This window comes from Littorina saxatilis, linkage group LG17 (genome assembly GCF_037325665.1).
Source record: "Littorina saxatilis isolate snail1 linkage group LG17, US_GU_Lsax_2.0, whole genome shotgun sequence".
Taxonomy (NCBI): Eukaryota; Metazoa; Mollusca; class Gastropoda; order Littorinimorpha; family Littorinidae; genus Littorina; species Littorina saxatilis.
The window spans coordinates 23,925,228-24,069,406 of record NC_090261.1 but is presented as its reverse complement, the minus strand read 5'-3'; the positions used below and the strand labels follow the sequence as shown (position 1 = coordinate 24,069,406).

Here is a 144,179-nt window from a genome sequence, read left to right as displayed (position 1 = left end):
AATTTGACCCCACTTTCAGTTGAAGTCCAGCGCAGAATGGTGTGCTTGTGACGTGTTTTCAGTACTCATGTACCAGAATAGCTTGGCTGCTGACTCGACGAGCATCGGTTTGGCTGTGCGCAAATAATGTCCCGCACCTATGTGTGTGTGTGTGTGTAGGGGGGGTGTGTGTGTGTAGGGGGGGGGGGTGTACGTGTGTGTGTTTGTGCGTGAATGTGTACGTGTCAGTGCGTACGTGCATTTGTGTTTTTTTAAGTGTGAAGTCTGGACCCAGAATATGTTGAGTTTTTTGTTTTGTTGATCTTTTTTGGGTTTTTTAACAGAAAATTGAGGATTACGTTCCCTGATACGTAGTGCTGATCAAGTCATCGTGTCACATTAGTTTCCATTCAGTCCTACCAGTGTAAAGGTAGCAGCAACAGAGTCGCGCCACCCCAGGCCTGTTCGTGTTTACGGGTGGGTGTAATCCGCAGCTTGCACTTCTGGAAGAATGACCAAGGTCTTTTTCGTGCCACAGCGGTGGCATAATAGTGGGACACAGATACTGTCTCTGAGTCTGCACATACAGTTAACCCGTGTCCGTCCCAATCCGAATTCGAACCCGTGACACACGGATCCTGCACATCTTCAAGTTGATTCCAGTGCTCTACCTGCTTATGCCGGGCACATCCTGATAAAAAAATATTATGGTGTCTAACTGAGTAACTCATTCAGTCACTTTACAGCAAGGTCAACTCAGGTCAGCCGAAATATTCTAATGACGTAATGCTGCCAGTTTAGTGAACTTGAACTGAAGGAATGACGTCATTGTCTATTTCCTGCTGTTTGTTTACACTTGAATCTGTGGTGCAGATAATGATGGTGATGAATTTACCAGACGGGAAAAAGGCTTTCATTGTGTTGCTAAACCGGCGCGCACACACACGCACACACGGCACGCGGCACGCACGCATCATGAACGCACGCACGCACGCGCGCACACACACACACACACACACAAATGCACGCACCGGCTCTTTCTCTCTCTCCATCTCTCTCTCTCTCTCTCTCTCTCTCTCTCTCTCTCTCTCTCTCTCTCCATCCACCCACCCTCCATATATCTCCTTCTGCCAGTGCTAGTGTGAGCCGGGGTACACATGCACTGACTGATGTATGATGCACAGTGCCACCTGCATCATTGACACGTGTATGGAAGTGACAGAGTGTGTAGACAGCGTGTATTTTCAGAGTCACGTGCCTAAGGGAGGGAGTAGGGGCTGGGGGGGGGGGGGGGGGGGCATCCCTGAAATACACACTGACCGTAATGATGAGGTAAGATGATGTTTAACACAGACACACATCTTGACACAACGGGAAAATTAAAAAATCCAAACTGATTTGTCTTCGATCATGATGATGATGATGGTCATGATGATGATGATGATGATAAGGGAACTGTCACAAGGATAGAGGTTAAAGGCTACGCCTTTTCTTACAACCTGAAACCTATCCTTACATCTAACCTGAACTGACACAATACTAATATAGGTCTATGTAAATAATAAACACTGAGAAAAGCGATAACTTGATAACCCCCGTAATACACATCCGCCCCCTTCCCTCGCGACCCCCCCCCCCACCCCCACTCCTCCACGTGACCACCACCACCCCTCGCCCCTGACGTCTCCCTCCCCTCAATCAAACCTAGCTAGTCTCTCGAGTCATCACAAATATAAAAGAGAACGAAATTAAATGCGGACAAGAATCATGAATTGAGATAAATACTTAGAGATATCGCCGGTGTAACACGAAATTCAAGTGTACTCCACGAAAAATTGACTCCGGAGCCAGTGACTGCTGTTTTATACAACACGTGTCAGTATTGCGGTTTCAAGTCCTCCCACTAGGACCCTAGCTGGCACACGATCAAAACATGAACGGAGATAGCAACCAAAACACTGCGCCTTTGCCAAAACTCTCGCACCATCACCTCTCTCTTACACTGATGCAATCTTACGTAACCCCGGGCCAAAGCGTCAGATGACGTGTGGCTGAGGATTTCCGCAAGAACGTCCGTCCCGTAAACAAAGCCAAAAAGCACAACACGATTGCACGTGATGCTGGTAAAGCTAAAGCAACATGTTGGCTGGAAACACTGACAGGGAAGATTCCAAGGTTGGTTAATGTTGACGACTTCTGCTCTGGTGCCTATCCGTTCGTGCGTATAAATTATGACATCAGTACTGAGCTCGAAGTTGACTTCGCGGCAAAGACTTTTCCTTGTCTTTTTTCAAGTACCGAAAATTCAGCGTCAAAGCTTCTTGCAGGGAGCTTCGTGAAGTAGGCTTTGCGAAGTCGACTTAACCCAATTACAATCGGGCTCAACTTGATTAGGCAAAAAAAAAAAAAAGGTCTGTTTACGGTAACATAGGCAAAAAAAATAGGGTCGGTAGGTCGGGAATTTTTATTTTTTTTTCTCCAAAAAACCATATTTTTACGTTATTTTGCAAACCCAAAAGATTTTTTTTTTTTTTCCCCAAATGCCAAAACAAAGGCTAGGGTCGCGCGAAAAAAATAGGGTCGGTCGGGTTACCGTAAACAGACCTATTTTTTTTTTCCTTAACAGTATTATTCAATCTTTACATTCCCTCTCGTGCAAGCTATCACTGGTGCGCACTACCACCATCCTGAACCTCAGTTCAACTTAGACTAATAAAAAAAACTCGGCAACAGCGTGCAGAATTCTTCGTATGCCGAATGGGATATTTTGCCGAAGTTAATTCAGACTGAAGAATAATTGACATGGGTATCAGGTACGAAATTAATCCAGCGAAACAATCCTAGAAAGTAACGAGACCAGAGTCCAAGGGGAAGCTAGGATGCTTGCATCCCATGGAAAAGTCTTGACATGTCTTTTATACATGTAACAGTTTTTCATAATCTATTACTGATGAAGTCGGATTTGTCAACGCGTCTGTTAGGATTCAGTTGTATTAAAAACAGCTAATTGATACTGCCCATTATTAGGAACGTCTGCATATCAAGTTGTCAACAATGAATTATCCTGGCCCCCATAATGAAAACGATACATTGTATTCGTACCTGCAATGACTGAAAAGGTACCCTTGGTACCAGCTAAAAGTGTCCCTACATATTGCAGGTGGTATTTCGCGACAGGTGTATTTAGGTCTACATCATGGGAAAAGGGTCCCTGAAGGTGTTTACATCTGTTTTCGTTGTTGTTTTCTTTGTAAGTGTTTTTGTTGTTGCTGTTGTTGTGTTGTGTTGTGTTTTTGTTTCGTTTCGTTTTTCCTGCCTTTTTTTTTGCCAGGCCAGCCTACTATATCGATTTTAACACCAGAACATCCTTCACTCAACAAACCATGCTTAGGCGGCACGTGCTATATGCTCGTTTCACTGAGTCACTGGAACTTGGTCGCTGCAGTCAAGCAAGGACAGCCTTTACACGTAATTATACTGCTTATGACATGATCAAAGTCGGTGAAGGTCATATATCTATGAGTTGCGTAGGTTCAGTAGCGATCGGGCGATCACATGTGATTTTCTGTTTTCTGCCGCACGCACGAACAGGCTCAGTGAACGTGCACCCGAGTGGCCGGTACAATGAATAGCAACCCAGAATAAAAACATGTCGCAGTATTTGAAATGAAGCAGTAATTGAGTAGTTGAGTATCAGCAAAAATGACCATAAACGAAATGATTGGGCGGCGAGTGTAAACTACGAGTTCAACGCAGTTCGCAATAACAGAGACATAATGTATGTATGTCTCTGGCAATAACCAATAACACCTGCTTCGCTTATAATGCAGTAGCCTCCCTTGCTTGATCTTCCAGCGACGAGAAGGATGTAAAGCTACAGTAGTAAACTTCCTGTCAGGCATGAAAGACTGGGAAAATGCGTTTTATGAAAATGTTCTGTCGATTTTGTGGTTTTATTAGTTTTGAACTTGCACTTGAGAAAGAACCACGCCATTGTTGATGTCAATTCTACGATTTTTACTGGACAGTGACTGTTAGACAATATAGATGCCAGTTACTAAGGACATCCTGCTTCATCGCTGAGATGCCTCTCGAGAAAATCATTTTTCAGGGCCAAGACGCCCAAATCATGACGTTGAGCAAAAATATTCTGCGGGTCTGTCAGTGAAAGCAAAAGTACGCAGCCCCCGCATTAAATATACAACAGTTATTGTAGAATATTATTTTCGAATGCAAACATGTGAAGCAGGAGGTACGTGTCACACATTTTGTGAGACCCGGTAACTCGTGCACTGAGACTGGCGAATGTTGTAGTTTGAGGAGAGTGAGAAGTCCTCTTTGAAGATTTGTCATAAGTTGCATTCAGCAAAAATGGTGCGTGTAGCAGTTATAGGAGCTGGTACCATGGGAGTGCGGATAGCAGGTGAGTGTGGAATCTGAGCGCATGCCGTGTATAAATAAGCGATCAGAATTTGTGTCATAAAACATTGTCCACACTGAAAAGTGGCACTGCACAGACACTTTCTATTTGCCATTAAGATTCTTTTTTCCAAATTAACTTTTTAAACTATCTATATTCTTGCGCGAAGTAGCCTAAGTGTGCGAATACATTTTTGACAGTGCTACACCAAAACACAATTTGCTGAGCTTACATTTAAAAAGAAAAGTAAATTGCTACACTTGAGGTTTCACAAGGGTTGGCAGGTCTGAAAAGTACAACAACAAATTTATTAAATGCATATTATCATGTATATTGTGTGTATTTCAGGAGAGCTTGCCTACCATGGACACAGGGTGAAGGTGTTTGACAGCAGCAAGGACAACCTGGACAAGGTGTTCTCACGTCTCCAGGAGGACCGGCGCATGCTGCACAAAGATGGACTCCTTGCACAGGATAACTTCTTGGTATAAAAAAACAACACCTTCTAGTTCTACTCTACATAGAAACCTCTGGTTTTAAAATGTCAAATTCAGAAAAAAATTCTAGAAAACATAATGTGAAGTGTTTTGACCTAATTCAAAATACTGTCTACTTCTGTTCATACTCATAGCGTCAGTTAACATAAATTTCTTAATGAACTGCAAAGTAAATCAAATGTTCTAGTCAGACTTTTCAAATCTTTTGACAGACTTCTTGTTCTCGGGATCATAATGGAAGGTGCAATTATCTGTCTTATAGTTATATTGTTACTATGCTCTGATTTTAGTTAACAAGTGTTTACCGGCACATGAGGTTGTGCATTTTGTGAGGATGAAACCAACAAACTGTGTTCAACTTAAAAAAATACAGAAATTTGTGTTTGAACTGATTTATAAGGATAAATCTGCTTGTGGATTTCATAACAGCATACTTATTTGCATGTGAAAACATCACAGGTCAATTTGAGAATTTTTGTTATTTTTTAATTTTTTATTAATTTGTTTTTGACAGGGTCAGGTGCTGTGTATGAGTCTGCTGGAGGAAGCGGTGAATGATGCACAATTTGTCTTTGAGGCTGTCGTTGAAGACATGGAGGTTAAGCAAGACCTCTTTGAAAGTGAGAAACCATGGCCCCAGGATCGGAGAGAAAGAGAGAGTTTGTGTGTCCATCAATAATGAACATGATACAGTGGAACTACCCTTTTAAGACCTTGAAAAATCTGAGAAAATCAGGTCTTAAAAAAGAGGGAGTCTTAAAATGGGGGTAATGTTTACAGAGGTTATGAACAGGAAGTCGGAGAAAACAAGGTGTTAAAAAGGAGGGAGTCTTAAATGGGGGGGGGGGGGGGGGGGGGGGGGTGGGTTCCACTGTCTAAATGTGTATCACTGATCACATGACTGTTTTCAATATGACTGTTACTGTTAGAATGTACTCTGTGATTCTAAAAATTAAATGCACCTTTTGTGAATTTACAATTTATAATCAGTTTACAGTAGTTTGAGGTGAGGTATTTGCACAATTATAAAGTGCATCTTTTGTAAACTGTTTAAAATGCAGAGAATTGTAAACATATATTTTCGGGGTTTGGGATAGCTTCTGCATGGTCTCGGAGTGTGTTGTAATCCTTGTGACATAATGGTACCAATAACTGAATAAGAAATGTTTTACAGCTTTTTACACTCTGCTATTAATGCTATTTTATTGTTCAGGAATATCCCACCTGTGTAAAGAGGATGCTATCCTTGCAACGAACTCTCTGTACCTGGACATCACAAAAGTCATGGACAGAGCACACTTACCTGAGGTATATAAATGGCTTTATGTGCCTTTGCATCCCTTCAACCCTCTTCTGCTTGTGAAGATGAAAGACAGGAGGGTAGAGCACATCATGTCATTGGCCAGTGGGGAAAGAGAGAGATAGAGGGTGATGCTTTTGTGGGATTTATTTTGTTAACACTTTCTACCCCACCTATGTTGACTAAGTTTTTTTTAGCCGAGACCAGCTGTGCTGCAGCAGGTCACTCAGAATTGTAGTAACTGTGTATCAACACGCTGGAATGCAGGCGTTAGATGGACGTTACAGGAAGCGACTGAAGCTAACAGTCCGAGCGGATATATCCGTACCTGGTCAGAGAGAGCCATATGAGTGGGTACGGATATATCCGTACCTGGGAGACAATGAGTTAATGTACATGTTTTTGTAAATGCTGACACCAGAAAATACACACATTTCATATTCACTCGCAGAAGGCCACTAAATGTTCAGAATGTGTTGCAGTAGTACCATTGTCTTCCAGATTTATTTTCCATGTCTAGTTTTTATTCGAGAAATGACTCTTGGGGCTTCTTTCTGTCCTTACAATTTTGTGCTATATTTTCATCACATCATCTGTTTTAACTTTAAGTGATGAAAATATTTGTGTCCACAGCGTTGCCTAGGTTTGCGGTTTCTGTTCCCTGTGTACTACATCCCAGAGGTTGAGATGACGGCGGGCAAGTTCACCACGACCACTACAATAGAGACAGGTTTGTTTGTTTGTTTGCTTAACGCCCAGTCCACCACGAAGGGTGATATCAGGGCGGTGCTGCTTTGACATTTAACGTGCGCCACACACAAGACAGAAGTCGCAGCACAGGCTTCATGTCTCCAGTCACATTATTCTGAGACTGGACCAACCAGTCCTAGCACTAACCCCATAATGCCAGACACCAGGCGGAGCAGCCACTAGATTGCCAATTTTAAAGTCTTAGGTATGACCCGGCCGGGGTTCGAACCCACGACCTCCCGCTCACTGGGCGGACGCCTTACCACTAGGCCACCGTGTTGCGGTATAGAGACAGGTGAGGCTCACACTAGGACTGGGTGGCCGAGTGGTAACGCACTTGCGCTCGGAAGCGAGAGGTTGCGAGTTCGACCCTGGGTCAGGGCGTTAGCAATTTTCTCCCCCCTTTCCTAACCTAGGTGGTGGGTTCAAGTGCTAGTCTTTCGGATGAGACGAAAAACCGAGGTCCCTTCGTGTACACTACATTGGGGTGTGCACGTTAAAGATCCCACGATTGACAAAAGGGTCTTTCCTGGCAAAATTGTATAGGCATAGATAAAAATGTCCACCAAAATACCCGTGTGACTTGGAATAATAGGCCGTGAAAAGTAGGATATGCGCCAAAATGGCTGCGATCTGCTGGCCGATGTGAATGCGTGATGTATTGTGTAAAAAAATTCCATCTCACACGGCATAAATAAATCCCTGCGCCTTGAATATGTGCGCGATATAAATTGCATAAAATTAAAATAAAAAATAAAATATAAAAATAAATCCCTGCGCTTAGAACTGTACCCACGGAATACGCGCGATATAAGCCTCATATTGATTGATTGCTACAGTGGAACCATATTAAGACCTCCCAACATCTGAGAAAATAGTATCAAACAGGAGGGAGTCTTAGATTGGAGGTTATTTTACAGTGGCTATGAACAGAAAATCTATCTCTAGATACAGCTCTGCCTATGAAGCAGAAACATGTAGCCAAGATAACACAGCAACATGCAAGCATGCTGCCCTGTTTAGCTAGTGTTCGGCTATTTGGAAGTTCATCTTTAGTTTTTTTGTTATCATTTCTTATGGCCTTCCTTAGTTGAGCCGCAAGTTGACTTCGGGAAGACTTTGCAAAGTCTTATTTTTTTACGAAAATTCAGTGCCAAAGCTTTGTGCAGCGAGCCTCGAGAAGTAGACTTCCCGATGTAGACCCCGCCCAATTGATTTAAGGCTTTATCTGCTCCCTTAAAACCATCTTTCATGATATAATGATACAGCTTTGTGATCCTAGGGTCACGGGTTCCAATCCAGGTCGAGACGTACACGGGTCAACTTTATGTGCAGACTCCGAGACGGTATCCATAACCCAGCCCGTGTTAAACAGTGGCACGTAAGGCCAAAAATAAAAATAGGTCTGTTTACGGTAACATAGGCCAAAAAAATAGGGTCGGTAGGTCGGGATTTTTTATTTATTTTTTTTTTTTTCTCCAAAAAACCATATTTTTACGTTATTTTGCACAAAAAAACAAGAATTTTTTTTTTTTTTTTTTTTTTTTCCCCAAATGCCAAAAAAAAAAAGTGTAGGGTCGCGCGAAAAAAATAGGGTCGGTCGGGTTACCGTAAACAGCCTTTTTTTTGTTGTTGGCCTAAAAGACTTGGTCATTGTGCCAGAAGTGCATGTGGCTGATTACACCTAAACACAAACACTTCTGGGTAGTGCCACTCTTGTAACGAACTGCCAGTTTACCACTGGGATAAAGCATCCCCAATTTCCAAGCAATGGAGTAATAAAGTACATGAAATGACCTGCATCATATGACTATTCAAGAAATAGCATTCGACTTTATACTATTTGCAGCTTTTCATTTTTGTTTGGCCCCAAACCCCTTTGCGTCCAAGCTGTAACTGTATTTCAAAACTCCACAGCAAGTGATTAGGCCAACAAAAAACAAAAAATAGGTGTGGTTAAGGTAACATAGCCAAAAAAAATAGGGTAGGAAGGTAGGCAATCACTTTTTTTTTGTTTTACTTTTTTTTTCTAATGTGTACAAATTAAACCTACTTGACAGGGAAATAAGTGTGCGACTCGATCACTGTCGCTTTCATTGCGTTTTCTGCACTCGGTTTGTTTTGGGGTTTTTTTTTTTACAAATGTAATAAAAAGTTATAGGGTCGGCCCCTAAAAATAGGGTAGGTCGTGTTACCGTAACCACACCTAATTTTTTTTAGGCCTTAAGGTGTTGTGTCAGGGGAGACAAGCTACTCACTTGTGAGATTTGCCAGTTGGCAATTATTTGGTTCTTATTTATCATAAAGAAAGGTAAACCGTCTTGTCAGGAAAATGTTCTCAGGATGCATACAAAAAGGATGAGCTTTTCTTAAGGATGTTTCTTTGCTTGTTTAATAATTTTTCTTTCTGCTTACACTAGCAGATCTTCTCCTGATTGTGATTTGATCTGCGATGCATTTTTGGGTTTCAGTGAGATCCATGCTTGAGAGAATGGGAAAGACCATGTTCTTCAGATCAGGAGATCATCCTCTGATTCTGTCAGAAGAACAGCGAGAAGAAAGAAAACGAAGTATGGACCTGTTATTGAAAATAATGCTTGATTAAATTCTCTGTTTGCTTACTTTATTTAAGCTGATGTAATAGACAAAAAAGATAATGGCCAATGCGGTTAATAAGTACTATGTGACAACATGATGTAGAGTCAAGCAGAAACAAGGTTATGAAGTAAAGAGATACAGCAAGAGAGAGAGAGAGAGTGTGTGTGTGGGTAGATTTGTTTGGGCATGCATGCTTTTACTGTTCAGGTATGAAAAAAGGTAAGTGAAGAGTAGTCCAAGACTGAACCTAACTTGTCATCTGTTCTTCTCTCTGACAGCTCGCCTCGAGCAGTTGAAGAATTGTTCAGGCGGCGGACTGTACACAGACAAGAACATACCTCCACTTTTCCACAAAGGAAATCGCCAACCTAATAGAGATGACGAGGACTGTAAGTTTGTGCATAAATGTGTTCCCCTAGGACAAGATTGTGAGGACAGTTTATATCTGGCCAATGCATGTCTGAAAGCCAAAGCTAATTGAAATTTAATATTGGTACAGGTAAACCAGCTTAAAATGGTTTCCCTCTGTCTTACCTATGTCTCTGAGAGGATGCTTTTTTTTAATTGAAATTGTAGATTTGAAATATCTGCATAGTGAAACGATGTCAACTAGCTGTTAAGGAGATTGTGAGCTGCTGTAATGCTGACACGAGAAAGGATAGCATTTTTGTTGTTTTTGTATTAATAAGATAATAAGAATTGTGATGCAGATAATTAAAGCTGCTTCTCTTTTTTCTTCTTTTTTTCCAGCGATTTTGCCAGCAGACATGGAGCGAGACTGCGCCATTTGCATGGCTCGGGTGCGAGACTGTCTCCTCAACCCTTGTCATCACATGGTGACCTGCTTCGAGTGTGGCAAGATGCTTCAGGAACGTCATGACAGTTGTCCAATTTGCCGCACAGACATCGGCGAAACTGTGCGCGTCTATCACTCCTGATGGCGTGACCCTTGCGGATTTGTTTCTCTCAGCTGTCTATACTCATGCATCAGAAGTCAAATTAAAATTGGATCATATTAGAATAGATACATACATGTACGTAAAAGATTTAGGATAACATAGAACCAGTACAGGCTTCAACACAAATTATAAAGCTTGAAGCAAATCTATTCAAAATTAGAATTGGTTTAGTCATGTCAACCGTGTGTTACTCCTGTGTCTTCGTTTTTCTCGGCTGTCCAAAGTGATCCCTCACAAGTCAAATCAAAACTAGATCAAAACATTTAAAGTACGGATTTAGGGTAAAGCAGAAACAGTATATACAGGCTTCAATGAAAGCTTTTAAGCTTGAAGGAAATCTGTTTGAAATTGAAAAGGAGTTGGTACAATGACAGAATATTGGAACAGTGGTACATTATATCAACAGTGTGTGAAAGGATGCCTCCTAATGCAGTGCATTTGCTATGTATCATTAGATTATCGGTAGCTTCACATCTGTCATGAAGGGACACCTGCATTGTGGGGACACTTTTTTTGTTGGTTCCAAGGGTGTCCTGTCATCAAAGGTACCGAAGTATTGGTTTGCTCAAATTGTATACAGATACACAGAAAAAATCGTTGAAGGGCATTATCTTGCCTGTTTGTTATCTTCCCTCTTTTGACCACTTCAGTATATAAGAGGTGCATGAAAACAAGATTTTGAATGCTAATTGTTCTGTGGATGCTTTTTCTGATTAGTGAATGTTTGAAGTAATTCTTTGGTGTTACAATTGCCACTGGGCTTGTGTGACTGAAAATGACATCCAATCATGTATTACATGCGAGTTTCTGCCGGAACTTGTTACAATAACCGCTGATTGTGTACAGATGAAACTGAAGTAGAATTGGTCAGTATTTAACACTTTCTACCCCACCTATGTTGACCAAGTTTTTTTGTAGCCGAGACCAGCTGTGTAACTGTGTAGTAACTGTTTTTCAACACGCTGGAATGCAGGCGTTAGATGGACTTTACAGGAAGCGACTGAAGCTAACAGTCTGAGCGGATATATCCGTACCTGGTCAGATAGAGCCATATGAGTGGGTATGGATATATTCATACTTGGGAGACAATGAGTTTAGTAAAAAAGGTGAATTGTAAAGTTCTGAGAAATTGGATTCTACTTTTTGACAATTATGAAGGCTTTCATAGCTAGAGTACAAGTTCTAGCTGCTTTACTAACATTCCGATTTAGATTGCACAAGTATTTAAATTTTGTTGTATTTATGTTGTTTTTGTTTAATTTGTTCTATTGTTTAATCGGGTATGTGTGTATATATAGTGTGTATAGCATATATGAATATTGTGTGAACAGTACATGTGGTGATTTTTGTCCGTATGGTTAATTGTTTTATGTAGGTTGTTCTATTCTGTATATGTTCTTTTGTAAAGGGCCTAGAGCCATAGGTTAGGCACTGAAAAATGTCCAGTTAGTATTATTTAAGTTATTGAGACATCCCAGTGCACTAAGGGATTTATAGAGCAAATCGAGAAAATTCATTATTGAACGAAGCGCATAGCGCTGAGTTCAATAATTATTTTCGAGATTTGCTCTATAAATCCCTTAGTGCACTGGGATTGTTTCAATAACGATATTGTCAGTACCGCCATAGAAAAAAGAAGATTCCAAACGCACATTTTGCAATGCGCATTTGAATAGGCATAACTGTGTGGTCAGGTCGTGTACAGTAAAGATCTACTTTTGTGTGGGGTGTCTCAAGTGTGTCGTGCTTTCGTCACACGCATTTTAATTTCTGTTGGTAAATTCCAGTGTAGCGTTAATCTGAACAGTGATGATCTTTCAGAGAGACCTCATTTGAACTCGGAGAAAGGGCTGTGCTGTTCATTATTTGCGATTCGAAACCTCCAGTCGAGCTTCGACGGATTGACTGTGCGGAGTGACTCCCCTTGAACTGATTGACTCGAAGCCGCGGGACTCGACGGTTCGCACATTTTCAAAACAAATGTGGCATGATTTCTCGTGTTGTATCTTCACTCATCGGGGAGTCTGATACTAAATATGAACGGTAAGAATGCTCTGAACCCTACACGTATTATATCCCCATCGTTTTTTCGTTCACATTTGCCCAACATGTTAATTTGCTGAGCGGGGTTTATGTCGTCTGCTAGGGCATCAAACCACTGCATGCAGTCTGCACTGACTGAGTCTGCACGCACGAGGCACGCTGGTAATAAGTCTTATAATGGTAAGAACTTTCTGAACCCTACACGTTTTCGATTACGATTGTTCTTGCCTTGAAATAATAATTCGGAAACCATTCATTTACTGAACTGATGCAGTCGTATTTCAGTGTAGTCAGTGCGGCTACGTATGACAGACTCACAGAGTCGATCGAGTCAGTCTTCCAAACTGGTCTAGCTGGTACGTTATCGGAATAACACTTGTGTTTTCTGCTAGCGGGTGGGAATTTTATATTAACTCATCATTTGGTAATGTGGATGATAAGCTACATGCCACTAACACGATGAGAAGAATCTATGCAAGTCGGCGAGAATTAGATTAAACACAGCGGCTTCTATTTTAGATCAGTGGCAGCCGCACTGTGGCACAGGCACATGCAATCTGTCAGAAAAAAACCACTTCTGCTTTAATTGAGAAGCAGGGAATTTATGGTCATTTGGTATTGTGGAGAATATAAGCTACATGTCAGTAATTAATTCTGAGGATGAGAGCACAGTCTTGCTTAGGTAAAGCGGGGCGTAAGAATACGCTCTGCGGAAAAGTTAGCGCACTCCAAGAGTGCGCTAACAGTTTTAGCGCATCGCCATTAGCCAATCAACTGGTTCACATCAGTCATGTGACACCAGTACTTACTGACAATTATTATTATTATTATTATTATTATTATTATTATTATTATTATTATTATTATTGTATTTGTTAACATTTTAGTTTTTACACATTTTCTTTGGAAAATACATTTAGAAAAGCATGTTTTTCAGCATGTGATCTTTCTGGTTAACAGTATTATTATTTCTGGATCTTGAGCATTATTAGTATGATGGAGCATGTATGCCAGAATGTATCCTGTAATAGATGTCACATTGGTTTATAATCCATTTTACTTGTTCAAGTAGTTTTAAGTCTAAAGATCTTGATCGCATAAGATTGTGTGTGTGTGTATGTGTGTGTGTGTGGGTGTGTGTGTGTATGTGTGTGTGTGTGTGTGTGTGACAGAATGTTCTGATTTGCAGGTGTACATGTATCTGACTGTCTAGGAAGGAAGGTGCATGTGTATAATGACAGGGACCTGTTTAACTTAATAGAAATAATTTGGGGGTTGACAAATGATAGGTGCATAATATAGCCCAAAGCATGTAATGCTACTTTTAATTGTCTGACAGCAGGCTTTGTTGAACATGTAGAATGTTCAGGCCGGGGAATGATACACCTTTCGTCGTAAATACGGCGAAGTCCTTTTCTAATTGTGTAAGAAAAGAGCCTCCGTGTGCCCTTAAAAATGCTTAAAACGCAAACAGTTTCCGTCAGTACGCCCAAACCACTTTTACTCATTCCCAGGCCTGAATGTTCTGTCTTTAAAAGATAGAAGACAGGTGGCTTTTCCTTGTGTTGTGCACAGTTTTAAAATCACTGACCAATTTATGCCGCCCCCCGCGGGTTCGGGGGAAGAATTTACCCGATGCTCCCCAGCATGTCGTAAGAGGCGACTAACGGATTCTGTTTCTCCTTTTACCCTTGTTAAGTGTTTCTTGTATAGAATATAGTCAATGTTTGTAAAGATTTTAGTCAAGCAGTATGTAAGAAATGTTAAGTCCTTTGTACTGGAAACTTGCATTCTCCCAGTAAGGTCATATATTGTACTACGTTGCAAGCCCCTGGAGCAATTTTTTGATTAGTGCTTTTGTGAACAAGAAACAATTAACAAGTGGCTCTATCCCATCCCCCCCTCTTTCCCTGTCGCGATATAACCTTGAACGGTTGAAAACGACGTTAAACACCAAATAAAGAAAGAAAGAATAATTTATGCCCAATTAAAACGAACTCATTTTTAGACACAATTGTCTCCTGTTTTGGATGTCTTAAAAGGTAGTTAGAATTGTATTCCGTGTTCCACACTGCATAATATCGGACATGTAGTATCTGAAGGCATTGTAACAATTCTGTGAATTGTGATTGCTTTTCTTGCCAAGAGGCATGATATGTTAAAATATTCTGAAGATGTGGAATGCTGGTAGTATTCACATACATATTGTAATATTTGTCATACCTCTAAAAGTTACAGTCTTTTAAAAGTGGTTGTGACATAGTACAACCCTGGGCGTGATTGTAAACTAATGTTGTTCTGTGATAAGCATTATTTGTTTACACATCAGTGACTTGGCCATATCTGACAACTCTGAATGCAGATGTCAGTATATTAATCAGTGTTTGCAATGAACTCATTTTTGGCACAGTGCTTAATTGTCACTGTTGGTAGTTATGTACATCAGTGCTGAAGTTATTTTCACTGGATATTTTTTGTGTGAAACAGTTAAAATTGTCCTTCCTTTCCTTTGCATTCCCACAGTCATTTGTTGTGATGCTGGTAATTTGTTGCTTACACATAGACAAGAATGTTTTTAGAATCTCATTGTTACCTCTTCTGTAAAAGCTGTGATATTTGTGCTTCTCAAATCACTGGAGTTAAATATACCCTTAATTTTACATATCATTTCACTATATCATTCCATTCACATTAGTGTTGCAGATGTGTTTCAGACAGTATTCTTTAAATGTTACATGTGATAAAAATGAAGCTTAAGTTTTCTGTGATATTTTGTGTTAATTTGTTTTCGGGTATTAAGTCTAAAAAAGAAGAAAATCTTCATCATGTAAGATGTGTTCATAACTTCAGACCCTGAACTGACTGAATGGAAGTATGTTCTGAAAGTGTGTGGGAAAGAGCATAATAAAGGGACACAAGCAAGCAAGCTCCTCTATTCCAGTCGACACGTAATGGCTTAAAGTTGCAGCCCTTTGCATGTTGATCAAGCGAGAATTGTTGTCTTCAAGAGAGCTGAGATCCGCTCCGTGTTTTCGGGAAGGGAATCATGAGTCATTACATCACACAGTCGCTTGAAAATTCAGTTGTCTCCGCGATTAACCCTGTCATGTTGTCTGTTAGATATCATAATAGGCTGAGATTCGCTCTTGAAACAGACACAGGTAACCCCTCCAGGGAGCAACCTCAAAACCTAGACAGCAAAGGGAAGTAAGTGCTCTAAATGCATACAATGTGTAATAGAGTTAGTGAGAGTTATTTGGAACCAGTCTCCTGGCACCTGAGAGAATAACAAGTATTGAAATGAACAAGCAACAATGCTAAGAGATTGGTTCTGAATAACTCTCACTTGCTCTATTACACGTTGTATGCATTTTAGAGCACTAACTTCCCTTTGTTTATCAGATCTCTAAACAGCGCTCTGGCTCCTTTGTTTAAGATTCTCAAAACCTAGACAACAAGCCTTGATAGCTGTAATGGCCCATTCATACTTGTATGTTTCAAAATCTGTTTATGGTGTGAGATATTGAAGGTCTGAGATTCCAGTGATGGCTCACATAGAGGAGTTAATGGATTTTGTTTCTGTGATTGTTCATGGACTTGCATGTCTTGGGGTTATAAAAGACGGACTTTTCAAGTACACTCTTCAAAAAAAGTTAAGGATCGGTTGAAAAAACGGATCTAATTATAAAAAATTGCCAAAAAATTAAACATCGACATAATAATTAAAAGATTAATGTGTTTGAATTAACAAATGAACAATGAGTCTTGACCTAGAATTTTGTTTGGCAGGCAGAGTTATTTCCCTTTGTGGGACTTCTCAAAAGCTTCTGCATTTTGGAAGAAAAGGGTGTTTTTTATAGCCCCATGAAATTTGCGGAATGCATGCCAGGGCGAAAGGTTGTGATGCACGTGCCACAACAGGGTCCTGGCTATGAACATCGCTCACCAGCTTGTGTTTAAAGGTTGACATGCTGACACAATTATGCACAGTAGCAACATGCCCCCACGAAGAAAACTGAGTGATTTGGATAGAGGAAAGGCAATAGGATGGCTACAAGACGGTGTTGCTGCCAGGCAAGTGGCCCAGAGGCTTGCAGTGGCTCCCTCTGTCATCATCAGACTAAAACAGAGATTCCACGCAACTGGAAGAGTGCAGGAGTGACTGTAATGTTTGATGGTGTGTGTATTATGAAGGATTCGCTCGGATTGTGGACTCAGGAGACAGAGGTAAAATACATGTGTGTTTATTCAGCCATCTTAGTTAGGGAAGAGGGGGAACCACTCTTCTGGTTATAGTACATGTAAAGTAGGTGGTTATCTCCCATGTACAGATATTTGGTATTGGACATAAAACATAGATTATGTTTTAGCAGAATGTTACATCTCCCTTTCTTTCAAATGAAAGTTATAATATGTAAATAAGGAATTGACTAGATTTTTTTTTTCACATAGAGTTAGCATTAATACTGTCTGGTATTAGAATGGCAATTATAATTGTTTGCAATAATACTGTAGGTAATGAGACATTGATTACACTTATTATTGTCTTAGCACACAGTCACAGAAATATTGATGCGTGCTTGCAGTTTAACACAGTGTCTTTCAGCAGTGTCTTTACACAAAGGAAATTTGATGCGGGTCGGTATTAGTCAATAGCATCCTTCAACAGTGTCTTTAAAAAAACAAACATAGCACAGTCCTAGTGTAAGGTGTTTGCATGTTTGTACATATGTGTTTGTTGTCTAACATTCAATCATTTCAAGAAATGATGGTGCACCGCAGTAAACTGGTGAGAACTACATGTCCATTTTGGCTGGTGCTTTGACACGACGGCCTGACTTGGTGGTGTAGGCACTGGGCGCTGGCGGGGCTGGTGGCACATCGGACTGGACATCAGCTGGTACAGGCTTGGAGACTGCTGGGGCTGCTGTTGGGCTGACCGGCTCTGGTGTTGGTGGCGGTGAAGGCAGTCTGGACTTCTTCAGGAACCGGCGGTTGCGGCGGTAGGTGCTGCCGTTGCTGGTTTGCACCACGAAGGATCGTGGCTGGCTGCTGCAGGCGGTGACGGTGGCTGGCTGCCAGTCGTTTCCCTTCTTCAGCTGGACGTGTACAGCGTCGCCGGGCTTCACTGGTGGTAGGGGTCTGGAACTGCGGTCGTAGTACTGCTTCATCTTGGTCTGCTTCTCGTTACGTCTGGCGCTGACATCTGCAGGTCTGATGGTTTTGGGTTGCAGGTGCTGCTTGGTGGTGGGCAGGATAGAGCGCAGTTGTCTACCCATCAGGAGTTGGGCTGGGGAAGCCAGGTTGTCGACTGGAGTGTTGCGATATTCCAGGATCGCTTGTAGAGCGCTGGTGCCACTGGCCTTGGCGTTGGTCATGATGTCCTTGACAGTATGGACTGTCTTTTCTGCTAGGCCGTTGGACTGTGGGTAACCAGGACTGGATGTTGTGTGCTGGAAATCCCAGCTGACTGCAAATTGCTGGAACTCTTCTGAGCCAAACTGGGGTCCGTTGTCGCTCATAAGCGTCTCGGGAATGCCATGTCTTGCGAAGTGTGAGGACAGCTTCCGGATGATGGTGGCAGATGTGGTCGTGGTCAGCTCGTCGACTTCAAAATATCGGCTGTAGTAATCAACTGTCACCATGAAGTCTTTCTTCTCCCAGGTGAAGAGATCAGTGCCGATCTTCTGCCAGGGACGGGTTGGGACAGTGTGGGGTAGGAGAGGTTCTTTGGGATTGGAGTTCTGTTTCTGGATGCAAATAGGACAGGAGGCGACAGTTTTGTGGATTTCTGTAGACATTCCTGGCCAAAACAGAATTTCTCGGGCCCTCTGCTTGGTCTTTTCAATGCCGAGATGACTGGAGTGGATTTTGGCCAGCATTTCGGGACGAAGAGCGAGTGGGACGAGGATTTTCTCTCCTTTGAAGATGATGCCATCGATGATGGATAGTTCGTCTCGGTGATTGTAGAACTCTTGTATCTTGGGTGGACATTCTTGCCGTTCATCAGGCCAGCCATTTTGTATGGCTGCCTTCAGCTGATGGAGTTCTTGGTCGTCTCGCGTTGCGATACGCAGCTCTTCCATCTTTTTGTCGCTGACTGGCAGGTTATTGATGACACTGTGTACCTGGATGTTGAGGTCAGCTTCAGTGTCATCCCCAGGCTCGGCAGGAATGAACTTCCGGGAAAGAGTGTCGGCGACAGGGATACTCTTTCCGGGGACGTGTACGATCTTCAGGCTGTACTTCTGGAGCTGTAGAAGCATGCGCTGAAGTCTGGGTGGTGCGGCTGCCAGGGGCTTTTTTGTGATGCTCTCCAGTGGCTTGTGGTCAGAGTGGACAAGCACTTCACGGCCGTAGAGGTACTGGTGGAATCGGCGGCAGCCAAAAAGTATCGCGTACAGTTCTTTCTCTATTTGGGCGTAGTTTTCTTCCGCCGAGGTTAAGGATTTCGAGGCGAAGGCCACAGGGTTGCCGTCTTGGAAGATTGCAGCTCCAAGTCCAGATGGCGTCGATGGCATCGACCTCGAGTCTGACTTCCTTCTTCGGGTCGAAAAAGGATAGGATCGGTTTGCTTGTGATTGCGTTCTTGACCTTCTGCAGGGCAGCTTGTTGCTGTTCATCCCAGATGAACTTGACGTCTTCTTTGAGCAGATCTCTCATCGGCTTGGTTGTCTCTGACAGCTGTGGGGCAAACTTTGCTAGGTATGTGATCATCCCCAGCATAGTGTGAAGCTCTTTCTTGTCGTTGGGTGGGGGCATGTCTTGGATTGCCTTTACTTTGGCGGGATCAGGTTTCAGACCCTCAGCGGTGATGAGGTGGCCAAAGTATTCAACTTCTTGGGCTCCGACTGTCAGCTTTTCTGGGTTCAGTTTCAGGTTCTTGGAGGCTGCTCTGTTGAGTGCGTCTCGGAGATTGGCGTCGTGTTCTTCTCGTGTCTTGCCGGAGACGATGACGTCGTCAACTAAGGGTGTGACTCCAGGTATTCCTTCGAAGATCTCGTCCATCTTCCTCTGGAAATCGTCTTGAGCGCTGATGACTCCGAATGGAAGCCTGTTGAATCTGTAGCGACCAAAGGGAGTGTTGAATGTGGTGAGGTATGATGATTCCTCGGTGAGCTTCATCTGCCAGTATCCACATTTCGCGTCTAGCTTTGAGAAATATTTGGCGCCTGTCATCTTCGAGAGTGCGTCTTCCAAAGTCGGCATGGGGTAGTGTGGTCGCTTAATGGCGGCGTTGAGGTCCCTTGGGTCTAAGCAGATCCTCAGCTTTCCATTTGGTTTCTCGACGACGACCAGCGAGTTTACCCAGTCTGTTGGGGTGGTGACTTTGGAAATGATGCCTTGTTGTTCCATGCTATGGAGTTCTTCTTTCAGCCTGTCTTTCACTGCGTGTGGGACTCGGCGTGGTGGATGTACGACGGGCGTTGCTTCCTCCTTCAGGTGTATGGTCACCTCTCCTTCCAGTTCTCCTAATCCTTTGAAGAGTTGGCCGTGCTGGCCAATGACGCTGGCTTTTGTCATGGGAGGAGTGGTGCCGATGGCTAGGATCATCTTGATGACGCCTAGTTGTATGCAGGCTTGCAGTCCCAGGATTGGTTGGGAGCTGGCGGGGGTGTCTACAATGTGGAAAGTGCCCTTGTATGTATTTCTTTTGTAGGTGCACTCCATTGTGATCTTGCCCTTGACTTGCAGCTGTTGTCCTGTGTAGCCGTAGAGTTTGTTGTCATTTGGCTGGAGCGCAGGCTTCTCGGTGAGTTTTTCGTACACCGTTGATGGGAGTACATTCACCTGGGCTCCTGTGTCGAGCTTGAACCGGACGGTGTCCCCTGTGTTTGTGTCGACATTTGTGTATGCTGCATTTGGCTGATCTTTGCCACTGGTAATGGCGTCAATGTAGACTGATTCTTCGTCGTCTTCTTCATTGATGCTGTGTATTTTCTTCTCTCCTCTCTTCTTTGCAAGGCAGACTTTTGCGAAATGGTTCGTTTTCTTGCAGAACAGGCATTGTTTGCCGAAAGCTGGACATTCCTTTCGTCCGTGCTTCCCTCCGCAGTTTCTGCACTTGAAAGTGTCATTCTGGCCGCTCTGCCGGTGGCTGTTTTGAGGGCTGTGTCTCTTCCTCCTGATGGCGTCGATGGTTTCACCGCTTGCTGCCATGGAGGCAAGATGCTGTTTTGTCACTTCGTGGGTCGTCGCGATGCAGATGGCGTTATCCATCGTGAGGGCGTCACCCTCTGTCAGCAGTTTCTCTCTGACTTCTTGCGACTGGATACCACAGACGATTCTGTCTCTGACCATTTCTTCGGGTTTATCGTACCCGCAGTCTTTGACTAGGTTTCGTAGGTCAGTTATATATGACTCTAGAGGTTCTCCTTGCTGCTGCTTCCTCTCTTGGAACATGTATCTGGTGAACAGATTGTTTTTCTTTGGGGCAGTGTACTTTTCGAACTGAGCACACAGGTGTGTCATGCTCTGGCTGTGCTCCTCTGACATTCCCCATGAGTTAAAGATGTCTCTGCCCTTTTCTCCTGCCCAGATGAGGAGGTAGGCACACTTCTCAGAGTCAGTTGCCTTTTTTAGGGGGCCAGCAAACATCAGGTCCGCATGCTGCCTGAATTTCTTCCATTCAGCATGCAGGTCTTTCTTTGACCAGTCAATCTGAGGATGGTTCTGCGTTGCAGACATTGTTTTATACACAAATATGGGTCGATTGGGTAAGAAAAGTCTCTGTACTTAGCTCTGACACCATGTAATGTTTGATGGTGTGTGTGTTATGAAGGATTCGCTCGGATTGTGGACTCAGGAGACAGAGGTAAAATACATGTGTGTTTATTCAGCCATCTTAGTTAGGGAAGAGGGGGAACCACTCTTCTGGTTATAGTACATGTAAAGTAGGTGGTTATCTCCCATGTACAGATATTTGGTATTGGACATAAAACATAGATTATGTTTTAGCAGAATGTTACAGTGACAACGTTCTGGTCGGCCAAGAGTCGCCACACAAAGAGAGGATCGCACGTACCGCTAGAGAACGCTCTGCAGCTTTGGTCCAGGGGAGCAAACTGTAGTTTACCCGATCTGAGTGTTCTATGCCCAAGTTGTTTCCCTTTGCACAGAATCAGAATCAGAATTTATTGTCATTAAAGCACAGAGCCTATTGACACATACAAGATACATAAGTACAGGAAAAAACAGCAATACAACATAACATACATGAAATACAAAACCAAGTGGAACAGGGTGAACAAAGAGGACCTGAGGATGAGCATAAGTTATTGAGGACAGTTGGAAGACGCACTGATTGCATCTGCGTAGTTGAAAACAATCGTACACATATTTTGCCAATTGCCTTTGGATGTCGCTGTCAGTAAACAGTGTCGCCTTTTCACCTGTATTGCAGAGCGTTGGTTGGTGGCTGTCGCAAAGTAAACGTGTTCCTTGACTTTCCGCGGGCAGGATACTTACGAGACAGACAAATACACGTATACTCAGTTTTTCCTTCTCTATGTGCAGAGCCGGATTAGGTAGTACTAGGAGGGGGGGGGGGGGGGGTTACAGATTGGGGTCCAGCCGGGGCGAAGCCCCTTGGCCGGTCCAAAGGGGCCGGCTTGAACCTGAACGTTTTTTGATGTTTCTGGAGGGAATGGAAGCCTCTCCATGAACGAAAAAGGTAAATTCGACAGCAGATTTGCCTGAACAAAAAAATGCGTTTGGGAGGTACATGCTTAAGCCAGGGGGGGGGTTGCGCAACCCCTGTACCCCCCCCCCCCCTAGTCCGGCCCTGATGTGTGTACTGACATGCACCGGTTTAGACGTGTGTGTTTTAGAGTTCCGGAGCTCTCGACATCATGTGTTTGTGTGTGTGTGTTTTGAGTCCTGGAGCTCTCGACATCACCTCAGTTTGTGTGATATGTGCCCAGAGCTCATTAAAGAGCCGGTGCCCAAAGCTCTGTGTGTGCGAGCTTGTGTGTGCAATTAATGCGTTAATTTACGTACACTCATGCTTCTACATACATGTGCATTACATGCTGAGCACTTACACCCATACTTGTATTCATACATGTGTGTGTGTGTCAGACAGAGAGAAGGCACACACACGTACCAAAACGTCACGCACTTGGGTATACAGGAGTATGTTTATTGCTTTTAGACATTGTTTTCGACATACAAGACATTATTATAATTGCAACGAACAGGTTATACTTACAAAAATAGTTCCGACGTAAAAATGTACTGGTCAGCATGTACAGCAAACATAAATAGTTAACTATGATGTTCACGCAGCCATTCGAGTCGAAATGCAACAGATGAGTATGGGAAAGAGAGAGAGAGAGAGAGAGAGAGAGAGAGAGAGAGAGAGAGAGAGAGAGAGAGAGAGAGAGAGAGAGAGAGCGAGAGAGAGAGAGAGAGAGAGAGAGAGAGAGAGAGAGAGAGAGAGAGAGAGAGAGAGAGAGAGAGAGAGAGAGAGAGAGAGAGATGATTAAATTGAGTTCTTCGTTGTGTTTAATCCAACAGAACATGCTTTTACTCCCTATCCCGACCCGAAACACACCTCTGCCCTTTCCACCACCCACCCCATTCAGTCTTCTTTTTATTAACATCGCTTGCAACAATAACAAATCAAGATCAGTACAACGTGTATAAAGGGAAGAGCCACATGAACCAATAGTTATCCCACGTCCTGTCAGACTCAAGACAACAAGTATTTATTCCGTTCTTTCTCAAGTTTCTCTTCTACGGTCTGAAGAGAACAATGACACTCAAATAATTAGTTGAGAGTAGGGGAGGGGTTGGGGGTAGGGAGGGGGGGTATTGGCCGAGGGAGTATATACTGCCTCCCCGGACTACTCAAATAAAGAACATACCAGCAGACTACCATGCAAAGAAAAAGAGGGGGGGGGGGGGGGACTACTGGGGAAAAATCGACACTTTCTCGCCTCCTAAATAAAGTAAGAAGGAGTGGGGGAGGGGGGGGGGGGCTTCATCGTTTAATATGCGTAGATTTAGATCAACTATGTTACTACGATACCAACGTAACTATAAAGACTTCACGCTGAACAAAGAGCCTCTTGAATCTAGTGGCCATCATATTATCAATAACACACCCTTTACGACAAACACACACACACACACACACACACACACACACACACACACACACACACCGGCACACACACACACACAAAACTACACACACGTACCCACACACACACACAATGTTATGAATTAAGAATTTTGATTTGCAGTCGATCACACAGCCATGCTGTAGTTAGCATTATACGCCACCCTTCAAGAACTGGGTAGCCTACATAGTACTTTTTGTAATCTCAGTCACATATCTGTGGGTACACTACTCTTGAGTCTTGTCGGCTCTTTTACCACATGCCTTCAATGGCGTTGCCGGGGTGGGGTGGGGTGGGGGAGGCGGGGGGGGGGGGGGGGTACAATTTATTTCGTCTCTTTACCAAGCAGCGCATCCCATGACACTGAATATATGAATACTTGGACACGTTTTATTTTAATTACTGACGGGAAATGTAAGACTCCCGAAAAGAGCGTGTATATTTGCATATATACTCGCACCTTTGACTGTCAGAAAGTAGATCAAAGTAAGACACAGTTGACTGTAAAGTGGCCCACTTTGAACCAACTGTCATATCTTCTTCTTTTCAAGATTGGCCGAACACCAATCTCACGCATTCCGACATGGGTGAAGAGCAGACAACTCACATCACCAAATTCCTTGGCCAGAGAAGAACGCCAGAGAGCAGTATGCACATTCATTATGCTCAAAGAAAAGGCGAGAACAGGAGTCAGCAGTCAAAATCATATTTTGGTCTCTCAGTTCTGAAGAAACAATATTGGAACAGCGTGTCGTCTCCCATTTTTCAGATGTTTGAGTGCATAGACCCAAAAAGCAAAGAACTAAAAAACAAGTCGCGTAAGGCGAAATAACAACATTTAGTCAAGCTGTCGAACTCACAGAATGAAACTGAACGCACTGCTTTTTTCACCAAGACCACATACTCGTAGTTTCGTCAGTCCACCGCTCGTGGCAAAGGCAGTGAAATCGACAAGCCATGCAGTAGTGCGGTAGTGGTCGCGCTGAGCAGGATAACACGCTTTTCTGTATGTCTATTCTGTTTAGCTTACTGAGTTTGTTTTTAATCCAAACATATCATATCTATATGTTTTTTGAATCAGGGACCGACAAGGAATAAGATGAAATTGTTTTTAAATCGATTTCGGAAAATTAATTTTAATCATAATTTTAATATTTTTAATTTTCAGAGCTTGTTTGTAATCCAAATATAACATATGTATATGTTTTTGGAATCAGAAAATGACGAAGAATAAGATGAAATTGTTTTTGGATCGTTTAATAAAAATATAATTTTAATTACAAGTTTCCGATTTTTAATGACCAAACTCATTCATTAGTTTTTAAGCCGCCAAGCTGAAATGCAATACCAAAGTCCGGCCTTTGTCGAAGATTGCTTTGCCAAAAATTCAATCAAATTGATTGAAAAATGAGGGTGTGACAGTGCCGCCTCAACTTTTATCAAAGGTATTTATTGAAAAAATGAAAAAAACGTCCGGGGATATCATTCCCAGGAACTCTCATGTCAAATTTCATAAAGATCGGTCCAGTAGTTCAGTCTGAATCATTCTACACACACACACGCACAGACACACACACACACACACACACACACACACACACACACACACCACGACCCTCGTTTCGATTCCCCCTCTATGTTAAAACATTTAGTCAAAACTTGACTAAATGTAAAAAGTACGCTTGTACTTGCGATGTGAGGCCCCTCTACAGAATGAGAGGATACTTATCAATAGAGGACACCTTTTGTTGTCCTTTTTTCAATCATCTTGAGGAAATATACCTGCCACGAAAGGCCACCTGCAATGTAGGGGCACTTCTGGCTGCCCCAAGACTTTCCCTTCGTCGCAAGGGGGTAGGCTTACCATGCGTTGGACCACAAAGGGGCGCGTTGCTATAGTTTTTCCATTTCTGGACTCAGACTGAGTTTAAATAAATATTCAATGAGGGGGGAAAAGTCGAACAATTCTGAAAACATCATCAAGAGTATCAGAGCAAGAAAGATAGAGATGAAAATGCAGACCAAGGACAAACGGCATGTCCAAGGACTGTACATCAGTAACAATATCAACGATACAAAGCAAATCATTCAGTCGTCATGACATACGCGTGATCTTTGTCGAAACAAAACAAAATCCAATACAAGTATTTCGTCCTCGCCTTCTACAAACTGACATTATTTAGGTATCATGCGGACCACGTAACGACATTTCCACTTTACATTTGGCTGCACGGTAACCAAGCTATACATACCATTTGCCTGCAGAAGTGTTATACAGTGTTCAATTTGAATAGTTCATTATTCCAGTTTGAAAGGCTTGTTGCAAGCCCGTCCCTATCACCCCTGTCTGGAGAACAGCTTTTATGTCCCCAGGTGAAGCTGCTTGCTATCATGATAGTTTCAGTGTTAGGATGTTGTGGGATGGCAGTTTAACTTGAAGATGAAGTGTATTTATGACTACCGAGGGGTAGGTGTTAAAAAAAGATGGCACAATGGGGGAGGGGGTATCCAACACTGCACAGAATTCTCAGGCTGTTGTACCGAAGGCAGCCGCGCGGTGTCGGTGGGTTTTCAGGCTGCCTTGACTGTGCATAATTCGGTACAGGATTCTCAGCCCGATCTTTTCATAAAGTCACCCCATGGTAGTCATAAATAGGCTTCATCCTTAAAGACACATTCTTTATTGTGTAAGCAATCAAGTGCAAGTGCACCACCTCACATCTGCCGAGGATTTTGCATAAGTCAAAGTGTCCACCAACTTGAACACATAACAACAACCAACTGCTTGGTGTACAAGGTAGGATTAGTTTTTTTCATTTTGGTGCTGATATAATTTTGCAGATTGACATAAGTACTGTTTACAAAATCAATTCAGCCAAAACAAAAATCCCCATGTGTGAAGAGGGCAGTTAGGCCGTTGATTTGTGGTATGTGACCAAGTGGAGGGATGGTCTTATCCCGTGTTAAAGCATGGACAGATCTCAGATAGGACGCGCCGAATCGTTTACATGGGAAGCGTTGTGTCTTTAAGCCAAGTATCTGAGTCAACTTGTTGCTGACACTCTGCAGACAGTATTGCTTAAAGCATGAGTATGACAGAAAAGTACAGCATGCCTCGAACACGGAAAAACTGCAACAAATACATACAAAAACAGTCTACCAGTTCTGGGTTTCAACTCAATAAACACGGCAAGTATTGTATTTTTCAGATATTCTGCGAACATGATCACGCTAAAAAGATCTGTTATATTACTTATATCTAATGATAACAAGAAAATAGACTAAGTATTTACATAAGGAATTTGGTATAAACATTTCGATACCCTGAGACGCCAATATTCAAGTGTTAACGGAATACCAAAGGAAACGTTCATGAACATGTATGAAAGATGAACAGTAACAGATTTGCTCTTCAAGATTAAACAACATTTTGCAGAGGGTCACCATGGGGGGGGGGGGGGGGGGGGGGGGGGTCTGTGCACGTGCACGTCGAGGCCAAAAGTGCCATGCACGGTGATCCACGATGCACGTTACAAAAAAGCTCCATGCACGGTGCACGCCGGACCTCTGTGCACGGTGCACGCTACGAGAATTTCCCCATTCCCATGCACGTTACGTCCAAAAAGCCCATTCCCGGTGCACGTGGTAAAGCATTGCCCCCCTCTTTGCATAAGATCTTTTTCAAACGTCAAATGGAATGTTGACGAATCAATATACTGAGGCAAGCAATTAACACATTTTTCAGTCGCAGTTTAACATAAATATTTAGTAAACCTTTGATCAAGAGGAATGTTTCATGAATCAGCATTAACTTGAAATTCAAATAATCTGGGATTTTTTGTTTAATCTCAAGAAACAACCACAGAAATCTTGCATTATTCTTAACAATGTCAACAAAAATGCCACAAGTTTTTGTATATATGCAGACAGCCACATGATTTGACATCCAAAACTATTCAATTATTACAAACAATTACAATTATTACAATAATCCAAGAGGGACTGTACGGGAAATTAGTATTTATTTTGAAATCGAAAAAAAGAGAATATTCAAGATTTTTAATATAGAAAATTTCTCCAAAGGACAATATGTAGCATTTGCCGGAAGGGCAATTTCTGAGGAAATTCATAAGGTTTGCAGCCAACAGCCTAGTTATTATGTATATTTGACAATACATGATACGGAGATTCTATAATAGTTCAAGCAGATCGTCTGCGTTTTTCAACTACAAGCAAAAACATTGTACAGGAACTTTTCCACTGATTTATAAAGAAGAAAGTTTCACTGAACTACAAGCGAGCAATCCGCCAGCGAAAGATAAAATCTTGCGTATCATCACGGCAACAGCTGTCCATTTCATCATTGAACTGCACATGCACACCTTCTCTTCAAAATATTGTCGCGCGAGACTAACGATACAAACAGAAGCATTTAACAATCGCCTTCACGTCAACACATGTTAATAACGGTCGCTTCTTTTGAGGTATTCGCGATAGCACGAGGGAAACAATAGCATATAAGAACACAAAACAAGACATGTTTAACAAGAAGTTAACTCCGTGGAGTAATTAATTATCTTATTGTTTTGGTAGTAGCCAAGCCTCTGCCATTCCCTTTTTCAGTAAAAATTGATGTTCTTGCCTACCGATTAAGCTGTTATCTTATATGTAATCTCTGTAATCTAAAAATCTGTGCTGAACAGTTTTAGTTTAACCATAACCAGCATATTGTGCAAGGTATTCTACTATCAACAGCAATTTTTTTAAACACCCATGGACATCGTGATCTTTTGATTGAAGAAGCATCGCCATCAGACGATTCATTGTCATTTGTTCGTTGATGTAATGGGGAATGTTGCGTTTGGTCTGTGATTGCATGAACGTTCTAGAAACTAAACGGTAACCTTTCTTGAGAATTTTATCTTACGAATGAGGCAGAGCGCCATTTTAAGATCTGAGAAACAAAGGGACGTAAGCGCTCTAAATGCATACAACAGGTGCAACAAGAGTTAGAGTTATGCACTTAACTCTTGTTACAAATATCGTATTCTGTTAGAGCGCTTACGTCCCTTTGTTTCTCAGATCTTGAACCTTTTTGTTGTTAATCTTTGGACATCACGCAGTTTTCTTTCGCTAAACAGCAGGCAGAAAGAAGAATACGCTGTGTGATTGTGTACAAAACAAACTCCGGTAAGGATCTTTTTCATTGTTCGCTCATTGAAGTGAAGATTGCAGTTGAGATTCTGAAGTCCTCTGCAACCTCATCTTTTCTCAAAGTCAATGAGGTATTGGAGAGGTACCGAAGAGTATCAAAGAGAGTTCACAGAGGTATGCATATCATCTACACCATTGCGTAATCAGTTACATGTCATATCATACACATAAAAAAAACCACACACGTCCTTCTGCTATTACATCCTAAGCAAACACCACTGGTCGTTGATCAGCAAATTAAAAGCAGTGCAGTCAAGTTTGCGTCGGTCTGCACAACTTGTGACGCAACCCTCACATGACAACAACATTCTGAACTGAGTAGTCGGCGAATAAAAAGACACAACCTTACAAACATCAGTTATTAGAAGTCGATGACAATTCTTGTCGAATAATTGAAACGTTCCCGGTGTTAGATGTATATGTTACAACAGTCCCGATGTAACACTGTTGCATGCGGTTGATTTTGATACGCATTCAGACCTTAAATCACAACAATGAAACAATGTAGCATCCGATCGCTGGGACTCTCCTGTAAACGCATACCTGCTTTTCCCGTTTCCGACATTTCATGCATAATCACCGATTAGTTTTGTGCATAATTAGCCTACTTATCCATGTCCGTTAACAGATCCCGTTGCGCCAACCGTTTGTGTTTCCATCTCATTAAACCCGTTTCATCTAATCACCCTTTTAACACAACTTCGATCACAACGATAGGCTACAACAGCTCTTTGATCACAACAATACAACAGCTCTTTGATCACAACAGAAACTAACGTGTCATTTGATCACAACAGAAACTAACGTGTCATTTGATCACAACAGAAACTAACGTGTCATTTGATCACATCTACACAGTCATTTGATCACATCTACACAACAGCGTTGACGTCCTAGTAGAGTCTAGCAACATCCAACCCCTACTGTTGTCGCGGAGTGGACAGTGTCTGCAGAAAAAAGGAACAAAGCTTCTGCGAAGTAGAACTGACATATCGCAACGTCTGCACACTTGATTTGCATGCCACATAAAGCCAGTTGTCTTATTACCTCATTCACAGTGCTTTGACGAATCCCCAGAGCTCAATAAAATCACCAAAGCCAGTGTGTCGTTTTCTCTCCAGTAACTGTCAATGAATGAAGCACAATGCCGCACGTGACATTCCAACGTAAAGACTGTCCTCAATTGAGCCTGAAGTTGAAGTCTACAAAAAGCTTCGTGCAGCTAGCTTCGTGAAGTGTACTTCGCCAAGTCGCCTGGCAGACTTTCAACACTATGGGTCAAGTTCCTGACAAAATGACGTCAGACTTCAAGGGTAAGCAAAGAAGTTTCATCGCCATCAGTCAAATTCTTGACAAAATGGCGTCAGACTTCAAGGGTAAGCAAAGAAGTTTCATCGCCATCAGTCAAATTCTTGACAAAATGGCGTCAGACATCAAGGGTAAACAAAGAAGTTTCATCGCCATCAGTCAAATTCTTGACAAAATGACGTCAGACTTCAAGGGTAAGCAAAGAAGTTTCATCACCATCAGTCAAATTCTTGACAAAATGACGTCAGACTTCAAGGATCAGCAAAGAAGTATGATATCTTATTCGAATCGTCAAACGGTTTTCTCGTTATAGACACACGTTAATTGTTGCTAAACCGATGCCCATTATTTGGTTGCGTCTTGGTAAAGCTAAAACAGTGCCAGCGTACAGATCGGGTTATAAGTTCTACACGTACATACTGGCGATATTACAACGACTGATGAATATATCGTCTTCATCAACCTCAGAGCGCAACAAACAAGACTGCACATTACTGAACGTAACTTAACTCTCTCTTTCGAATTCGTCATCCGAGTCATTTGTAACTGCTGCGTTTTCGTGATGACAAAGTCTGAAGAAAGCTGTCCCCGTGTTGTGCGTATAGCGCAGTCAATTATTGTCTTTAGCACACATTACATTCTTACCACAGACTTTGTCGCGGTGCTGGTGCGCGCAAACTTTCATAACCGAACAGTAAAGTCCTTGAATCTTGGTATACGGTGGAATGAACAAAATCGTATTTTACGACTGCAAGGATCCTAGTTTTTCAGAATGTTAAAAAAACCAAAGCATCTTAGGTTCTTAGCCTTCCAAGAGCAAATGATCCTAGTTTTTCAGATCTTACAAGCGCAAAGGTTCTTTGTCTTTTTGAATGTTCAAGAACAGCACTACTCAGGTAGATTTGGTTCACAGTCGTTCTGGCCTTTCAACTGGCTCGAGGTTTTTCAAAAAAACATGCTCGACCCAAATTCAACGAGTGCCTTTCTCAGTGGGCAACACACGCAGAACTGGGTGCTTAATTCCCGCCTCGTGTTTCACCCTTTATGAGTAAAATGCAAAGTGCTATTTCACACCTCGAAAAAGTGTCACCACAAGTGTTTTGGTTCTGACGCCAGCTAGCAGTCCATGTCCTCCTCAGTACTGGCGTTCAACGTGACGCCGCCCATTGTCTTGGAGTTGGCGTTAGAATCTGAGGTAGGGGTCAGTCCTATCGTTCCTGCGTTCTTCCCGCCAAGACTCACACCCACACTGCCAGAACCTACCACCCCTCCTACCCCCAGCAGGTCAGCCGGCCCGTTGGAGGTGACGGCAGGGGAAGAGCTGCGACTGGAGGAGATGGAGTTGGACAGGTCGGAGATGTTGGCCAGGTTCTCTCTGGCCTTGAAAATGTCTCTGCCGGGCAGAACCCGCGGCGGTTCCACCTCCGAGTCCGACTCCGGGTTGGTGTCGGCGGTGGAGCGTTTACCGGAGGTGGTGGAGACGTCGTCGTCGTCATCGTTGAGTCGATTCTTGTCCGTCCAGTCGCTGATGGAGTCGTCCATGGGGATCTCGGGGAAGGACCCTGAGCGGACCAGACGTTTGCCTGACCAGTCCAGCCCGTCCTCTCTGTTCTCTTTGTCTTCCGCTCTACCCTGCTGCTGGTGCTGCTGCTGCTTCTGTTGTTGCTGCACGAGGAGTTCGTCGCGAGGAGAGGTGGCGCGGCCCATCCTGTCATGTGACCCGCTCCTGTTGGGACTGGCGCTGGCGCTGCTGTTGCGACTCCTAGAGATGTCCACAGACACGGGCCGCCCTGTTAGGACGTCATCGCGCACCTCAAAAGCCACGCCCCCTCGCTGGCCCCGCGTGAGGCTCTGGGAGGACGAAGCTTCGCTGCTGCTACTGCTGCTCCGCTGGTGCTGCTGCTGCTGCTGTCTCTGCTGCTGTTGGACGTCACGAGGCATGAACTCGTCGTGGATGCCTCCATCACTGCCGCCCTTCTGGATGCCCGACCAGCCCTGACTGCCTGGCGGGAAGGCGTTCATGGCAATCAGCTTATCCAGCTCCTCTTCGCTGATGGCTGGCTTCTTTTCCTTCTCCTTCTCTTTCTTCTTCTTTGTCTCCTTCTCCCTGCCTCTGTCTTCTTTGCGGCTCCGGGAAGAGGGAACAGAAGCCGACAGGGCGTCTTTGGACACCACCGTGGCCTGGATGACCTCTTCCTCAACGGGGTCTCCATCAGGGGAAGCGGAGCGGCGGCTGGGGTTCGACATGGTCACGTTGGCGAAGGCGGTAGGGGATGGCGACCTCGGGGCCTCGGCTCCTCTTTTCTCTAATGGACTGAACTCGATGATCTCACTAGCGATGACGACCTCTCTCTTCACAAATGCTGGCTGGATCATCTCCTCTTCTACCTCTGGGCCGAGGTCTTCATCTCGGGGGCCTCTAGGCGCAGCATGTGCTGTTACCGATTTCGCTGCCTGGATCGTCTCCTCCACACCGAAGACTCCCATTCCTCCGAAGAACTCCGAAGCATCTTCTGTAGATACGATGCTGGAGTTGCTAGGCTTCTTCTTGCGCTCTGGTTTGTTGGGCGGCGTTTTGGGCGAGGCGTTGAGGTTGGAGGAGGTTCGCATCTTCACCATTTCTTCGCCGTCTTCGCCGTCTTTGCCGTCAAGTACCTGGTCCATTAGGCTGGCGAATTCCTTGGCTGCATCCGTGTCGATCTTGCTCTTCTTCCTCCCCGAGGGCGAATCTGACTCTGACCCAGATTTTGCTGCTTTCTGGGGTGCCGCAGACTCCACGCTGCTGCCTTTCACGGCCTTCAGCACCTCCTGGGCCGGCTTGACGCCGTTCAGGTTCAGCTTGCCGTCCACCGCCTCCGCTGCGTGCACCATGACGTCAGAGCTGACGTCAACCTTGCCCAGGGCCGAGGTGACGTCACCAATATCCGAGGGGAAGCTCATGGAAAAGCCTTTACTTTTTCTGTTCCCACTCCCTCCTCCTGATGAAGCTGCTTTGCTACTTCCGCTTCCTCCTCCCCCACTACCACCAGCGCCGCTCTTTCTGGGGGAGTCCTTGCGCGTCTCCGACTTCATCTCGCTCTGGGTCCGCTTGGCTCTGAAGGGCGGGTCTTTGCCGATACGCTGCAAGGCGTCCAGTGACTGGCTGCGGTACAAGGGGTGGTTCAACTGCTCGCTGGACCCTGTCCGGCCCTCGGCGCTGACCGCTCGCTCCTTCTGCACCGTGACCTTGACCGGGTAGGGGGAGGCGTAGCTGAGGATGGTCAGCGCGTCCTCGTACACGATGTTCTCGTAGGCGATGGTCACGCTCACGATGCGGTCACCTGTGACATAAAGAAAAAACAAATTGGTCAATGAGTTATTTTGTTGATTTAAGAGGCAAGTGAGCGCCTTTTGTTATATTGACCGTATTGTGGTGACACCCAGTACTTATGTATATATCAATTGAAAAAGCGTGCAATCTGGGAGGGATACACACGTGTTTAGAAAGAACTGGTGATTGTCTCAGTCACAAAAAATCTGGTGTTGTGTTTTATGTTAACAACCACAAGTGAAGTAAAGCAGGCTAGAACCAGTAACAACGGTCAAAAACAGTTTCAATCATGAATGTACTCTACAATGACCTGCACATGGCTATTGGATTCGACTGAAGAGTAAGGATCATAGGGGACAAACACATACAATGCCGAGTGAAGGTAAAACCTGATCGGGCCACATACACTTACATCTATAAAAGAGTTGTATGTAAAACAGAAGAGCCTTTTTCGTAAAGGGGTCTTGACAAGCCACTTCACAATCATATACCCGTGTACTTTTTATAGCGAAAAAAAGACCGATCCTCGAAACTACGTTCACTTGAATCGAGGAAAACGTTGAAAGCCTTCAAAGAAGGAGGATCGAGCAAGGAAATATACATGAACTACCAGCTGCAAACAAATAATTTTGCATTCAGACATCAGTATCGTTTGCAATATAAAAACGCCTCTGTAGTAAAATGAGCTGATGCACCACTGCGTGCTATTTTTTAAAAAAATTTTAATATCACTGATCGTAACAGCTTGTGCGACAATGTAAACTCTTCTCAAGGACGACAACAATTAATCGTTCAACATACCACACACAAAAGAATTGTCCATTTTAGAAAAACGTTTTTTGTCAAGAAACATTTTGGGGAAAAAAATCCTAAACAAATCTATATTTATTACGGTACTGAAGCAAATAACCCTATTTGCACAGTTCTGTTTACCGTCTGAACTGCTGACTGCTGTTGTCATGGTTGCGTGTTTACGTTGGTGCTTTGATAATTGTTTCTGTTCTAGTTTGATGTCGTGCGAAAATACTCATTTGGGTCCGTATTTTTTTCTTCCTTTCTTTTTGGCCTGTTTGTTCAACGCATTCGTCTGTTGTTGTATTTTCATGTGCGTTGGTTTGTGTCCGCTCTATTTTGTTTTTCGACTTTTTTTTAATACTCTTACTTTTAAGGGAAGTAGTTTCATAGAATTTTCGTATTTAGTTTAAATTGTGTCACAGAACAGAGCTTGAACATCCTTTTTACGCACTTTTACTTTCTGCGCACCCACACAATGGAATTCTCTCCCCTTTCACATCCGCCACTCTCAGTCACCCCAAGCATTCAAACGAGCACTTAAAACGCACCTCTTCAAGAAATACAACCCCTGATTTTGTTTTCTCAGTCCATCAGTAGGCTACATGTAGTGTATTTGTTGTTTTAGTGATAATGTGATAATGTATATAAACATCTAGGGCTGTTTTCAGTATTGTTGATAACATGTTCTGTTTGATTAAGGGTATTCAGCTGGTATTTCCTTGTTTTCACTACCTATTTTATTCATGTTTTTATTACTTAGTTAGTGGAAGAATCTTTTGTAATGTATGTTTGATGGTGTATGCTTTTAATTAAGCGTTGCTGACTATGAATGTAGATGTAAATGCTTGTATAACTGTGTTTTAATTTTAAATGTGTCAAGCGCAAAGAGCATAATTGTAAAGTTATGATGTTGCGCTATATAAATGCTCATTTATTATTATTATTATTATTATTATTATTATTATTATTATTATTATTATTATTATTATTATTTAAGTTATTGAGACATCCCAGTGCACTAAGGGATTTATAGAGCAAATCGAGAAAATTCATTATTGAACGAAGCGCATAGCGCTGAGTTCAATAATTATTTTCGAGATTTGCTCTATAAATCCCTTAGTGCACTGGGATTGTTTCAATAACGATATTGTCAGTACCGCCAGAGAAAAAAGAAGATTCAAAAAGCACATTTTGCAACGCGCATTTGGATAGGCGTGACTGTGTGGTCAGGTTTGTGTCACTGGATCTACTTTTGTGTGGGCTGTCTCAAGAGTGTCGTGCTTTCGTCACACGCAAACTCTTGTTTTAATTTCTGTTGGTAAATTCCAGTGTAGCGTTAAGCTAAAAAGTGATGATCTTTCATAGAGACCTCATTTAAACTCGGAGAAAGGACTGTGCTCTTGGTTTTGAAACCTTCATCGAGCTTCGACAGATTGACTGTGCAGAGTTTTGCCCCTTGCCACGGTCGACGGAAAGCACATTTCCAAAATAAATGTGGCATGTTTCTCGTGTGGTATCTTTACTCATCGGGGAGTCTGGTACTACATATGAACGGTAAGAATGCTCTGAACCCTACACGTATTATATCCCCATCGTTTTTTTTGTTCACATTTGCCCAACATGTTAATTTGCTGAGCGGGGTTTATGTCGTCTGCTAGGGCAATCAAACCACTGCATGCAGTCTGCACTGCCACTGAGTCTGCACGCACGAGGCACGCTGGTAATAAGTCTTATATATGGTAAGAACGTTCTGAACACTACACGTTTTCGATTACGATTGTTCTTGCCTTGAAATAATAATTCGGAAACCATTCATTTACTGAACTGATGCAGTCGTATTTCAGTGTAGTCAGTGCGGCTACGTATGACAGAGTCGATCGAGTCAGTCTTCCAAACTGGTCTAGCTGGTACGTTATCGGAATAACACTTGTGTTTTCTGCTAGCGGGTGGGAATTTTATATTAACTCATCATTTAGTAATGTGGATGATAAGCTACATGCCACTAACACGGCATATGAGAAGAATCTATGCAAGTCGGCGAGAATTAGATGAAACGCAGCGGCTTCTATTTTTAGATCAGTGGCAGTCGCACTTTGGCACAGGCACATGCAATCTGTCAGAAAAAAACCCACTTCTGCTTTAATTGAGAAGCAGGGAATTTATGGTCATTTGGTATTGTGGGGAATATAAGCTACATGTCATTCATTAATTCTGATAATGAGAGCACAGTCTTGCTTAGGCAAAGGGCGTAAGAATACGCTCTGTGGAAAAGTTAGCGCACTCCAAGAGTGCGCTAACAGTTTTAGCGCATCGCCATTAGCCAATCAACTGGTTCACATCAGTCATGTGACACCAGTACTTACTGACAATTATTATTATTATTATTATTCCAATTTTATTTTTCTCAGCGAGAACACCGTTTGTACCCAATCTTTTCCACAAGTGTTCAACCCATCAAAACTGCGCGATAAGCTTATAGTCATACAGCAAACTCGTCGAACATCAGACCCATGATTACTCACCAAGCGTGATAATGCACAACGTAACATTGCGCCTGATGTTTAACCCATGGCCATGTGGAGCAAATACGTACGTTACTACCGAGGAAGAATAAGCGCAGATAGAGTGGATTACTCAGAAACCTGCAAACTGTTCCTTGTTTGACACCGTTTAGGCGACGTGACTTTGATCTCATAATTTACCCGGATTAGAAGTGTCAGAGGGATGGAATCTTAGTGGGGAATGATAAAGTCAAAAGGCATCTTAACTTTGCTCTTGGTCCAACGTAACATGGCAGTTGTTGTCTAAACTATGTCCATGTTAAAGCAAGAGCGTGCACAACTAACGAAGAAGAACACGCACAGATTGGGCGCATTACCAAGGAACATCGGCAAACTGCAGCTTGTTTGATTACGTTTAGGATACGTGACTTTAGGCTGATGACTTATCCTGATCAAAAGTGTCAGAAGAATGGAATCTTGGTGTGGAATGATAAACTCACAAGATATCTTAAGTATGCTCTAGGGTTCAAATTAGACGTTGTCATGGAAGGAAAGACGATTTAGATTTTCTTCCAAGTGTAGAAATCTAAACATTCGTGGGCTTATTTGAGGAAGCTGTTGTTAAAGTACAGAGTTAAAGATACAACAGCCACAACAATAACAACAGCGGTAACTGCGTCGAAGCGTTATCATAAAGCTCTTTCGAACTATCTGCCTCTCTCGAAAAAAAATGTGTAAGTACTTGGATCTGTGAATTGACCACACACATTCACTCATGCACGCATTCACGCAAACACACACACACACACACACACACACACACACACACACACACACACACACACACATACATACACACACATACATACACACACACACACATACACACACACACACACACACACACACACACACACACACACACACACACACACACACACACACACACACACACGAACCTCTTCTTCACAGATTGTAACCAATCGTACACTTACCGACTTTGATCTTGCCGGATTCGACAGCAGGCCCACGATTGTGAACTTGGCTGACAAATATCCCGTCCCGCATGTTGCCCGAGATGTTGAAGCCCAGTCCTATGATGTCCTGACTTTGCAGCCACACGCTTGTGGTCTCTGGACCCTGTAATGCAAAAAATGAGAAATACAGTAAAACAAAAATACTGGACATTGTGAATCCCGGGATGTTGAACCCCAGGCCTATACATGTCCTGACTTTGCAACCACACGCGTGTGTGGTCTCTGAGCCATGTGGAGCAGAAAGAACATGCGAAATACAGTCAAAGAACAACACTGCAATCCGAGATGTTGAACCCCAGCCCTATGAAGTCCTGACTCTACAACCTCACGCGTGTGGTCTCTAGACTCTGCACAGCAAAACGAAAACAAGAAATACAGAAAAATAACAAGAGGAAAGCATCACTTGACATGGCGAAACCCGAGATGTAGATCCTCAGACCCATGACTGCAGTCACGCGCTCGTGGTCTCTGGGCCCTGTACGGCAGAAAGAAAACGCGGAATACAATAAACCAATAACAACAGGAAAACGCGGAATACAATAAACCAATAACAACAAGAAAACGCGGAATACAATAAACCAATAACAACAGGAAAGCATCACTGGACATATTTATGGAAAGCCGAGATGTTGAATCCCAGGCCAATGTCTTGAGGATATAACAGAGAACTGAACAGACAGAAACAGATCAATACTAAAATACAAACATCCGGAAATGGGTTATGGGGTTGTGGTATTGATGGAGGTGGGAACAGCGAGGGAGGAAAGAAACAAAAATCATTGTCTATCGTTAAAACCAAGAAGATCCGTGTCTTTTGACCAAGCGGGTTACAAAGGTGACCCTGACCTTAGTGTGCATTGAGAGCCTACAACCTTAGGCCTTTCAAATGTTATGCCACAAAAAATATCTTTCATTGTGTTAAAACTGCTTAAGAATTTTATCGTCACGTTTTACAACCCGCAGGTTCCTGGCCTTCGTCAGAGCTTCAGAGTAAAGTGCATTTAAAATCGTCACCCGTTGACAACGATGAATTTTTAAGTGACAGCTAAGGTGCAAATGGGACACTTTATGGCATAATCATACACCGTCTGCTATTCTGGCCGCCTGACTACATCTGAAACGGATGTTGCTGCCTTGCAATGCTTGTTTTGTTGACATGACCTGTCAGTTGAGCAGAACAAAATCCCGGTCAAGAAAACTTAAAACAGAGCTAGATGTTCCAGGTTAATGGTATTATTTGTTCATCTCAATAAACAGTACGATGCATGTTCCATTTAGGGACACATTACTTTTCAGTTAGCGAGATTATTGTTGGTCACAAACTAATAAATCATACTTACGTCTGTCGCATTTATTGTTTAAATTCAAAAATGAATAAGACTGTAAAAACAGTTCCAATTTCCCATTACAAATGTTCACATGTTCCGTGTTATCCACTATAACATTTCAAATTAATTGTTTAGACCTCATTGATTTATTTTCTCTTCAATAAGCAGATTTCTCATCATTATTTGTTCTTGTAAATGTCCGCAGCGTTTATGGGCAGAATTTGTCAAGAGATAGCGTAATTGTCATTTCAGTGAGAAAAGCGTACCAAACGATTTGTTATCGTTTAAAATTGTGCGGATTTTCTGTCGTAGGCCTTCTCCATTTGTGTGGGTTTTTTCTGACGAGAAAGTGCAAACTTATTTTATACTTGGTGATTAATTGTTTTACCCGTAAGGGAAAAAATGCTTGCCCTCAAGTGCACCCACACACATCCGACAGGCTAATTTATTTGTTAAAAGGTCGACTAAAACACAGACAACGAAGTCCAACTCACTGTCTTTTAAGTGAAAATAATCACTTCCCTGATCCCACCTTTCAAAAGAAAATGTCGTCAACAGATGGTAAAATGACGAGGTTCGTGCGACAGAAATTCCATAAGGACGAAAAGCACCCGGGTCATCAGCAAGGGAGGATCATAAAGAGAGACGTCCTTTTTCAGCTGAGAAAGCTTAAACCACCACGATCCAACCATTACGAATACTAAGTCATAAATCTGCCCCAACCACGTAGTAATAATAGTTCCAGGGCCCATTGGATAGTTGCCGATGAAGACCAGGGCAACCGAGGGGCACAGGAAAGATAACCAACGGGTCGGGAGCCAGCCGCGGTGTTAGATTGGTTGAAATTGAGATTTGTTGTGATTTCAACGAATCAAACCCTACGGTTTGTTCTCTCCCGTTTGGGTGGCACCCACTTTCGGTTCGTGCACTTCGGCCCAGCTTGAAAGAGTTCATAACATAACTCCAGCTAAAATCACCATCATCATTACTACGATCAGTAATACTGAATGAAACACAGGTTAGCACTGACCATGTAGTTGTTGTCGAGAGACCCACAGGACCCCTGCCGATGAAGACCATCAGGGAAGTCTTCCTGTCCAGGCAGTGACACCCACGTCTTCTGGTTCTCGCCTTTCTTTGGCGACTGCAACACCACCATGGAGTGCAACGGTCATATTTAAATAGAATGTCTTGGCGATTGTAACGTCCCCATTTAGTGAAACAAGGCTATTTCATGAATCCACGAACACGCTAGTGTTTAAATAGAATGCCTTGACAATTGTTACTTCTCCATTTAGTGAAACAATGCTATTTCATGAAGCCACGAACACGCTAGTGTTTAAATAGAATGCCTTGACAATTGTTACTTCTCCATTTAGTGAAACAATGCTATTTCATGAAGCCACGAACACGCTAGTGTTTAAATAGAATGCCTTGACAATTGTTACTTCTCCATTTAGTGAAACAAGGCTATTTCATGAATCCACGAACACGCTAGTGTTTAAATAGAATGCCTTGACAATTGTTACTTCTCCATTTAGTGAAGCAATGCTGTTACTTTGAAGCCATCAACACCAGCACATCGGAACATTTTTTGGCTGAGATAAATCCACGAGAAGCATAAGCAGCTAGACATAGAAAGGAGTAGGATGACAACATTCGCGCTCCTGGGGGCGTAAGGACATTCTTCTTTTAAAACCAGTCCACTTTACCTGGGGTTTTTTTCTTCTAATTTGACATAGTGTATATATCAAGCCATCTTAAGAGCAAGAGAGGAAAAACATCGTTTTTTACGGCCATAAAACGTAAAATGTCAGCGCCTTTTTTTGGTGCATTGATGCTTGAGCCCGCAATCTAGACACCATAAACATTCTCCCCCCCACAAACACGTTTAACACATTACGACAGTTGCCATTCAGATTTTGTTATAGCCTGGTACTTACTTTCTTGACACATAAAGATTGTTTTTTCTGTGAGTTTGGTTAACATTTCTATGAAGTCCAACAAATTTTTTCTTCACGCATGAGCTTTTCATAATCTCAATTTAACCCCCTCTCGTCCCCCCCCCCCCCCTCACTCACTCATTCTCTCTCTCCCTCCCTCCCTCTCTCCTCTCTCTCTCCTCCCTCCCCCTCCCTCTCTATCTCTCTCTCACTCTCTCTCCACTCTCTCTATCTCACTCTCTCTCTCTCACTCTCTCTCTTTCTCTTCTCTCTATCTCTCTCTCTCTCTCTCTCTCTCTCTCTCTCTCTCTCTCTCTCTCTCTCTCTCTCTCTCTCTCTCTCTCTCTCTCTCTCTCTCTCATCACTGAGTCCTCTCCTTCTCACTCGTCCGCTTACTCACCTTCTTCGTAGGAGAAGCATTTTTCTTGGGAGAGTTCTTAGCCCTTCCTGCAATAAAAAAAACCCCAAAACCTTTAACATTAATCATGCCTTTATACCAAGTTAAACTACAACGATACCTTACAGCCTTACAGAATACCTGCATATAACTAAAAGCTTCAATACCAAATCTGGCTAATTATTATATCAAAGAATTGCCGCTGATGCCAATTGTTCAGATATATCACTCCGATTGACCCCCAAAATCGATTTCACTAATATTTTGCTAAAATTATGCTTGTAATACTTTCTGAGTGTGTTGAAACAATTGTAAAAACATAGAGAAATCTACCGGACAGACTTTTGAATATGATAACATGCCAAGAAAAACAAGAAGAGCAAACGCTCGATCGAGTCACTTTCGCAGTTCTGAATATTATATGAGGCATCAGATGGACAGGAAGAAATTGCTATTCACAACACAATGAGTCACGTTCACATAAAATTTGAGCCCGGTCACTTTTATAGTTTCCGAGAAAAGCCCAACGTTAAGTTGTGTGTTGCCGAACAGAAAAGGCTAGTTATCTCCCTTGTTTTTCTGATAACGTTCGTAAAAGGCTACAGATGTAAATACTTTGATGTAAAGAATAATCCTACAAAGTTTCAATCACATCCGATGAACTTTGTCAAAGATATAAAATGTCTAATTTTTCCTTTGACGCTGACCTGTGACCTTGAAAAAGGTCAAAGGTCAACGAAACCATCGTTAAAGTGTAGAGGTCATTGGAGGTCACGACTAAACAAAATATGAGCCCGATCGCTTTGATAGTTTCCGAGAAAAGTCCAACGTTAAGGTGGTGTCTACGGACGGCCGGCCGGACAGACTAACACTGACCGATTACATAGAGTCACTTTTTCTCAAGTGACTCAATAAAAACGAGGGTTTGGTCATTGGATTGGGTGTCTGACATTTTAATTACAATGACAGAACCTGGTTAGCATTTGTGATAACCATGTGTTTCTTTTAGAACTACGTGTATTTTAACGTGTCTTTCCGATATGGCTGATAATAGGGAGATTACACGACGCTGTTGTTGGCTAAAATTGGACCCGCTACTCAGCACACTCTGAAAATATCATAGGCAGAATATTAGCTAAATATTAGGGAAGTCGATGCTTGGGGTTAATGAGTTTCATTAATAATGTGTCCACAAGACACATGCAAGTAAGAACAAATACAAAATGTCCAGACGTAAACGCACACGAGTTTAAGCGCCCAAAACAACCTATCTATGATACTATTATTGTTATTGATAAGTTTGATTGTAGCATCTGTCGAATGGAAGAGGTACACATACAAACAAAATAACAATAAAAACAATCTCTCTCTCTCTCTCTCTCTCTCTCTCTCTCTCTCTCTCTCTCTCTCTCTCTCTCTCTCTCTCTCTCTCTCTCTCTCTCTCTCTCCTTGATGAACAGGTGTCATGTATCACACACAAAAGCAGGGTAGGTTGCAGAGGAAGCGAACAGAAAAGGAGAGTACTTTAATTACCTTAATAGCAACAGAACAGTTATAAAAGGGATCAGTGAAGGGAGTAATTTAATTATATGAATAGCCACACGTATAGTGTCTGTATAGCACTACAAACTGTACACAGTCTCTGTGAATGGACGCACCCTGGTACCGCGCAACAGAAGCACTTGACATCGCTGACCCCATTCCTTTATTTACCCTTTTCTCTTTCTTTCTTTTCTTGTTCGTGTTCCGCTTTTCTCCCTTCATCCCTGTCAGCAAGCCAAACCTCCCTCCCTCTTTCGAACCCTTTGCTTCCGCGACCAACGCAACCAATTAACACAGTTTATTCACATCATAGTCATGACACTCAAACTGAGGTGCTAACTGCGCGCTGCGCATACAAGTGCCTCATGACGATGTGATTAAAGGACCGTGCCATAACAGGCTCTTTTTAAGGTCAGATAAAGCAGTTGGGGTTGATTTAATGATATAGGTAAGCATCTACAGATGCAAAATCCGATCAGTAAATCTCAGGTTTTGTGTTGCATCAGTCTAATTTTACACAAAATGCATGCTCAAAAAGCGACCAAATTCGTCTGCTACGCGAGACTTCAAATTCCCCGCGGCGGCAAGCCCTTGGCTGTGACGTCACAAGGGGGATCCAGAAGCGAAAGTAGCAACGCTCGGTGTGCGTCTTTGCTGCAGCTGTGGATGCGCGCGTGCTCCCGACATCATGCCGAGAGAGTTTGCTGCTGCAGAATGTTCGGAGTTGCAAAAAAAGACTCAGGCTTGAGTTTGTATTTGTTTTTATCCGACTGGGTAACAACTACAACGACGACAATAACACTGACAACAACTCGAAAACCAAGAACAACTACAATGTCAACAACAACAGCTTTACACTGATAAACTGCAGGTGGAACACGATTGATTTGACACGTTACAACCTTGATTTCATCTACGACGACGACAACAACAACATCAACTTAAATTCGAGAACATAATTATTACGTCTTCAACAAAATAGCCAACAACAAATCCGATAGAACTTCAACTACAATCACAACAGTGATCATGGGCTGCCTAATCTATTTGTTGAGTCTGGCAGACATTTTACTTCCACCCTTGAGAGAGAATGTTTTTTCCTCGTACACTTTGTGCCTCAAACCTGACTAAGAGGATACAATTCTACATTAATCCCCGATTATCAACCCAGATAGATGGGACACTTCCGTCTCAACTCGGACGCCGCTGAAAGAACGATCTCCAGTAACAGACGCTGATAACGATACAGCTATCTGCTCGCTCCTAAGCCACTCCCCCCAGCCTGTATGTCTACACACTGGCACCAATTAAACCTCCAATTGAGCTGTTAACCCGTGGTTTGTAAAAATGTAAAAATATTGTACAAATTACGTCGAACCTAAATCCGCGATTTGTAAAAAAACAAAAACAAAAAACAAAAAACAAAAAATTTGTTTCTCTATTCAACCTATTGTCCCATCGCTGGGAAATTCGGATCGCTTCCTCCCAGTGGAAAGCTAGCAACAACAGAGTCGCGCTACCCCAAAGTCAAGGGATCCATTAGATTTGTTTTTCTTTCTTTTTCCATGTCGTTATTTTCCTTCATCGCTGGCGAATTCGGATCGCCTGTCCAAGATGTGGTATGTGTCCAAGTTGTGGTATGTGTCCAAGATGTGGTAATGTGTCCAAGTTATGGTATGTGTCCAAGATGTGGTATGTGTCCAAGTTGTGGTATGTGTCCAAGATGTGGAATGTGTCCAAGTTGTGGTATGTGTCCAAGTTGTGGTATGTGTCCAAGTTGTGGTATGTGTCCAAGATGTGGAATGTGTTCAAGATGTGGTATGTGTCCAAGATGTGGTATGTGTCCAAGATGTGGAATGTGTCCAAGTTGTGGTATGTGTTTAAGTTGTGGTATGTGTCCAAGTTGTGGTATGTGTCCAAGATGTGGTATGTGTCCAAGTTGTGGTATGTGTCCAAGTTGTGGTATGTGTCCAAGATATGGTAATGTGTCCAAGTTATGGTATGTGTCCAAGTTGTGGTATGCGTATAAGATGTGGTCTGTGTCCAAGTTGTGGTATGTGTCCAAGATGTGGTATGTGTCCAAGATGTGGTATGTGTCCAAGTTGTGGTATGTGACCAAGTAGTGGTATGTGTCAAAGACGTGGTAATATCATCATGTGTTCAAGTTTTGGTATGTGTCCAAGTTGTGGAATGTGATGGGACAATAAAGAAATGGAAAACAAATCTAATAGATTCACTGACTTTCGGGTAGCGCGACTCTGTTGTTTCTAGCTTTTCACTCGAAGGAAGCGACCCAAATTTCCCAGCGATGGGACAATAAAGAAAAGGGAGAAAAATCCCATAGATCTCCCTTGACTTTGGGGTATCGCGACTCTGTTGCTGCTAGCTTTCCACTGGGAGGAAGTGATCCGAATTTCCCAGCGACGGGACAATCTAGTAATGATATGGAGAAAGAAAACAAAATCAACGGAGTCGCGCTACCCCAAAAGTCAAGGGATTTTGTTTTTGTGCCTTGACTTTTGGGATGACAAGAAGATATCGGGAGCATTAACGTGATTTGTAAAAAAAATGATTACAAATCACGGGGCGCGCAGACCCTTGATTTTAACTCCCAGGCTCAAAACTGTAAGGTTCAGCAGCTAAAGTTGCTTCTATGAATACGGCTTCTGACGTCATCGAACATTCTACCCAGAATTCACCACTTCCGTATTCTCGCGGACGTTCGAGATACAATGGTCGCCAGATCGGAACGCGAAAACGCTTCGCTTCAGCCACGAAATTCGTCGGATTATGGCCCAAAACGATTCCGAAATAAACTAAACCCTGTGAGGGAAGGTGAGAAAACAATTTTCTACGGCATGCATATGTCTGGTTAACCTAAGTCTCGCCAAAACGCAAATAAACGCGTTTTTGACACAAAAAAATAGCCTGTTGGGGTCCTTTAAACTTCTCCGGTTTGCGGCTTGCGGGGACCACTCTTTTTTGCGCAAATATTTGCGATTCAAATTAAGAAAAACTGGGCCCGTTGGCAAACATTTGGCACGATCGTGAGGCCTGTGCCGGTATGCCGTGTTGCACATATAGGCGACATTGCACTGAAAGCCAAGGGCATTGTGGGATCACGTGCAGGACAATATCAAAGAAACACAATGCCTGACACGAACATGTCTCGAGCCACACTGAAACAATAACAGTTTTTTTCTCCCAAAATGTACTCTTTTGTTTTTAGAAAGATGCTGAAAAAAATGCCTTCCACAATGCTCGTCAAAAGATAGATAGACAGTTTTAAACTAGACAGAGAGAGAGAGAGAGAGAGAGAGAGAGAGAGAGAGAGAGAGAGAGAGAGAGAGAGAGGGAGGGACAGACAGACAGACAGACAAACAGAGAGAGAGAGAGTGAGAGAAAGAGAGACAGAGACAGATCGACGTGAGAGAGAGACAGAGACAGAGAGAGACATAATCAGAGACAGAGACATAGAGAGACATAATCAGAGACAGAGACAGATAGACAGAAAGGACAACAACGACGATGCCGACCATGTTGGTGACGACAATAAAGACATCAAAGATTATGGTAACGATGACAATAAAAGGCTGCAACAAAAAGACAAGGAGAACAATACGGATAAATGGGTGTTTTCTTTAATGAAAAACCAAACGAAGATTGGATTCGCGTCCATACCCGTAATATTCCGCATAATTGATTATATACTTGCGGTGAACAACCGAATCAAAAACAGCAATGTTAGGAATGCATCGGAACTTTGAAAAGCAACAAAACAAATCACGAGCTTCGAGTTCAGTCAGCTTGATTTATTAGGGGAAGGGCCCCTAATATGGACCACTTTTTGTTTATTGCTGATAACTAGCTTGTTTTCGTGCAAAGAAGTTTCATTTTGTGTTTGGTAGTCCTTCTTTCTTAGGTTAACCGTTAGGCCTAATTAGAGTAAAATAGCTTTGATACACATTCAGCAAAAATTAAATACAGAAAAAATCACAAAGGGTCCATATTAGGAGCCTGGGCGCCTAATATGGACCTGTGAAGCGGCCTTCACGAATCACTGTAAAAAGCAGGGATGTTGCTACAAATTCATACCTATAGGACAAATGTCCTGAGTTCTTCAGCATTAATAGGACATTTGACCGCTTTCAGAAAGTGTAATAGGACATTATGAATTTGCGCCAAACAGCTTATAACACATTCCATGGAATTGTTCCAAAGTCATGCGCACACACACACAATCGCGTGCGCTGTAGAACACGCACATAATATAGTAAATACATCAACACAGTGTGCGTATAATGTTGTATTTGTTTAGTTTCAAAGAAACCACAAAAAAGAAACCAACATGAACTACTTCAGAGCTCTTACTTTGATTACAAACTGCATGATTTGGATAAAAGTTGAAAAACAAAATGATCGGTTTGATCCAATGCTGATCTTTTGCAGGCTTTAGGGGTTTTTTTTCAGCGGCATAATTCAGTGCTTCGTCTCGTATCGAAAACAAAAGCAGACGACAAATTTAGTCAGTTGGAGTTGTCTCCCGTACTCCTGTAGCATGCACTGATCTAAAAACAATCCACAAACGGCGCATACCGCAAACGGTTCACAAAAGAAAAGATCCGCACGCGGCACTGGCAACTTCAGTGTCAGCTGAACACGAGAGCGTTCGGTCTTTTAGAAGATTTGTATCTTGAAATGAAAATTAACGAATATCGCGCTGTCCGAAGGAATGGAGTACATATCGGACAATGACCACGCTCAGGCTAAAACGATAGGACATCTGACCGACATGCGGCAATGTGAATCGGACATTTGGGGATTTTCATCGTAAAATGTCCGATGTCCGACGCCTAACGACATCCCTGACAAAGCCCCCTATATTTCAAAATAACATGATACAACTTAGTGTACAAGTCAGCCTAATTAAAATATGCTCTAGATTTATCTGTTTCGGGTTGATGAGAGCATTATTTGAAGCACACCAGGAAACTAAAGAAGCTTATCAAAAACAGAGTGAAAATAAGTGAAATTATCAACTTCCACGAAAAAAACACCTTTTCGTTGCATTTTTTTTTTAAATCTCGAGGGCTAGTTATAGGTTATTACCAGCAAGCTTCTTAATGAATTAATGAAACTAGCCTTTAGCTTTTATTTTCTTCGATTTGTTGAAGGTGGTCCATATTAGGGGACTCGCACATACTTTGAGATTTTGCTATTATTTTTTGTTTGCAGTAGAAACTCGGGGTCAACACTGCTAAAATGTAACAAATACGGTTTTAGCTGTCATATATAGCCATTTCTGTTTGATAAAAGCTTTGGCTGTAGACAGAAACGAGTCCGTTTTAGGCGGCAAATTTAGAGTGAACGCTGCCAAAAGTGAAAAAAGAGAAAAAGCCTAACGGTTTTGAGATTTGTGTTTCTGCAACTGTTTTGACATGTGCAAGTTATCCAAAGAGGGTAAATACAGCGAATAAAACTTTTTTGAGCGCTCTAGCGCCGTTAGTTGGTGGTGGTCCATATTATGAGCCGGTCCATATTAGGAGCCCTTCCCCTAATAATAAAAGCACTGTTATTTTAGCATCAATAATTCAAGCTTTAAGATGGAGGGGCCAGTGAGCTTAGGCTAATGCGTTGACCATGCAATTAATACAATGTAACCCGACCTGCCTTTCCTTTCTTGACTCAGGCATGCTGGTGTTTTTGTTAGAATAAGATACCTTAGGGAGAGTCGCGGGAGGGGGGGGGGGGGGGGGGGGGAGGGGGGGTAGAAAAAGAGATGGATGGATTGTTTATTCATTAAGGCCATAGCCCCATATGAAGGGGTGTGAAACAAAAAGAAATATATACATACATACAAATAAATACACACAGAACATCAAACGAGACGGATCCTACATCAGATAAGTAACAGTACAGCAGCACAATATGGATACATAATATATGCATACTTTTATCTAACATTAAATTCAGTCTCCGAAATGATTTATACAAATATATGGCAAGATTCCTTGAAACAGTTATAGGCCTAATACTGGAAGATACTAACAAGACCATCTTAAAACTACAGGGCTGTCTCCAATAGTTCTCGGGGATTTTCTGAGATCTGCAAGTACAGTAGAGAACGAGAGAGAACGAGAGAGAGAGAGAGAGAGAGAGAGAGAGAGAGAGAGAGAGAGAGAGAGAGAGAGAGAGAGAGAGAGAGAGAGAGGGGGGGGCACAGACAGAGAGACAAAGAGAGAGAGACACACACACAACGACACATAGAAAGAGTAACAGAGAGACAAAGCGAGAGAGAGAGAGAGAGAGAGAGAGAGAGAGAGAGAGAGAGAGAGAGAGAGAGAGAGACTGATAGAGAGAGAGAGAGGGGGGTGAGAGAGAGGGAGAGAAAGAGGGAGAGAGAAAGAAAGAAAGAAAGAAAGAAAGAAAGAGAGATTAATAATAAATAACAAAATCTAACCATGTTTTCACTCAGAAGAAAGCATGCGTGTAAGTGTTTACAATGTAAATAGCAATGAAATAAGTAAGGCTTTCGGGGCTGTCAAAATGACGTGTTTTTACCTGACGTGTCATTACTCACTGACGACACCAGGCGACACGTGAAATGATCACGTCAACGAGCGACCGCAGGTATGATTACAGAGAGAGAGAGAGAGAGAGAGAGAGAGAGAGAGAGAGAGAGAGAGAGAGAGAGAGAGAGAGAGAGAGAGAGAGAGAGAGATCTGTCTGTCTTTTTACATTTAGTCAAGTTTTGACTAAATGTTTTAACATAGAGGGGGAATCGAGACGAGGGTCGTGGTGTATGTGTGTGTGTGTGTGTGTGTGTGTGTGTGTGTGTGTGTGTGTGTGTGTGTGTGTGTGTGTCTGTGCGTGTGTGTGTGTGTGTGTGTGTAGAGCGATTCAGACCAAACTACTGGACCGATCTTTATGAAATTTGACATGAGAGTTCCTGGGAATGATATCCCCGGACGTTTTTTTTCTTTTTTTCGATAAATACTTTTGATGACGTCATATCCGACTTTTTGTAAAAGTTGAGGCGGCACTGTCACACCCTCATTTTTCAATCAAATTGATTGACATTTTTGTAAAGCAATCTTCGACGAAGGCCGGACTTCGGTATTGCATTTCAGCTTGGTGGCTTAAAAATTCATTAATGACTTTGGTCCTTAAATATCTGAAAATTGTAATAACTTTTTTTTTTATATAAAACGATCCAAATTTACGTTCATCTTATTCTACATCATTTCCTGATTCCAAAAACATATAAATATGTTATATTTGGATTTAAAAACAAGCTCTGAAAATTAAAAATATAAAAATTATGATTAAAATTAAATTTCCGAAATCGATTTAAAAACAATTTCATCTTATTCCTTGTCGGTTCCTGATTCCAAAAACATATAGATATGATATGTTTGGATTAAAAACACGCTCAGAAAGTTAAAACGAAGAGAGGTACAGAAAAGCGTGCTATGCAGCACAGTGAAACCACTACCGCGCTGAACAGGCTCGTCAGTTTCACTGCGTTATGCACAAGCGGCGGACTACGGTCATTGTGAACAAATGCAGTGCGTTCAGTTTCATTCTGTGAGTTCCACAGCTTGACTAAATGTAGTAATTTCGCCTTACGCGACTTGTTTTTGCATTTAGTCAAGTTTTGACTAAATGCTTTAACATAGAGGGGGAATCGAGACGAGGGTCGTGGTGTATGTGTGTCTGTCTGTCTGTGCGTGTGTGTGTGTGTGTGTGTGTGTGTGTGTGTGTGTGTGTGTGTGTGTGTGTGTGTGTGTGTGTGTGTGTGTGTGTGTGTGTGTAGAGCGATTCAGACTAAACTACTGGACCGATCTTTATGAAATTTGACATGAGAGTTCCTGGGTATGAAATCCCCGAACGTTTTTTTCATTTTTTTGATAAATGTCTTTGATGACGTCATATCCGGCTTTTCGTAAAGTTGAGGCGGCACTGTCACGCCCTCATTTTTCAACCAAATTGGTTGAAATTTTGGTCAAGTAATCTTCGACGACGCCCGGACTTCGGTATTGCATTTCAGCTTGGTGGCTTAAAAATTAATTAATGACTTTGGTCATTAAAATGAAAATTGTAACAAAAAATAAAAATTTATAAAACGATCCAAATTTACGTTTATCTTCTTCTCCATCATTTGCTGATTCCAAAAACATATAAATATGTTATATTCGGATTAAAAACAAGCTCTGAAAATTAAATATATAAAAATTATTATCAAAATTTTTGTTCGAAATCAATTTAAAAACACTTTAATCTTATTCCTTGTCGGTTCCTGATTCCAAAAATATATAGATATGATATGTTTGGATTAAAAACACGCCCAGAAAGTTAAAACGAAGAGAGGTACAGAAAAGCGTGCTATCCTTCTCAGCGCAACGAATACCCCGCTCTTCTTGTCAATTCCACGGGCACTGCCTTTGCCACGGGCGGTGGAGTGACGATGCAACGAATATACGGGCTTGCTGCGTTGCGTTGCGTTCAGTTTCATTCTGTGAGTTCCACAGCTTGACTAAATGTAGTAATTTCGCCTTACGCGACTTGTTTTTTTTTGTGCTTAGCCCTAGCCTTCTATCCATCTATCAAATTAATGTTTCTAATGCATCTTTTTCCTTTTCATGAACAATCTGTCCATTATATTTCCATATGGACTATACGTTTCCCTTTTTTTACTGTCAGTCTACTTCTTCTTCTTCTTTGTTCATGGGCTGAAACTCCCACGTTCACTAATGTTTTTGCACGGGTGGATTTGTACGTGTATGACCGTTTTTACCCAGCCATTTAGGCAGCCATACGCCGCTTTCGGGGGAAGTCTGCATGTACGACCGCCTGTCTGTGTATCATTCTATTTAACGTAGGGGAAGGGCTCCTAATATGGACCGGCTCCTAATATGGGCCACCTTCTGTTCTGACAAACTAACGGCGCTAGAGCGCTCAAAACAGTTTTATTCGCTGTATTCACCCTCTCTGGATAACTTGCACATGTCAAAACAGTTGCAAAAACAGAAATCTCAAACCCGTTAGGCTTTTTCTCTTTTTTTCACTTTTGGCAGCGTTCACTCTAAATTTGCCGTCTAAAACGGACTCGTTTCTGTCCACAGCCAAAGCTTTTATCACACAAACATTGCTATTATAAGACAGCTAAAACCGTATTTGTTACATTTTAGGAGTGTTGACCCCGAGTTTCTACTGCAAACAAACATTAATAGCAAAATCTCAAAGTATGTGCGAGTCCCCTAATATGGACCACCTTCAACAAATCGAAGAAAATAAAAGCTAAAGGCTATTTTCATTAATTCATTAGGAAGCTTGCTGGAAATAACCTATAACTAGCCCTCGAGATTTAAAACAAATGCAACAAAAAGTCTTCTTTTCGTGGAAGTTGATAATTTCACTTATTTTCACTCTGTTTTTGATAAGCTTCTTTAGTTTCCTGGTGTGCTTCAAATAATGCTCTCATCATCCCGAAACAGATAAATCTATAGCACATTTTAATTAGGCTGACTTGTACAATAAGTTGTATCATGTTATTTTGAAATATAGGGGGCTTTTTACAGTGATTCGTGAAGGCCGCTTCACTGGTCCATATTAGGCGCCCAGGCTCCTAATATGGACCCTTTGTGATTTTTTCTGTATTTAATTTTTACTGAATGTCTATCAAAGCTATTTCACTCTAATTAGGCCTAACGATTAACATAAGAGAGAAGGACTACCAAACACAAAATGATACTTCTTCGCAAGAAAACAAGCTAGTTATCAGCATGAAACAAAAAGTGGTCCATATTAGGAGCCCTTCCCCTATCCTTTTCATTTTTTCCCCTGGCTTTTACTGTTTTGGTACGTGCACCTGTGACCCTGGGCAAGTATTTACACTGGTGGCGGGGGAAGTCAACCTTGAACGAGCGGTGTTTCATTAACTTTGTGTGTAAAGCTGGCTGCATATCATTACTAGTAATGCTTCAGCGCGTCACAAAGAAAGATCGCATCCTCTCAGGCGACGTTTCTTTCTCTCTTACCTGACACACAGTATTAATGGTGCAGATTTATACTGGCTTAAGTATTATTTAGTCCTCCTCCCCCCCCCAAAAAAAAAAAAAAAAAAAAAAAACCATGTAGGGAAAAAAGAGCTGGTATGCAGTGAGAGAGACAGAGAAGAAAGAGAGAGAGATTAATTAGAGAGAGAGAGAGAGAGAGAGAGAGAGAGAGAGAGAGAGAGAGAGAGAGAGAGAGAGAGAGAGAGAGAGAGAGAGAGAGAGCCAGCGAACTGACGGACAGAAAAACGGGCAGACTGAGCGACAAGTGTGATGTGGAGGGGGGGAGGGCTACATTTTACTATTTCTTTTTTTTGTTTTTGTTTTTGAAAAAACAAACAAAAGACAATTGAACAATACACTTGACGCGCATTTTTGATTTGGAGGTTTTGGAAGTAACACGAAGGGACATTCACACTGTGAGACACGATATCACCCTGTGATACTCGGCAAGTAATTAGTTACCTATTATCAACATCAATGATGTATATCAGCGTTGAAAGTAATGAAGTTTGACACTCGCGTATAAGTCAAGTAAACCATGTGTGTGTGTGTGTGTGTGTGTGTGCGTGTGTGTGTGTGTGTGTGTGTGTGTGTGTGTGTGTGTGTCTGTGTGTGTGGGTGTCTGTGTGTGTGTGTGTGTGTGTGTGTGTGTGCGTGCCCGTGTGTGTGTGCCCGTGTGTGTGTCTGTGAACGTGTTTGCGCGCATAACTTTCTCTCTCTGTGCCTGTGTGACTGACTCTATCTGTCTATCAGTGCAAAGACACTAAGCCATGTAGGTTAATGACTTAACATAAGTGCAGCTGAGGACACGCATGACTGCATATCGATTGAAGCACAGGCGTGTTATCAATGTTTGATGTGATGATTCATGCTCAGAGGTTTTGATGCCGGATAAAACCAAACAGTCTGCACGCATTTATGAACGTTAATGTAAAGGTGTTAGCGAGATTTAAGAAACAGCACGTTTCGTTTTGCAGCTCGTTTCGTTTGGTGAATGAGTCACCCCGCGAAACGGAACGTGTAACGAGACGGCATAGGCCGCAGACAAGATTTAGATGTATTCACGTTTCGTTTCGGAATGAAAGGCCGGGCATGGCAGGATATGATCCGCTGACTGGGCATGGCATAATTTCAACTCCACGAGTCAATAAAGGATTGACATACTCGCATTGCACGCACAAGAGCTTCACATTTTTCAATTCATGCACCTGATCACATACGAAGCCAGAATAAAAATTCGATGCGATGACCTACTTCTGCTTCGCCATTTGCTTTCTCACCATGAAGTTGGATAAATGTACCAGGATCAGCACCCTTCAAAATATTTCAGTTCACAACAGTTGTCTACCTCCAATGAACACATTCTCAGCGCTGAAAGACTGTGAAAGGGTTGATGAATCTAGCAATGCATAAAATGGCCAACAAATAAAACTGTTAGTGTGCAAAAATACTCACAAAAGTTGACGAAATATTGTTCGTTTTTTGGGGGTGGAAAACGTGACTGCGTTTTGACGTTCCACGTTCCGTTTCAGTTGACCTTCACCTTTCCAGCGAGAGACCCCCGAAATAATGACGTTTACCACAACTTCAAAACGAAACGTCCCAACGTTTCGTTTCTTAAATCTCCGTAATATCAAGCTTATTGCCGTATTACCGTGTTTACGTCAAGATGTGCGTTTAAAAATAATTCGGAGAGAAAGGACATGGGAAAAACGTGAACTGAATGTGTGCCATCTTACGTGGGACGCGTGTATAAATTATACAGCACAGGGGTGTTGCTAGGATCTATTTTCTCAGGGATTTTGTTTTGTCAATACAGCCAGTAACGTTAAGGTAAGTTTCGGAAGCTTAATGCAATTCTTTGCGACATCTTATTGCCTCTCCTTAAAAAAGGTTCGACAACTCTGTTAAGACAGCATTTAAGGCGGTTTTCGGCGAATTGAAATAAGGCGTTTTTTCAACTTGCGCGGCCAAAAATCCTTGCATGCATGTTTGTCTGCACGAAGACTATTACTGTTCGTTAGTGCTTTAGCACCTTATATCAGCATATTGCTGTAACCTAGCAGCTATTTATACTGGTTAGTTTGTCTACTTGTCTGTTTACCAAAGATACTGCTATATATCTTAACACCTACGCGCCCTCACGTCAGATTTTCAGCACTAACACCCATCTCCATCAAAGGTCATTCACTTAAAATAAAGTTGTTAATCACCAGCACAACTTGTATGGACAATGCAATCACAGATACCTGTGAATGCGGGCACTGTTGACATTTGAAGCGTACCGCACGTGTGTTCATCACACACAGACACTGAGACAGACATACAGACAGCTTGTTTCCACCTAAGTTGTCCGGCGCCGTTAAAGTGAATAATTCATGCACCTTGCCGAAGGCGACGTAATCAATAGTCCTGAGCCAATCATGGCGCAAGAGATCTACAATGACTACCCTTGTCTTTTGATGGTGGAGACATTGATGACAACAAGAATTTGGAGGGAGAGTAAGAAAGAAACGAAGTCAAAGAAAAATATGGAGGCTGAACTTATGGAAGAGCAGTGCGTGGTCAACGAGAAAGAGGAGGAGGAGGAGGAAGAAGACGAAGAAGAAAATATATGGAGGACGATGAGGTCGACCACAACGATACTGATGTTGATGTTGTGAAGTAACAAGACGAAAAGGAGAAAGAAAGCCCAACGACGATGCTAATGAAGAAGACGATGCCAATTATGATGATGATATCTAGACCACGACGACAACGAGGCAAAGAAAATAGTGAGGACGATGACGTCGACCACAACGATACTGATGTTGATGTTGTGAAGGAACAAGACGAAAAGGATAATTATTGAAAAGGGCGAGAACGAAGAAAAGGAGGAAACCACAAAGACATTGCTAATAATGACGACGACAACGACGACGACGACGGTACAAAGGTGGTGACAGTGCTAAGGATTAAACCAAGCGAAGGGCGACGACAGCAAAGCAGAAAAGTAATGATCGACAACTGATCACAGCAATTTTAAAAATTCAAGGTGACGGGCTGATGATGGTGACCGGCTGGTACAGATTCTACTAATTATAAATCGAGGCTGTTGAAAAAGAATGTGTACGTATTGAGTACGTGCCGGTAATATAACCGTTATATATCTAACATGCTGACTGTTAGCAAATGATAACAGACATCTCTCAAAAATTATATGAACATTCGCCTGCCAGCTAATGTTTATATCTATTTTCTCGACATGTCTGTTGTCACTTGCTAACAGTGAGCATACTAGAAATAACTCGCAGCCAAGAGCAAATACAACAAAATGGATTGGATTGGATTGGACTGGATAAGATTTATAGTCCAGTGAGGTTACCCTCATGGAAATTCGGGCTGCTTTCTCCCTGGGGAAAGCGAGCTGCCATATATACGGCGCTACAGCAATAACAAAATAACAGCAAACAAATAAACAAACAAACAAACAAACAAACAAACAAGCAGACAAACAAAATACAAGCAGGATTGTTCGCATTAACCACACACAAGTTACAAGACTTGAACAAAAACACAAACTGACAGCAATGCTCATCACACAGCACAGATAGGAATGTTGATGTCACAAAACAGTCTGTATTTCAGTGATATCTGATTGAGCGGACAGATATGCGAAAAGCAATCTCAATAATGAAAACAGAAATCCGCGGGATGCAAACATTGCCTGCTGTTAAACACAGACGGTTGTGTTTGAAGTTGAGGACAAAAAGGAAAGTGTTTTTTTTACGTGGGTGCACACTGAAAGGTGGGGATTCGTATCAACATATTTTATTGATCGAATATGTATGTGCGTGCGTTTGTGCGTGCGTACGTGCGTGCGTATGTGCGTGCATTCGCGTCTGTCGGTCTGTCTCTGTACGATTATCCATTTACCTGTCTGTCTACTTGGGTTATTGTGCGTGTAATATGCGTACGTCCGAGATTGTGTTCACAGGGCGACTGTGCGAGTGTTTATATGTAAATGTTTCCCTTTGAATTGATGTCTTTTATATGCCGAACTAACACGATTAAAGGCGATTCACACAGTTGATAGCATTCACAGCATTCCATCAGCTAGATCAAGATTCCGTTCAAGTTTCCATAGCACATAATATTACTTGCATTTTGCGTGCAAACATGCAACCTCTGTCGTTGATTTGTCAATGACACCACTTGAGACTTTTACAAAGTCACGAACCTATTATATGTACAGCAGCACGTCAACACGTAGATAGGAACCACAACAGGGAGATAACCACATATCACATTTCCTACTTCGCGAAGGCAGGTTGTTTTGTGAGTTCGGTTTGTCACCGTAAGCCATTAATGTGCAAGCTTTTGACATGACATGAAACTTGATCCGGGATGGAAAGAACGCCGAAAATGATGTCGTCTTTGTGTTTCTTTGAGAATCTTTGATGTGAAAGTCACAGTATTTTTTTCTGTTATGATGATGGTTTATGAGAGAAGGCATCGTTTTCTATCCCTCGTTGCGACCTTCATTCTGAGAAATCTGAGTATTTGAGTAAATATAAATGGCACCTCCAATCAGGTACAATGAACTTGAAGGTGGAGAGGACAGGTGATATCCTTGGACATGGAGTAAGTTACATTTCAAGACGTGTGCTTGTTTTTTTTTAAATCTGGTCATCGTAACTCTGAACTCTCCCGTTCAAAACAGAAATGCGTGTACCAGAGTGGATGTAAAATAGAAATGAAGCCTTTTGGTCTGCCCCAACGCAAAGATAAATATGTTAATGCATCACCAAACATCCTACACACTATGCGGTGCGAGCAGAGACTGGTTTTTAATTCTGAGCATGTCCCGAGCAGAATATTTTCAACTTCCTGTTAATGAATTATTCATGACGTCACTTCCTATCTCTCCTTTTCCGGAGAGAGATGTCCGTTCGTCCGTTTAATTGTTTCCAGTGTCCTCCTAACAGCGGCGTTGTGGTCTTCTCGGCAATAGTTTATCCAGAGGGCATGCTGTCCAACGGCGTGTTCCAGGTCTACATCAAAGGATATTTACATATGAGATACATCTTTTATTTTTGCTGTGTATTAAATATGATCAACATCGGCTCCAGGTCAGCAATAAATGTACGTGGGAGAACAAAGATACGTATTTAATGCCACCTTGGCAGAGGTTGGAGGAAGAGGAAAGAAAGGTGGGGCGGGGTGAGGAGAGGGTGGGGGAGAAAGGAAGTGGGGGAGGGGGGGAGAAAGGAAGTGGGGGGGGGGGGAGAAAGGAAGTGGGGGGGGGGGGAGAAAGGAAGTGGGGGAGGTCACTCGAGCTCTCCACGCGTGTGGTCAAGTAAGTATGACGAATTGCAAAAGAACAAATATAGTTTAAACTCGTTGTTACACACACACACACACACACACACACACACACACACACACACACACACACACACACACACACACACACACACACACACACACACCACTAATCACACGCATGATCAAGGTCGAGACTAGTCACGGACAGAAGAAGACTGACCAACATAAGATCACAGGGTCCACTTATCTAACATTCCCAGAGCGAGGGTAAAATGTTCTTCCTTTGATGGCGGTACACATTAAAGTGGGCAGTCACGGTCAATTGCATTTCTAATGCTTCGGTGAGTCAGTCCAGTTTCACCAAACTTAACCAGGCTTAACCTTTTCAAAAAAGAATTATTAGGTAAATGGGATATATTAATCTTCCCCTATTACTTTCGTTGACGGCCTGACGTCAGATACTCTTTTCTCGAGTCAACATAACGTTAAAAAAAGTTCCACGTCATTAAGCCTGTATTGAGCGTGCGCGCACGTGTGTTTGCGTGCATGCGTGCATTGGTGCGCATGCAAGTGTGTGCGTGTGAGTAATACTCGGCCCTACTTTATATTTTCGAGATTTAGAAAAGACTGCCACCTTTTCTTACATTATATTCGGGGAATGCCATGGTTAGATTGCGCATTTGAATGTCCCCACTCCCCCGTGCTACTTACAAACATTACAACGATGATATCGCTAGCGTTACAATCATTTTTTTCTTTTATTGCAATGTTGACCTTCTTGCGAGCTTAAAATGATAGGGAAAAAAAGGTCAGCCGCACTCCATTGAACATAAAAATGCTTCCTCACCCGTGCCTTTTCAAACCACAACCAGATCAACCTCTCCCTTTAACCAAGCCACACACAAAAATCCTTGCAGGCAAGTGGAATTGTTTCTTTTTAGAGTGCATTCGTATCCTTGTAAAATGTGCAAATTGGTAGATTGGAGATGGAGGATGGGTAGGGAGTGCATGGGGGGAGGGGGGGGGGACGGGGAGTGTCAAAAGGTAATCTGCCAAGCGTGTCTGCAAGCAATTTGGCAGGTATGCAGGAATATCGTGGGACGTCCAAAATTGTTTTGTTTTTTTCGATCAATATCAAGGTATGAAAAATGAGATTGGTTGGTGGTAAGGAATGCTGTTCTTCTGTGGATTGCTGTGAGCCGGGATGACTCAACGCCAAAGAACAACAAAAAAAGGAGAGAGAAAAAAAAGAAGAAAAAAGTATTCTCTTTCACTGTTAGAGAGGGCTTGTCGACAACAAGGATATATCGACATGTACCTTGACTAGGATAAAATATTGTTGAGCGTTAAGTTTGTATTCATAAACCTGTTTGCGAGACAATAAATCGTGTTGCTTTGTCAAGAGTACAATTAACTATTAGTGAACATGACACACTTACGCGGATGTGTCGCAATACAAAAAACAAGAGAACAAGAGAGAGAGAGAGAGAGAGAGAGAGAGAGAGAGAGAGAGAGAGAGAGAGAGAGAGAGAGAGAGACAGACAGACAGACAGACAGACAGACAGACAGACAGACAGACAGACAGACAGAGAAAAAGAGAGAGACAAACAGAGAGACAAACAGAGAGACACGGAGATAAATAGAGCCAGACAGACAGATCGACAGGCAGAGACAGATCGACAGGCAGAGAGAGGTCGGGATGTACGCACGAGCCACTGCAGTTACAAGACATTTCAAACTGACGTCAAAGATAAAAAGGTCAACAACACACACGTTGCAGTCCTAGCACGCTAAACACACAGAGGACGACAAAACAATTGTAAAATTCCACACCATAAAGAAACACACTGTCACGACACATTGTCACGACACAAACAAGAGTCAACGATCCAGTCAATGTCGTGACCTACTGACCTTCTTCTGCAGTCAGGGCATCGTGACCTGCAAAGGCAGGGTTGTCATAGCAACTGTCTCTTGGGTGACCAGCGGCAGCGTCGTCATCTGACAGGCCGTTGGACTTTCGTGTGCGCTTCGGAGGGAACAGAAAACCTGCAACAGTCAGAAATATGATTATTACAGCGAAGTTTAAAACAAACGTTTCGTGATATTGTACAACAATACAAACAACACAACCAGCCATCCAACTGGCATTCACACAGCTAGATGGACAAACCGAACGACAGACACATAAAAAACAAGAAATTCCTCCGAGGTAGGAAAAACACCCCCGTCCTTACCATTCTCACTGCCACCAACTGAGAAGGTTATTTCCCTTTGACCATTAATATGTCCCTCTATAAGTCCTTGTAGAATCTTAATCCACCAATAACTCCCTAACCGTGTGTTTGACTGGTCCCAATTTTTGTAAGGACCGTCTCAGGAATGTATAGAACCTGTTCACCAAGTTTGGTGACGATCGGTCCGTTCATTCTTGAGATCTATATGCGAACACAAACACACAAACAAACAAACAAACAAACACATCGACCGAATCCTATACACACTCCTATAAAGGTGTTAGAATTGGACGAAGGATAGTCTTAGAGAAAGCAAATGAGATAATCTCAGAGAGAGGTCCACTGAGGCCATGATATAATGCAGGGATAGTAAAGAGAGAGTGACAGACAGACAGACAGACAGATTACAGACAGACAGACAGACAGACAGAGAGAGCGTGTGCATGAGACTAATACAAAACGAGACATGTTGGGCTCGGGTCGGCGGAAAAAGGTATGTTGTTTGGCAGGTAATAATGAAGGACAGCAAAGGAACGAGAGAAAAACCGATACAGATAGAATCATCTGCATGCAGCCATGACGACACGCAAACAGTCAACCCTCTTCCCCATACGAGGATGACGCGGCTCTCAAATAATCTAAGCCTTCAGGAACGACTTCAACCACCACCACCACCGCCACGACCTCCACCACCACCATCGTCATTGCCACTACTGACATCATAGCGGCCTTCTCCACAGTCATTGTCCGAGCCATTTCGGACGTCACCAGGGTAAGAAGGGCTGATCCCAATCAGGGGGAAATTGGACGAGAGCTGTTGTGAGGTATTAGCCATTGGCAAATCGATGTGATAAGGGGGATGGGGTGACTGGGGGTTCCAGTCTATTTCCAGATCACACCTAAGTGTCCACTCACTGCCCAATTCCTCCTGAGATCATCTTTGACAAGCCAAGATGGTTGTGTGCCAACGATTGTGTGGTACAACTCATGCACAAGGTAGTAGGGTTGTGTGCCAACGATTGTTTAGCACAACAAATGCACAAGGTAGTAGAGTTGTGTACAAACCATGTAAATTATTCCTGATCAAAAATGCATGCACACAGAAAGTGCTCGGTTACTAGCTGGCCATCTTCATAAGACGGATCTGCTTTATGGTTGGGCGACTGAAAACGGTCCTACGCGTATCTTCGAAGATTTTGGATGACAACCACCTTCTCTAGACCAAATCGCCATGCGAGCGGGTACGCTCACCAGCATAAACAACCACTAGATGGACGCTGGTGGAGCTGCACCTGTCTTCCCTCCTGGTTTTGCGCCATTTGGGCAAACAGAGAGAGAAAGAGAGAGACAGAAAGAGAGAGAGAGAGAGAGAGAGAGAGAGAGAGAGAGGGAGAGAGAGAGAGAGAGAGAGAGAGAGAGAGAGAGAGAGAGAGAGAGAGAGAGAGAGAGAGAGGAGGGGAGATATAAAGAGAGAGCGAGACAGAGGAAGATACAGAAAGTACCAGAACTTCGTATTTAATACAGAAAAGAAGGTGAGAACAGCTGAAAGGTCTTCTTGCAGGACATTCTGGTGAACTTTAGTACCCTATCTTGCTCCAAAAATGTCTGATTTGTTTAGTTTATTTCTTTCTTTCTTTATTTGGTGTTTAACGTTGTTTTCAACCACGAAGGTTATAGTTTAGTTTATTTGCTTTTCGACCTTGAACTTTTGTGTTAAATAACAAACTTGAAGGACATCTGTACCGTATCTTCTAGGTCAGTCTTGTCATTCCCCTCCCCTCTCCCTTCCTAACCCCCTACCTACCCACAGGCACACCTACCCGTAACCATCATCGCAGCAAGTAAAGTGAGAGTTTTTAACCACCCCTCTTTCCTAACTTCCTACCCAGCCACCCCCCCCCCCCCCAACCCGTTACCCTCACCTCAGCAACTTGATACAGTGGAACCCCTCTCTCACTCTCTCATCAGCCCCCACTTAAGTCTTCCTCCCTTTTAATACATTGCCTTTTCAGATTTTCTGTTCATGACCTCCTCCTTATCAAGAACTGATTTTCTCAAGGTCTTTCTTTCTTTATTTGGTGTTTAACGTCGTTTTCAACCACGAAGGTTATATCGCGACGGGGAAAGGGGGGAGAGGGGATAGAGCCACTTGTCAATTGTTTCTTGTTCACAAAAGCACTAATCAAAAATTTGCTCCAGGGGCTTGCTACATAGTACAATATATGACCTTACTGGGAGAATGCAAGTTTCCAGTACAAAGGACTTAACATTTCTTACATACTGCTTGACTAAAAATCTTTACAAACATTGACTATATTCTTTACAAGAAACACTCAACAAGGGTAAAAGGAGAAACAGAATCCGTTAGTCGCCTCATACGACATGCTGGGGAGCATCGGGTAAATTCTTCCCCCTAACCCGAGAGAGGTGAGAGTTTTTACCTTCACGACACCTTACTCTCATGATCGCTGTTTCATGGGCCTTAATTGACCATCAGCGTGCGATGTCACGCCCTACAAAGCACGGTCACGCCTCGCGAAGAACGCTTAACACTGTCAGTGTGCTGAATCACAGGAGGAGACTGCCTTTTAGATGCTGATATTATCTAAACAGTAAATCTGTTTCCATGTACAGAGTAGATATGTCAAAAGACTTTTTTGGATCTAAATATCTGTTTTTACGAATGTCCTCAAATGATGTTTTCAGGACACTTTGAATCCAACAAATTCACATCCACCTGTGTGTTTGTTTTTGCAGGTTTTTGTTTATTATAAGGGATTTTCATTAAAACCCAAAACTGTCATAGTTCGCCCGAATCTGCTGTAAATCCAAAATAAGAAATAATGAAATTAATACCACAATGTATGCGGGCCAAACTCTCATGCCTCCATTCTTGAAGGTTTCGCTTTGTGGTGCTTTGGGTAATGTAAGTATACTATACTTACCACGCCATCAGCTAGGCTCCACACACATTATGTCAACCACTAATCTAGGATTGTTCTTGTCGTACCGTGTGTGTTTTGTAATTCTGTCTCAAAAGGAGAATAAATGCACTTTTGCAATGATTTGTAACACATTTGTTCGACTGGTTTTGTATGACTGTCATTTACAAAGTGGGGAATGAATCAGATTCTTTAGAAAGACCTCACGTTCTGTTTTTTGTCCAGTAAAGGACACACAAAACATGAACTCTCAGTCCTTATTTTGCAATGAAATCGCATTCAACTCTCAAACTAATTGCATACATATATATGCACAATAAAAGCGCGCACAACAGTCAAATCAGTCAGATCATCTGAGGCCCTAGAGGCCCTATTCAAGTGATATAGGGTTATGAAATGTATACCTCCTAAGGAGAAGATATCTTTTTCAGATAGTGTCTGCACAATTCTGTCAGCTTAACAATACCCCATAACCGCATTCTGCCAACGTAAATTCGGGCTGTTCAGCTAGTCATCACCAATTTGCACTCTGATTTCCATTAAGGAATGGAATGTGGCGCAGCACGTATTGTAAAGTTGTTCTGTGTGTTATGACATGGTGGATTTAATATCATTAACTGAAGTCTGCTGAACACATTTTTGGGGTAAGGGCGAGGCGGGGCATGACAAAACTGATTTTCAGAAAGTTAGCGATGGTTTTGAATTATGTGGACCTACTTTTTGAGACAGATACGTACTATCCGCCCATAGTGTCAGAATGTATGTACGTATATGGGCCGTTATTTAAAGGGAAATGTCTGCCCATTCTCTGCGAATCGTTATTTTGATGTTTTACGACCGTGAAGTATGTGATAGACAGTAATTCTTAGTCAAGAGGTACTTAAAGTTGACTGACATCATTCTATTGATATCATAAAAAAAAGTAATATGTCCCTTCGACGTTCAAGTAAATGCTATCGTCAGGGCTGCTATATGTTGTCATTATCTTCCTTTCAGCCATTACCCAAACGAATCTACTTTTTTCCATCTCGGACGATTTGCTGTGTCACTGGTAGTATACAAGTCTGGGATATTGTGTCAGTGTGTTGAACTGACCGTCAGTAAACTACAATCTGACAATAGGATCATGGCACTGGTTTCGAGACCAACAAAGCGTACGACAAATGCACGAAGACATTTAACCCACAACACATTTTCTCCTAAAACGAGCAATGTTTGTGTGAACACGATGGTAGAGCAAATGTCATGTCTTCTCAAATGGATCGGGGGACAACAACTAATATCACAGCGTGTAAGTGATTTCTCTTCACCTTACCCTGGGCAAGATGATGTATGATGAACACACGAAGATTGTAGCAAGATTCCCTTAGATAAAGGACTACGGGTCTGTGTCAAATGCAATCAAGAGTAAGCTGCCCTTTGGCGATACGAAAGGACGTACAAACCATGCATTGAGGTAAAAGGAAAGAAAAGGGAACGGTAGGACAGAAAAAAAACCATCAAGTAGTTAAGTATTTTAACACATCGAGTAAAATCTGATTTGGGTCGTGTTCAAGATGTGTGAAGAAGGGTGTGGTACAGAGATGGAAACTTCTTTGCATAAAAAGGGCTAAGGCCTTGAAAGTAGTAGTGTGTAAGAGGTACAGCAATGTTCTGTGGTTTAGCAACAGGGCGGGGACTGAATTGAAAAATGTGTAGGCTGTATGATACAAGCAGCATTCTGGCCATGAATGAGAAAAGTGAGCTTCAGTTTGTTGCTAGTCTTCGTCAACGTTTAAGTCTTGCCATCAACAGCGGGAAAACTAGGAACAGTCTCTGCTCCACACCATACTATGACGAACCATCAAGCAGGCAATCACACAAACAGACAGACTGACTGACTGACAGAGAGAAAGAGAGAGAGAGAAAGAGAGAGAGAGATAGAGAGATAGACAGAGAGACAGACAGAGAGAGAGAGACAGACAGAGAGAGAGAGACAGAGAGACAGAGACAGAGAGACAGGCAGACAGACAGACAGACAGACAGACAGACAGACAGACAGACAGACAGGAAGACAGACAGACAGGCAGAGAGAAAGAAACAATCAGATAGAAAGACAGAGGGATAGATACAGAGAGAGAGAAAGAGAGAGAGAAAGGTGAGACAGACAGATAGAATGAGAGACAGACAGACAGACAGCCAGAAGAAATAGAGAGAGAAGAGAGAGAGGTGAGAGTGAGAGAGAGACAGAGACAAAGACAGAGAGACAGACAGACAGACAGGAACACACAGACAGACAGAAACTAAGACACAAAGACAGAGTAATGTGCATTTCAGACTCAAAAAGATGATGTATCTAGTCATCTCCAAGCAGTATAACTGGACGAGGCAGAAATGTTATACAGTCACAGGCACCACCCTCCTTGCCACGTCTGTACGTAAACACTAATAACAAAGTTTGGGCAAAGAAGAAAAACAAATTCTAACGCAAACTGCAACTCCCAGGACACAAAAATCAAACAAACCAACACATAGAAAAGCAATTGTTTTCACGCAAACTCAATTCTCTCATGGCCGGGCCAGTCAGCATAGAGCTGGGAGGCAAGTTATGTTTGCCCCCTACTCCACAAAACCTATTCCTCGCACATTCAAAACATATTTGAAGTGTCTGCAGGGCGTATGGGAGTTGTTGACATGACATACATTCTCTCAAAAGGTACGGCAGGAGATTCTTTTCCACAACTAACACACTCATCCTCTGCATTTCTTTTCGGTCGGGTCAGGGAATTTTCAATGAAGGTATAGTAAACAAGCCCTTGGAGGAATGAATACTCCACTCAGGTATGCATGCTGCCCGACCTCAACCCCAGCATCCGTTACATCTATGCACTTTGCTTGCTAGCAACTAGAATATTCCTTGTGATGTGCTCTGCATAATTTGCGTAGCTGCCTTTCTAGTTTCTGGGCAGTGTTAAAATTCGAAGCTACCGCGCAATGTTTCTTAACATCTGCGTCCTAAAAGTGTCCGAAAGAAGAAGCCTCTGTGGTCTCACGTTGTATCATCAAAGGGTAACATTTTAGGTTAGAAACACGATGACATTAGAGCGAGGAAGAGAAAATTCACAGCTGCCAAGCTTGAAAGTAGACTGACATATGACGAAAGATCATCGTGGCCTATCCGCTCTAACACTTTCCCTCTAAGGCGTCCACCCAAACTGACACTGCCATACCACATGATCCAAAATCATGGATGATCTTGATACTGATTTGGTTTAAACGAAATTTATTTCAAAATACATGATATGAAAGAATTGACAGTATATACAGATGACACGAACTCAAGCAAAAGCTTATTTTACGTGGCTTAAACAATACAATATTACACATTCTCACATCCCCTTGATTGTTCTCAGTCATGACACTAATAAACCATGATACTGATTTCAATCCGTGACATGGAACAGCCGACCGTGCAGGAGGTTATACGAATAATTCAAATGAGCGGTTGATTAAAAGAAGTATTTTCATAGACATTGCAGGTAAAATCATAAAAACGCTTTTTTGTCGATAGTGTTAAAAACAATATTGACGCCATCCGTCCTTTTCTCTTGCATTTGAATTCAAAACAAGAAATGTCAATGTAAGTGCAAAAAAATACTTCTATCTTTCGTGAGAGGTGTTTTTATCAACGAAACTATTTAAAAGGCGGTATAATGTACAAGGCGTTGGAGCAAATATAGCCTTGCCCCAGTTTGATGACCTGTAGTGCGAGATTCACACCCGGAAAAGTGGCAGTTCTCCATTTCCGGAATGAACACTGTCTGCCATGTATGCAATGTCCAATCAATATGATACCTTTTTCTTTTGAAAACATTTTTTTCAGAGCTCATTATTCATCGTTACGCCACAGTTACTTGGCATATATATAACTTTGTGTGCAGACTCTCTTCGGTGTCCGAACCTCCCCCCGTGTACACTACATTGGGTGTGCACGTTAAAGATCCCACGATTGACAAAAGGGTCTTTCCTGGCAAAATTGCTTAGGCACAGTTAATAACTGTCTACCTATACCCGTGTGACTTGGAATAATAGGCCGTGAAAGGTAAATATGCGCCGAAATGGCTGCAATCTACTGGCCGTATAAAATTTCATCTCACACGGCATCACTGCAGAGCGCCTAGAACTGTACCCACGGAATATGCGCGATATAAGACTCATTGATTGATTGATTGATATATGTGAGATCAGTATAATATAGCTAAGCTTGTCTCACATCTCACACTCTTCCCTTTCATTGTACATGTAAACTCCAGCAGAGGGTTTCCTTTTGAGCATCATCTTTTGCTCCTTGAGACAGACAAACAGACAGACAGATGAACAGATAGACAGACAGAGAGCGAGGAAACCGACCGAGAGAGAGAGAGAGAGAGAGAGAGAGAGAGAGAGAGAGAGAGAGAGAGAGAGAGAGAGAGAGAGAGAGAGAGAGAGAGAGAGAGAGAGAGAGAATTGAACTTTATTTAACAAGGATTAAGATTTAAGGCTACGCCTTTTCTTACAATCTGTCCTTGGGACGCATAGACACACTATTATATAATTAAAAAATTAAAAATTAAAAAGTTAAAAAGTTAACCAACAAAAGGAGGTCGGAAAACTTCAGCACGTGATAATAAAGATGACGATGATGATGATGATGACGATGATGATGATGATAATGATGATGATGAAGATGAGGCATGAAGAGCATACATATGTGGTTATTCATAAAATCAAATGCATACTATGCAGGTAATTATAAATACAAGCTGGTAGCAATTGAACATGTAGCAATAGTACAACAAAAATATGTTCAGAACATACAATGCACAGCATATCTTTGACGTAATACTAAGTGTGGTAAATCAAAAGGCGTTAAACTACTCAGACATTAAGTGGTTTTTAACACATTTTTAAAACTTTTTAATGACTTTGAGTGCTTAAAGGATGATGGAAGCGAATTCCAAACTGAAGTACCCGAAAAAGCAAGACTGGTCTTATACAGGTCAATTCGTGGAATCGGTGGGATCAAGTTGACCGACCCATATCTGTAGGTAGCTTTATTAAATAATGATGTAATGTAAATCGGCACTTTACCGTAATACAATTTATGCATGAAAATGGCTTTGTTTAACTTGAGATGCTTTTCCAGTGGAAGAAAGTTAAGCATTTTTAATTTCATATCTGTTGAGGCATTATCCTTTACGATGAGTTTGGCCGAGCGACGATAGAGAGAGTCTAACTTTTTTAAGTGGACATCACTGCTGCCATCCCAGAGCGTCGAAATATAATTAATGTGAGGCATTACATGAGCATGGTGGAACATTTCCAGAGTCCTTCTGTCCGTAAATTGCTTTAACTTGGATAGGAGGAAAACGTTCTTGGCTACTTTCTTGCAAATATGCTGTAATTGTGCCTGCCACTTGAATTCACAATCAATAATTACCCCTAAAACGCGATGCTGTTGAACTTGTTCAATTGATTGCGTACCAATAGTAAGATTTAGTTTGAGTGGAGAAATCTGATGCTTTTGTCTGGTTGCAATTACCATACTTTTAGTTTTTATTGGATGGACAAGCATAGCATTAGCACTACACCAGTTATTTACATCGTTTAAAGCTGTTTGAAGGGAGGACTCTATTACTGGAACAGACTTTCCACTTGCATGAAGAGAAGAATCGTCTGCAAGAAAATCACTTCTTACATTGCTATCAGAAATGTGCAGTGGCAGATGATTGATATACAGACAGAACAAGATCGGCCCAAGCACTGAACCTTGAGGCACCCCGCATTTCACAATCTCCTCAGTAGATATTTTACAGTTTAGGGCAGTATATTGAGATCTGTCAAGTAAATAGGAAGCAAAGAAGTTACACACTGAACTGTTTCTGACATACAACTGTAATTTCTTCAATAGAATTGAATGATCAACAAGATCAAACGCTTTTTTAAAGTCGAGAAACACAGCACCACTGATTTCAGATCGGTTTGTTGCAGACAACCAGGTGTCGCATAGGGCGCTGTGACAAGAGTGATTTGTTCGAAAACCAGATTGAAATTGATGGAAAAGGTTTCTGCTTTCTATGTACGCGAGCAAATGTTTGTGAATACGTTTTTCCAATGGTTTGGATAAAATGGGTAATAAGGAAATGGGTCTAAAGTTATTTGGGTCGGATTAATTTCCGCCTTTATGGAGTGGAATTACTTTTGCTCTTTTTAACAAACTAGGTACAGTATTTTGCTTTATGCAGAGATTATACACATAGGTGAGTGGCTCCACAATATATGGTAGAGCTAGTTTGGTCAAGTAAGGAGGAATCTTATCAGGACCCATGGACTTTTTATTCTCAAGGCCTTCTAGCACCTTCCCTACCTCATGCACTGCCATGTCTGGAATAGTAAAAAACATCGTCTGGTTTACATTTCTGATTACAAAAATCATGTAATTTTGAGAAAGAGACTTCAATGTCAGAATCAGGACTGTCGCATTTTGTAGATTCATTCAGCCTATTGGCAAGGGACAAAAAATGGTTATTAAAATCTTCAGAGGAGATGCTTGTGGCAGACCGATTTGAATTCTGTTTAGATTTACCTGATATGTTATTAACAGCACGCCAAACAGTTGCAATATCTTTCTTGTCCTCGATTAATGTATTAAAATAATTTGCTTTTGCTTGACGTGTTAATTCTGTCACTTTATTCCTTTGTTTCTTAAAATCAGACTTCATGTTGTTTGCTTTGTAAAAATCACGCAGGGACATGGCTTCTATAATCTGTTCCGTCAACCATGGGTGAAGAGATGGATATTTCACTCTGTGGTGACGTAGTGGGGCATGCTTATCCACTATAGGATAAAATATATCTAAAAGGGCGCCCAACGCTTCGTCAGCAACAACATGATTAAACACAGAGGAAAATGGTGCTAAACTGAGATCAAAGGAGAATTTGGTTTCATCAAACGTTTTAAAGCTTCTATATTCAATAGTTGTATGGCCCTTGTGCACCGGCTTAGGTAACTTGAACGGCCAAGAACAAAATATTGAACAATGGTCACTGATGCTTGAAGGTACAGTTTTCACGTTTGACACCATGGAGGTATTATTAGTGTAAATGTGGTCAATCAACGTTGATGTTGTATCAGTCAATCTGGTTGAGGTGTTCACAAGTTGATGGAATCCAAAGAGAGATGTAACTGAGCGCCAGGCTGTCTGGGTTTTATGCAAGTCTATGTTAAAATCACCAAGTAACAAAACATTACGATTATTACATTTGATGTTATCCATCAAATTAATAACATCGTCAGACCAAGCTGAATGGGATGCGGGATTTCTATATACAAAGCCGAGGAGAAAAGAATTCGAATTCTTATAAGAAATTTCAAGCCAAAGGCATTCAATACTGTTCACTTCCAGATCAGCCCTGCGCTTAACAAACTTTGCAATGGAATCATGGACATAAACAGCAAGACCAGTATGTTGTACTTCCATACTGTCGCGTCGGATAACAGAATAGTGAGGTATCCGCAACATATCTTTCTTTCTTTATTTGGTGTTTAACGTCGTTTTCAACCACGAAGGTTATATCGCGACGGGGAAAGGGGGGAGATGGGATAGAGCCACTTGTCAATTGTTTCTTGTTCACAAAAGCACTAATCAAACATTTGCTCCAGGGGCTTGCAACGTAGTACAATATATTACCTTACTGGGAGAATGCAAGTTTCCAGTACAAAGGACTTAACATTTCTTACATACTGCTTGACTAAAATCTTTACAAAAATTGACTATATTCTATACAAGAAACACTTAACAAGGGTAAAAGGAGAAACAGAATCCGTTAGTCCGTTAGTCGCCTCTTACGACATGCTGGGGAGCATCGGGTAAATTCTTCCCCCTAACCCGCGGGGGGTCCGCAACATATCTTTTCTTTTTTTTTAACACGTTTTTATTTCTTTTTGGTACACGACATCAACATCACACAGCAACATCAAATAACATCAACCATACAAAACATATCATCACAGATGCGTGAGTCCAGCCTAGTCTCTGAAATCCCAAACAAATGGGTTATGGGAGAATGTTGATTTAATAACACGCAGAGATCAGGAATTTTGTTCAAGAGATGATAAATGTTTAAGTGTCCGATATTCAGTCCAGCGGCTGGAACTAGTGCCGACATGCTTATAAATGTTAAGAGTACACGCAGAAGCAGACACAATCCGCACACACTGACTGGACGTTGTAGAGTGAATGTTCAAGATTTGCCAGAAAAGGCAAAGTCCTTGTCGTCTACGAATTACACAACAGAGTTCTAAACAATGTGCTACGACGTGTCACTGGCAGGACAGACGATATGGAGAAGTGCTAGAACCGAAGGGAAAGAAGCACACTCTTTCCTCAGTGTCCACGTCACGTCACACAGACAGGCAGACCGAGTACAACGCAAGGCACAACTAAAAACACAGGTACAGTCACTGCACAAGGTGCAAAAACGCTTCGAACTTTATCGAAAGATTTTAAGCGTAACACAAGCTCTAGGTTGTATAACACTACTAAGAAAATTGAACCAAATAATGTTTGTCCAAGGTGACCCGGCGATCGTGCTCACACACACACATACACACACACACACACACACACACACACACACACACACACACACACATATATATATATATATATATATGTAGAGGTTACATGCCGAGTCTCAGTGATTATCAAAAATAATCGTCGAAGTTAGCGGATCATGAAAAATGCGAGCTTCAGCGAGCTTTTTCATGACCGCGAACTGAGACCATTATTTTTGATAATCACTGAGACGAGGTATGTAACCTCTTTATCCCTCCTTTCTTCAGTTATTCAAAGAAAAGAGGAGTTTTTGTGCGAAAGTTTGATCAAATCATATTCACCCAACCAGTCTACCTGCGCAGGCGATCGATTAATGCGCGGTTGTATAGTTCCGTGCAAATCATTCAAATTTGTTCACACTTCTTGTCAGTTTCCATGTTTTGAACTAAAATCAAGTACACAGTTATGTTGTCATTCTGCTGTGGCGGTAAAGGCAGATAGTGTGTGTTCTGTACATGTTTTGGTATCGCTCAGGAAATGTTCTTTCCTCGAATGTGACTAGCAGACGAAGTTTTACACCCGTGTTCCAACGCTAAAAACTGTATGAAGTTTAGTTTTCTGGGGCAAAATAGTGTATGAAACCGCTGCATGTTCTTCAAGTTGATTAAATGTTTGCAATTGATTGCGTGTGATCTGTTTGTAAAATGAAATATTGTTGAAAACTGACCGTCGGATTGCAGTCTTGTCACGATGCAGCCGAAATCTGGAAGGGGAACTACTCGTGTCGCTAGACAAAGTATGAGAGTTACTTTTCCTTGGAATCTTGCTAGTGATAAACGATTGTGCACGGCAGATCTGAATTCAGAAAACAACCAAACTCATGGATTTTATATTGAGATTCATGTGTTCAAGCCTGTAGTTGCTGGTTTAAATGCGGTATGGTTGTATTGTTTGCTCCAGAAATGTATATTTTGTACGTTAGAGTGTTCTGAACTTTTGAGTCGCAAAAAGTAGATCCACAATGTGTACAGTCTCTACCCATGAGCTATCGAGGATTCAGGCCCGTTGTTGGGTAAGTGATTTTGGTTGTTGGGTAAGTTACCGAAAAATAACTAGCCCTACAAGTTTACAGAGAGAAAGAAGCAGAGGGGGGGGATAAATATATATATACATACACTCGCGCACAGACACAGAGAGAAGAGAGAGAGAGAGAGACTCCGACAGAGGGTTTCATTTCTAGCATCATCTTTTACTCCTTGAGTCAGAGAGACAGACACTGCCACTATGTCACGAGATTAGGTCATATTAACACAACGATCGATTGTTGATCTCGGTTATCTTGTCTCCTCATCCTCCTGTTTTGGCTTCTTCTTTCTCCTTCTCTCCCTTCTTCTTTATTCTGAAGGATTATAGTGTGTTCCTTTTTATGGAAGTTGACATAGTCGGAGAGGAGCTTTATTTCATCTTGATCTTCATTTAATGGTCACCATGTGTGTCTATAGTAAATAAAATGTATCTGCTGGCCATGAGCACACAAAACTGTTTTACATGTGATGATTTATTGTGACCAACTCCCTGACTGGGTTCCCTCTGTGGAAATAAAGAGGGACCCAAATCAACTAACCTTCGAAGTTCCTAGTGTATATTTACCATTAGCACGCAAAATTATTCATAAGAGATACATTGGTGACATAAACACACGTCCTGGCTATAATGTAAATTGGTTGGACGAAGCAAACAATCCATTGAGACAAATCAGCCTTGAGGAAAATAATGACTTGTGTAATGTACCTTGTGAACTACCTTCTAAAGATCTGTACAGAACCAAGGTTCAAGTCAATTGTGTAAATGAAAAACTAATAACAATAACAATCTTCTACACTACTGGTAAAGTACTTGTTCAAGGTAACAAATGTCCCAGGTGGCGGGATGAAGAATTTAAGACACTAATTGACTGTATCAAAACAGTGTATGCTTTTTCTAGAAGTGATGAGTCAACCCTAGATGCTAAGGTGAATGAACATGTATCCAGATTAAAACTACCATCTTTTTCAATATCGGAGAAGGGAAAGATGTCGTTACATGACACCCTCTCAACACAAACTGCGTCTCCAGTTGCAGTTGAGGAGGAAAGAAATGCTGAAGAACCTGATGTTAATCCAGTAACTGATTCCTCATGCTCCTCCAACACAAAACCTTCACACATTGACACTACTAAAAGAACCTCTCGTCGTCTTCGAGCACTCAGCCCTATATCTTCTCCTCAACTTACACAATCACCATCCAGTCCTGAAGCAGCTTTCTCAGCAGACATACACTCACTCCAAAATCTGACACAATCTGAACAAATCACGAAACTCAAGAGTCACAAACCTAGTCACAAATCTCGAATTCATCAATATTCAATGAATTCCATTAGAAAGCAGATGAAATCGCTCAACAAAAAGACTCAACAATTACAGGAGCTGTACAAAGATGCCCCAAATATGCTGTTGTCATTTATTGAGAGTGCAAAACATCAAATCAAAATTGACCTGAAACATAATGAAAAAGTACAAATGGAAGAAATGAAAGAAGGAATGGAACAATTAAATAACAAGATTGCTGAATTAAAAAAAATGAACTCAGATCTAAAATCGCAAGTTGGCGATTTAAAAAAAGAACTTTCAAAGAAAAAAGATGTCCAAACTCCTGTCAATCCAGCTGAGCATTCTGCATCTACGATTTCTTCCTCAACTTCTATTGTCTCTGTTGAAGCTGACATGAATAAAGTTGAATACAGTGTGCAGCCTCGACAACACAAAGCTGAAGTACCTACTTTCAATAAGTATGCAGTGCTGACAGACATTGATGGGGACAGTGATGCTATCGTGATGAGTGACTCTTTGAACAGTCAAAGACAGGACAGTGATTCTCAACTTATTGATAACGATGAAGTCATCAATCAAAACCCTCCCAAGCAAACTTACAAAGAAAGAAGTGTTGGTAATGAACACAAACATGAAAACAATGTGGATCTAAAAAAAACCACGTGAGGTACTAGCAGAGGAAAGAGTGTTTAATGGAACTACCCATGTTATGATTGGCGACTCCAACCTCAAATCTGTGAAAACTGAACTTGTTTTTCCAAGATGTCATACGCAAAAGATTAGTGTGTCAGGAATTAACATCAACGACCTTATCCACTGGCTAATGAACATCCCACACTGCCAAAATGTGAAACACGTCGTCTTTCACATAGGATTAAACACTTGCTGGAACAGCGTTGTAACACAGGCCATATGGACAAGTTTAATCAAATTGTTGAAAAGTGTATTCCCAAAGGCAGTTATTCATGCATCTTCCATTGTGCCTCCTCGGGGAGACCATCCACTGAAGAAAACTGTGTCTGCCTCCAATGTTGCACTGAAAACTGTGTGTGAAAGTGAACAAGTTGTCTTTACAGACCACACTGAAACTTTCACCACCCAGAGTGGAGCACCACGAAAGGCTTTGTACTGGGACTCCATACACCCAAGTCCCAAAGGAATCGCGAGGCTGGCATGCAACATTAAATATGCTGGTCAGCCTCGTTTGCCCTCACTCAACCATCGCCCAGCAGTACGAACCGGTGGCAGGGTAACCTTACTTCCAACTCCAATGTCCGCCAAAAGAAGCATGCCGTCAGCTCTGCCAATCCCATCGCAGCCTCTTCATATCCAGCCACCAGGATTTGCAGTGGCTGGACATCAAAAACATACCGGTTGCTCCCAAGGTGTGGGTCAGGCAATACAAAGAGAAACATCACCTGAATATGCCTGGTGGGCAAATAATCAGTCTTTACCACCTTGGTTTCCTCCCCCTATGAATTACAATCCACATCTTCACTCTACACGCTGGTTGCCATACTCATCCTTCAAAAGTCCATATGTTAACAATCATTCAGCCTACGCATCAATGAACATTGCGTTTGAAACTCTAGTTTGAAGTAAACATTAGTGTTATGATTCAATTTGACGCTGTCAGATCTGAATTCTTACATTAGATCTGTTAATGGTGTGTGTGTGTGTGTGTGTGTGTGTGTGTGTGTGTGTGTGTGTGTGTGTGAGAGAGAGAGAGTGTGTGTGTGTGTCTGTCTGTCTGTCTGTGTGTGTGTGTGTGTGTGTGTGTGTGTGTGTGTGTGTGTGTGTGAAAAAGAGAGAGATTGAACAACTGATATAACATTGACATTATTATTATCAATCAATCACTTCCCTCCTTGTGACAATGCTGATAGCTGAGCTATTTTTGTGTGAGAAATAATACGTACATCACTGCTTATTATCATATGGTTTGTTATCAATGTAATCAAAAGGATCTGATTACATTTTTTTAATGCATCATTATGATTATGTGACAGTGTTGCTGCTACTTCTGAATTTATGGATCAACGAAGTGCTGACATTGCAATTATCTGTGAAATGAACGGCTAATTATCTAATTCTGCATCATTTGAAAAAAAAATGATGAGTGAAACTGAACTGATGTGTGGAATAAGAGGTCTTTATTTGCACCCTTGTGTCCGTTATGGTGTATATTATTGGTCATTGAGTGTATGATAAGATTGATTTGCTGACATTATTCAGTTTGATTATTATGAATTTCGAATTGTGACAATGCTCATGGCTGAGCTATCTTTTTTTGTGAGAACAAAATACGTACACTTCCTCTGTTTATCATATGATTGTTAACAATGTAATCAAAAGGAGTTGATTACATTTGTAAGTGCATCAATATGATTATATGACGGTGTTGCTGCTATTTCTGAATTTAAGGATCAACGGATTCCTGACATTTTAATTCTCTTTGAATTTAGTAGCAATTTATTTAATTCTTCATCAATTGTCAGTGAACTTATGAGTTCAACTGAATTGATGTGTTGACTAAGTGGTGTTTATCTTCACCTTGTGTATGTGGTGGTATATATAGATTTGGAAATATAGTGTCTGACAATATTGGGTTGCTGACATCATTCAGTTTTATTATTACGAATTTGGAATTGTTAGTATAACATTTATAATTATTGTTATTATATACCTGTATTATATTTTTTTCAAATTGCAAGCAACTTTTCAACAGGCATGCATAGTCTGTGAAAAAGTAGTCACTTTTCATTACTTGCTTTTCGTCATTATTTGAAAAAAAAGGAAAAGAAAAAAAGCTGTGGAATTATAAACATTACCATGACTTCAACTAAAACATCTTGGCCGAATAAGGAAGGGCTTCGCATTGGACACCTGAATATTAATCATTTATATAACAAAATGACTGATGTTTCAAATGTGCTTTTTAATTCTGGAAAAAGTTTTCATATGTTTGGTTTTTCTGAATCCAGACTATCAGATAATGTGTTAGACTCTGACATCATTGTTCCAGGATATACTCTTATTCGTAATGATCCTGTTAAAACGAATGAAACAGGCATTACTGTTTACATAAGTGAATCAGTTACATATAAACGACTAGCTCATCTTGAGGTTCATGGAGTTGAATCAATATGGATTGAAGTTAAATTGAAAAGATCTCCGCCCTTACTATTAGGATTTATTTATAGAAACCCTTCTGAAAGAGTAAATTGGGCAGATAACTTTACTATTATGATGGACTCTGCAACACTGGATTCAAAAGAAATCTTGCTCTTAGGAGATTTTAATATTGATTTAATGAAGCCACATAAAAATTGGAATAATACAATTAATAGCTTTGATTTGCAACAAATGGTTCAGTTACCCACTAGGGTCATGGCTGTTTCTAAAACTCTTATTGATCATATTTATGTGTCAGAAAAACAAAATATTATTGAAACATGCGTTCCTATTTTATCTTGCAGTGATCATTATCCAGTTTGTCTTACCTGGTCAAGGAAAGGTATTAAAATCCCTAAAGCTGGACATAAAACTGTAACTTATCGTCGTTTCTCGCGTTTTAATAAAAATGATTTTCTCTCTGATTTAATTCACAGTCCTCTTTCTGAAGTCTATAGCTTTCAGAATCCTGATAAAGCTTTGGAGCATTGGTATAATATTTTTATTTCTATTTATGATAAACATGCACCATTAATTACGCACAGAGTTAGACATATTGAGAAACCAAAGTGGCTTGATCAAGAAACAGAAGATGCTGCAAACCACAGGGATTATTTGAAAGCAAAGGGTGATTTTGAAGGATATAAACGGCAAAGAAATAATGTAAGTTCCCTAAAAAGAACTAAAAAGAAAAACTATTTCACTGAACTAGTGTCATCTAAACAAGATTCAAAATCAATTTGGAAAGCCATTAATTTATTAACAAACAAGCGTTCTAATTCACACCCAACTGCCATGAAAAACATTTCTGCTGATAAACTTAATTTACATTTTTCTACAGTGGGAGAAAAAGTTATTCCTATTGATAGAACACAAGAAAATGATTTAAATACCTTAATAGATCATTGCAAATCCAAGAGAATAGAGGCAGAAATGCCGCTACAACACATGACTGTGTCTGAAGTTTACTTTGCACTTGTTCATCTCAAACAAACAGGAACCCGGGGTGTAGATAGAATAGACAGTAAAATATTGAAAATAGCTGCTCCTGTAATAACAGACACCTTGACATACATTTACAACTTATGCATTACCACTTCTTATTTTCCAACAGCATTTAAGCAAGCTAAGGTAATCCCTCTGTTTAAATCAGGTGATCCTTCTGATCCTTCTAATTACAGGTCTATTTCAATCCTGTCACCACTTTCAAAACCCTTGGAAAAACATATATATAAACATGCCTTAGCACATTTTGATAAAAACAATTTATTCCATCCAAAACAATCTGGTTTTCGCAAAAAGCACTCATGTCATACAGCTCTTATAAATCTAATTGATCAATGGCTAACCAACATAAATTCTAACAAATTTTCTGCAGCACTGTTTGTTGATTTTGCAAAGGCGTTCGATGTTATTGATCATTCTCTTCTCATTAGGAAATTGTCAATATATGGCATGCAATGCACCACCATTAATATTCTTAAATCTTTTCTTTTAAATAGAAAACAAATTACATTTACTAATGCATCATATTCAAATGAAAGTACTTTGAAATATGGGGTCCCACAGGGATCTGTTTTAGGCCCATTATTGTTCTCCATTTATGTCAATGATTTACCACTGTACATAGATAATAACTGTGAGTTGTTTGCAGATGACACTACTATTCATTCTAGTCACCATTCCATAAATTATTTATCAAAAACTCTACAAGAAAGCATTGATGCACTCCTGAATTGGTCAGAGTTACACCATATGTCTCTTAACCATACTAAAACAAAATTTATGCTAATAACCACAAGACAGAAACGACAAAATCTATTATCGAGCATTCCACCTCTTTATATTAAAAATCAAGTATTGGAAGAAGTGTCTCACCACAAAGTCCTTGGTGTAAAGATTGATAATAATTTATCATGGCATGATCACATTGATTACATCTGTAAGATTGCTTCCCAAAAAATATATCAGTTATCAAAAATAAAACATTTCTTGAATCTCCACTCGCGAAAGATTTTTTTTTACAATCACATCTTGTCAAATATTGATTATGCATCCACTGTGTGGGATTGTGCAAGTGCTAATGTTTTGAAACCTTTAGCCAGTCTTCACAGAAGAGCAGTTAAGCTTATTATGCTAAAAAATCACACTTCTTCAGAATCTGATTATACAAATTTGCAAGTATTACCATTTCAAAAAAGGTTAATGTATAATAAAGGTGTTATAATGCATAAAGTGATGTCAGGATATGCACCGGAGACATTACGTGATAATTTTATTTTGAACTATAACAGACTAAAAATCATCACACCGACTCCACGTATTGACCTCTTCAAATCAAGCCTTCTATATTCAGGTGCGGTCCTATGGAACTCACTTCCTATTTTTCTTAAGCATAAAACAAACACAGACAGCTTCAAAAAAAATTATATGTCGCACATAATGCAACTAAACATGTGCTGAATGGTTCAACAATTCATTTAAAATGTATGTGCATGTTAAACTAAATTATAATAATATGCAGATCTAAATTAAGATATGTTAAAAATTGACATATTTATTATTGGAAATTGTACTTAAAATGCAGCATGACAAATGTATATCTGTATATATATATAATGTATTATAAGTTTGATGTGATAGTTATTTGATTATATTGTTTTCTGTTCTTGTTGACCCTATATTAGGGCGAGGGCTGGATGTAAAAAAGCAATATTCTTGCTTATCTATTACCCTCGATAATAAAGATTTTGTCTTGTCTTGTCTTGTCTTGTTTATTCACCTGGGTTGCGTTGCCCTTTTGCTTTAAATGCCACGACACAGTTGTGACTGACCTTCCAAACGAGCAATAAAACAATAGGCTCCATCAAAAACCTGCAAGCTGACACTGCAGGTGAGATTAACTGCTTCAAGAATACACTGCATGTCTGTTTGAAAACACTCGCTATGCTGAATCTGCAAATGCCGGCAGGACAATTGAAAGAAGAAGAGACGGGCGCTGTGGCGGGGTGGTAAGACGTCGGCCTCTTAATCGGAAGGTCATGAGTTCGAATCCCGGCCGCGGCCGCCTGGTGGGTAAGTGTGGAGATTTTTCCGATCTCCCAGGTCAACTTATGTGCAGACCTGCAAGTGGCGTATCCCCCTTCGTGTGCACACGCAAGCACAAGACCAAGTGCGCACGGAAAAGATCCTGTAATCCATGTCAGAGTTCGGTGGGTTATAGAAACACGAAAATACCCAGCATGCTTTCTCCGAAAGCGGCGTATGGCTGCCTAAATGGCGGGGTAAAAACGGTCATACACGTACAAATCCACTCGTGCAAAAACACGAGTGTACGTGGGAGTTTCAGCCCACGAATGCAGAAGATGAAGAAAGAAGAAGAATTCATGTTAAAAATATACATACAAAGTCGGGCTATTCCATCTGAACTATGTTATTGCAACAGTCCACGGGAAAGTAAACAAAATGTTTGATTTTTTGTGTGAGGATTGATTTACATCACACACACACACACACTCACACACACTCTCACACACTCTCACACACTCTCACACACACACACACACACACACACTCACACACACTCACACTCTCACACACACACTCTCTCTCACACACACACACACACACACACACACACTCACACTCTCACACACACTCTCACACACACACACACACACACACACACACACACACACACACACACACACACACACACACACACACACACACACACACACACATACATACCTCTGAATTATTTGGCACATCGCATTATTAAAATATTTTAAAAAGTAATTAGGCCCTATTTTTTGCAATTTTTAAGCGACACATTTGTTACAACAACAGACGTTGAACAGAGCACTTAAATAACTTACATTACACAGTCCTGCATCTGAACGACCACAGTAGAATGAACCATTTGTGAAGTATGTACACCACCTTCAAAGTATCATAAGTATGATATTCGATATTCGACCGGTCCACCGTGAGAGTGGGACTGAGAGTTAAACCTCTATTCAGAGCCTTGTGGGAAACTTGGTCAGCGTGACAACGTCTTTGCTGACCTCCCAGCAAGCGGTACAACGAATATGCCAATAAAAAGTAAGGAGGAGCAGACACGTGATTCATGGCCCTATAAAACTCTCTGCTTGGACTTCTCTTGTCTTAGCACCGTCATCGCTGCATGGGACCACCTAGCATGTGAGTGACAATGGACATTAAGCTGTCTGCATGTACTGCTCGCAAGACAGTTTCACGGACTGGTTTAGACTCTGAAGCCGTCGCCAAGCTATTACCATTTTGCATCGTAAGACATTCCTGATCATGTATTGTAACGCCTTACCACCACCGCCCTTGGACAGTACTTCAGCCGTCTTTGCACCGTCATGGCTGCATGGGAACACCTAGAACGGGCATGCGCGACACAGAACATTGAACTGTCTGCCTGTTCTTATTCAGTTTCAACAGTTTGAGGGACCAGTTTGGACCCTGAAGCCGTCGTCCAGCTATTCACATTTTGTATCCTAAGACATTCCTGATCATGTAACATCCCCCCCTCCCCCCCACACACACACCGCCCTTGGAATAACGTACGTCAGCTGTCTTTGCACTGTCATGGCTGCATGAGAACACCTAGAACGTACATGCGCGACACATGACATTAAAATGTTTGCCTGTTCTTATTCAGTTTCAACAGTTTGAGGGACCAGTTTGGACCCTGAAGCCGTCGTCCAGCTATTCACATCTTGTATCCTATACGAGGAAACTTTTTGTATGTAAAATGATGAATTTTAATGTCCAATGTAAAGCGCCATGAGACTGTCATTTGGCGGTGAACAGCAATATAGAAGAATTTTTTATGATTATTATTTAAGTTATTGAGACATCCCAGTGCACTAAGGGATTTATAGAGCAAATCGAGAAAATTCATTATTGAACGAGTTCAATAATTATTTTCGAGATTTGCTCTATAAATCCCTTAGTGCACTGGGATTGTTTCAATAACGATATTGTCAGTACCGCCAGAAAAAAAGAAGATTCAAAATAGCACATTTTGCTACGCGCATTTGAATAGGCATAACTGTGTGGTCAGGTCGTGTAAGATCTACTTTTGTGTGGGCTGTCTCAAGTGTGTCGTGCTTTCGTCACACGCATTTTAATTTCTGTTGGTAAATTCCAGTGTAGCGTTAAGCTAAAAAGTGATGATCTTTCATAGAGACCTCATTTGAACTCGGAGAAAGAACTGTGCTCTTAGTTTTTTGTGATTCGAAACCTTCAGCTCGCTTCGACGGATTGACTGTGCAGAGTGGCGCCCCTTGAATTGACTCCAAGAACTGGTCGACGGTTAGCACATTTTCAAAATAAATGTGGTATGTTTCTCGTGTTGTATCTACACTCATCGGGGAGTCTGGTACTAAATATGGACGGTAAGAATGCTCTGAACCCTACACGTATTATATCCCCATCGTTTTTTCGTTCACATTTGCCCAACATGTTAATTTGCTGAGCGGGGTTTATGTCGTCTGCTAGGCTAAGGCAATCGAACCACTGCAGTCTCATTTCAAAAACAAAAATTGCTCGTCACGTTGCACTGAGTCTGCACGCATGAGGCAGGCTGGTAATAAATCTTATACATGGTAAGAACGTTCTGAACCCTACACGTTTTCGATTCCGATTGTTGTTGCCTTGAAATAATAATTCGGAAACCATTCATTTACTGAACTGATGCAGTCGTATTTCAGTGTAGTCTGCTACGTATGACAGAGTCGATCGAGTCAGTCGACTTCCAAATGCTTGTCTAGCTGGTACGTTAATTATCGGAATAACACTTGTGTTTTCTGTTAGCCGCTGGGAATTGTATACTAACTCATCATTTGGTTATGTGGATAATAAGCTACATGCCACTAACACGGCATATATGAGAAGAATCTATGCAAGTCGAAAATGAGATGAGATACAGCGGCTTCTATTTTTAGATCAGTGGGCTTCACTGTGGCACAGGCACATGCAATCTGTCCACTTCTGCTTTAATTGAGCCGCAGGACATTTATGGTCATTTGGTATTGTGGAGAATATAAGCTACATGTCATTAATTAATTCTGAGGATGAGAGTACAGTCTCGCTTAGGCAAAGGGCGGAAGAATACGCTCTGTGGAAAAGTTAGCGCACTCCAAGAGTGCGCTAACAGTTTTAAGCGCATCGCCATTAGCCAATCAACTGGTTCACATCAGTCATGTGACACCAGTACTTACTGACAATTATTATTATTATTATTATTATTATTATTATTATTATTATTATTATTATTATTATTATTATTATTATTATCCTAAGACATTCCTGGTCATGTAACGCACCCCCCCCCCCCCCCCCCCCCCCCCACCGCCCTCGGACTAACGTACTTCAGCTGTCTGTGCACTGTCATGGCTGCATGGTGACCACCTAGAACGTGCAAGTGCGACACAGAACATTAAACTGTCTGCCTGCACTCATTCAGTTTTAACCAGTTTGGGCCCTGAAGCCGTCGCCCGGCTATTCACGTTTTTGAACCATAATGCATTCTTGATGAAGTGAAACGTTGTGGATGTACTCCAGCAGTCTTCGCACCGTCATCGCTTTATGAGACCACCTAGAATGGGAGTGACAATGGACATTAAACTGTCTGCTTGTGCACATTCAGGCACAGTTCAGTGTGTGCGACCAGATGGTAACATTTTGCGGAGGAAAAAGAACGAGGCAAAGCGTGACGACGGTGATATAATAACACTTCTTACGTTTTAGGTTGTATATATTGTAATGCTGTATACACCATACCTGAGTTTCTCCTCGTTGAGATAATAAAGTGTTCTATGTCTATGTCAATGTCTATGTCTCCTGTTGCATGTCTAGGATGGTGAATATGACAACGACGACAACGATGGTGATGATGACTTTGAGGATCCTGATAATGATCATATCATGATCATATTGAAGCAAGCACAGAGATGACAGAGAATCTGACAAAACAGATGGAACAAGGTTCATAATACAATGTACATGACGAACTGAGGTTAAAATTAAACATCCAAAAAAGTGTCACTCTTTCAAACAATAGAGAGAGAGAGAGAGAGAGAGAGAGAGAGAGAGAGAGAGAGAGAGAGAGAGAGAGAGACAGACAGACAGACAGACAGACAGAGACAAACAGACAGACAGACAGACACAGACAGTCAGACAGACAGACAGACACAGACCGAGAAGAAAAGGACATGAGAGGGACGATGATATCGACGTTGACGACGATAAGAAGGATATAATGGAGCAGAATAACAGCTCTAGTGCAAGCATACGCAGACACGCACCGACATGCACCATCACAAATAGATTTTACGACCTCGCGCCGTCTGACGGAGACATAACGTTTATGATCTAGGCACCTGCCTCCCAACCAAAGAATTCACGCTTCAACAACAACGGTACAGCAAGTGAGGCTGTGAAATCAATGATGCAAACCATTCACTGCCCATATCTGTAAGCAAAATGATTATTGATTGAATCAACACCTGCTCCACTGAATCCTTAGCTCCATGTTTGAGCAAACATGGTTATCTCTAGGCGACGTAAGTATCAATCGTATTAACAGCTCTCTCACACCCTGTCTTTAAGCAAAATAATTATCGATTGAATCAACGTCTTTGTTCCACTTTTTACGCATACTCTTACCTCCAGGCGATGTAAATATCTATTGTTCAAGTACTGAAGCTGCTCCACTGAAACCTTTGTCTTTTGTGTGTGCGTATTCTTATCTTTCATATAATTATTGATAACATAATCACTGCTACACTAGTCTACATCTTTTTTACATTTAGTCAAGTTTTGACTAAATGTTTTAACGTAGAGGGGGGAATCGAGACGAGGGTCGTGGTGTATGTGCGTGCGTGTGTGTGTGTGTGTGTATGTGTCTGTCTGTGTGTCTGTGTGTGTGTGTAGAGCGATTCAGACTAAACTACTGGACCGATCTTTATGAAATTTGACATGAGAGTTCCTGGGTATGAAATCCCCGAACGTTTCTTTCATTTTTTTGATAAATGTCTTTGATGACGTCATATCCGGCTTTTCGTGAAAGTTGAGGCGGCACTGTCACGCCCTCATTTTTCAACCAAATTGGTTGAAATTTTGGTCAAGTAATCTTCGACGAAGCCCGGACTTCGGTATTGCATTTCAGCTTGGTGGCTTAAAAATTAATTAATGACTTTGGTCATTAAAAATCTGAAAATTGTAAAAAAAAATAAAAATTTATAAAACGATCCAAATTTACGTTCATCTTATTCTCCATCAATTTCTGATTCCAAAAACATATAAATATGTTATATTTGGATTAAAAACAAGCTCTGAAAATTAAATATATAAAAATTATTATCAAAATTAAATTGTCGAAATCAATTTAAAAACACTTTCATCTTATTCCTTGTCGGTTCCTGATTCCAAAAACATATAGATATGATATGTTTGGATTAAAAACACGCTCAGAAAGTTAAAACGAAGAGAGGTACAGAAAAGCGTGCTATACTTCTCAGTGCAACGAATACCCCGCTCTTCTTGTCAATTCCACTGGCACTGCCTTTGCCACGGGCGGTTTCAGTGACGATGCTACGAGTATACGGTCTTGCTGCGTTGCGTTGCGTTCAGTTTCATTCTGTGAGTTCGACAGCTACTTGACTAAATGTTGTATTTTCGCCTTACGCGACTTGTTTTTTATTGTTTCTGTGTATATTCTATTCTTTAGACGATATATTTTGGCGACATATTTGTGGATTGTTGAAACACTGTCCCACTGTCCCGGTACCACACGTTTACATGTGTTCTTCTTTTCTTGAACACTTAACACTTTAGCACTTATATAACCAATGCTCACACAATGCACGCATTGTTGTGAGGGGGTATTGTCATCTTGCATTGACCACAGACCATTCTTATCTTTGGGCGACATAACTATTGATTTTTGGAACAATGACCCATTGAATCCTATGATCCGTTTTGACATGTGTTCTTGCCTTTAATAACTTGGCACTGATCATTTAACTTATGCTAACATAATGCACCCATTGTTGCTTGGATGAATATTCATCTTACACTGACCACAGATCGATCACACCTGAAGAGGCCCTCTGTTGACAGAATCAATGAACGGGTTTTGTTTTGTTTTTAGTGGTTGTGGTTTTATTTGAACAACAGACCTTGTTTCTGAAATGATCCAGGTTCATCTTCTATCTATCTGTTTGCCCTCTCCTTACTAGTTACCAACCGAACACAACCTGGGGTGCTCTTTCTTTTCACTGAGATATAAACTTATTGTTGTCTAGACAAGTATAGGGCCATCTCACAGCTGGTTTAGTTTTCCTTTTTAATTTTTTTTATATTTTAGGTTGCTTTTTTTTTTAAAGGAAAAAACGGCTATTTTAATGAGATCATGCAATCTTTTTCGTTCGATTTCACTCATCATGACGAGAGTATCTGCCTTGGCAAATTCACTGGGGTAATTGTTTTTGTTCTTTACCAGGTATTGATCAGCGGAAATGTGCAACCTCTCCGGGGCCCTATCTTTACTGAATTCTATTCTAGCTTTTGTCGGCTCAAGGAAACAGGTTTTACTTGTTTTCCTACGGAAAGTTTGGCCTCCATTGAAAAACACGTGTAAAGTTAAATATATTGTTAAAACCTTCATGTAAATCTTAGTTTGTCAGCTGGGTTATGCTTTTAATCTTGTAACAGTACAAATAAATACATGCAATGGTCTTTCTTTTGTGCTGCACTGGAAATGTGTGTGCAGAGGTGTGTGATTTGTTTTATCTATCGAGCTTGTGATTCTTATGCAAGGACTGTCTTTTTACGTGATGTAATATTTTGAATATGAGCTACAAGAAAATGTTATGTATGTTTTACATACAGACAATAAAGTTATATTAAACTGAGTTGAAATAAATTGAACAGAAAAAAGACAAGAAAAAGAAAGACATTGACAATGTCCTTAATATTGATAAAGCTGTGTCATTCGTTTCCATTCTCTGTACAAACCAACGTTAAAAAAGGGTCGGTGCGTTTTTATGCCACCCGAGAGCCATAATACAGCCTACATCAAGAATGTCCTAACATGACCTTTAGGCCAAAAAAAAATAGTCTGTTTACGGTAACCCGACCGACCCTATTTTTTTCGCGCGACCCTAGACTTTTTTTTGGCATTTGGGAAAAAAAAAAAAATAAAAATAAAAATAACGTAAAAATATGGTTTTTTGGAGAAAAAAAAATAAAAAAATCCCGACCTACCGACCCTATGTTTTTGGCCTATGTTACCGTAAACAGACCTTTTTTATTTTGGCCTTAGTGGCTGATCAGGTCTTACATAACAGCCAGGCGCCATACAAAACAATCTGGCAAGTATAAGCCAAGCCAATACAAACTATTGACACATAACCGCTCTCACACATCCGACAACTCTCCTTCTATAGTTATTGTACATAAAGCCACAAGATCTATAACCGAGCATGACCTCCAGTTATGTTGGTTTTACATGCACCTCTAGTGAATAAAGTGGCGGATCCAGTCCCAACCTCTCTTTCCATAGTTAGTGTACATAAAGCCTCAAGGTCAATGACTGAGCATGACCTCCAGTTATGTTGGTTTTACATGCACCTCTAGTGAATAAAGTGGCGGATCCAGTCTCAGCCCCTTTCAGTTTGCGATCGATCATATAGCAGGAGTGTGACACAGTGTTCAACGCTGTTTGCCCTGGGTAATCATCGCCCTAACCGCAAGCCACACATGCAAACAGAGTGGTGGCGAAAAGAGGTACTTGCACTTCTTCACAACAGGTGTTTGGTGTGCGTGTATCGATGCGGTAATTTCCTGATAAATGAGAGGGCATTTCCTTTTTTTGTGATGAAGGATTTGAGATATAGCTCCAGTTGCTTTTGGGGATTTACATTGCTACTTTTTATATTTAGTCAAGTTTTGACTAAATATTTTAACGTAGAGGGGGGAATCGAGACGAGGGTCGTGGTGTATGTGTGTGTGTGTGTGTGTGTGTGTCTGTGTGTGTGTGTGTAGAGCGATTCAGACTAAACTACTGGACCGATCTTTATGAAATTTGACATGAGAGTTCCTGGGTATGAAATCCCCGAACGTTTTTTTCATTTTTTTGATAAATGTCTTTGATGACGTCATATCCGGCTTTTCGTGAAAGTTGAGGCGGCACTGTCACGCCCTCATTTTTCAACCAAATTGGTTCAAATTTTGGTCAAGTAATCTTCGACGAAGCCCGGGGTTCGGTATTGCATTTCAGCTTGGTGGCTTAAAAATTAATTAATGACTTTGGTCATTAAAAATCGGAAAATTGTAAAAAAAAATAAAAATTTATAAAACGATCCAAATTTACGTTTATCTTATTCTCCATCATTTGCTGATTCCAAAAACATATAAATATGTTATATTCGGATTAAAAACAAGCTCTGAAAATTAAATATATAAAAATTATTATCAAAATTAAATTGTCCAAATCAATTTAAAAATACTTTCATCTTATTCCTTGTCGGTTCCTCATTCCAAAAACATATAGATATGATATGTTTGGATTAAAAACACGCTCAGAAAGTTAAAACAAAGAGAGGTACAGAAAAGCGTGCTATCCTTCTTAGCGCAACTACTACCCCGCTCTTCTTGTCAATTTCACTGCCTTTGCCATGAGCGGTGGCCTGACGATGCTACGAGTAAAATGGCATTGCGTTCAGTTTCATTCTGTGAGTTCGACAGCTACTTGACTAAATATTGTATTTTCGCCTTACGCGACTTGTTTTTCATACCACTTTCATTAGTGATAATGATTTGAGATAAGCTCCAATTGCTTTTGGCACTTAACATTGCTATTATGACTGTTTTCATACCAGGTTCATAAACTGCAGATATCCCTTATACCTGTTTCCCTAAGCAATGTTTCCGGTTTTGCTAATTGCCATGAAAATGAGGAGTGAGGATTAGCACTCACACACACATGTTAGAAGAATGTATTGTGTTAGGTACGTGCAACTGTATACACGGCAGGCGTTAATAATCCAGAGTACGCTAATTTCAAGCACCTGTCCTGTCATATTGATAATTATGGAAGGGTCAACGAACGTTTCCGAAACACGGTTTGTGTGTATGTATGTGTTTGTGCGTGTGTATATATATATATCTATATAAAACATCAGAAATTGTGGAAAAAAACAATTGAAAGTCAGCAGAGACTTTCTTCCGAGATTTGTTAAAATCTCTTAGCAGAGAAAGAGAGAGAAATAAGTATCCCTTCACAGACAGCCTATTGGGAGCATCAGACCCTCCTCAAGGGGGACCGAGATTTACAAAGCAAAGTCCCTTATATATATATGTGTGTGTGTGTGTGTGTGTGTGTGTGTGTGTGTGTGTGTGTGTGTGTGTGTGTGTGTGTGTGTGTGTGTGTGTGTCAGTGTGTTCGTGCGAGCGTGCGTTCGTGCACTGACAAAATTCAACTTGATTCCGTTTCAAGTACCTGTGGCCAATACATCCACACACTATATACCCCCACAAAACCTTGAACAGAAAAAAATGTGATCGAACAGAAGACAGACGAAATGTGTCAGAAAAGCGATCGTCTCATAGATTAACCGCCGCGGCGGTACACATGATGGTATCGATAGGGTGCTATGTTGACCCAGGCATATCTCTCGCTGACAGAGCGTTGTCTGTCTCATCGGATAATCGATGGCATATATATGCATTGTTACTTTTGTTGGTATAGCGTTGATCATGAGGCGTAGGTGCGTGTATAGGCTAGGTTAAACAGGGCCGGACTAGGCGAAGAGGAGGGGGGGGGGGTTGCCAGTGGTGGCCCAGGGGGATGTCCCCCTGGCAGCAGGGGCGGATCAGTTCATTTTATGAGTGTTTTTTTTCAAAAGTATGTTGTGAAGATATGGGTGTGAAGGCGCGAAGCGCCTAGCTTGCTAGGGGGGTCCGGGGGCATGCCCCCCCGGAAAATTTTGAAAAAAAGGATGCAAAATGGTGCAATCTGGTGCATTCTGAGGATGATCATTACCAGTTTCAGGCAGCAGATTTTGTCACTGATTAATACCCCAAAAATTGAAACTCAATGTAAAATAAAGACATGCATACCTCATTCAATATTTTTATTTTTTGGCTGGGGGGGGGTCCGGAAACCCTAGAACCACCCCCCCCTCCCTCGTTGTGGGGGTCAGGGGGCAAAGCCCCCTGAAGCTGATGGGTAGGTCATATTCTGAGATAGGAAAATGGTCGCTCCTTGCATGAAACGGCATAAAATAAGCAATAATAAAAAAAAATTAAATAAGTAAGGTACATGTTTAGGCTAAGGGGGGGGTTGCGCAACCCCCATAACCCCCCCGGTAGTCCGGCCCTGGGTTTGATTTCTTATTTTTGGTGGTATACACGTGTTCTAAAGAACCACATGTTACGTTTCAAGACTGCGTATCTCTCGTTGACAGAGGGTTGTCTGTCTCATCGAGTTTAGTCGATGGCACATGCACAGTTAGTACTAGTTAGCGTTTAGCGTTGAGGTGTAGATGTAGAGGCATGATTTCCTTTCTTGTTTTCGGTGGTACAGACGTGTAAATGAGAAACCCATGTTACGTTTAAAGACTGCTATAAGGCATAGTCCTCACATGGCATCCTAGAAGAGTGTCTCAAGTGCATACTTGAAGATCGATTCAGTCATCGAGTAAGTCCTCACTAAGGCAGGCAGCGAAACAAACGCAGACACTCACGCGCACAATCAATCAATCAATATGAGGCTTATATCGCGCGTATTCCGTAGGTACAGTTCTAAGCGCAGGAATTTTTTTTGTTAATAATTTTTTTTTATGCAATTTATATCGCGCACATATTCAAGGCGCAGGGATTTATTTATGCCGTGTGAGATGGATTTTTTTTACACAATACATCACGCATTCACATCGGCCAGCAGATCGCAGCCATTTCGGCGCATATCCTACTTTTCACGGCCTATTATTCCAAGTCACACGGGTATTTTGTTGGACATTTTTATCTATGCCTATACAATTTTGCCAGGAAAGACCCTTTTGTCAATCGTGGGATCTTTAACGTGCACACCCCAATGTAGTGTACACGAAGGGACCTCGGTTTTTCGTCTCATCCGAAAGACTAGCACTTGAACCCACCACCTAGGTTAGGAAAGGGGGGAGAAAATTGCTAACGCCCTGACCCAGGGTCGAACTCGCAACCTCTCGCTTCCGAGCGCAAGTGCGTTACCACTCGGCCACCCAGTCCACAAACAGTGCACAGACAAACAGACTGTAAGACTGATAGGGGAGGGGGTGGGGGGAGAGAGAGAGAGACAGAGACAGAGAGAGAGAGAGCGAGAGAGAGAGAGAGGGAGACTAGGTGGGGTGAGAGACAGAACTTAAATTCAAACACTTTATTACCAAAGGATTGTTGCGTCAGGTCCACAAGGATCTCTCTTACAGAGAGAAACTCGGATAGTTGAGGAGGGGGACGGGGAAGGGGGGGGGGGGCTGGAGGTAAACTTCTACGAGCTTTAAGATAGGTACAGCCGTACCAGGACCAACCAGTAGCTTACCCCCTTTCGAACAGTCTAAAAAGAATCCAGTGGAATCCCTAAGCAAATTTACAGGCAGTCGATTATGATGCAAGTGAAGCAAGCACATATTTGACTTGCTAATGAACACCACAACACAGCCCAGTAATGTGCCCTCAACACAAACACAAAGAAATCCCATCTGGATGTCGTGTTGTCTGAAGACCACTTCAAACTTCCGAGTGCATTTCACCCTGATACCACCCAGCCTAGAACCAGATTTTGCTAACAGCGAAAGACAAGAAGAAGAACCAGATTAATAACTAAAACAAAAAGTTAGAAAGTTTAAAACTTGTTATTGCTTGTTTTAAACTTTCAAGAATGGCAAGACTAACTTGAATGTACACTGAAAAAGGGAGTTCAGTTGTACAGCATTTGCATTTTGAATATTCTGTCTCTGTCTCTGTCTCTGTCTCTCTCTCTCTCTCTCTCTCTCTCTCTCTCTCTCTCTCTCTCTCTCTCTCTCTCTCTCTCTCTCTCTCCCTCTTTCTCTCTTTCTCTCTCTCTCTCTCTCTCTCTCTCTCACTCTCTCTCTCTCTCTCTCTCTCTCTCTCTCTCTCTCTGTCTCTGTCTCTGTCTCTCTCTGGATGTGTTTGCAGAGATGGTTATGTTTATTGATGGCCGCAGGAGAGGTGACATGTCTCGTTTTGTTACCGTTCTCACGAGATCAGTTACTTTTTTTTCTCTCTCTCTCTCTCTCTCTCTCTCTCTCTCTCTCTCTCTCTCTCTCTCTCTCTCTCTCTCTCTCTCTGTATGTATGTCTTTGTCTGTGTCTCCCTCTGAGTCTCTCCGCTTCGGTCTTTCTATGTCTGTCTCTGTCTGTGTGTGTGTGTGTGTGTGTGTGTGTGTGTGTGTGTGTGTGTGTGTGTGTGTGTGTGTGTGTGTGTGTGTGTGTGTCTCTATCTCTCTCTCGCTCTCGCTCTCTCTCTCATCCGACTCCTGGCACACATGTCAAAGCAGAGGTTAACTTGAGTGCACGTGTACCTAGCAGGAGGGGGGTGATTCGGGTCAGAAGTGGGGTAAAGCACTTTGGTCTTCAGTCTTTGGGCTATAGCTTTCAGTGGAGAAGATGCCAACATGTGCTCTACTATTTATTGTCCTTGTCTATCGGACACGAAGAAGGGGATGTAGCTCAGTTGGTAGCGCGCTGGATTTGTATTCAGTTGGCCGCTGTCAGCGCGAGTTCGATCCCAGGTTCGGCGGAAATTTATTTCACAGAGTCAACTTTGTGTGCAGACTCTCTTCGGTGTCCGAACCACCCCCCGTGTATACTACATTGGGTGTGCACGTTAAAGATCCCACGATTGACAAAAGGGTCTTTCCTGGCAAAATTGCTTAGGCACAGTTAATAATTGTCTACCATACCCGTGTGACTTGGAATAAGGCCGTGAAAGGTAAATATGCGCCGACATGGCTGCAATCTACTGGCCGTATAAAATTTCATCTCACACGGCATCACTGCAGAGCGCCTAGAACTGTATCCACGGAATATGCGCGATATAAGCCTCATTGATTGATTGATTGATTGAACCTACAATCGCCCCAGGCCATATCTATACTCTTTGTTTCCTGAGCCTGGACCATTGAGACGGTTACCTCATAGATCTGTTCATTCTTCAGTTTGTCGGTGTCAAAAGTTATACCCCCATTCCACACAACCGTTCTTTGTCCTGTTCCCGTACCACAACCAAGGAATGCTGCCACAACAATGGAACGCTGCGCAAACGGCCGTGTTTTGGCATCTTTCAGCAGCGTCTGACCATAGTGGCAGCCGTCCTTGGTCGGTAAGGGAACGGGACCTAGAACGGATGTGTGGAATGCTGGTATTTAACAACTCAGTGTGTGAGAGCGCTACCGTTGCGTTACCGTTGTTTTAAGTTCCTTTAACGACCCAAGCGTTCCGTTACCGATGGGTTGAGGTTCCGTTACCGTTCATTCTGATCGGGAGGGGAACGGCTAAAAATTTGAACATGCAGCCCAAACTCAGCCGTCCCTACCGACCCTACCGTTCAAAGCAGTTCTGTTAACGATCAGTTACGTTCATTGCGGTTCTGTCCCGATCCCTCCCGCGCCCGCACCGTTCCTTCGTCGGTACGGGAACGGGACCTAGAACGGTTGTGTGGAAAGGGGGTATAAGACTCGACCACTTGGCTTATGGTGGAGACAGCTGGAAGATCTCTGGATATAATTGAAGAGGAGTAGTCTTCCTTTTAGAAAATGTGTACTCTGCCTTGCAGATTACAAATTTGTGCTGTCGGGGCTGGGTAAAGGGAGTGGAGGGTAAGGGGGTGGGGGGTGGGTAAGCGAGGGGTAAGAGAGACGAAAGAGAAAACTGGACAGGGAAAAGTCACTGCCTGAAGTATTCAATAAAGCCACACACACACACACACACACACACACAAAATTACCACATATGCAGGTTTTCAATTCATATTTTTGCAAAGTATCTGCACAAGCATGTGTGCCTCTGTGAGTATGTTCGTGGCTGCTTTCATGGGGTGCCTGTATCCTCAGGAATTTGAGGATTTCTTTTATCTCTCTTGTTCTGACACCGTTGATTTAACGTCATTTTTACAGGACAGTTTTTTTCCTTTCAGTTATAAGTTGTAATAGTTTGACCTTATTGTTTTAGGACAAGTAGAGCTCGTTCACCAGTAGCAAAGACTCACTCAGTCCGTCAGTGTGCCTGAGTGTGTGTGATGGGGGGGGGGGGGGGGGGCTCTCCCGTGACCGGCTACCTGCAATGTACGGACAGGTTTGCACTGGCCCAAGGGTGTCCGTTCATGAGAGGGACTGCTGTAACAGCAAAACTAGTGTGAAACATAAGTAATCAATTTATGCACTTGACTATATTCACAACAGGGAGCTATCACTCTTCTTTGCATGTTTTTATGCCTACGGATGTTCAAATACTCTGCAACACATGTAACCCAAATTCAACATGTGCCCGTACAATACCGCTTCTTTTATGAAAACATTGTTTCGGCCATGTTGATTTTAATCAACCAATTTTCTTGTTTCTTCTGTAAATTATATCCCCTTGTCTAAAGGGCTTTTAAAGCTGAGGACAATAAACTCTCTCTCTCTCTCTCTTTCTCACCCTCCCTTGACCTTAATTTCTCTCTTTCTGTCGCTGTCTGTCTGTCTGTCTCTCTCTCATTTCCCTCTCTCTCTTACCCTCTCTATCTCTCTCTCTGTCTTACTCTTGCTGTCTGTCTGTCCGTCTCTCTTTCTCTCTCTCTCCATCTCTCTCTCTGAGTCTCTCTCTCTCGTTGAGTCTCTCTCTCTATGAGTCCCTCTCTCTCTCTCGCTCTCTTTCTCTCTGAGTCTCTCTCTCTCTCTCTCTGAGTCTCTCTCTCTCTCTCTCGCTCTCTCTCTCTCTCTCTCTGAGTCTCTCTCTCTCTGAGTCTCTCTCTCTCTCTCTCTCTCTCTCTCTCTCTCTCTCTCTCTCTCTTTCTCTCTGTCTGTCTCTCTCTCCCTCTTTTTCCCCGTTTTTCTCTCCTTCACTAGGCTTCAATCCACCTCACACCTGTCGACCTGTTCTCTCCAATGAGACGGCGCCCTTTGATGTGAGATTCCCACAGGTAGACTTTGATCTGCCCGTGACGTGCCTTAAGAGTCAACTCCATGCTTTCGCTTCTTGTTTTTGAAAAGCAAAGTTTCCTTTCGTAATAAGCTCGCTTGCATTTTTTTAACTCCTATTTTCTGTTCCTGTCTTATTTTCTTTTTCCTTGTTTTTTCGAACTCTTTCTTTCTGTTTAAGAATGAGCACTCAAAGTGATACTGATAATGGACTACCGACATAACACTTCAGAAAAAAAGATTGTAAGTAAGCGTTTCATCATTTTATTCTACACAAACAAATACACACAAAAATTAAAATCAGAGTCCTTACTCGGGTCACCATCTCCGATCTGGCCATGCAGGCTTTGCAGGCTCAAAAACACCCGCACTGCCACGGATAGGACTGTCCCTTTTACTAGTTTTAGTGACAAAGTCTACACTAACTTTTGTGAAACTTTTACGCATTTGTGATGGAATTTGCCGACTGAGGTGCGACATACTTGGGGACACGTGAGATGGTCCCACTTTTGTTTCTACATCTAACCCAGTAACACCACCTACCCTTCTTTTCGCCAAACTGGTACGATTAAATTAAAGATTCAGCCCTCAAACTCTGCTACCCTAGTTTCCGTCTTTTAAAAGAAACGCAAACACGACGAAATGCAAACGGTGTCTGGGTTTGTTTGTCGATGTCGCCAGCGATTCAAACATCACACCAAGCAAGACTTCATTTGAGAAGATCATCAGTCGCTTAGCACATCGTTTCGAGCGAGGGCAGGCAACTGGGTGAGATACAGAATGTGCTTTGGTTCTCTGTGGGTAAAAAGATCTTTTTTCGGCAACAGCTAGAAATTGAGTGTGCCAGTGGATCAACTCAGTTTAAAAACCCTGAGTAGACAGTAAATAGAGATATACTCAACACCTTCGATCGTAATATATAGGATCTAGAAAAAATCAATGTAATGATTTTGTGAAATATTTAATGCCACAATCCCAGTCAGCAAGTTGTTATCTCCTTCTTTTGCATTACAGCATGTAATTATTTAATAAAACCATTTTAACTGTCTCCGTTTAGGGTGTAATGATAGGTTGAAGATGATGAGATAGTTTAATATTTGGCGTACTGATTGTCCTTATGGAATGTCCTCAAGGAAATTCGAACTGCTATCCCCACACCCATTTTTTCTCTCTAAGAAGCAAAACCTATTTTCACCTATTGCTTCCCCAATATACTGTCTACACAGATCTTGGCTCAAGGGACGCTTTGAGAGCCAGAAAGACATTAGCATCATACTACAATGCGCGCGTGAAGTTCAAAAGTAACAGAAGTCCAGTGACAATAGCAGATTTTTCACAGAAATTTTCTTTTTCTCTTTTGTCGTGTTGTAGTAGTAGTAGTAGTAGTAGTAGTAGTAGTAGTAGTAGTAGTAGTAGTAGTAGTAGTAGTAGTAGTAGTAGTAGTAGTAGTAGTAGTAGTAGTAGTGGTAGTGGTAGTAGTGGTATTAGTAGGAGCAGTAGTAGTAGTAGTTGTAGGGACTGGAACAAGATTTCCATAGGCCTCGCGGCTTTTTAAGCGTCCCATCTCATTGCATATTTGTGGTAGGTCAATCATATTTAACATGCTTAAAATCGTTTTCTCGATATTAATCATCACACAAATAAAGTGACTAAATAATAAATTGTTCTTTGTATAGCAGATTCTTGAAAGTGTTGGTGTTTGGTGCTCGTTTAAAAACATCTTTAAACATCTATTATTTTCTGCCAGGTAGTAGAATGGTATGAGAGGCTCAGGGTTAAAAGCAGTAATCACCTCCTTTCCCAATATGTAAATGAAATTTCTCTCATCGTCATGCAGCCAACCCATAAACCTCCAAACTGTCACCAAGGGACGACAGGCGGTGGGCAAAAAGGTCAGGTGATGAACAGGTGTGCATGCGAAAACTCGGTGACGGCATTCTTACCTGCGTCAACCACAATGCAGACATTCTGACGGATCGATGACTCAGCACGGAAACATCTGCTCTCATTTTGTTCTTTTTACATTTAGTCAAGTTTTGACTAAATGTTTTAACGTAGAGGGGGAATCGAGACGAGGGTCGTGGTGTATGTGTGTGTGTGTGTGTGTGTGTGTGTGTGTGTGTGTGTGTGTGTGTGTGTGTGTGTGTGTGTGTGTGTGTGTGTGTCTGTCTGTCTGTCTGTCTGTCTGTCTGTGCGTGTGTGTGTGTAGAGCGATTCAGACCAAACTACTGGACCGATCTTTATGAAATTTTACATGAGAGTTCCTGGGAATGATATCCCTGGATTGTTTTTCTTTTTTTCGATAAATACCTTTGATGACGTCATATCCGGCTTTTTGTAAAAGTTGAGGCGGCACTGTCACACCCTCATTTTTCAATCAAATTGATTGAAATTTTGGCCCAGCAATCTTTGAAAAAGGCCGGACTTCGGTATTGCATTTCAGCTTGGTGGCTTAAAAATTAATTAATGACTTTGGTCATTAAAAATCTGAAAATTGTAATAAAAAAATAAAAAAATAAATAAAGCGATCCAAGTTTACGTTCATCTTATTCTTCATCATGTTCTGATTTCAAAAACATATAAATATATTATACTTGGATTAAAAACAAGCTCTGAAAATTAAAAATATAAAAATTATAATCAAAATTAAATTTTCGAAATCAATTTAAAAACACATTCATCTTATTCCTTGTCGGTTCCTGATTCCAAAAACATAGATATGATATTTTTGGATTAAAAACACGCTCAGAAAGTTAAAACGAAGAGAGGTACAGAAAAGTGTGCTATCCTTCTCAGCGCAACTACTACCCCGCTCTTCTTGTCAATTTCACTGCCTTTGCCACGAGCGGTGGACTGACGATGCTACGAGTATACGGTCTTGCTGAAAAATTGCATTGCGTTCAGTTTCATTCTGTGAGTTCGACAGCTTGACTAAATGTTGTATTTTCGCCTTTCGCGACTTGTTTCTTTTTTTTTGCGTCTGGCAAAGTGATGAGTGAAAAAGGCAATTTGTTAAAACGATAGGCCTGCCACAACAAATGTGTTTCTGTCGTCAAAGACGTGCAGAGTCATGTGATGAGAGGGATGACACACACACACACACACACACACACACACACACACACACACACACACACACACACACACGTCTTTGATTTGAGTTAGCTCCAAAAACTCAAATACAACGCTGAACTATTTCTTCAGTATTTAACTTTGAAAGCATTCTCAAAGCTAGCAGCTCCAAAGTGGCTCAAATACAACGCTGAACTATTTATTTCGTATTTAACTACAACGCATTCTCAAAGCTAGGTGCTACGTGTGTCGTGTCAATGTCTGTGTCTGTATCAAGAGTAAGGAAGCAATGGCGGGCTTTTGAACTTTAACCTGCGCTGAAACCCACATGGGTTATGTCGAAAATGTGAAATGTGAGCTGATAGGTTTATCCTAGTTTTTACCTGCACTAAAATCATTCCGAGTGGGTAAAGTCGTGGCATGGAAATTGGATCCGTTCCCGATTATATACTCGAGGTATGACGCAAGCGACACGCACTGAATAGAGGTTTTCGTGCAGCGACGCAAAAGACAAGTTGAATGGAACATACATGTAACTGAAACTATCCTTCGCAAAGAAAAAAATAAAAGAAGAAAGAAAACGGGCGGAGGGGGAGGGGGAGAGGGTTGAAAGAAAGAAGAAGAAAGTAAACTCCAGACATACAGAAAACATGATTTAGGATCCGTTTTGCATGAACACCTGATCAAAAGTGTAACAGGTCAGTGTGACATTGAAGCTCTTCTGTCAGTGAGTACCTCTTCGAACGTTTCGTTCTGACTAGTGACTAAAACCGTAGATGGGATATATATGGGAACTTATCGTAGCTACGCACACAGCCACGCACGCAAGCACGAAGCGCACGCGAACACCCACACACTTACACACACACAAACACACACGCACACACACACATATATACACACATAGGGGAAAGGCTCCTAATATGGACCGGCTCCTAACATGGACCACCTCCTGTTCTGACAAACTAACGGCGCTATAGAGCGCTCAAAATAATTTCATTCGCTTTATTCACCCTCTCTGGATAAGTTGCACATGTCAAAACAAATGCAGAAACACAAACCTCAAAACCGTTAGGCTTTTTCTCTTTTTTTCACTTTTGGCAGCGTTCACTCTAAATTCGCCGCCTAAAACGGACTCGTTTCTGTCCACAGCCAAAGCTTTTATAACACAAAAATGGCTATATATGACAGCTAAGACAGTATTTGTTACATTTTAACAGTGTGTACCACCAGAGACATACATAGAATGTCTCTGGTACCACGAGTTTCTACTGCAAACAAAAAATAATAGCAAAATCTTAAAGTATGTGTGAGTCCCCTAATATGGACCACCTTCAACAAATCGAAGAAAATAAAAACTAAAGGCAATTTCGATTAATTCATTAAGAAGCTTGCTGAAAATAACTTATAACTAGCCCTCGAGATTTAAAAAAATAACAACAAATAGTCTTTTTTTTGTGGAAGTTGATAATTTCACTTATTTTCACTCTGTTTTTGATAAGCTTCTTCAGTTTCCTGGTGTGCTTCAAACAATGCTCTCATCAACCCGAAACAGCTAAATCTGAAGCATATTTCAATCAATCAATCAATGAGTCTTATATCGCGCATATTCCGTGGGTACAGTTCTAGGCGCTCTGCAGTGATGCCGTGTGAGATGAAATTTTATACGGCCAGTAGATTGCAGCCATTTCGGCGCATATTTACCTTTCGCGGCCTATTATTCCAAGTCACACGGGTATAGGTAGACAATTATTAACTGTGCCTTAGCAATTTTGCCAGGAAAGACCCTTTTGTCAATCGTGGGATCTTTAACGTGCACACCCAATGTAGTGTACACGGGGGGAGGTTCGGACACCGAAGAGAGTCTGCACACAAAGTTGACTCTGTGAAATAAATTTCCGCCGAACCTGGGATCGAACTCACGCTGACAGCGGCCAACTGAATACAAATCCAGCGCGCTACCAACTGAGCTATATTTGAATTAGTCTGACTTGCACACTAAGTTGTATCATGTTATTTTGAAGTATAGGGGGCTTTTTACAGTGATTCGTGAAGGCTGCTTCACTGGTCCATATTGGGCGCCCAGGCTCCTAATATGGATCATTAGTGATTTTTTCTGTATTTAATTTTTGCTGAAGGTCTATCAAAGCTATTTCACTCTAATGAGGCCTGACGGTTAAACTAAGAGATAAGGACTACCAACCACAAAATGAAACTTCTTCGCAAGAAAACAAGCTAGTTATCAGCAATAAACAACAAGTGGTCCATATTAGGGGCCCTTCCCCTACACTGCGGCACACACACAAACACACACACACACACACACACACTGACACACAGACAGACACACAGACAGACGCACACACACACACTGACACACACACTGACACACACACACACACACACACGACACACACACACACACACACCAATGGCATCCTTTAACCTTTGTCCACTTATTTTACACGCGCAATCTTTGACGCTTTAAACAAATGGAATGACACCAACCAAAAAAACAAAAAAGAAACCCAGATGGTGATGGTCAGTATCCGTTTCGTCATTTGACGTCATCTCTTCATCCTCACAAAGGCCATCATTGACAAGTAGTCTGCATGCGTAAGACAGGCTGAGAGGACACGTGCAAGAAGTCGTCCGTTTGACGTGACCAAAGCAGTACATTTGTGAAACACTATCACCTGAGCTAGCTTCTGGACGACTGAACAGAAAAGAGGGGAGGGAGCGGGGATGCAGAAAAGAAGACAAGGAACAAGAACTTGAAAAGGGAGCCAAGGCCATAGTGTAGGGTGTATCTTTGCACAGGGTTGGGATACCGTAACATAATATATCCGGGTTTTTATTCTTGTAGCCAAACCAACATGTTACAACCGAACCTTTCACAATATATATATACAAAACATTTTACACCCCAGACTTAACAGCAGTTGCTAGTCTCTATATAAGTTAAGGCTCATTTTTTCAATGTTGCTCTCTCAGTGTCTACCCACAGGAGCTTGTACAAAAATACCTTGTTCGGCAAAACAATATACTTCGCTGTGTGGTAAGACAGCGATATATGAGCTTGTATTAAAATACCCTAGGATAGGCCAGATGATCGCAGCACCGTCGTTTAACATTTCCAATAATACAGAAGAAGGTAATTATACGCGACGAGGCCTCGATCAACCATCCAATGCCAAGTTACTTTAAATACAAGTTCATGTTGGCTTACCACGCAGCAGAGCAATATTGTATTGATAAAAGTGCATATTAAGTGCAATACTTCCGCAATCTCAGCCCAGAGGGAGGTGCGACTTCCTGTGCAAACGATACGATTGTCACCAACTTAGCAAAGCAATTTCCCCCTTGCAGTGATGTGCATCAATCAGGTGCTGGGCAGGTGGTGTTGGTATTTACGGCAGGTGGTGTATGTATTTACGGCAGGTGGTGTATGTATTTACGGCAGGTGGTGTATGTATTTACGGAAGTATGCGCTGAAGTAATATTCACGAAGCGCCTGCTGTGTCGTTGGCATGTCTAAAAGTTATGAGGAAAAAACAAAACAGCAAAATAGTAATAATAATCGTATAATATATTTTGTAAATGAAACCTGTGTTTGCACGAGGAAAACATGTGGTCTATTTCCCATTCAATTGCCTACCTACTCATCCCTTCGAACATCCCCTCTCACTTTCTGCCCCGTATGACACCAACCACCCCACTTTCCATCGCCTTTAATAAAAAAAAAATTTAAAAAAACACACGCAACAATCCTCCTCCCCTCCTTTTCTAGCCTATTCCATTCTAGTTTCGTTTCATAGATTTATCCGCACACGAGCGGAAGGTTACTCTCACAGTAACACCATGCACACACACACACACACATATACACACACACACACTCTCACACACACACACACACACACACACACACACACACACACACACACACACACACACACATACAAAGAGTAAGAGAGAGGGGGGACGACAGAAAGAGATAGGGAGAGACAGAGACAGAGACAGAGAGACACATACAGAGAGAGAGACAGACAGACAGATAAAAGACAGACAGAGAGACAAGACACAGAGAGAGAGAGAGAGAGAGAGAGAGAGAGAGAGAAAAAGAGAGAGAGAGCGAGAGAGAGAGAGAGAAAAAGAGAGAGAGAGCGAGAGAGACGCACGCAATGCATACACACATTGGTGCACACACAAAACGAGTATGGATTGACCCCACACACTCACAAACACACACACTCATTAACACTTTAACTTTTCTTTCTTTATTTGGTGTTTAACGTCGTTTTCAACCACGAAGGTTATATCGCGACGGGGGAAGGGGGAAGATGGGATACTTGTCAATTGTTTCTTGTTCACAAAAGCACTAATCAAAATGCAAGTTTCCAGAACTAAAAGGACTTAACATTTCTTTTTGATGGTTTCAAATTGAATTTCTAGCCATATAGCCTAAGGTTTGTTCTTTTTCTGTTTTGCATTTACAGTAGTCACGAGTTTTAGATTGAGAAAATCGACGTCAAGAAATCCGCAATAGTCAGAAATTTGATGTAACCAACTTTTCAAAAGAGAAACAGAATCCGTTAGTCGCCTCTTACGACATGCTGGGGAGCATCGGGTAAATTCTTCCCCCTAACCCGCGGGGGGTATCAACACTTTAAAACTACCATGGATCTACATACAATACACCAACCTACTTTAAGTGTCACTTTTAGGCACTCCCCTCTTTTTCCCCATCGGCAAAAGAATGTGTGTACACACTCGCATAACAGCAAAATGCGAGCAATTCAGTAAGGAAGGTGAGTTTTAATAACCTGTCGGAGTTAGGTCACTGTTACAGAATGCTTTAGACTGCATTCTATTGATCACTATATAAAAAGATTGTCATGCGATCGCTTTAACTGCCTTTCATAGGGGTAGAATGATACTGCGGATTAGAATTAAATGTAGTTTTGCGTTTCTTTTGAGGCTGAGAACACGAATCATATTTTGGCTCTTTCTTTGAACGGAATAGAATAAACGCACTACAGTTCGGTTTAATCGCTGAGGTATGGTTGTTGTTGTTAATTTCAGGTCGCCGCCTTTTTACATTTAGTCACGTTTTGACTAAATGTTTTAACATAGAGGGGGAATCGAGACGAGGGTCGTGGTGTATATGTGTGTGTGTGTGTGTGTGTGTGTGTGTGTGTGTGTGTGTGTGTGTGTGTGTGTGTGTGTGTGTGTGTGTGTGTCTGCGTGTGTGTGTGTAGAGCGATTCAGAGTAAACTACTGGACTGATCTTTATGCAATTTTACATGAGAGTTGCTGGGTATGATATCCCCAGACTTTTTTTTCATTTTTTCGATAAATGTCTTTTATGACGTCATATCCGGCTTTTTGTAAAAGTTGAGCCGGCACTGTCACACCAAGCAATCTTCGACGAAGGCCGGACTTCGGTATTGCATTTCAGCATGGAGGCTTACAAATTAATTAATGACTTTGGTCATTAAAAATCTGAAAATTGTAATTAAAATTATTTTTTTTATAAAACGATCCAAAATTACTTTTATTTTATTCTTCATCATGTTCTGATTCCAAAAACATATAAATATGTTATATTTAGATTAAAAACAAGCTTTGAAAATTAAAAATATAAAAATTATGATTAAAATTAAATTTCCGAAATCGTTTTAAAAACTATTTCATCTTATTCCTTGTCAGTTCCTGATTTTAAAAACATATAGATATGATATGTTTGGATTAAAAACACGCTCAGAAAGTTAAAACGAAGAGAGGTACAGTAAAGCGTGCTATGAAGCACAGCGCAACCGCTACCGCGCCAAACAGGCTCTTCACTTTCACTGCCTTTTGCACTAGCGGCGGACTACGTTCAGTTTCATTCTGTGAGTTCCACAGCTTGACTAAATGTAGTAATTTCGCCTTACGCGACTTGTTTTTCCTAAACTGAACAGACACTGATGCTCGGTCGCAGGCACGCACACGCACGCACACACACACACACACACACACACACACACACACACGCACATTTCAGCCCACTAATCCCACCACAGCTGTTCAGCGTTCTACTTTCACGACGTAATTCCTTACTAATTCCCACTTTCCAGTTCCACGCAAGAAATGTGCACTGCAGAGATTCAGCCTTTTCTAGGATTGACACTGATGTTCGATCTAAACAAGAGAATAAATTGGCATCAACTCTTATATGTATGCGAACTCCGAAAACAACTCTGGGTTGTAAAAGAGAGCACAATTATAGTCTCGCTTTTATTGAGGCACACTCAGTTTCCACACGTGTCTCAGACACGCCCCTCGCTAGTGATTGGTCTATAATCTCACGTGGGAAAGCTTGACTTGAAAGCTTTTTCTGCATGTCTCTGAACGATTTCTTGAAGACATTTCAGCACTGCTCTTCTTACGATTGACCGTTCGTCTCTTTCCAGACTTGTGCACACACACACACACACACACACCACACACCACACACACACACACACACACACACACACACACACACACACACAATCTGTCAACAAAATCGAGAAAGAAAATATCCCTATTCATTCACAACATTAAAGTGCTCCAAAAATAAGCAAATCACCATTAAATCACGACTGCCACAAAAGCGTGTGAGTAACACGACGGCTGCTCCTTTCAACATAGACAAAAGGACAGCGGACCTCACTGACCATCGGTCACAATGACATCGGACAGTAACAACTCACACATCAAACCGGTCATCCTCGTGATTTAAATGACCGTATACAGTACAGATTTATTTTAAAGGTACATTCCTTCCGAAGTGGGCATTCCTGCAGTCAAACATGCTCGGTTCGCCTGGTCTTTCAAATGGGATTAGAACATGGTTTGACTTGGACACACACAAAACATCAAAAGACTGACTGCTTTCTGTATTGAGTGGAATTCCTTTTTGCTGAATTAAATTATGAACCGACACTGATTTTAATCTACAAAATGTCTCCAGCAAGAAAGGTCCCACTCCGCAACTGAAGCAGGCAGTCAGGGGGCTGAAATCAATCAATCAATCCATAGGAAGCTTATATAGCGCGTATTCCGTGGGTACAGTTCTAAGCGCTTGTCGAAGAGTTGTCAACACAGGACTAACAAAGAAACTAACATCTACAGACGGACACGAACCCTATCACACACTAGCAAACCCTGATAAACATACAACAAACAACTGTTTAACAACAATGTACACATCAATAGCTAGGTCCAAACAAAATAATATTAAGCACAAAAAAAAACCACCTCTCACAGAGCACAGCACAAGAATGTCTTTTGGGGCACAACACATCACGTCGAACATGAAAGTCGCAGCCAGCTACGGGAAACTGGGTATGTGTTCAAGTGGATGGATGACCTCATCCCATGTAAATGCCTGAATTGGCAGGTCTTCTTCTTCTTCTTTTTCTTCTTCTTTGTTCATGGGCTGAAACTCCCACGTTCACTCATGTTTTTGCATGAGTGGGTTTTTACGTGTATGACCGTTTTTACCCCGCCATTCAGGCAGCCATACGCCGATTGGCGGGTCTGAAATAGTCAACCAACGGGACGGAGTGTACGTCTACCTATAACACTTGCGTGAATCTGCAAAATCGCTTTAGAGTACAGATGCCATTCCGCTGTTGAGTTTGTGTATGTGTTCAAGTGAAAGAATGCTTTTATGCAATGTAAAAGTCCGTATGGATCAGTGGTTGTGTACACGGTAGGAAGGAGAAGAACAAGAGGAAGAATTTGTCCTGGTATTTGTCCTGGTTTGGGTAGCATTCTTACACACGCACACACACACTCCTTACAGATACGAAACAGTAGTAATCAATAGCAAACACAATTTTGAAAATCCAATAGGCTTATCAACAACAGGTCAAAGTTGTCACAGAAATACAGTTAGGGTAGCTTTAACAGCAACGCATCAAGCTGTCCATCAGGTTGAGCTGACCAACACTTCAAAACAGTTCTATTATAACCTCTTAAGTGTCCCGCCACATTCCTTGCAAGGATGTAGGTTATAATGCGGTATTGTATCGTATCGCATTGTATTGTAGTGGACCGAACTGGAATCATGAACTGGAATGAGGCATTGTAGGATTTGACTCGATTCGATTCGACAGGATTTGATGGACGGGGTGTTGTTAGCTCTGAATTTGTTCTGATTCCATAACATATGTTGGTTTAACCCATTGCAGATTCCTTTTCATCCAGTAAGGCATCTTAATAAGTATAGTGCATAACCCCGCTTTTTCTACGCATAAACTTAGCAGACCTGTAATTTCAACCTCAACCTCAACGTCCCCGTTTGTGGCATTGACATTGTGCCTTAAACCTTTTATCCTTATAAAATAAAGTTTAGTCAGTCAGTCAGCCACTGAGTCAGCAACATACTTCACGGATGTCTACGCACTTTATATAGGTCTACTAAGTTCGACGGAACCTAATGCACTACAACCCCTGCTTTACAGCAGCGCGGAATGTAGCAGAAGGTCGAAAATCCCAGTGTCAGGGGCAAACGAGGGCAAAAAAGCTGTAAAGTTAGGCCTGGCAGTTGATCGCACAATCTTGCATGATGACGAAAGTAGACACGTCAGTGAAAACCCGATACCCTGCCCCGGGGTCGTTGAGGTGAATTTCAGAAAATTGCCCAAGCTGGTACCTATTATTTTATATCGAAGGCACGTGTGCCCTGGGAACTATAAAAACGACCTTACATTTTTTTCTGATGGCAGTTTATTCCAACCAAACCCTCTTATGAAATAGAAGGCTTTTCGCTCGAAATAGGTCAAACCAAAGCTGCGGCTCATTCTGGCTTATATATACGAATTATGATTGCATTGAGACAATCCGTCAAACGCGCGATGGACATAATTTTGAGGGGGGGGGGGGGGGGGCCGTGACATGAGCTTTGTGCAACTTAAAGGCACAGTTCTTCCTGTGTAAACTATTTGACTCACTATCTCAGATCTCACCACGGTTTTACAAAGGATTTGGTACATTGCACATACCAAACCCTCAACCGCCTTGGTGCTTTCTGTACAGAGTTGAACATTTCTTAATGATTTAATTTCTTAACGGACACTATAATAGCAGGAATCTGTGAAATCAATTCCTCAAAGAGTTCTTACTTTGCACAGGAAGCAACCCGGGTGTTGATTTTTGGTATGCGTACAAGTGGAGGGATGTTCTTATCCTATGCAAACTGGGCAAATCTGATATAGTCAGCAGAACTGTTTTCATTGGAAGGACTGTGCCTTTTTACGTGGAAGGCTTTCGCTCGAAACAGGGAAAATCCAACCTCGAGCTAAATATGGCCAATCAGAGTGCCTTATACTTCTATAGAAGTTCCCTTCATTACACTATTTCGAGCGGCCGGCTGAGCCTCGCGGCGGTCACAGACACTAGCTTTGAAGTCCGGTTTGTCTCAGAATGATGATGGCATCGAGGCAATCGGGCAAACGCGCGCTGGACCTATGAAGAAAACCATAACTTTCTTAAATTTGTTCCAGCGTGAGGTCAGACCCTCGAAGACCATTCAGTGAATGATAGAAAGAGATCAAGTAAAAGTGGCCAACGTGTACATCCATCCTGAATGAATTGCATGATAATTGAAATGTATGTAGACTGTGAGCGGCCGACAGGATCAATGGAATGACTCAAGAGTTGTAAATGTTGTGTTCGACAGTTACGCAGATATCAGGGACAAACGTACCATATAATATGATGCGACTATCTCGTCTGTAATGTCCTTCTCAAATCAGAAACTAAGCCACCTGAATTATTTGACTAATAAATAGTCTGACACTATTCACGAAGGTTTCATCATTTTTGTGAAGTTCTATCATGTACAAAGATTTAACCATAGTTTATACTTTTCTTCCTACCCTCCGATTAAATCAAATCTCAAAACAAAACCAAGTAAGATGAGACGGCCAAGATTCAATTTTTTTCTCCCAGGGTGATCAGGAGAAAAAACAAACATCTAGCTGACATGAAATGCAGCTACCAACTAAGAACTCTTCACCAAGACGAAAGGACTGACGGTGGGGATGGGGAACTGTGAAGGGCAGAACATGTGTGTGGCAGTGGAGGGAAGGAGGAGTGAAGTTAATGCGGACAATGGCCATACCGGACTACAATATCCCTTGTCCAAACAGTTTTCGACCGGTAAGGTCAAACGCGAAACAAAACGCAAAGGCCGGCACAATTCCGGAAATCGTCTGAAAACACTGACAGAAAGTCAATGTGATCATTGTTCGCAGTCCATAAAGACTACTTGACCTGGGCTACCTAATACGGACTTAACGAATACCACACCTGTCTTTCACACAATGAAGTGGGGCTACACTTGGACCAGCTCTTTGTTTCTACCAATGTTTTCAAGAATACCTTTACTTCTAATGAAACAGTAGCAAATACAAAGAGTTGCTGCTTAATTATGCGTTTTATGAGAGTTTGTTTTGTTATTCTAAAAGGGAAAAGCTTCTGTGTGTGCTACGATATAGGCCTACCTGACGAATCCATTGAAAAGTTGTGAGAATGCAATGAATGAAGTCGTCTCTTGCTCAGGAATCGTACTTCAACGTATCGCTGACGGTAGTTTAGACATTCTTTTGTGATAATGTCTCCTTATTTTGAAACAAAAATGGATTTTTATTTTCAACATTACCGTTTAAGATTTTATTCTTGAATGCAATGTTAGAACGGCCAATCTTTCTAACACCTGCAAATCTGAGAGCCGCTCGGTCGTTTATTCTTATTCATTCCAACGGATCCATTCAGGCTATAGTCTTTGCAGAGTCAGCAAGACTGCTTCGCTTGAGTTTTATCTCAGTATCAGTATCTCATCATTCAGTCTCTATTTTGAAACTAGAACCACTTCCTGTGTCCATGTTTGTGCCGCAGGGCAGTGCCAGTGGGGAGGCCATCTCCTTGTATCGAATAAGTAAAGTGGGTGTATAGTTTACACCTGCCTTCCCACAGTATCCTTCCTCAAACCCTTTTGCAAACGAAGGACTTGGTCTGTATCAAATGGCCGCTATCGCAGAGGTCACGCGTGAGATTGTTTTACCAAAGGCTGGTGCAAAAACTCCTTCCGTAAAACATGACTCGTCATCGCAAGGTCCTTGGTCTTTTCCTCCTTTCTTCTCTGTCCTTCACCCCCCCCCCCCAAAAGAAAAGAGCTCCTCCTCCCATCCCCTCCATCTGCTTTCTATATGTCCAAAGCCACAAAGGGAAGACATGGCTGCCACTAGACTGTGATTAAAACGTTTGGTCATGGGAAAGTTTTCATAAACTTCTTCGTAAAGTTCTTTCTGGCTGCAACCTTCTTCTATCAATGAGGTGTTTTCCGTACAAGAACCAGGTCGGATCGTTTTCATTAGAGATTCATGAATCTATTGTTTTGCTTTCCTCTGTGATTTGGTCATATACTTGAACTCGAAAACAAAAGCTTTTCTGTTGTTGTCGTCGTCATTGTAGTACCGTTGTTGTTGAAAAAAAAGAGGAAGAAACAACAAATAAAAGAAATTAAAAGAGAGAAAAGGAAAGAAAAATGACAGGATTTTTTGTCAAGGGAAGAGGGTGGTCCTTTGAAGAATGCCAACTACAAAACATTGAATAAATGACAGACGAAGGCAAAATTTCCAACAACAACAACAACAACAACAACGACGACGACGACGACGAAGACAACAACAACAACAACAACAATAACAAAACAAAACAAAAAAACCACACGGACGGAGGGCCTGGCACCAGTTCCCATTACAAATACATGCACAGTCAGAGTCCGCTCAGTGTGATGATCCTATGGTGTAGTTTGGCCAGAGCTTCCGACGTCGGTTTTATGTGCAAAAAGACAACTATCAAGTCAGACCACAGGGCTTCAGCTCTAGACTGGCAAAACTGAATACCCTCGTCCCTCAAAATACCCTCGCCTCTCTGTGTCACGAATAAAAAGGCTCAGGTAGTTTTTCCTCCGTCTTTTCATTCTTCTTTTCATAGCGTGTGGACAGGCCCACATATCGGGTTACATCACGCGAACCCCATTCACAGACATGTAGCGGGACTGGGCCCAGTTTTGTGAGAGATGTTTGACATTCCGACGCTTGGCATAAATCCCTTTCTAAACCTTCTAGCCGCCCAGAAGCGCTGGCTGTGACAATGGTTTTGTTTATGTGTCGTGGTGTGTGCGTTGGGGAGGGGACTGAGAGGGGGGGGAGTGTGTGTGTGTGTGAATGTGTGTGTGTGTATGTGTGTGTGTGTGTGTGTGTCTCTCTCTCTCTCTCTCTCTCTCTCTCTCTCTCTCTTTCTCTCAGAGGCGATCGTGACAGTATTCACTGACCGCAAATTGCATCACCAAAGATTTTGTCGCCTCGCTGTCAGGGATTGTACCGACTTAACATCTCTGTCTAAATCTCCACGAAATTCCTTCTTCCCCCGTCTTAAAGCGTCCCTATCCCAATCCCTCATTCTCTCTCTCCCTTTCATCCCCATTTCCCCACACAATCCTAACATATCAGAGAACCTTTGCCGTCCAGGCACTCGTCAAATGCCCGTATAAAAGAACTAACGATGTCAAATTCGTACAGGAAACAAGCTATAGCGGGTTACTGTTGACCTTATATGCAGCCCCCCTCTCCACTACTTTTCCTTGAGGGACCCTCGCTGCTTATGTATGCACAACTGCGCAAGTGTTTGTGTGCACAGCGGTCCTTTCGCAAACTGCGCAGCGCAATTTGGCATGCAGGGAGGTCGAGCCTGTGTGCACATTGCTTCAGTCTCTGGTGTTTCCCCCTCCCTCCCTGCTCTGACACACACACACACTTACACATAGACTGGAAATTCGTGACCTAGGAGCTCAAAGGCCTCGCAACATTTTCACACTCCGCTCGAGGACATGGAATAATTTCAGTTACTGACTGGAGGGAGTCTGCTTTAGTTTTTAAAAGGTTACAGAATGAGTCACCTGTCTTGAGTGTTTTGAGAAAGACTAAAGACGCAACATTATAGAGAAACGCCGTCTTCTGTGCGAGCTGTTTTTAAGTTCAAGTTTACATCGAAAAAGACATTGTCATGGTTCATTACTGAAACAATCTAAATGTTTCCTGCGATGTATTTATTGGCTGTAAATATTCATACAAGAATGGTATACCAGCATGCATCGTAAACTCATTCAACTTACTCACCACGACATCGTGCACGTTGTTAATTAAAAACAAATTAACGTTCCGATCAATGGAATACTGAGTAAAAGGCTGGCCTTTGATTCCAGTGATGATGTAAATATCAACTCTCATCGTTGTAGTTTATTTCTTCAGTAACAGGCTGCTTCCATCCAATGTTAGTTTGTTTGTTTGTTTGTTTGTTTGTTTGCTTAACGCCCAGCCGACCATGAAGGGCCATATCAGGGCGGTGCTGCTTTGACATATAACGTGCGCCACACACAAGACAGAAGTCGCAGCACAGGCTTCATGTCTCACCCAGTCACATTATTCTGACACCGGACCAACCAGTCCTAGCACTAACCCCATAATGCCAGACGCCAGGCGGAGCAGCCACTAGATTGCCAATTTTAAAGTCTTAGGTATGACCCGGCCGGGGTTCGAACCCACGACCTCCCGATCACGGGGCGGACGCCTTACCACTAGGCCAACCGTGCCGGTCCTAATGTTAGTTACTTATTCGCAACATAATGAGAGAGAAAAAGCAATGACTCCCGCTTTAAAGAAGCTTCTTAAAGGTAGACTTTAGAAGTGACTTGGTGGGATTGCCACACGTCACAGGTGACTTTTACCCAGTTTAGCGCAGATATGTGCACGGCATTGATGTGATCACACCGACGTGCAAAAATCCAACACCGTCCCCTCGCCAACAACTTTAGTCCAAGGGTGTAGCCGTCTAGATTCTCACACGGCTAGGTATACCACAGTGTGGACAGATACGGATGATATGTATTCAAGTTTACTGTTCCAAATTCTAAGAAGCTATTGCAAGTTAATAGATTTTACAGACGCAGAGAACTATGTAAGTATGCTGTTACTGAAGTGAAATTGTGGTACATGGTGTAACACGATAAGTGTGGACTTTGAACTTCGATTCTGTCCATAAACCTCGCTTCATATTCGATGGACGTATAGAAGCTGCATGGCAACCGTTGACGGACAGAATTAATTTGACTTTGTGATACTTGACTGGACATACATTTTATCCAGACTCGTAATAAAACTGATAACTTACAACACCGCAAAATATGGCTATATAATTGCATAGCTTATAACCTTAAGAAAAACAGGACAGAATAAAGTCCCTCCATCATCATAGAACGGTCGAGTTTGTCGTAATACGCAAGATACCGTCTGAACATTGAAAACAAGGTGTTTTTTTAAATAGTATAATACTTCCTTATGGCTGATGGAAGAAAGTTGTTAACAATTCATTTGTTGTTTACTGCTTTTGCAAATTATTCTATATTATAAGATATTATTTCAAAACATTTCATTTCTTATTGCGATCGACAGAAACTTCGAAAACTTGAACGTTTTGAATGAACTGTGAATAACCTCGTCTATCACATCAATCATCTCATCATCTCTTGCTGCTCACACCTCACTGCTTGTCAACCTGTAACTAAGTGCACGGGACTGCTGTTGACCAGAGTAAAGTGAAATGGAGATGTTGTCCTACGTCACCACCCAGATACTGATCAAATATCGGTTACAGAAATGGACCAAATGTCACCAAAAAACCCAGGTCTAGACAATTTAAGTATTCGGTTAATTACATGTATCAAAAAAAGAATCAAAAGAACTTTGAATAGGAATGATGCCAGACCCGTAGCGATAAAGTTTTTATAGTAATAATAACAACAAAGCAAAAACACATCAACAACAATGTATGCTGCAGTGACAAAAGCCTACTCGCCATGTCAGAATAAAGTCCAATTCAAAGGTAATGACACCTAAACACAAATAAAATGCACGCTTTAGTTATTTAAATACAAAAACATATATTTTCTAAGTAACGATTCGTGGTGTGCAAATTTGTCCTGGAGTCATCTTTTGGTTTAAACACAATTTTTATTCAAAATACATGACATGAAACGATTGACAATAATGCAGCTAGAACTACTAGGACACGAACTCAAGCAAATGCTTATTTGACGTGACCATAACAATACTAAGTTACAAAAGTTTTCATGATGGCGGACAACACAATTATTAACCAGAAGAACAAAATGTAGGAGGTGGGTATGGGGAACTTAATCAAAACAGGAGGATCTACAGAGAAAAAAATAAAAATAAAAATAAGGTGAGACTAGGAATGAAGCGCGTGGGACGAGAACATCGATGCAATAAGTAAGTTCAGATAAATGTGACCCTCCACCACGAAATGAGTCGCATTTGTCACCTCGCGCGGTTCTGCGGTGTGTGGGTCACCTTAGTCACAGGCCTATAACTCAAACAGTTTTCGCTCTTTTTTAAAACAGTTTTCACCACTGGATAGAGCATAAAAAACTCATGAAAATGTAAAAATATGAAAATCATGCAAAGGTGACATGCGACTCATTCCGTGTTGGAGGGTCTCAAATGTACATTTTCATGGAGTCATCTTTTACTTTGAGACTGTGAATATATGAGTGCTTGTTGGTGTGTGTTTTAAGCCGAGGGATGGTCTTATCGCGTGTAAAACCCTGGACAGATCTGAGATGGTGACCAGATTTTTTTTTACTGAATCTTTTAGCATTTTTGGCAGCGGAAAATCTTACCCTTAAAACAAAACGGTTTTACATAATGGCTTAGTGCTTGTCTCCAGATACCTCTGCAAGAGGTTGAAGAGACCCTACAGATTATTACCATTACATGATTACCCGAATCGTTTATACGAAAAGGACTGTGCCTTTTAGCCATGAAAACAGGCCACAGCATTTCAGTGGTCAAAAGGGAGACTCTTATCACTTAATCTATGCAGTCACCAATACACACATCAACCTGCTCTTGTTTTGCAGCAGCACGAGCTTGTCACGATACCAATAAAAGTGTAGAGCAACAAAACCAGGCAATCCCATGCAGCTGTTGCCTGTGTGCATAGGTGTAGTGTAGTGCAGTGTAGTGTTCTATTACTAGTCGAGGGTGTGGTTGAAGTGTAGTGGACAGTCTATGATCAGGGCCGGACCAAATGAGTTGTAAGGGGGGGGTTCCTCCTTTTTTGGGGGGGCAAATCAGCGAAGTGGCGAAGCCACAAGCGCGCGCCTGCTGAACTAGGGGGGTCCGGGGGCATGCTCCCCCGGAAAATTTTTGAAAAACGGTTAAAATCTGTGCAATCTGGTGCATTCTGGGCCTTGTTTTGAGGGTTAAGAGCAGCATTGTTTTGGTGCTAAAACTAGTAAAAAAACACAAACACTCAAAGCAAGGTACATGCTTTTTCCAGGGGTGGGGTTCCGGAACCCCTGGAACCCCCCCCCCCCCCCCCCCCCCCCCTGGGTCCGGCTCTGTATGATAGAGTTGTCGTTTCGCGGTTTACCAGTACTCCTGAATAGAGACAGAGACTCTAGGTCACAGATAGAGATCAAGGTCGTCCGGTTGACCAGTTAGTTTATTGTTGTTGGTTTTTTTGTTTCGAGAACCCAGAGTGTCATGCGAAACCGATTCGTTATATGAATATCATCTTAATTATCTCTCTCTATTGTTATATTCAATATCAATATAATCTTATTCTCTCTGTTTTCGGCCTACTCTTTAAAAACTGTTTACAGTTCTAGGCGTATCAGTCACAGTAAAATGTATAAGGTTCCTTAAAACGACTCAGATTCTTTTCTAGTCGATAGTTTAACATTGTTAAAAAATCCTGATCTCTTTTATAAAGTTAAAAAATCTCGTCCTGGAATAAAACCTTCCGAGAATCTGCACAGTCCGGCGTTCAATACAGCAATCAGTGATTGAGATATATATATTATATAAAAACATGGTGCGTCGTTCCGCGATGCATGCGTTCTCAGCAGATGCACAGTCTATTTGACACTGATCCATTGACAGATCTATTGGTATCTTACATCGCCAAAAAACCGTACTTCCCTTTCGTATATTCGACAGGAAAGAATGACTTGTAAATAATTCACCGCGCTAAGACAGCACGGATAGTCACATCATTCAACGGGCCTGAAGCATGACAGCGCACAAACACACACACAAAACCAACAGTGAGTCGTAAAAAGACACAAACAAAAGGGTTAATTAACAAGCAGTAAGACATTCTCTCCATGCCAGGGACAAAAATTGGTGACTCGCCCACCCCCCTACCTATGGAAAGCCGTTTGGCTCATAACCATTACACGTGTAAAAAAATGATTAGTACACGTGTAATAAATAATTAATACACGTGTAATTAATGATTAATACACGTGTAATAAAAATGTCATACACGTGTACGAAATGATTAAATACACGCGTAATAAACATTTCTTACACGTGCATGAAATATTTATTACACGTGTATTTAATCATTTCTTACACGTGTATGAAATATTTATTACACGTGTATTTAATCATTATGCTATTCCATAGCATAAGAAAAAATATAAATTACACCTGCAATAAGAAATAAATACACGTGTATTAATCATTTATTACACGTGTATTTATGATTTATTGCACGTGTAATGGTTATGAGCCAAACGGCTTTCCATACAAAACACCCCTCCCATCCCACCCTTTTCCGGCTCAAACCCATGATAATCCAGCATCGAACATCAAACGCAATGATCGTAATCATTGTGTTTACACACAGTACAGACATGCCTTTAAACATACACACAGCACCTGGTTGTGTTAGCACGGTCACCCCGTCTCGTTCAGAGTTGACGTTGTATTGTTGACCAACTTACGCATACAGACAAATGTTTGTATACTGATGACAGATTTACGGGAACCTGAGTGCAGTCGTAATTCTCCTCGAGATGATAACGCCGGTGGCATTATCATCCTGGGTTTTCCCCCTCTTAAAATGCTGTCATAAAATCTATATAATATAAATGTACCTGGTTCTTTTTTTGTCAGGTTTACGGGTAGGTTTTGATTGTCTTTACTGGAAATACACTCTGAAAGAAGTTTGCTTTTGCTAATGTCGCTTACTGCTATTTGAATCAACAATTCCGCTGACGATCTACAACGGCTGGGTAATACTTGTGTTCAAACACATCAGCTTAATATGATGACATAGTTTTGGGGGAGGGACAATCGTTGAAAAGGTATACCTGGTGTCCTTCTTACACGTACAGCGACACAGATCTGTTCAGGATTTCACATGGAATAAAAGCATCCTTCCACGTGGGAAAATACCCAAGATGAACAGACTCTCTGCTTCCTGCGTAACGTGTCTTTTGATGTATTCTTCTTTTTATATTTAGTCAAGTTTTGACTAAATATTTTAACATCGAGGGGAAATCGAAACGAGGGTCGTGGTGTATGTGCGGGTGTGCGTGTGTGCGTGTGTGTGTGTGTGTGTGTGTGTGTGTGCGTGCGTGCGTGCGTGTAGAGCGATTCAGACCAAACTACTGGACCGATCTTTATGAAATTTGACATGAGAGTTCCTGGGATTGATATCCCCATACGTTTTTTTCATTTTTTTGATAAATGTCTTTGATGACGTCATATCCGGCTTTTCGTGAAAGTTGAGGCGGCACTGTCACGCCCTCATTTTGCAACCAAATTGGTTGAAATTTTGGTCAAGTAATCTTCGACGAAGCCCGGGGTTCGGTATTGCATTTCAGCTTGGTGGCTTAAAAATTAATTAATGACTTTGGTCATTAAAAATCTGAAAATTGTAAAAAAAAATAAAAATTTATAAAACGATCCAAATTTACGTTTATCTTATTCTCCATCATTTGCTGATTCCAAAAACATATAAATATGTTATATTCGGATTAAAAACAAGCTCTGAAAATTAAATATATAAAAATTATTATCAACATTTTTTTTTTGAAATCAATTTAAAAACACTTTCATCTTATTCCTTGTCGGTTCCTGATTCCAAAAATATATAGATATGATATGTTTGGATTAAAAACACGCTCAGAAAGTTAAAACGAAGAGAGGTACAGAAAAGCGTGCTATCCTTCTCAGCGCAACGAATACCCCGCTCTTCTTGTCAATTCCACGTGCACTGCCTTTGCCACGGGCGGTGGAGTGACGATGCTACGAGTATACGGTCTTGCTGCGTTGCGTTGCGTTCAGTTTCATTCTGTGAGTTCGACAGCTACTTGACTAAATATTGTATTTTCGCCTTACGCGACTTGTTTCTTTCCTGTAATAATTTCTTGAATGACACGTACCTTTATGAATCTGCGAAATTAATTCGACAAAAAAGTATCGCTCTACGCATGAAGCCAAGTAGAAGAGTTGGTATGACTGTGTCCACGGTAAAAGCCAGGACAGATATAATGTTGGTGCACTAACTGTTTACACGGGGGGAAAAATACAACTTTTAACGTTCACTGAAACCCCACAGCGAAGACGTCTTCCTATGCACTATCACTGGCGTCTATATATTCCTCACTGTTGCTCCAGAGTGAGAGAAAAAGACTCGGTCTAAACTATCTCCACCACACAAGGTGAAATCCTCACACACCTCCCTTCCACATGCTTCAAAGTATTTACTTACAAAACCCCTGCTCTGAATAAAAGATGAATTGTGCTGCTATAAAACCTGAGGAGGTCACAACCGCCGACGTGATCTTGCAAACAAATCAGGGCTGCAAAGTGTGTGCCGTTGTGTGTGTGTGTGTGTTTGTGGGGAGGGGGGGTATGGAGGGGTGTGTGTGCACGCTTGTGTGTGTGTGTGTGTGTGGAGGGGTGCTGTGTCTGTATACATGATGCGTACGTGCGCGCTCTCTCTCTCTCTCTTTGCTACATCTATTGCTGTCACTGTTAATATAATATCAGCCGAAGCGATCAGTTGACATAACGTAATCTTGTACAGCAGAAAATATTTTCGTGTTCAAAGATATAGTTAAATCAGTATTTCCAAACAAAAGTGTTTTGCAATCCAGAGCGTGCGTTGGCAGACTATTGAATAAAATGGATCTATGTTCTTCAAATTTTAGACAATGTAACAAAAAGTGTTCAGCGTCTTCTGGGCGTACTCCACACGTGCATTCTAAATTATCAGAGAGGTGTCGGTTAACAAGGTCTTGTTGCAAATCGCTCATATTTAATCTCAACCTGCTGTGAAATACCTGTGCCTTACGGTTGCCTAAATAATAATACTGTGGAACAACAACATCTCCATTGGTCAAAATCTTTTAAATTCACCAACTGACTGCGTTTGTCGTATATTTTCTGGAAGATTATTCCACAAAGCTGTCGTTGAAGGAAAGAATGAAGATTTACATAACTCACTTATGCATAATGGAACCTTACGTTCAAGAGGGCGTCGTCTGTGGAGTGCATGTTGTAAACAATATACAAAAACTAGCGTACACGAATACATGTAGATAATTTGCCTGTTTGAGTTTTTTTTATGTGGGGCGAACAAGTAAACAAACAAACAAACAAACAAACAAACGAAAAGGCGCATAATGTGTACAATGTTTGCAGAGTCATTGTTAGCGCCATTTATCAGCAATGCACAACACAGACAGACAGACACAGAGAGACAAAGGGGGAACACAGACAAAGACAGACAGACAGAAACAGCGAGACAGAAAACAGAGACAAAGGGATCGAGACACGCACGCACATGCACGCGAACATGCACGTATACATACACCCACAGTTCAAACGCGCTATCATTTTTCAAAATAAATCAATTCCAATCAAGTTCCTATTGAATCTTACTGACCTATTCTCCACATGTAACAAGTTTAATTTCCAACACCAGTAACACATAAAACAATAACAGCAGCACCGCTTTTCACTCCCAAATCATCAATTATCTCTACAATTATCTCTAAACTCTACACTCCCTTTAAACCACAACCACTCCTGACCTTCAGTACAGAGATTTGTGATCGATATCTCCTACCCGTTTCGGTGATCAAGTACACAACGCACAACAGTAGGGGATCGACATTGGAATTCCACACTGAGCATTGTTAGTTATAGGGTTCGACTAGTGCTCATCACAGAAGACAAAGAGGCAGTACACCGATCGACTGAGGGGTGGGTGGGGAGTGCTGGGATGGCAATGCTGATACATGTAGTATAGGCGGGTGTGAGTAATAACCAAAGTAATTATAGTAGAGGAAGAATGAAAGTGGGTATGGGAAATGGGGGGAGGTCTTTAGAGCGTGTTTAATGACTCTCATAATGACTCTGCTAACATCGTGCGAGTTATGCACGTTTCGGGTTTGTATATTTTTTATTAAATGTTCAGGTTATAATCGTTAACAGGGTGTGTCAAAGACAATTTTCCATTTTAATGTACATATCATTTTAATGGACAAGAAAGTGTTGTTATTGTTAATGTTATTGTTATTTACTTATTTATTTACTTATTTGTTGGTGGTGGTGGTGGTTTGAACATAATGTCATTCCATATATATATATACAAGATAATATTATTGTTATTTATTTATTTATTTATTTGTTATTGTTGTTGTTGTTGTTGCTGCCGATTCTGAACTTGTTCCTTCACACCTGAAAAACTCCTAACAGGCAAGTTCTCAAATGTGGGTTGGGTGATGGGGGCGGAGGGGGGGGGGGGGGCGTAATGGAGCTCCGGTGGGAAGGCTCCGCTTGATCAGTGAAGCGTGAAGGCGTTACGCCTGGTTTGAGATCGATAGGTAGTAAGCACTGTGATCGATCAGGCGGAAAGTGGGTTGAATGATGGGACCTTGGCACGAGGAATGTGGAGGTAAAGGTGTGGTGATACACATGTGTGTCTTTTGCTGTTTAGCGGGGTGTGGTGGGGGTTCCACGTGGTGTGTGTGTGTGTGTGTGTGTGTGTGTATGTGTGTGTGTATGTGTGTGTGCATGTGTGTGTGTGCATGTGTGTGTGTGTGTGTGCATGTGTGTGTGAGAGAGAGAGAAACAGAGATAGAGACAGACAGACAGACAGACAGTCAGACAGACAGACAGAGAGAGAAGAGCGAGACGGAGACTGAGAGAGAACGGGAAGTGTGTGGCAAGATACAGCTCGTGCCAGGCTACTACGTGGATGAAGCAAATAAAATGTTCAAGCTAAATTTCCGAGACATTCGAAGTCCTACCGACAAATACCAGTTCCTTCTTCCAAGCAACAAAGAATGCTCTCTCTCTCTCTCTCTCTCTCTCTCTCTCTCTCTCTCTCTCTCTCTCTCTCTCTCTCTCTCTCTCTCTCTCTCTCTCACACACACACACACACACACACACACACTCGCGCACTCTGTTTCTCTCTCTCTCTCTCTCTCTCTCTCTCTCTCTCTCTCTCTCTCTCTCTCTCTCTCTCTCAGTCTCTCGTATCGCCATTGCATCATACCAATCTGTGCCCTTCACAGTACAAGTACAGTGGTCGCAGCTTAATAAAGCCACTTCTGGACCGACCAAATTTCCCTTTCCTCGAACACCTACTAATCTCCACAGTGTATGACATTCCAAACACTCACACCGCACCCCCCCAACTGAAAAGAAGAGGGGGAGGGGCACATAGGATTAAGCTTATGTCCTATTGTTTACTCTGAAGTTTCCTCCGCTTCGTCGGTCATCAGTGGTTTGAGACTGAAAATGGAGTTGACAGGCTGTTTGCTCATGCGATTATGGCCTAGGTATAGATGTTAGTGTTTTCCCTCCGTGTCCACTGCCGTTTTCTTCACGTTCTTCTCCGCGGTAATAACTTCTCTTATTTTCTGTTCTCTTTGTTTTGACAGCCAGCTGTCAGCTTACAGCGACAATATAACACACTGCAGGCTTCGTAATCTATCACTCACATTCTTAACAGAACATTTTCTTTGTAATGACCGTAACCGCTTTCAAAACATCGGATGGAGTCTGAAAGTTTACACTGATGTAGACTCCTTCCCAGGGCCGGACCAAATGAGTTGTAAAGGGGGGGGTTCCTCCTTTTTTTTTGGGGGGGGGGGGGCAAATCAGCGAAGTGGCGAAGCCACAAGCGCGCGCCTGCAAAGCAGGCGCGCGAACTAGGGGGGTCCGGGGGCATGCTCCCCCGGAAAATTTTTGAAAAACGGTTTAAATCTGTGCAATCTGGTGCATTCTGAGCCTTGTTTTAAGGGTTAAGGCATGTCAGTGTGAGTTGGTGGGGGGGGGGGGGGGGGGTACCTTTTTCTCATCGGATTTCACATTGAATAAAATTTGTTAGAGACACACACAAAATTTATTTTTAAAAAAACAACAAAAAAACCACTCAAAGCAAGGTACATGCTTTTTCCAGGGGTGGGGTTCCGGAACCCCTGGAACCCCCCCCCCCCCCCTGGGTCCGGCCCTGCTTCCTTTGTAGACTCCATCCTATGTTTTGAAGTCGATATTAATGTGCGGTTACGGTCATTACAATAATGTATTAACACGAACTGTCGATCAAATTAATATTTTGAGCCTTTGGCTATCTCCAACACTAAACACACGAAAAACAAAACAGACGGTTTTAATGCCCCGTAAACACGACTCACACGACTGAAGAGCCTTGTTTTCCAAATGTGAATGTGGTTGCCAATTGCTCATAAATGATCATGCACGTCTCTGTTTTGCAAACGGTGCAGAAACATGAGATCAGCAATGCAAACACTTTAGGAGAAGGATATGTGCGTTTATACTTTACTGCGAGATTGGATCTAGCTTTAATTCAATTCGGTTACAGGCGATAGCAATCTTACACACATTGAATCTTCACCGGAGAGCAGGCAAAGGAGGTTAATTGGTAAAAAGTGGAGCAAACGTGTTGTGAGGGTGTGGCAAAATCGTTAGAGTAGAGTGAGGTATATAGACAGACGCATATATATATATGACTAAGTGCCAAAAGGTGCGCACGAAAAGCGGACAAAGGGGCTAAAAAATAAAAGTTGACAAACACGACTGATATTGTGATTTTTGTTAAGACAACAGATGCTGGAACCCAATTACGAAAAGAAAAGATAAATTTACCCAAATGATTTTACAAATAACGATAATTTTGTTCGTTATATCATTCAAAACGGCACTGAGTCATAGCATTAAGGTTATCTCGCACGTTTTTAAAGCTAGGGCTTTGAAACTTGGCACACAACCAAAGTATAATGACCTCCAGGTATGGTGCACATCACACTAAACAACATTGAATTTCAAGGTCACAGCGAGGTTAAATTTCCTTTGCAAACTGGAAAATTGTCGTTGTCACGTCTTACATGTTTTAATACTAGATCAGTTAGACTTTACATACTTCACATACTTTCAGCATTTTTATAAAACCTCATTAAAAGTGACCTGCTTGTTAATCTTTGTCAAAGTTCAAGGTCACAGCGGGGTCACATCTGGTCCAAATGTGGAATATTTTCAATTTATTCAGCGCGTTTATAGCACGAGCTTTGAAAATACACACAGTTCTAGTGTATAATGTTCACACACGATTAAAGTCTGGTTGAAAAAGTCAAGGTCACAGCAGGGTCGCGTTGAGGTCAAACATATACATTTTTCAATGAGGTTTTCTCATATGTTTTTGAAGCTAGGGCCTTGAAACTTGGCACACTACGCAAGTTAAATTAAACCTCATCAAATTCCAAGGTCACAGTAAGGTTAAAGATCCTTTAAGGATATTTTCTAAAAAAGGTGACCGCCTGGTTAATGTTTGTCAAATTTCAAGGTCACAGCAGTGCCATCTGGCTTAAACTTTGAAAAATTGTCAATTTCTTCAACTAGTTTTATAGTGTTTGAAGTCATTCACACATGATGAAAGTCTGGTTGATAAAATCAAACGTCAAGGTCGCAGCGGGGTCGCATTGAAGTCAGACACATACAATTGTCATTTTCACGAACGCCTTTTAAGCAACACCTTTGAAACTTCACACATTCCAAAGTTTTGATGTTGTTTGGTTATAATCAAAGTGTGGTCAATTTCCATGATTGAGAGCATTCAGAGGGGTCAAGTTGAGGTCACACAAAAGAGATTAAATTGTCGACACAACAGATGAGACTGGCTACCACTGTTTATTTTAATACACTTTTATGCAAATTTTAAATTGTGTTCAACCATATACACCAAACTCACCCAAACTCCTGAAACATCCAAGAAAAGGAAAAATGTGTCCAAGCAAGGAAAAACGCCATTTCTTCAAAGGCTGGAATAACTACAGAGGCAGCCGCGTCATTACACACAATGCAATTACGTCATACATCATACATTTCTATGAGTCATGTTGAATGGAATGGTGGCATGTGCCTCTATTCTAGCTAACAACAAAGCTGAAAAAATGAATATTATCTGTTTGTTTTGTTTGTTTTACCCGTACGAGACCTTTCTGTGACCTTGACATGTGACAAGGATCTACCTTAACTTCTTTAAGTCGGAGTTGAGAGTTGTGTGATGTTTGAAGGCTCTCCCTTTAAAAAAAACTGAGATAATGATGCATTTTCGTGTTTTTGATTTGCCCATGTGACCTTGAGATTCGACAAAGGTCAACAAGACTTTAACCGTGTATGGAGGCTATTAAGCCCAAAAATGTGAACTTTCAAGGTTCTTGCTTTGAAAAACTCTGAGAAAAAGGTTATGTTTTTTTTTTTACCCACACGAGACCCTGCTATGACCTTCACATTTCTCAAGGATCAACCTTGAATTCTCCATGTTGAACAATCATTAAGCAAAAGCGTTGTTTGAAGTTTGAAGGTTCTAGCTTCAAAAATCTCTGAAAAAATATGTTTCATCCGTTTTCTGAACCACATGTGACCCAGCCGTGACCTTGAAATCTGACAAGGGTCAACAAGACTTTTACCATGCATGGGGGCGATTAAACCCCAAATGTGTGTGAAGTTTCAAGGTTTCAACTTAAAAAACGTCTGAGAAAAATATACATTTTCCTTTTTGGACAATGTGTTGCACGCAAGACAACACGACAAACGCTCGTGTTATCATTCTTTTACTTTAAGGTCGACTTGCGTGCCCGCTCTTTCGCTAATCTCAATTAAAATTCATCTTAGAAGTTCGGTTTTATTACGCTTTTAATTAAGAAGATTAAACTAAGACAACAAATAGTTAGTTTTACCCATTAAACTCGATAAGGTAGTGACATTTTATGTTGAACGCAAGAAGGTGTCGCACGCAAGATCTGAAAAGATGTTGACGACATAATTTCAACACTTGATAGCGCAATCGTGGTTCGTGATTTCTTCACAAATTTTGAACACAGAATGTGTCACGTGGTTCCGTAAATGAAGTAGATCTTTGTACATGTAAATTTTGTTTTTAAAAGAAAATAACCGTTAATTACCGAACATTTTGTCGCACGCAAGATATGACGAAATTTTCAAATCGTTTTCAAAAATGCTGTTCAAAAGTTCTGCAGTCTTTGCTGGATTACTTGAAAGACAGCAGTTTGATACACCGTTATCGCTTGACGTGTCGACATCAATTCCAGAGTTTTTGAAAAAGAAATTTAGTAAATATCTGCGATTGAAAAATGTATGCCGTGATGACGAATCATCTTGCGTGCGACACCTTAAAATTCGGTTATCGAAAAAAAAAAATTCTCTCGAGATTTAGATTTGACGTTTGGTCTCGTCTGTAAAGCGATGTTTCAGGCATTCAATCAAACTAAATGCAATTCATTTGTGCTTCTTGTTATTTTTCTGTGGCATATTCAAAACACGAGGTATCACGATGTCCTTTTTCAGATGGCCGGTTTTGGCGTTATTTTTGACTTTAAACAAAGATAACTTCAAAACCGTTCAAGTCAGACACACGAAATTATGTCCACTATCTCTTCGCACATTCATCCACACACACACCAATTTTCAGCAGACACACGTTTTTAGAAACATTTTTATTGTAAAACAAAGTCGTCTTCTGTTCTGTGAGCACCTTTTGGCACTTAGTCATATATATATATATATATATATATATATATAAAAACGAACAAACAGACAGACGGACTGACAGACAAACAGAAACAGACAGACAAATAGACAGACAGACAGACAGACAGACAGACAGACAGACAGACAGACAGACAGACAGACAGACAGACAGATTCACACACACACATAAAACGCTGACACACACATACAAACACACACATGCGCACACACACATACACACACACACACGCGCGCGCACGCGCAAGCGCAAGCAAGCAAGTAAACACTCTCTCTCTCCCTCAATCTCTCTTTCTCTCTCTCTCTCTCTCTCTCTCTCTCTCTCTCTCTCTCTCTTTCTTCCTCCCCCCTTACATCTCTCTCTCTTTCTTTCTCTCTCTCTCTCTCTCTCTCTCTCTCTCTCTCTCTCTCTCTCTCTCTCTCTCAAAACCAACAAGCACACAAAAAATTAAATGTAACAGTTACCTGCATTCCGTCTTCGGAGTAAGAAGAATGCGATGCCGAGAACGATGGCGACGACAGCCAGCGTGCAGAAGACACTGATCACAGCCACTACTCCAGAACTCAGACCAGGGCACTCCTGCGCGCTACACACCCCGATACACATCACCACCACAAACACCCTCAACCACCCGTGGTAGCTGTAGTCGTAGTGGCGATGGTTGCTGCTGTGCAGTCCGGTTGGTATACTCCGTAATCCCGCCATCATGCTGTTGGGCTATACTCCTTCAGTGTGTCTTGGTATACTCCTTCAGTGTGTCTTGGTATACTCCTTCAGTGTGTCTTGGTGTACTCCTTCAGAGTGTCTTGGTATACTCCTTCAGTGTGTCTTGGTATACTCCTTCAGTGTGTCTTGGTGTACTCCTTTAGTGTGTCTTGGTATACTCCTTCAGTGTGTCTTGGTATACTCCTTCAGTGTGTCTTGGTATACTCCTTTAGTGTGTCTTGGTATACTCCTTCAGTGTGTCTTGGTATACTCCTTCAGTGTGTCTTGGTATACTCCTTTAGTGTGTCTTGGTATACTCCTTCAGTGTGTCTTGGTATACTCCTTTAGTGTGTCTTGGTATACTCCTTCAGTGTGTCTTGGTATACTCCTTCAGTGTGTCTTGGTGTACTCCTTTAGTGTGTCTTGGTATACTCCTTCAGTGTGTCTTGGTATACTCCTTTAGTGTGTCTTGGTATACTCCTTCAGTGTGTCTTGGTATACTCCTTCAGTGTGTCTTACATACTCCTTCTTGGGGTATAGGGTGGGTGTGGGTACGATAACAGGGTATGTTCCTGTTACAACACAGCGATGCAGTTGTTTTCGATGTTCAGGGATAAAATTACTCCTTTGAAATCACGCACACATTTTTCTCGAGACGTAGTCAAAGACATCACATCACAGCACTACATTCCTGTGCAAAACTTCAGCGAATTAAAACGTAGGTTTTCTATTTCCTTTTTTCTTCAGAATTCTATTGAACACAAAATCACGAGCCACACACTTCTTTGTTCGTCTCAAGTTGATCTATTATTAGTAGTATTATGCTCTTGGGTGGCAGTAACAATCGTACGAAGCTACATTTAGCTGCAGATGAAATCTTCCTTTCTTTATCGTCTATATCCGCAGCAGATTCGTGTTAAGATCCTCAAAGAATTTTCGCTACGATTTTAAGGTCGTCACTCCCCAAAGACACGAGTTTTTCTTCCTCTGGCTCCAAGAACGGTCGCCAGAATTCTGCCCCCTGTCACAACCAGGTGTCACAGGTAGTAGTGCAATCCGTCGTGATGGGATAAGGAACACTCCCTTGGCTTCTCTGACAATGTAGTCAATGGCCTTGAAAATGTCCTACATTTCTTTTTCACAAAGCACTGCCGCCCATCCTGCGAATTTTTCTTCACACACAACTGGTGTATTTAGAACACCCACACTCGGTGACGACGATGTGAAAGATTTTCGCCTCTGATCCTTAGATTGTGAACACTGTGGTTTCGTGACACTTTCTCCCGGGATGAATGACTGGTTGTAACTTTTATTTGCTGGTAAGACCGGAATCCTGAAAAAATAAAGAATGATATGATATTTTGAATTTTCATTATAGGAAGTACATTCATGTGTCTGGATTACAGAAAATCTACTCGAGTTTATATCTCTAAAGCGTTCCTAAACCATGTATACCAATTTAATCATCAAAACCTGCAGTCTTTTTTTCTTCGTACATATCGCTGCAAACTCTCTCTCCGTTTCTCTACCTCCTCTCTCTCTCTGTCTCTGTCTCTGTCTCTGTCTGTCTGTCTGTCTGTCTGTCTGTCTGTCTGTCTGTCTGTCTGTCTGTCTGTCTGTCTCTCTCTCTCTCTCTCTCTCTCTCTCTCTCTCTCTACCTCCTCTCTCTCTCTACCTCCTCTCTCTCTCCACCTCCTCTCTCTCTCTCTCTCTCTCTCTCTCTCTCTCTCTCTCTCTCCCCCCCCCCTATCTCTCCGTCCTCCCTTTCCAATACCAACACCCACAACAACAAAATAACACCTTTTACAGCTTTCCGCATCTGCGAGCAAAGGTAACATTACAACCGCCCATCTTTTACTTATCCTACATGCGTCCCGCTCTGAAGCGGTTTTGAAGTGAGAGGTAAGTATTTTGAGTGGTTTGTGACAAGGAGGGCACAGGTATTCCGAGTACACCTTCATGTACCAAAGCAATTTCAGTCACCCAAAAGTAAACTGAATTAGACACAAACTTCTCAGCCTGATCCTGGTCTTTGGGAATGCCTTAATACTAAGTGCAAGCTCCTTTGTAAGAACCTTATTTTTAAAACCCCTTCTGTTTCAATACATTTTTTCTTCATAAAACGTGTAAATTTACCTCTATTTTAAGACTCCCTCCTTCATAATAGGCTACCTTACCTTCTTTGAATTTTTGTTTAGGTCTGGAACGCCGAAGAAGAAGAAGAAGTTTAGGTCTTAAAACCGAGGTTTAACTGTACATAGTAAATGTGCCTACCTTTGGGTTCTCTGATTTTAAACTCATACACATGTACGCACAAAGGTTAAGGACATAACTATGTGCAAAGTACCTGAAGGATAACTTGTGTACACACAAGTGAATGAAATACTATCAATCTTTATGCATTCAAAGTCTATTTTAAACAGAAACTGTAAAGAATACCAGACTGAGCACATTTTTTTTTCAGTTGTCACCGCATTTAGACGCGTTGAATGGATCACTAAGTAAACTGAATTTGCCAGTCACTCAAACTAATTTTATACAAAAACAAAAGAAACACTCAGTGAGACGACGCATGGCCTAAAAAAATGTATACGGGTATATATGTGTATCTTACATATGTACACGCGGGTGTTAACTCTTTCTTACCTCTTTCAGTTTCACGTCGAGAAAGTACAAGTGAATTTACACAAAACTTCGCAGCCCGCAAACCTCTGAAGGGGGCGTGGTCATATTTCAATACACTCAAACCACCGGGTAGCAATTTAACCACAAACGCAAAGAGAAGTTGAAACGAGGAGACACATACACCGTCAAAAGCGTATAGGGTTTTTCAATTGTCAGTTGACCCTTTTCTCATCGACAATAGATTTCTTTCTTTCGTCCGTTCGTCCGTCCGTCCGTCCGTCCGTTCGTTCGTTCGTTCGTTCGTTCGTTCTTTCTTTCTTTCTTTCTTTCTTTTTCTTTCTGTCCGTCCTCGTGAATATGAAGCGACAGCAAAAACTCCTCACTTACCCCGTAACTGCAGAAAGGGAGAAACATACAAACACCTGAAATATTCAGTATCCCTTTCAACGTGTTTCTTTTCTGTTTGTGTCGTCAGTCGAAGCTTTCCTCCTTTTTGTCAATTGAATTCCTTTTCAGCACAACAACAAAAACAAAACTTTTCACAGACGCTTCGTCGAGTGTACAGTATACCTGGTTAGCACAGGTAAGCAGGAAGGTGAGTTGTCCCAGTCAGCGAGTGAGGTCCGCGACAAAGACACGCCGAGCACAAAACAGCAAGCAAGCAGCAGTGGCCGCAGTAGTAATAGTGTACGTATAGCTTGCGTTGTTGACTATATTCTACAGGTGCCCCGCTTGCCCCTCCGATGTGTGTTGCGAGGTAGTGGGAATAGTCGTACTACTGCTGTTGCAGTCCTCCCTCCGCTTCGAGTAAGACGCCGTCTGTCGCTGCCACTGTCGCCAAGCCATCTGTAGAGAATGTGACACTTTTTTTTTTAACCCTCGTTGCCTCTCAGGTAAAGCAAGCACGTAAGCTCTTACCTGAAGTTCACCCAGCCGTGGCCTTTAGTTTGAGAGAGAGAGAGAGAGAGAGAGAGAGAGAGAGAGAGAGAGAGAGAGAGAGAGAGAGAGAGAGAAAGAGAGAGAGAGAGAGAGAAAGAGAGAAACTGAACTTTATTACCAAAGGATAGAGGTTTTAGGCAAAGCCTAATCTTACAACCTGTCCCTTATACAAACACTTAATACAGACGCACATAATATAGATAGTAAAATTGACAAGGTTATTGTTACTTACAGACGTACATAATGTAAATAGTAATAAGAAAAGGGTTATGGTTTTGTATACACATTCAAAAATGGGAAAAACAATATAGTGTGGAAATTGCAGCATAGTTGCAATAATGCATTGCATATAAACATCCAAAACAACTAATAACAAAAGGGAGAAAACAAATGTGTGGAGGAATTGTCCCAATCATTCGCATGTATATCATTATCAATACATACACATAAAGAAAGAGAGAGAGAGAGAGAGGACCAGAGAGAGAGAGAGAGAGAGAGAGAGAGAGAGAGAGAGAGAGAGAGAGAGAGAGAGAGAGAGAGATGGGTGGAAGAAGGTTGGGATGGGAGGGTAGCTGAAATAAATAAAGCGAGCACAGGTACGAATTCTTGTTTGTGTGTTTGTTGTTGTTGTGTGCTTTATCCTGTATATTTCAGCGCGAGGTCTACCGCACAGAAAGCATACAAAAGGATGTATGCGTGATGGGACGGAAACTATTCATAAACATGTTCATAAAAAAATTCCTTTACTCGCACAGCGGTATTTTTTAAAGGAGCTGATAAAATAATATTGTAAGAAAAGATAGAACTAAGGAGGAATGTCTCTTCTCTTCGGACAGACAAAAATAAGAAGAAAAGAAGAACTTGAGATAAACTGCGGTGCGCTTCAGTGTATTGCGCCTCGGTTTTCTTTTGACAAAACCTTGGCCTTTAGTGAAAACATGACCGGAATATTGCGAGCATTCACAGATGAACACTGGAGCTCGTGCGACGAATTAGACGTTCCGTGGCCTTGCCAGAGACCAAGGCAAGGCAAGGCAAAACTTCGCGCATAATTATATATACACAAAGAGACAGCTATTTAGCACATACGGGGGGAAAAGAAAATTTTGCTACAGCCCTTATACATACTTATACAGTTATAACTATGAGAATTATAGAGGCAGAGCTTTTCTGAAGGTAAAACAACATGCACGCACACGCGCACGTACGCATGTACGAACACACACGCGCATGCACGCACGCACGCACGCACGCACGCACGCTCACACACACACACACACACACACACTGACACACACACACGCGCACGCACACACGCGCACGAGAAAGAACAGTGAAAGAACAGTGACAAGAACAAAACATGCACATTCATCAACAATCTCACTTTGTCATCCTGTCTAAGATATGCAAACCAAAATTAAACAAAACATACTTCAATAAAGTCTTAAAATGGATTCTCTGCACATTCAGTTATGAGCTCTTCCTATAAACCAAGGGCTCATGGACTACCTTACAAATACATGTCTGTATCGTATTTGTAAAGGGAAGCCACAACTGTTCTGCGGAACTTTCTGAACAATGATAGAAACGTAAACAAAACGCCCAGAACTCAAAGATAGAAAGGGTTTGTTTACTTTTTGCATCAAAAATTAACCATAAATATTCAAATATATATACGTTAGCCAAGTTCTGCTTACAATACCTTTATATATATATATACAACACATATAGCTGCTGTACGCTGTCTCATTCAGAAGACGATCTCTGGTCTGTGTATATGCAATGCTCCCCGTATACTGTTTCCGCCTATGTGTATAAACAGAGTGAAACCAATACACAACCCGTATAATACGGGTTTGTAATAAAAGCCCAAGATTGTCAGATACTACTCAAGTGTCGCGAGCTCTGTGCAGTTCGTCAGTCAAAAAATGTCAAGAATCTCCCTGTATGTTTAGTGTCTCTCTGTGCTGCTCATAGTGCCCATGGTATTCGCTCTTTCTCTTTTGCCCCTAGTGCTAGGGACAGGGTATAGTACAGGTGAAGACACCTTCAGATTCAACAGGTAAGCTGTACGTTCACCGATAAGCTGTCGGTTTGATTCCAATTGGCCTGGACATCTGTTTTATCTGGTTTGGTCTGTCTGTCTGTCTGTCTGTCTGTCTGTCTGTCTGTCTGTCTGTCTGTCTGTCTGTCTGTCTGTCTGTCTGTTGTACTGTTCGTTCGTCTGTCTTCTTTTGTCTTTGTAGACTTTACCTCTGTCGTATTTCATACAATTTCGAATAGCTGGAGACGACAAAATAATCTATGCACACACACATACACACGCACGCACATACACACGCACGCACACGCACGCACGCAAGCACACACTAACATACTGACAAACGCACGCACACGCTCAGAAATTAATATCTGTGACTATCTTTTGTTCTTCCTCTTCTACTCCTTCTTTCGCTGCAAAAATAGAGCATTTTTCGAGCTGTTTCAGTCTCAGTTCACGTAGGCTCTTACCGTTTCTCTCTCCCAGTGCTAACCCAGAAGCTAACAACACACACACTGCAGCGCGTTCAGTTCCCTTCGGCCAAGGCTGCAACTAGGTTTGAAAGGCCGCGAAAAATGTAATAGAAAAACCAACACGGCGGACCGACCTCAAAAACTTTCTGACAACAACGTGTCGTTTTCGACCCCTTGTCGCAGGTAAATAGCCGGATGGAGGGGGAAGGGTGAAGGGGTGTGTGTGAAGGGACCCTTGTTGGGAGTGGGGCGGGGTGGGGGGGGGGGGGTGATGAGGAGAAAGGGGACACGAGAGTTTTCTTCGGTCCCGTTATTGTAGCTGTCGCACTAATAACTGTTGAGAAGAAGAAGAGACCGAGAAAGGATGGGAAGAAAGAGAAAGTGAGAGTGAGGAAGAGAGGGGGACTTAGCAATAGAGAAAGTGAGAGTGAGGAAGAGAGGGGGACTTAGCAATAGAGAAAGTGAGAGTGAGGAAGAGAGGGGGACTTAGCAATAGAGAAAGTGAGAGTGAGGAAGAGAAGGGGACTTAGCAATAGAAAAATGAAACAGACAAACTAACACTGAGGAACGGAATGACTGACAAAGTAAATGGGGGGGGGGGGGGGCAGGCAGAGAGAATGAGGGACAGAGAGCGAGACATCCAGAGAGAGAGAGAGAGAGAGAGAGACAGAGACAGAGAAAGAGATGATGATGATGATGGAACTTTATTTGGAGAGAGGGGAGGGGGGGGGGGGTAAGAGATAAAAGGTAGATAACATGAGATGAGAGAGAGGGAGTGAGAATCAGTAATACAGAGAGAAAATGTGTCGGTGTGTGTGTTCGTCTCTCCGTCCGTCTCCGAGTCTTATTCTCCTCTGTCTGTATCAAATCTGTAATCTGCTGCACATCCGCGCGCTTCATCCTATGCATGCTATGCTACCGTTTGTCTGTGCAGCGAGCATGCCGCATGCAACGTATGAGAGACCCGATGATGTACGACACAGACAATAAGCTGTGTGACACAGCCATAAGTTCAACACACAATAAAAAGGAAAGGCAAAGGTCAACAGCGAAGGACAAAGCTTACAAAGGTTTAAAAAAAAAATAAAAAATAAAAAAAAAGCAAAAGGGACTGATGTATTGGAGGGATGCCCCGAGGCACTACGGACGGGGGACAGCTGAGTAAGTCACTGTCGCTCGCTGGACAGGGAACGGCCATAAGTAAGCTGATACCACCCCCACCCCCCCCCCCCCCACCCCACCCCCACCTTTTCCCCACTTTGTCCCCGCTTTCTCCTCCTCGAACAAATTGACTTCCCTGTTGTTGTTGTTGTTGTTGTTGTTGTTGTTGTTGTTGTTGTTGTTGTTGTAGTTTACACGCTACCTCAGAAAGGTCCCACTGTTCCGCAGAATCCAGAAGCAAACAGGAGAAACATGTATTGTTTTTACCACGTACGTGGAAAGCATCTTGTTTTGTTCTGTTTACCATAATATAGACTGATTTGACCGTGTACTTGACGCACTTCCAAGATGATCTCAATCGATAATAACAATTATACTAATTATACTAATTATACTAGAAACTGTTCCTCGGCGGTTTTTTGTAGAACAGCAAAGCAGCAAGGCCACATGCAGCATTGTGATGTGCAAGTGGCGAGGGAGCATGAAAATAACGGATTTACGGCACCATTCACATACAGGGGATCCTGTTTGAAAATGAAACATCACAGTTACCATAGTTACTGAAACCGTTGTCTAGTTTAAGAGCTGCAAGCTGTACCTGTATTGTCGAACAAAAATCCATAACAACATTGACTTTTTCCAAGCTTATTACTAATTTAACAAACGATGTTTGAGTACAGAGCTTTACCAGTGACTAGCTGGTTGCTTGCTGTAATCCGAGCTCGCGGAAAGGATCAGTGTAGGACAGTTCCCTTATCTCTACTGTCGGTCTCAAGTCATAGCCCATGCAATTTTTGTCTCTCTAAAAATAGGACATTATTATCTGCTGGAAAACATCATGGCCAACTGAAAGTTGTTCAAAAACGCTCACACATGTGCACGCACTTACACGTTCCTAGAGAGAGGGGGGGAGAAGGGGGGAAGAGAGAGGGGGGGAGAAGGGGGGAAGAGAGAGAGAGAGAGAGAGAGAGAGGGAGAAAGAGAGGGAGAGAGAGCGAGGGAGGGAGAGAGAGAGAGAGTGAGAGAGAGACTGACTGACTATTAGGGTTTAACGTCCTCTTAAACCAACTGGTCTATATTGGGACAGGTATTGGTAATACGCTGAAGATATGGTGTGATACTTTGATTCGAACAAGCCCGCTGTGGCTGTCTTCTTCGACACACCAGCATTGGGTTTGTCTCGTCAAAGTATCGAAATACGATCATGATAATCAGAGACGAGAGATGATGCATGTCTTCGTGTTTTCCAAGCCCTGAGACTTTCGCTGTGAACGTGGGATCTTTTTCGTGCGCATGTGTGCACACGGGGGTGTTCGGACACCGAAGAGAGTCTGCACAAAGTTGACTCCGAGAAATAAATCTCTCGCCGGACGTGGGGATCGAATCCACGCTGATAGCGACCAACTGGCTACAAAGCCAGCGCGCTACCAACTGAGCTACGTCCCCGCCCAGAGAGAGAGAGAGAGAGAGAGAGAGAGAGAGAGAGAGAGAAAGAGAGAGAGAAAGAGAGAGAGAAAGAGAGAGAGAGAGAGGGAGGGAGAGAGATATGAATAAAAACAAGGTTAAGTGCTGACCTGTTTGGGAATGACACAAATCGGACTTGTCTAGGAACACAGCACAATTCCACCTCAACATTCAGAGGACTGACAATCCTCGTGCTATGACACACATGTTGAAATGCATTACCACATTTCAACCAGTTGTTCAACACCTACACACGCGCAACAAACACCCACACAGTGCATGCGGTTCAGAAAACCACAAAACACACACCTGTGCCGCTTCAAATCAATACCAAGATCGATTCGGTGAATCAAACGACTCAAGTCAACACAGCTGTCGTGTTAGGACAGGTAGCGTACTGCTAGTCTATGTGAGATCTTCCAAGTGCACGGTCACGCCACAAGTCAAGCCGCTCCTACACCAACAACCACGACAACAACACCATCAACAACATCGTCAACGATCCTCGTCGCTGTCCCTACTACACGTGCGTCCTAGATGGCTAAGCGACTAGCTGTAACTGGGTTGTGTTGCTAATTCAGTCGCGGGTTGTCCCAGAAATGCAGCCACCGTATCCGAAAGAAACAGCGCGCAGTGTATGGACCCAACTTTTTACAAACACAGACAGCCAGACACACACAAGCTCGCGCCGCTGAGTTGGCCCAGCCCTGGCCTAACTTGGCCTACGAGAGTCTGACGATTCAATGAAAATAGCATAGCTCGCATCAGTTGAGTGTGTACAATCAATTGTGATGTTGAATCGGTAAGCAAATCGCCGCTCGGTCGCTCGGGGAAGAACGAAGAGAGAGAGGGAGAGAGAACGTTGACATGTCAATGGAAATTGCGCTGCTCGTATTTTTGTGGGCGTAGCATATTTTGGTATTGCGTCTGTATGCGAGAAAAATTAGCTGAGGCGAGAAACAAACTAGAAAAAAAAAGAGGAAAACCTTTCCAGGAGTAAAAGAGAGAGAGAGAGAGAGAGAGAGAGAGAGAGAGAGAGAGAGAGAGAGAGAGAGAGAGAGAGACAGAGAGAGAGTGTGTGTGTAAGGGGGCGCACACACACAAACACACACACCTACCTACACATACACACACACTCAAACACACACACACACACACGCACACACAAGGCACACACACACCGAGACACAAGCACCCACAGATCGAGAAACAGAAAGTTTCCACTCCATACCTGAGAAATGACACAGAATAATCTCGCTGTCTGTCCGTGTGTCACCAGAAAACCCTCTCTCTGTCAAAAGTAGAACAGCTAGCGCGGTACACAACCCGTTTCGCTTTGATCCCCCATCTCGCATACCACAGGCGAGGGCAAGTAGGTAAAAGCTATGTGCTCCCCTCAAAGAAACCGGCCAGGTAAAGGAGAGGAGAAGCCGGGGGGAGCGGGGAGGGGAAGGAGGTGGGTGAGAGGGACAAAGGGGAGGGGTGCGGGGTGGATGGTGCCAGTCAAAAAGGGGTGTACGGTGGACACGGGACGGTGGGCAGGTCATACACACAATGACCTGTGTGAAGAGAATGAATGCCTGGCTGCTCTGCCTCACCTGTCGTGCGTTCACCTCGCGCGCTGCCCGTCACAGTTGACGTTTGTCCCGAGAAGGAAAAAGTGAAGGGACTTGGCTGTACTGCGAAGGCGACACAATAAAGAGTGAAGACTGTGTGCAGTAAGATGATTTGGAACACCAAGAGCGAGAAGGGACAGACCAAGCATACGATAAACGGCTCAAATTGTATTTTTCGTTGCTAGGCGAAAAATAAGGAAAGAAAAGAAAACGATGAACACGTACGAAATGACCAACTACTGCCGAAAAACTGATGTGACCGATACAAAATTTAAGGTACAAATAATACACACGCAAGCACAATTTTCTTTCTCTCAGGTTACCCAGAACAGAGCCAGTAGCATATACTGATGAGGTTATACATGTAACCCCAAACAGAAATGAAACAAGTCGCGAAAGGCGAAAATACAACATTTAGTCAAGCTCAGTCGAACTCACAGAATGAAACTGAACGCACTGCATTTTTTCCCAATGACCGTAATCCGCCGCTTGTGCAAAACGGAGTGAAACTGACGAGCCTGTTCAGCGCTGTAGTGGTTTCGCTGTGCTGCATAGCACGCTTTTCTGTACCTCTCTTCGTTTTAACTTTCTGAGCGTGTTTTTAATCCAAACATATCATATCTATATGTTTTTGGAATCAGGAACCGACAAGGAATAAGATGAAATCGTTTTTAAATCAATTTCGGAAACTTAATTTTAATCATAATTTTTATACTTTTAATTTTCAGAGCTTTTTAACTTTTAACCTGAATATAACATATTTATATGTTTTTGGAATAAGAAAATGACGAAGAATAAGATGAAATTCTTTTTTGATCGTTTTATAAATAAATAATTTTCATTACAATGTTTAGATTTTTAATGACCAAACTCACTCATTAGTTTTTAAGCCACCAAGCTGAAATGCAATACCAAACCCCGGCCTTTGTCGAAGATTGCTTTGCCAAAATTTCAATCAATTTGATTGAAAAATGAGGGTGTGACAGTGCCGCCTCAACTTTTACAAAAAGTCGGATATGACGTCATCAAAGGTATTTATCGAAAAAATGAAAAAAAACGTCCGGGGATATCATTCCCAGGAACTCTCATGTCAAATTTCATAAAGATCGGTCCAGTAGTTTAGTCTGAATCGCTCTACACACACACACACACACACACAGACAGACAGACACACACACACACACATACACCACGACCCTCGTCTCGATTCCCCCTCTATGTTAAAACATTTAGTCAAAACTTGACTAAATGTAAAAAGAAGACAAGGAACTTAGTCGATACATATCGACAGGGGGCGGACAAATGGTTTACATGTGAAATGTGTGTATATGGGTGTGGTTCTGAAACAAACAAACCATGTGAACCCCCCCATCCCACCGCTCGCGGGCTGAACGACTGACGTCACATGTCGCTTCGGTCTTTTCCTGAGAAGAACACCGCGTGTACATAATACACAATTCGATCGCGTAGCACTGCCAATGCACATTTTCGCAACGAAAACCGTGCTACTGTTTCTTGTGTGTTAAATCTGAAAGCAATATAAGTGAACGAACAATTGAAAACTGATATCACGTTACTAAACTCCCAAAAGTAATAAATTACTTCTGACTGCGGTACACAATACGGCAGTCACCTCTGCGAATGCTGTCGAAGAATCTAACCGAAAGTAAACATTCTGGGAATCTACGCGCATCGATCGGCCTTGACGCAAGTTCAATACTTAGCCAATGAGCGCGCCGCGGCGAAGTTGGCCGCTGTAAGTCTCGCAGCGCTGGCTGGCTGAGCGAGTTGCGTGTCCATCCTTTTTTGGTCCAAGCCGCACCGTATACCAGATTAGTAGGTGCTTGATTTTGGTATTTTGATTTTACATAACATTAAACCTTTCTTGGGGTTCATGGTCATGGCAACAGCCATAATAATATTATATCATGTATAATATTACATTTCAGCATATTTGAATTACATGTCATCATACCAAACTGTCATACATTTTTATTCCTACATCATTCTGATTGATCACAACCAAACCTACTATCAGTGGACACATCCAAATGTAAGCGCCTGTTCTTGACAACTTTTAATCGATCTAAAAATAGCAACTTGCTGGGCCCTCTGCCGCCAACAGACACTGTTTGGCCTGTAGGTAAAATGTACAATGTATTTTCTGATTTGTGCACAAAAGCTTTATTTCTTTTTTCTTTTTTTTAACATAACAATGTTTAATGTCACTGTATGTTTAAAAGACCATGGTCATATTTGTAAAAAAAATGTTAAATTAGAAAATAAATAACATTTTGGTTCATGATTTTTCCTACACCTGTGCTAAAAATAAGAAATAAAAATGTCGGGTATATAAGTCACTCAAATACAGCTAGGTATGAATGGCTCGGTTTGAGTTTGTTGCAGTTGACCCTGCACAATGCGACATATCATGTTTTTGTTGAACAATTTTGACGTCACCCCTCCCATAGGGTGACGTATTTCACAACTTCCTGTGTTACACAAACTCTGTGATGACCAATTTTGACGTCACCCCTCCCATAGGGTGACGGATTTCACAACTTTCTACAGATGAACAATGTTGCCTTCACACCTCCCATAGGGTGACGGATGTCACAACTTCCTGTGTACACAAACTGATGACGTATTTCACAACAAAATGGCGCTGCCCATGGTCAACCTCGAAACTATCCGTATAGAATGGGGGCGTCCTCGCCCCCATAAAAACACACACAAACACACGCACGCACGCAAGCAAGCCCGCACACGGCACCCAATCCCCCCCCCCCTTTTCTCTCTGTCTGTTTGTCATTCTGTCTGTCTCTCCCCTCTCTCTCTCTCTCTTTCTTTCTGTCTGTCTCTCTGTCTGTCTGTCTGTCTCTCCCCTCTCTCTCTTTCTGTCTGTCTGTCTCTCTCTCTGTCTGTCTCTCCCCCATCTCTCTCTCTCTTTCTCTGTCTGTCATTCTGTCTGCCTGTCTGTCTCTCCCCTCTCTCTCTTTCTGTCTGTCTGTCTCAGTCTGTCTGTCTGTCTGTCTGTCTCTTCCCCATCTCTCTCTCTCTCTCTCTCTCTCTCTCTCTCTCTCTCTCTCTCTCTCTCTCGCTCGCTCGCACGCTCTCCTTACTTACCTGCAATACAAACTTGCACGGACTGTGCACATTGAAGCGCTACTTCCACTATGGAGGTTACTGGTCAATGAAACTGCGTCAGCTGATTCCTGCATACGTACATGTGCGCACAGGTGTAACGTAGGTATTTTGCTTGTGCGATGGATTTTTTTCTTTTCTACGCAGGTGTATGAACTAAGGCGCGGAGAGTATAATACTGACAGATATCGTTAGAACGGTAACAGCTTGTACGTGCGTGCGATTGTTTATATTGTTGTTTTTGACTGTGGTGGTGGTGGTGGTGGTGTGTGTGTGTGTGTGTGTGTGTGTGTGTGCGCTGTGCGTGCGTGCGTGTCTGCGTATGTGCGTGTGTGCGTGCGTGAGTGTGTGTGTGTGAGTGTGTGTGTTTGCGTGGATGCGTGCGTGCGGCGCGTGCGTGAAGGCGCGCACACGTGTTTTTGGGTCTGTGTGCGTGCGTGCGTGCGTGCGTGCGTGTGTGTGTGTGTGTCTGTTTGTATTTATGTCTCTCGACCTAGCGAGATCTGTCTCTAGGTGTTAATACGCATGTAACTCTGAAACACCCGACCATCCCAGTGTGTTGAGCGTGAATACGTGTGAACAAGTTGCAACTGACGTTTAGAAATTTGTTCTGTTTTATCGGCGTCCTCGGGCCCAGAAAGGCATAAGAATGTCAGTTTCTTCTGTCTCAATGTATTCGTAACAGCCAATTTCCTTACAAACCCTTAATGACGAAGTCTGTCAAATTAAACCACCCACAATTCTATATACATCGCTGGAAATTTAAAAAAAACGTTCGCCTCGCGCACACGCATACCCAAGCAATCCGCCTCATTGCATAGGAACCCAAGAAAATTGGTTGATTAAAATCAACATGGCCGAAGCAATGTTTTCATAAAAGAAGCGGTATTGTACGGGCACATGTTGAATTTGGGTTGCATGTGTTGCAGAGTATTTCAAAATTCGTAGGCATAAAATCATGCAAAGAAGAGTGATAGGTCCCTGTTGTGAATATAGTCAAGTGGATAAATTGATTACTTATGTTTCACACTAGTTTTGCTGTTACAGCAGTCCCTCTCATGAACGGACACCCTTGGGCCAGTGCAAACCTGTCCGTACATTGCAGGTGGCCGGTCACGGGAGAGCCCGCCCCCCCCCCCCACATCACACACACTCAGGCACACTGACGGACTGAGTGAGTCTTTGCTACTGGGAACGAGCTCTACTTGTCCTAAAACAATAAGGTCAAACTACTACAACTTATAACTGAAAGGAAAAACAAGTCGCGTAAGGCGAAAATACAACATTTTGTCAAGCTCAGTCGAACTCACTTAATGAAACTGAACGCAAAGCATTTTTTCCGCAAGACCGTACACTCGTAGCATCGTCTGTCCACCGCTCGTGGCAAAGGCAGTGAAATTAAAAATACAGAAAAGCGCGGTAGCGGTTGCGCTGAGGATGATAGCCCGCTTTTCTATACCTCTATTCTTTTTAGCTCTCTGAACGTGTTTTTAATCCAAACATATCATATCTATATGTTTTTGGAATCAGGAACGGACAAGGAATAAGATGAAATTGTTTTTAAATCGATTTCGGAAATTTAATTTTAAATTATAAATTTTATATTTTTAATTTTCAGAGCTTGTTTTTAATCCGAATATAATATAATTATATGTTTTTGGAATCAGAAAATAATGAAAAATACAATAAACGTAATTTTGGATCGTTTTATAAAAAAATAATTTTAATTAAAATTTTCAGATTTTTAATGACCAAAGTCATTAATTAAATTTTAAGCCTCCAAGCTGAAATTAAATACCAAAGTCCGGCCTTTGTCGAAGATTGCTTTGCTAAAGTTTCAATCAATTTTATTAAAAAATGAGGGTGTGACAGTGCCGCCTCAACTTTTACAAAATGCCGGATATGACGTCATCAAAGGTATTTATCGAAAAAATGAAAAGAAAATGTCTGGGGATATCATACCCAGGAACTCTCATGAAAAATTTCATACAGATCGGTCCAGTAGTTTACTCTGAATCGCTCTACACACACACACACACACACACACACACACACACACACACACACACACACACACACACACAAACACACACACACACATACACCACGACCCTCGTCTCGATTCCCCCCTCTATGTTAAAAAATTGACTAAATGTGAAAACTGTCCTGTAAAAATGACGTTAAATCAACGGTGTCAGTAAAAGAGAGATAAAAGACATCCTCAAATTCCTGAGGATACAGGCACTGACCCCACGAAAGCAGCCACGAACATACTCACAGAGGCACACATGCTTGTGCAGATACTTTGCAAGGCAGAGTACACATTTTCTAAAAGGAAGACTACTCCTCTTCAATTATATCCAGAGATCTTCCAGCTGTCTCCAAAATAAGCTAAGTGGTCGAGTCTTATACCCCCTTGCCACACAACCGTTCTCGGTCCCGTTCCCGTACCGACCAAGGAACGGTGCGGGCACGGGAGGGATCGGGACAGAACCGCAATGAACGTAACTGATCGTTAACGGAACTGCTTTGAACGGTAGGGTCGGTAGGGACAGCTCTACCCCCCGCGGGTTAGGGGTAAGAATTTACCCTCCCCAGCATGTCGTAAAAGGCGACTAACGGATTCTGTTTCTCTTTTTACCCTTGTTAAGTGTTTCTTGTATAGAATATAGTCAATTTTTGTAAAGATTTTAGTCAAGCAGTATGTAAGAAATGTTAAGTCCTTTGTACTGGAAACTTGCATTCTCCCAGTAAGGTAATACATTGTACTACGTTGCAAGCCCCTGGAGCAAATTTTTGATTAGTGCTTTTGTGAACAAGAAACAATTGACAAGTGGCTCTATCCCATCTCCCCCCTTTCCCCGTCGCGATATAACCTTCGTGGTTGAAAACGACGTTAAACACCAAATAAAGACAAGTCGCGTAAGGCGAAAATACAATATTTAGTCAAGTAGCTGCCATTTTTCAGCAAGACCGTATACTCGTACCACGTTCAAAGAAATTCAAACTCCAACAACCATGGTTTAGTGCAATATGCAAAGAGAAAAGAAAAATATTTTTACATGCGAAAAATAAAGCAAGACGCTTTAAAAATGCGTTCAATGAACATGAAAAAAAGAGTGCTTTTAATGAATACAAAAAGACAATAAAAAAGGAATGCAAGTTGTATCATAATGAGTTCGTTAAAACTTTGAGAAAGTTAAGAAGTAATGACCCGAAAGCATACTGGAATCTTCTAAATAAAAATAAAAATAAAAAAAATAATTCCAAAACTAACTATCCAACTTGTTCGGAGTTTTTCGAACATTTCAATAAACTACAAGAGTGTGATGAAAATGAAATGGATGATAGTAATGAACCTTTAAATGAAGCAAGTAATGAATTTCTTAATGCGCCTTTTACAAAGGAGGAAGTTATCAAATGTATAGACAAGCTGAAAAACAATAAGGCATGCGGTCAAGATAAAATAATTAATGAGTATTTAAAAGCGTCACATGATCGAATGATTGATATTTATGTATTGTTGTTTAATGTTGTTTTGCAGTCAGGAAAGGTTCCAACACAATGGGCTGTAGGCGAAATTATTCCATTGTACAAAAATAAAGGCTCCCAAGCTGACCCCACAAATTATAGAGGAATTACAATACTCAGTTGTTTCGGAAAACTTTTCAGTGCAATTTTAAATGCTAGGTTATCAAACTTTTTGGAGAGTAATAATAAATTAGGTCAAGAACAAACAGGTTTCCGCACAGGTTTTTCAACACTAGACCATGTTTTTACTTTGCATTGTATATTAAATTTTTTTCTCAACAAAAAGAAGCGACTGTTTTGTGCATTTGTAGACTATGAAAAAGCGTTTGATAAAGTTCACCGTGCATTTTTATGGGAGAAATTAGTTAGTTCTGATGTTAATGGGAAGTTTTTAAAAACCGTAAGAAATATGTACGAAAATGCCAAGTCTTGCGTTAAAGTTAATAGTGAGTGCTCTGGATAT

At 41.8% G+C, this 144,179-nt stretch overlaps 2 protein-coding genes and 1 long non-coding RNA gene across 3 annotated transcripts in view; 1 reads left to right on the top strand and 2 right to left on the bottom strand.

Annotated features, from left to right (window-relative positions):
- The window catches only part of LOC138953974 (uncharacterized), a 256,228-nt gene extending 245,080 nt beyond the window's left edge, over nt 1–11,148 (bottom strand). The window contains exon 1 of the long non-coding RNA XR_011451657.1: nt 11,012–11,148. This is a non-coding gene — a long non-coding RNA (uncharacterized lncRNA). The remainder of the gene's footprint in view (nt 1–11,011) is intronic.
- Nucleotides 3,837–11,963, top strand: LOC138953972 (3-hydroxybutyryl-CoA dehydrogenase-like). Its single transcript, XM_070325999.1, has 8 exons — nt 3,837–4,402; nt 4,748–4,884; nt 5,411–5,516; nt 6,110–6,204; nt 6,830–6,926; nt 9,418–9,516; nt 9,823–9,933; nt 10,295–11,963. Exons 1-8 carry the CDS (start codon nt 4,351–4,353, stop codon nt 10,480–10,482), a joined length of 885 nt encoding a protein of 294 aa, XP_070182100.1. The 5' UTR covers nt 3,837–4,350; the 3' UTR covers nt 10,483–11,963.
- Nucleotides 11,964–22,666: 10,703 nt separating this feature from the next.
- Nucleotides 22,667–136,009, bottom strand: LOC138953967 (streptococcal hemagglutinin-like). The gene is made up of 8 exons (XM_070325985.1): nt 135,536–136,009; nt 129,735–130,193; nt 126,482–128,055; nt 60,327–60,461; nt 41,509–41,555; nt 40,196–40,309; nt 37,796–37,940; nt 22,667–33,514 (listed from the first exon to the last, which is right to left on the bottom strand). The coding sequence occupies exons 3-8, from the start codon at nt 126,723–126,725 to the stop codon at nt 31,311–31,313; spliced, it is 2,889 nt and encodes a 962-aa protein (XP_070182086.1). The 5' UTR covers nt 126,726–128,055; nt 129,735–130,193; nt 135,536–136,009; the 3' UTR covers nt 22,667–31,310.
- Nucleotides 136,010–144,179: the final 8,170 nt, after the last annotated feature.

Bases quoted from the DNA above. Each gene is read 5' to 3' on its own strand.
- LOC138953967 (XM_070325985.1), bottom strand. From the start codon at position 126,725: ATGATGGCGGGATTACGGAGTATACCAACCGGACTGCACAGCAGCAAC. The intron at 60,462-126,481 runs GTAACTGTTACA...TGACTGTTGCAG, and splicing joins ACTCCGAAGACGGAATGCAG to GTTTTCTGTTCCCTCCGAAG. The intron at 33,515-37,795 runs GTAAGTGTACGA...TTTATGTCACAG, and splicing joins ATCCGGCAAGATCAAAGTCG to GTGACCGCATCGTGAGCGTG.
- LOC138953972 (XM_070325999.1), top strand. From the start codon at position 4,351: ATGGTGCGTGTAGCAGTTATAGGAGCTGGTACCATGGGAGTGCGGATA. The intron at 6,927-9,417 runs GTTTGTTTGTTT...TTTGGGTTTCAG, and splicing joins GACCACTACAATAGAGACAG to TGAGATCCATGCTTGAGAGA. The intron at 9,517-9,822 runs GTATGGACCTGT...TCTCTCTGACAG, and splicing joins GCGAGAAGAAAGAAAACGAA to CTCGCCTCGAGCAGTTGAAG.